Below are 137028 nucleotides of genomic sequence, written 5' to 3'. Positions count from 1 at the left end.
TTCTGTTCATTTCATGCTTCCTTTATTAATTCAGGAAACATACTGAGCTTGTGCTTTGTGCCAGGTACTGTGCTAGGTCCTGAGGCGACTAGAGGGAACACAATAGACAAAAATCCCTGACCTCACGGAATTAATATTTTAGTGGGGTCAGACAGACAGCAAACAAGATAAATAACTAAAATCCATGTAATTATGAGTGTTGTGGACAAGAATAAAGAATAGGAGGAAGATGGGGGAATGCTGGGGAGGGTTGCAATTTGGGGTGAGGACGGTGGGGACAGAACAGACCTCGATGAACAAGGAAACATTTGCGTTAACAGCCTAAGGAGGGAAGGCAGGAGGGAAGGTATGGGTATCTGGGGAAAGAATGTTCAAGGTGGAGGGTGTAGCTGGGTTGGAAGCCCTTTGGTGTGAATAGTTTTCCCTGTTCTGGGAGCATTGAGAAGCCATTGTGGCGGTAGTGAGATGAATCAGGGTCTGAGGTGAGGAGTATTACGAGGTCAGGTCAGAGAGGGCTTCCTGGCTTTGGGTGGGGTAGTGTTGAAAGGTTCCAGTAAGGGGGTGTGCATTCCATACACTTGATGTACCCCCTACCCTAGGTTCTAGGCATGGAACGGGGTGCTCCATCTACCTGATGCAACCCCATCTCCCAAGGGATTCCATATGCAGCACTCCGTTCTTTCTTCTCTCCCCTGCCTCACAGGGAGATGCGCTGGAATAAGGGCACCATCCTGAAAGCCTCTGTGGATTATATCCGCAAGTTGCAGAAGGAGCAGCAGCGCTCCAAGGACCTAGAGAGCCGGCAGCGGTCCCTGGAGCAAGCCAACCGCAGCCTACAGCTCCGGATTCAGGTCTGGAAGGAGGAGGTGGTGGCAGGGGTGAGGAGGGTTTCCTGCAGGCAGAGGCAGGGGAAGGACAGGCCAGGATTTCCCCTCCTGGCATACTTGGGGGATTCTGGGGCTTCCCAACTCCCATGATGATGATGGTGATAAATAGCAATCATAACACATTAACAAAAATAATCATGAATATTGGCTAGTGTATATTGTGTTTATCTTGTACCACGCACTGTGACAAGAGCCTTGTCTCCATTTTCTATTTTCTAAGTTAATCATCACAACAACCCTATGAAACCAGGACCATTATTATACCCATTTTACAGATTGGGACTCTGAGGCTCAGAACCCTTAAACAACTTGTCTGAAGTTATGCAACTAGTGAGTGACAGAGGCTGAATGCAAACCAGGACAACTTGCCCTTTAACTGTTACACTCCTTTGCCTCTGAGGGGCTCTGAACTCCATCTTATCCCACACCCACACCCTACTTTTTGCAGGAGCTGGAACTGCAGGCTCAGATCCATGGTTTGCCGGTCCCTCCCACCCCAGGGCTGCTCTCCCTGGCCACAACTTCAGCCTCTGACAGCCTCAAGCCAGAGCAGCTGGATGTTGAGGAGGAGGGGAGGCCAGGCACAGCGACGTTTCATGCAGGGGAGGGGCCTGCTCAGGGTACTCCCCATCAGCAGCCCCCAGTGCCACCCTCGGATGCCCTTCTGGACCTGCACTTTCCCAGTGACCACCTGGGGGATCTGGGGGACCCTTTCCACCTGGGCCTGACGGACATTCTGATGGAGGAGGAAGAGGGGGTGGGGGCGGGACTGTCAGGGGGTGCCCTATCCCCCCTGCGGGCTGCCTCTGACCCACTACTCTCTTCGGTGTCCCCCGCTGTCTCCAAGGCCAGCAGCCGCCGCAGCAGCTTCAGCATGGAGGAGGAGTCCTGATCAGGTCTCACCCCTCCCCTGGGGTTTCCCCACCCAGGAAAGGAGGACAAGTTAGGATGAGGCCCTCTTCCTTTTCCCTCACCCTCCCATGAGACTGCCCAGCCCAGGTGTTCTGGGGGAAGAGATGAGAGGAGGAATCAGGTGACACCCTGCCCCTTCCCTCACAGGCCCAGCCAGTGGTGAGATCAGGGCCTATCCCCCAGAGATAACTGCCTCATCCCTGCCCCATGAGACCCACCCTTGCCCAGGTGAGGGAAGGAGACAGGATGAGGTCCATCCCTGTTCCCTGGGGACTGTCCTAACCATGTCTCCTGGGATAAGGAGGTGTCAGGACGCTGCTCCATCCCGTCTTAGAGCTGCCAGGCTAGTCCATTCTGGCAAGGCAGGGGAGTCAAAATGATGGAGTTTCCACCCTGGGGGTTTAAGCCCTACCTTTTCCCCATGACCCCTGTCCTGCCTAGGCCAGGAACAGAACTGAGGATGAGAGCCAGACCCTTCACCTGGGAACTCAGTCTTCCAGCAATAAAAGGAGCCAGGCCCCGCCCCTTCCCTGTAGAAACAGCCCAGAGAGGGTATTTCAGGCTTGGAGGAGTCTGCAAGATTAAGCCACTATGTGGAGATGACAGCCCTTGTCCCTCAGCAACATCCCATCCAAGCATTCCACTGAAGGGAGGAGTGGTACTTCAGCTCCCCGCCTTAACCAGGGACCAAGGTGACTTAACCCAGGAGGGCTCTCAGCTAACTTTGACCTTGGGGAAGGGGGCAGATCTCGAAATCTTGTGGGTTGACATTCCAAACCTAGATCACGAGTGAGAGACCCCTACCCTTGGGCAGAGTCCTGTCTCCTTCCTTGAAGGGCAATTTCAGGAGGTGATGGGGAATAGAGGGTACTGAGTCCAGGTTCCCAGAGCCAGCACCCCATTACTTTTTTTCAACATGTAGAGGAACAGGATGAAGGAAGGGGCCCTTCTGGGGATTTCCCCAGCCCAGGAAAAAGTAGAAGCTTGTCCCAACAAGGCAGAGGCTTGGAGGAAAGGTTGCAAAAACGTGTACTCCTCTTTTGTTTATCTGATTTTTTTACTGACCCCCTACTCAAGCTAGGTCACCCCCCCAACCTCTGGCCTCCACCCAGCTCTCCATTTGGAGGACTCTTCCCCATCCTCATTTCAGAGTTACCCATGGACACTCCCCACCCCTCCTACCACATACACCCAAGATTGTCAGCTTTGGGTTGTTGAAGCCAAGCCCCAAGAAGGGTGCACTGAAGGGTCTGTAGGTTTGTCATTAAAATAAATGCTAAGCGTGTTTGATGCGCTTTTAACTTTGGCAAAGAGTCTCCTGTCCTTTTGACTATGCAGTGAGCATGGCTCACGCAGGCCAGGAGGAAGGAAGGTTCTTGGAAGAAACAGATTTAAGAGGGATGGATAAAATAATTTAGCTAGAAAGGGGCTGGAGGAAAATAACCTGCCAACAAAAGCAATCAGTCCTTAACTACCTGCCAGGCACCTTCCTGACTGTTGCAAATTATTCACCTAATTTATTATTCTAAGGAATATTCATCAAGGAAGTACTGATTTCTTATTCCTGTTTCATGTTTGAAGAAACCAAGGAATAGAATTTAATCTGAAGATATACAGCTGGTAAATGGATGAAGAGCTAAATGGTAGACAAGTGAGGGCTGTAGTTTGAAAAATGTCACTGAGGGCAGAGGGGTCAAAGATTTTCTTACACTTTTCAAATTGATAAGGAAGTGCAGGAACATTACCTGCTGGCAGAGAGTGAAGGCGGTCCAGGTGGGAGAAAGGGCAAAGAAATGGTAAAGGTCAGGAATAGGCAAGCAACTCCATTTTGGAACAGATGTTGACATTCTGGGGGAACTTTATAGAGGTGAACAGAAGTATCTTGAAGGCTGGGAAAAAATATTCCTGGAATTGCTCCACCATACTCTGCACTCCCAGGACAGGCATCAGGCCTGGACATGTATCTTCCCCAGCAGACAACCCCAAAGTACTGGGACCTGGTCTGGTCCTGTGTCTCTCCCAGCCGACTGAGCACAAAACTTGCTACTCCTTTCTAGCCTGTCATCACACTGACCCCTGGTTGTTGAATCTACTACTAGACTGGTCGCTCCCTAATAACTTTATTTTTTTCTCTGCAAATTTGCCATATTCTCTTTATAAAGATAATATGTAATACCTGGAAGTGTTTGTTGTTGTTTTTTTATTTTATTTTTATTGGGGAACTTTTTCCAAGACCCATCAGCTCCAAGTTAAGCCGGGTGTTTTTTTTTTTCATTTTCGTCTTCTTCCGCCTCCCCCCCCCCCCCACTCCGGTTCAAGCCATTGTTTCTCAGTCTAGTTGTGTAGGACTCTGCTCCCTGGCCCAAGCTGGTATTATGAGCTTTGTGCTCCCATAGGCTGAGGCAGCCGTCGCCAGTCAGCTGCTCACTCATGGCAGCACATGGTAGCCCCTCAGCAGCACACAGCAACTTATGCCAACCAGCTACTGAACGGCAGCCCAGCTCCAGAGAGAACTGTTATTCACAATCTTAGCTGTAGAGGGCGCACCTCCCTGGCCCATGTGGGAATTGAACCCATGATTTGGGTGTTATGAGCCCTGCACTCTAACCAACTGAGCCAACCGGCGGCCTTTTTTTTTAAAGTTTTCATTCTGAAATAATTAGATTTACAGAAGAGTTGCAAAGGCATTAGGAGTTTCCTTACTCCTCACCTAGCTCCCTCTAGTGTTAATGTGTTAACATAGCCATGACATTTGACAGTGCAAAGGAAATAGCATTGGCACAGTACTAAGGAACTCCAGACTTTATTTGGATTTCAGTTTTTTCCACGAATGTCTTTTTTTCTGTCCTAGGATCCAAGTAAGCATACTGTATTTGTGATCTCTTTCTGTGTAACTAGTTATCACAATCTTAATGGCTTAAAAAAACACACAAAAAAACATGGCGTTCATTATATCTCAGTTTTTGCGGGTCAAGAACTCAGGGTGGCTTAGCTGTATCCACTACTCCAGTGACTCTTGCCAGGGTGCAATCAGAAGATGTTGGGTGGGATTGAGGAATCATCTGAAAGTGGGACTGGGGAAGGAGCTGCTCTGAGCTGCTGTAGTTATTGGCAGGATTCAGTTCTCTGCGGCCTGTTGACCAGTGGGCCTCGATTCCTTGCTGGCTGTCAACTTGAGGTGTCCTCAGTCTTCGCCATCTGTGCCTTTCCTTCCATGAGGCATCTCACAGCATGTAATTTGCTTTATCAAACCCAGCAAGTGAGACACGGCTAGCAAAATAGAAGTTACCATCTGTTGCAATCTAAGGGAGGTGTCATCCCTCAGTGTCCAGGCATTCTGTTCGTTAGAATCAAGGGGAGGGGATTACAAAGGACCGTGAATATTAGTAGGCAGGGACCACTGAGGGACCATCTTAAAAGCTCCCTACCACAGATACCACGTTGCATTTAGCTGACATATCTTGGTTTCTGAGAGTTTCTCAATTTGTCCACTGAGAAGGCCTAGACATTGTGCTATTCCAGAAGCAACAAGCACAGCTAGTATCCAAATCTTGGTTTCTAAATGCTATTCTCTAATAAAAGAAGCCAGGACTCCTTGGAGAAATGGCTGATTTTAAGATCAGGGTAGGGAAATACAAGATGAACCTGGAACGTTGTGTAGTACCAGAAAGGGAGTACCAAATTATATATATAACGTGCTTCCCCAAAAATAAGACCTAGCCAGACAATCAGCTCTAATGCGTCTTTTGGAGCAAAAATTAATGTAAGACCTGGTGTTATTTTACTATAAGACCGGGTATAATATAATATAATACCGGGTCTTATATTAACTTTTGCTCCAAAAGACACGTTAGAGCTGATTGTCCGGCTAGGTCTTATTTTAAGGGAAACGGTATATATGAAGGGTACAGGAGCCAACACGAAAGAGCTCCCAATGGCTAAAGTTGGAATAATTTGAGCTACAACAAAAAAATGATAGTATTGGATTATAGCCCAAAAGTAAAATAAATTTCCATGATATATAAATGATGTGATTGAATAAATGCTGGAAATGGGATAACTGCCTTATGTAAGAATTCCACATAATAAATATAGAAGGAGGGGGTGGCCGGATGGCTCAATTGGTTAGAGCTGAGCTCTTAAAAACAGGGTTGCCGGTTCAATTTCCACATGGGCCAGTGAGCTGCACCCTCCACAACTAGATTGAAGACAACAATCTGCTGCTGAGCTTCCAGAGGGGCGGCCCGATGGCTCAGTTGGTTAGAGCGTGAGCTCTCAACAAGGTTGCCGGTTCAATTCCCGCATGGGATGGTGGGCTGTGCCCCTTGCAACTAAGATTTGAACCGGTGACTGGACTTGGAGCTGAACTGAGCCCTCCACAGCTAGATTGAACGACAATGACTTGGAGCTGATGGGCCCTGGAGAAGCACACTGTTCCCTAATATTCCCCAATAAAAATTTTTAAAAAAATAATAAAATAAATAAACATAGAAGGAATGAAGGAAATAGAAAATTATCATTAGAATACCACAGTAATAATAGCTGCAAACCTGATTCACTAAATGCTAAAATTAATGAGCAAAACTTTAAGGTGAACACAATAGTTGCACAGCCTTGAAGTATCACCTCCAGAACATTTATTAAATACAGGCATACATCAGAGATATAACGGGGTTGGCTCCAGACCAATGCAATAAAGTGAATCGGAATCTATTTGCTGGTGGAGGGTCTTGCTTTCAATTTGTAAAACAAACAAAGCCAATAAAACACAATGCAGTAAGATGAGGTATGCCTGAATTTGATTTTCCTCCCTCTTGAATATGAGCTGGAATCAGTGAGTTGCCTCTAGAAATGACAAGAGTATGAAATGTGCCACAGTAACTTACAGTGGAGGATCCTGGCAGACAACACCTTATCCAAGAGATGAATGTTAACACTGGTGATAAGATGGCTGTCATGTACTCCCTGATGTGATGCAATGAGAAGGATATTTCACTTTTATAGTATTCTTCCCCCAAGCCCTATAACCCCAGTGTAATCATGAGGAAATAGCAGAGACACCCCAATTGAAGGACATCCTGCACACTACTTGACTAATATTCTTCAAAAGTATCAAGATCACAAAAGACAAGGAAAGATGGGCTGTGTGTATATGCAAACACAGTCGTTTTTGTCTCCATCTGTCAATCCAGCTTTTTTTTTCACGGAGTGAGACTGAAACTGGTGTCATTCTATAGATACCTGTATCAAGGCTCCCTGGTATCCTATACTCCACTGGGTGAAGTGCGTTGCCTGAGAGCAGGGAAGCACACAGTGAAGGTTCTTTCTGCCTGGGTCAGTTTCAAGATCCCCTGTAGGGAAGTGGAGCCTAGGCAGAGAATAGCTGTATAGCTGAGCTGGTGGGGGAGAGATCAGATTTCGGGACTGAGTTTAGCAGGCATGGTACCGGAGAAAAAGGAGCTGTGTAGAGGCGGACTTCCAGAAATCACCATAGGTGTTTTAGGTATTTGGCCAAGTACTAGGCAGTGCAGACTTAGAGTGAGATACTGTGAGGCCAAGCAGAGAGCAGTCCTGGGTTTCCGTGAACTGAATGGATCCCTGCACAGTTCTGAGAGACAGGTATTTTGACTAGCCCGACTGGAGAGTCCTCACCCAGTACCTCACTGAGAAATCGACATGCCAGAAAGGCCTTGCCTTAAGAGTTCGGCCACCTCAGCCCTAGAATAGCTAGAGATCCTCTCTAAAATACCTAAAACATGCCTTAAAATAATCAAGAGGAATTGTGGGATTTAGAATGTATGTACATGTAATATACATAACAATAACACAAAGGACAGGATTTGGGGAATGAAACTATATTGTTGCAAGTTTTTTCCATCTCGTGAAATGGTACAGTATTAAGTTGACTGTGATAAATTAAGGATGGATTTTGTAATCACCAGGGCAACCTCTGAAGAAAATAATGAAAACAGGTACAGATGAAAAAAACAAATATTAAAACATAGTTGGTTAACTCAAAAGAAGGTGGGAAAGGAGGAACATAGGATCAAAAACCAAAAGGAACAACAACAAAAACCATAACATTGTGATAGAGCTTAATCTTGCCATATAAATAATTCCATAAAATATAAATGAACTAAAAGCTCCTATTAAAGGCAAGGATTTTAAGACCAGAAAAAATAGAAAAGAGGAAAAAAAGACCCAACCAGAGCTGGGATTAGAGTAAGGCAAGTGAGGCACGTGCCTTGGGTACAAAATTTAAAGGGATGCCAAAACTCAGTAATAGGAATAAATAAATGTTTTAATGCAATATCGAAAAAAGTAAAAATGCGGGGCCAGCCCAGTGGCTCAGGCAGTGGGAGTGCCGCGCTCCTAACGCGAGGTCGCTGGTTCGATTCCTACATAAGCCAGTGAGCTGCGCCCTCTACAGCTAAGATTGTGAACAACCTCTCTCCCCGGAGCTGGGCTCCGGTGAACAGCTGGAGGTCCATGTGAGCTGCCATGGGCTGCCGCAGGCTGCTGTGTGCTAATGTGGGCTACTGTGTGCTGCCAGGAGTGGCCGGTGGCCAGCGTGAGTGGCTGGCAGCCAGCGTGAATGGCCAGCTGCCGTGAGCTGCCGTGAGCTGCTGTGAGCCACCCACCGACCACAGGTGACCGCCTGTCTCAGCTGGGGGGGAGTGCAAGGCTCATAACACTAGCATGGGTCAGGGAGCTGTGTCTTACACAACTAGACTGGGGAACACCGGCTTGAACTGGAGGGTGGGGGGAGGAGGAAAAAGGCAGAAAAAGAAAAAAAAATAGCAAAGCAAGCCATGATTCCCAAAATATCAACATTTTATATCATGACAGCATTCCATCCTGTACTTGGACTACCCTGAGAATTATGTAAATCGTGTGGTGGGGAAGGGAGTGGGCAGGGTCAATGACATAAAATCTCTCACACTTGCAATTTCTTTTGAAGGTCATTGTTCCATCCTGAGGGAAGTCCACAAGTTTTTCTCCATTGTTTATAGCTGCAATGTACAGTGTTGCAAGGTAAAAGGGAAAGTTTCATTTTGTTACAATATATGTGTGATTTTTAAATATTAACAACACTTAAGTAATACAAATTTTATTTACGTGTGTTAATATATTAGACATTTCATAAATGAAATCTAATCAAATATCATTTTCTGAACTATTTTTTTACCATGAAAAAAAGTCAACCAGGAAACATTTAAACTTTATTCACTTAAAACTAATAAATAGTTCACTGCTTTAAATTCTATAAAAAAATTATTTTCGGGGCCGGCTGGGTGGCTCAGGCGGTTGGAGCTCCATGCTCCTAACTCTGAAGGCTGCCGGTTGGATTCCCACATGGGCCAGTGGGCTCTCAACCACAAGGATGCCGGTTCATCTCCTCGAGTCCGCAAGGGATGGTGGGCTGCGCCCCCTGTAACTAAGATTGAACACAGCACCTTGAACTGAGCTGTCTCCCCAATGGCTCAGTTGGTTGGAGTGCGTCCTCTCAACCACAAGGTGGCCGGTTCGACTCCCGCAACTAGCAACGGCAACTGGACCGGGAGCTGAGCTGCGCCCTCCACAACTAAGATTGAAAGGACAACTTGACTTGGAAAAAAAAAAGTCCTGGAAGTACACACTGTTCCACCAATAAAGTCCTGTTCCCCTTCCCCAATACAAATCTTTAAAAAAAAGAATAAATTATTTTCACAATTTGTTTTTCACCAGATTTGCTTGGAAATCGACTGCATAGTTTTCTGCTGTTTGTAATGATTGATTTTTGTACTTTTGATACAAATTGTTATGCACACCTATTTTATTATTGAATATCATAATTTATATGAATCCTAATTAAGTACATATTATGCATATTTACTCTAAATATTACATTAATTAAAAATAAATGTATTTTAAATTTATATTAAATTTGATTATCATCTAGACAACTATGTCATCTAAAAAGCCAAGTGGTGCAATGTTCAGGAAAAAAGAAAAATATGTGTGGAAATGAATCAAAATTATAGGGAGAAGTACAATTTTTGCTATAAACCCCAGTATTGCAACTACTGAAAATGATCAAGTTTATTTTTTAATTTTAATTTTTTCTAGCTTTATTGAGATATAATTGACATGTAACACTGTAAGTTTAAGGTGTACAGCATGATGATTTGACATATCGTATTTTGCTGTGTATAATGCGCACTTTTTGGCCCAAATTTGTGAGGGAAAAGCACATTATACATGGGTAGTACTAATTCCATGTCTATATAAAAGTTTTTAATTCTTTTATTTATGCTTATGAGTTAAAAGTGTAACTCTAGAAATCAATAACAATATCCATATGCAAAATAATACCCTGGAATTCTATAATCCGTTTTGTTGAACTTACAACAAACTTGCAGTGACGAAGAGTTCTTGGCCTTCTATGATGCATAAATATTGTAAATTTGTTACTGGTACATAAAATTTATTATACCTTGTATCTGTTCTTGTGTTTTGTATTTATTTATTACATAAAATTTCTTGTACCATAATATGTTAAAAAATAAATGCCAAAGTACCTAAATGTGAACAAATAAAAATTTGAATTAAAAAATTAAAACAAAAGATTTTTTCCCCTGAAAATTTGGGCCAAAAATATGGGTGTGCATTATACATGGCAAAATACGGTACGTATATAGTGTGAAATGATTGTGAAATTCTAGAACAGACTAGCAGATGGGATGTGCATATGTCTGCTCTAAAAACTACACTAAAATATGTACAGATACTCAATGGGCACCAAGAGCAAATACAATCAAAGCATTTTGCTCAGAAATAAAAAATGTTTATCATATGCTAAAATATATAATATGAAATGACAAAATACATTATTCTGAAATCGAAAGCATCTTGGTAAAAAGCACATTTTTACAAAAAGATTACAAATTTGTATGCAACTTATCTGTGTGGGGTGATATTTTGAACCAAGTAGGAGAAGTTAATAAAGCTCTACAATAAAAAAAAAACATGACTATATTAAAAGCTGCTTGCTTAATAGAAGGCCTATCCCACTGCTTACAACAAATAAGAGAATGTAAAGTTTTTCTTTTTAAGATTTTATTGTGAAAGGGGAACAGGACTTTATTGGGGAACAGTGTGTACTTCCAGGACTTTTTCCAAGTCAAGTTGTTATCTTTTCAACCTTAGTTGTGGAGGGCGCAGCTCAGCTCCAGGTCCAGTTGCCATTGTTAGTTGCCCACCATCCCTTGCGGGAGTCGAACCCAGCAACCTTGTGTTTGAGAACCCATTCTCCAACCAACTGAGCTATCCGGGAGCTCAGTGGCAACTCAGCTCAAGGTGCCATGTTCAATATTAGTTGCAGGGGATGGAGCCCACCATACCTTGCGGGAGTCGAGGAATCAAACAAAGTGGGCCTTGTGATTGAGAGCCCACTGGCCCATGTGGGAATCCAACCGGCAGCCTTCAGCATTAGGAGCACGGAGCTCCAACCGCCTGAGCCACTGGACCAGCCCCAAGAGAATGTAAATTTGAAAGAAATTTTGCTAAATATACAACTTAGCACAAGATATGAATATATTTATCACAATTTAAATAAACTATAAAGGATAGTACAGAAACTAGAAATGTATGAATCAGTGTTTGAAAGTATCACTTATTATCGAAAAAATGCAAATCGAGCAGAAATTAAGGAAATCATAGATACTCTAATTTCACATTAAAATGCACATATGAAAAATTAAACTGTCTTCAGATTTTGGATTTTTAACCAGAGATAAGTTACTTTCTACAAATGCATCTGATTTACAAAAGGCAGCCATTGACTTAGCTCTTAAATATTCTGACTTAAATCCTGCAGAAATTTATGTGAAATAGGTTTAAGCAGCATACACTATCAATAATTTGTAATATAAATTCAGCAATGTGTTTGGATTGTCTAAAACTAATTTACCAATTTTTCTTTGTGCAATCTTATCCAAATTTGGAAGTGGCCTTGAGACTATTTTAACAATACCGGTCATAGTGGTGTCCTGCAAAATAAGTTTCTGTAAGCTGAAGGTGATTAAAAATTATTTCAGATTGTCACTTCCTCAAGAGAAATTGTCAAATATAGCAATTCTCTCAACTGAAAATAAGATAAGCAAAGAAGTACATTTTGAAAATATTAGTGAGTTTGCTTCTATAAAAATTACATTACAAATGTATAGGGGCACAGTTTTCCTTTCCCTCAGGCTCCAATATAGTTTGACGTGGCACTAGACTCAACTATATGCTGTCTACAGGAGAAACACGTTAGGTAAAAGGACACAGATAGTTCAAATGTTAAAGCATAGAAAAATTTATACTGTGCAAACACTAAACTTAAGAAAGGTGGAATGGCAATATTAATAACAGACAAAATATACGTGAAGACTGTGAGCAGTACCAGAGATAAAGAGAGACATTTCATAATGATATAAGGGTGAATTTATCAGGAAGACAAAACATCAAAAACTTATAAGACACCTAATAACCGAATTTCCAAATACATGACACAAATCCAACAGAAATAAAAGGAGAAATCCACAAATCCACAAACGTGATCAGAGATTTTAAAAGCCCTGGTTTAGTAGTGGATAGAATTACAAGGTTAGTAAAACCATAAGGAGATTTCCACTTCCAACCAAGCTAGAGTAATGGGGACCAAACTTACCTTCCTGTCTGAAACAAATAAAAATCTAGACAAAATATAGGAAGCAACAAATCTCAAGATATTGGACATCAGGCAATGAAGGAAAGTGATCCCTGAGAGGTGGGAAATAAACAAGGTGAGCCTTAAATGACTGCCCAGCTTATTGCCTGGAGACAGAGGACTAACTCAGGAAAAACCTAGAAGTCTGCCTTAGCTGAGCAGACAGAGCTGAGAATCTGGTGAAAGCCAAGGCAGTGAGAGTTAGCAGGGCAGAGTATCAGAGTGTAGATGGATCCACAGGGAGATAACTCCAGAGACCTTCAGGGGGGTTCCATTGGTATTCAGTTGCGTGTTAATCAGCACAGGCTTGTGAGGGAATTACCCAAGGCTAGAGGAAAATACACAAAAAGATTAAAGGGAACAATGCCTGTAATTCACACAGGGCAGGAAATAATGCCTCTTCAAAAGCTGGAGAGGAAAACCTCATAATTTATGGATCATTGGGTAAAGTACTAAGGAAGGGTCTTGCCTTAGTAGTGGGGAACTAGAAAAATAAGAGAAAAATCAACAAATAATAATAATAATAATAATAATAATAATAAAACAGAGTAGAAATCAGTTACATGGAAGACAGAAAAACAATAAAGAAAATCAATGAAACCAATACTACTGAGATCAATACGATTGATAAACTTCTAGCCAGACTGATCAGGAAAAAAAAGAGAGAAGACACAAATGACGAATATCAGGAATGAGAGACGTGACATCACCACAGGTTCTACGGATATTAAAAGGATAATAGGGGATAGTTGTACACCAAGGTCCATAACAGCATTATTCACAATAGCTAAAAGGTGGCGACAACACAAGTGTCCATCAACAGATGAATGTATAAACAAAATGTGGTATATACATATAATGGAATATTATTCAGCCATAAAAAGGAATTCTGATACATACTACATGGATGAACCTTGAGGACACTATGCCAAGTAAAATAAGCCAGACAAAAAAGGATAAATATTGTATAATTCAATTTTTATGAGGTATCTAGAATAGGCAAATTCCCAGAGACAGAAAGTAGAATAGAGGTTTCTGGGGGTTGGGAGGTGGGGAGAATGGGGAGGTACGGGGTTTCTGTTTGGGATGAAGAATAAGTTCTGGAAATACACAGTGGAGATGATTATACAACATTGTGAATGTATGTAGTGCTACTGAATTGTACACTTAAAATGGTTCGAGTTTATTTTATGTATATTTTGCCACATTTTTTTAAAAAAGGAATAATAGGGAAATATTATGAACATTTTAATGACAATAATTCCAGCAAACAAATTCCTTGAAAGACACAAAATACCAATACCCACTTAGAAAGAAATAGATAACGTCTATAACCATGTATCTATTTTTTTTTAATTGGGGAATATTGGGGAACAGTGTGTTTTTCCAGGATGTAAAGTTGTTTTTCAATCTGTTTTTTCAATCTAGTTGTGGAACGAGCAGCTCAGCTCCAAGTCAGGTCGTTGTTTTCAATCTAGTTGTGGAGCGCGCAGCTCACTGGTCCATGTGGGACTCGAACTGGCGACCTTCGACTAGAGCACCTCGCTCTAACCATTGAGCCAACTGGCTGCCCCATGGCTGCGCAGCGGCGGCTCAGCTCCAAGCTGAAGTCGTTGCTTCTCACTGGTCCATGTGGGAATCAGACCGGCAGCCTTGTATAGCCACGTATCTATTAAAGAAATTGGATTTGTAATAAAACATCTTCCCACAAAGGGAATTCCAGGCCCAGATGGCTTCCTTGGGAAATTCTACCAAATATTTAAGGAAGAAATACTATCCATTAAAAACAATAAAGGAACAAGACAAACAAATGAAGAAACAAAAACTCATAGACACAGACAATAGTTTAGTGATTACCAGAGGGTAACGAGAGAGAGGGGTGGTAGATGAGGGTAAAAGGGATCAAATATATGGTGATGGAAGGAGAACTGACTCTGAGTGGTGAACACACAATGTGATATATATAGATGATGTATTACAGAATTGACACCTGAAATCTATGTAATTTTACTAACAATTGTCACCCCAATAAACTTTAACTTAAAAAAAAAAAAATACTATCAATTCTACACAGACTCTTTCAGAAGATGGAAGAGAGGATACTTTCCAACTCATTCTATGAGACCAGCATTACTCTGATACTAAACCAGAGAATGTCATTATAGTAAGAAGACTATGCCAGGGCGGCAGGATGGCTCAGTTGGTTAGAGCGCGAGCTCTCAACAACAAAGTTGCGGGTTCAATTCCTGCATGGGATGGTGGGCTGCACCCCTTGCAACTAAAGATTGAAAATGGCAACTGGACTTGGAGCTGAGCTGCGCCCTGCACAACTAGATTGAAGGACAACGACTTGGAGCTGATGGGCCCTGGAGGAACACACTGTTCTCCAATATTCCCCCAATAAAATAAAATAAAAAGAAAACTATGCACAACTATCCTTCATGAACAAAGATGTAAAAGTTCTTTAACATTTTCTTAAATGAAATCGAACTATATAATATACAAAAGATAATCTATCAAGACATAGTTGAATTTACTCCAGGAGTGTAAGAAAAACTATATGATCATCTCAACAGATGCAGAAAAAGCATTTCACAAAATCTACCATCCATTCCTGATTTTAAAAAAACTCTTGGAAACTTAGAAATAACAGGTAATATCTCCTCAACATAATAAAGAGCATTTACAAAAATACCCTATAGTAACATCAAACTTAATTGTGAAAGATTTGAATGCCCTTCCGCCTAAGACCAACTACAAAGCAAGGTTGGCCACTCTCATCACTTCAATTCAACATTGTATTGCAGGTTCTCACTCATGCAATAAAGCAAGAAAGAAGTAAAAGGCATACAGATTGGAAAAGAGAAAATGAAGCTGTCTTTATTGGGAGATGACATGATCATCTATGTAGAAAATCATGTAGAATCTACAAAAAATGCTACTAGAAATAATAACCGAGCTTAGCAAGATTGCAGGATATAAGATCAAAATCCTATATTTAGTTGTATTTCATATACTAGTATAACCCATTGGAAATTGAAATTTTAAAATATCATTCATACTAGGATCAAAAATGTGAACATATATGTGCAATACCTGTACATTGAGTACAATATTTTGCTGAGAGAAATTAAATATCTAAACAAATGGAGAAATACACCATGTTATACATGGATCAGAAGACTCAATATTATTAAGATGTCAATTTTCCCAAGATTGATCTATAGATTCAACAACCCCAGCAGGTCTGGGGTTTTTGTTTGTTTTAGTTTTGTTTTTATATAATTGATAAGCAGATTCTAAAATTCATATGGAAATGCAAAGGACCAAAACAACTTTGAAAAGCAAGAACAAATTTGGAGGCCTTACAGTTCCTGAGTTTTCAAGACTTATTGCAAAGCTAGAATATAATCAAGACATTGTGGTGTTGATGTCAAGACAGCCAAATTGGGGGTGGGGGGTGGGAGAATCAGATGAAGGTGGTCAAAAGGTACAAACTTCCAGTTGGAAGATAAATAAGTACCGGGGATGTAATATACAGCAGGATGACTATATTTAACACTGCTATATGGTATATTTGAAAGTTGTTAAGAGAGTAGATTCTAAGTTCTCATCAACAAGGAAAAATACCTTTTTTTTTGGTATGTCTATATGAGATGATGGATGTTAACTAAACTTACTGTAATCATTTCACAATCTATGTAAGTCAAGTCATATACTGTATACCTTAAACTTATACAGTAGTGTATGTCAATCATACATCAATAAAACTGGAAAAATAAGACAGCCAAATACATCAATGAAAGAAAATAGAAACTCCAGAAATAGAACCACACATATATGGTCAATTGATTTTTGAAAGAGGTGCAAAGGCAGTGTGAAGTCCAAAAGGCACATGGAACAAAGTCCAGAGGAAACCAGATACAAGCTTCCAGGAGTCTTCTCCCAGTGTAGTCACACAAGATGAATTTGATTCCTCCAGCAATGCGTTGTGACACCATGTGTGATGTGTTGTCTATCCGGGAAGCTCATTAGAAACTCAGTGCCCAAGGTTTTCACTGAGAGTTGGTCATGAGTTACCTTCTACCTAGCATGTTTCAAAATTCCAGACTCCCTGAAGGAATGCACTGCTCAGCATAAATCACATTGTTTTGTACAAACAGTTTAGGCCCAGTGAACTGTTCTTATAATTTAGAAAAGGTGTGTTATATCAGTGTAGGGAACTGTTTACCAGCCAAGTTTCCAGATGCTAGTCAAGGGCCAACCTTGCAATCAGGTCTTTCTAAGGCTAGGCAGTCTCAGGCCTACTCTGTTAACTCTTTCCTGTACAAAGGCATATAAGAGAAAGGCATTCCCTTATATAACGACAGTATCATTATCAAAATCAGGAAATTAGTACTGATACATTCCTATTATCTATTTTACAGACATTATTCAAAGTTTGCCAATTGTCCCACGGACATCCTTTATACCGTGTTTCCACGAAAATAAGACCTAGTCGGACAATCAGCTCTAATGCGTCTTTTGAAACAAAAATTAATATAAGACCCGGTCTTATTTTACTATAAGACCGGGTATAATATAATATAATATAATACCCAGTTGTTGTGCGGGGGACCCTGCTCGCTGCGCCATTTGTCATGCTGGGAGGCCTGCGGGGTCTCTGCTCCCACTCCCCACATAAGAACGCAAGATATGGTGAGGCCAAAAAGGAACACCCACGGAGCCATAGATGGGGGAGTCATACCACTATATTCTCGCTGGCGGCACTACAGTCTCACTGGAGGCTGGATCCACACTGTCCGCAAACCGCCATCCACGCTTGCCAGCCCAGCCGCCATCTTCTTGCTAGCCCCCATTTTCTTCTCTCTCTTCCTCCCTCTCTGCTAGCATAGCCACAGCAGTTATATTAGTGGCCAATGGCTCACTGGTTACAGCTGACGGCCAACTAGCCACAGCTGATGGCCATACAATCACAGTTAGCCATTTACTACCTGAGCCAACACCTTTCTATGTGAGGCCGAGAGCCTGGAAACTACTTTCTGGGGCTCTGCCCCCACACCAGTCTTTATTAATTTTTGCTCCAAAAGACGCATTAGAGCTGATCGTCCAGCTAGGTCTTATTTTGGGGGAAACACAGTAACAAAATTTAAAACTCTTTTTCTGATACAGGATTGAATCCAGGATCATATGTTGCATTGAGTCTCCTTAAAACGGGATCACTTCCTCTGTTTTTCTTTGTCTTGTTTTTATGACCTTGAGGTTTTTGAACAGCATAAACCTTTTATTTTGTAAAAGGTCCCTCAGTTGGGATTTGTCTGATGTTTTCTCATGATTAGATTCAGGTTATGAATTTTTGGCAGAAACACCACAGAAGTGATGTTGTATCCTTATCAGTCCATCACATCAGGAGGCAAGAAATACCATTTTTTCCCCTGTATTGTTGGTGTTAATGTTGTCTAATTGGTTAAGATGGTGTCTACCAGATTTCTCCACTGTAAAGTTACCCTTTTGTCCATTATAATTAAAAAGTAATTTGTGGGGAGACCCTTTGATACTATGTAAATATGGTGTTCTTCATCACACTTTCACCCATTGATTTTAGTACCCATTGCTGATTTTTGCTTGAAATAACAATAATAATAATAATTTTTTTTTCGTATATGTTTTGCAGTTGTTGGGAATGGTATTCTTTTTTAAAAAACAAAATTTATTGGGGAATGTTGGGGAATGGTGTGTTTTTCCAGGGCCCATCAGCTTCAAGTCAAGTCGTTCTTCAATCTAGTTGTGGAGGGCACAGCTCAACTCCAAGTCCAGTCGCCGTTTTCAATCTTAGTTGCAGGGGGCACAGCCCACCATCCCATGTGGGATTGAACCGGCAACCTTGTTGAGAGCTTGTGCTCTAACCAACTGAGCAATCCGGCCACCCCTTGGGCAGCTCAGCTGTAGCTGGTTGTCTTCAATCTAGTTGTGGAGGGCGCAGCTCATTGGCCCATGTGGGAATCGAACCGGTAATCCTGTTGTTCTTAGCTCGTGCTCTAACCAACTGAGCCATCTGGCCACCCCCTGAAATAATTATTACAGAGGTGGTTGTCAAATGTGATTTTCTAAGTCCATCGTCCCTTCTATATTTATTAGTAGTTGGTGTTCCTCTTTAAGGAAAAGTTTCCCTGTGTCCTCCATTTATTTATTAAATCAGATTGGACTCATGGACTCTTTGTAAATTCAAATTCATTCAGTGGAGAGTAAAACAAGATGCTCCAGGCTCATCTTGTACTTTCCCTGCCCCAGCCCTGGAATCAGACATGTCAACAAGAAGCCCTTGTTCCTGTTAGTGGAAAGTGGCAATTAGACAAGAGAAATAAATTAGAGGCACATGAATTAGAAAAGAATAAAGATATCTCTTTGTAGATGATTTGATTTTGTACCTGGCAAACTCTAGAGAATCAATGGTAAAACTAACTCTAACAAGAAAAGTAGTCAGCAAAGTGGAAGGATATAAAATTAATATAGAGAAATCAATGGCCTTTATATATATACAAATAACAACCAGTTAGAGGATATAACAGAGAAATCCTCATTTACAATAGCAACAAAGAAGATAATATACCTTAAGAAGGAACCTAACAAGAAATGTGAAAAAAGATCTGTGAGAAAAATTTAGAAATGTACTTGTTAAAACCCAGCGATCTTTACAATACACACACACACAAAAAATGCATCTTAATGTATGAAAAATTTGAAAAATCAACCAGGAGATCAGAGAATCCCAGTATGGAATGAAGACTGTGATAACATAATCTATCTGTGTTAGAAACGTATGACACAACCTAAGAGAGGGAGAGAGGGAGGGACGGAGAGAGAGAGAGAGAGAGAGAGAGAGAGAGAGAGAGAGAGAGAGAGAGACAGAGAGACAGAGAGAGAGAGGAGATATGCAATGGAAAATGCAAAGTATGCTATTCTTCACGGAGGGTAAATAAGACAATATACACATAGCTGCTCATTTGCACAAAGAAATGCAGAAAGGATAAACCAGAAAGTAGATAGGTTACCTCAACGAGGGTGGGAAGGGCAAAACGGAGTTCAAACAGACACAGAGGAACCTAACTATATTTCAGATGAAGCATACAGCCTCATTGAAGGGGACAGGGAGGGGGAGAACTAATCCATGTAATTTTGAACATAGTATTTTGACTACCATCATATTAAAGACAAAAGGAACTTCATCAAATAATGAAGCTATAGTAGGCTTGTTAAACACAGTATTTGAATATAGACCACCATGAGCCTAAAGACAGAAGAAACTATATTGCCCTCTAGCTGGTAGATTTGTTTTTCACAGTCTTATGGGTTAGTAATTCTGGTTAGTTGATGTGTATTATGCGTTTACACAAATAAGTACATTTATTGTGGATAATGGGAGCCAGGTTTCTGTTGGAGAAGGGATTTGCAAACGCTATGGAAAGTGAGAAAATTAGAATGAACCTTATATTGTTAGGTTGAAATGGAAGGTATTAGTAATGAATTTATGTTCTTAAAATATATATACCCATAGCAAGACATATAACTAGACATAGATGTGTGTACACGTGGATTAGAGTGCACACATATATTTCCTAGCTCTGTACACTGAGAGGGCCTAGAAGCAATTACATTCTTGTAGCAATGAACCCTGGGGCTGAAAAAGAATGTGAGTCTGGAGCATCCTGTAGTGCCAGAAAAAAAGTGATAGGGGCATGTCAAAGGGACACAGAAGTCAACTTGAAGAGCTCCCACTGGCCAAATCTGGGACAATTTGAGCATCAAAGGAAATAATGATAGTGACTGATTATAATTCATTGAATAAAATAATAACCTGAGTCTGTACAGATATGCATACATACATAAGTGGGGGAGAAGAGAAAGCCCTTCCTTACAATAGAACAGCAACTAATAAATATCAAAGAAATGTTGGTGTTATAAAATCATCAATGGATGCTGAAGCCAAAGGTTCAAAAATTTTATATATAGTGAGAGAATGATACAGCAAAGGCGGCAAACTGTAAACAATGATGGATCTGGGTAAAGGGCACACGGAATTTCCTTGTACCATTCTTGCTTTTCTGTACATTTAAAATACCAAAATTAAGTCCCACCCAAAGATTAAACAAATAGGGAGTATCCTAGGACTGATATGTTGTCGCTGAACATGCTATTTTTTTTTCTTTCCCGAATAAAAACTACTGCTTGGGTGGCGGGGTTTGCAGAGAGGGCCAGAAAGCACAAGAGAGGCATGATGCATAATGCACTTTAATATTTATTTGAATGTTCTTGGTGTTTCGCTACCGTGTTTTTGTTTTTTAATGAAGCTTTTTCGTTTGGTTCACTGCCATTCTTTCATCTGAGATATTTTTAAATTATTGGCGGCGAAACCCTTTACCTAACATGATGTACAGCATCATGAAAGAAAACCAGCGTCAAACGTTAAAAAAAAAAAAAAGAAAGACCAAGGGCTTCACAAGAGGCGGGATTCCCCTTTAGAGTCACCCGGAGAAGGGCGGGATCAAGACCCGCGCAGAGCTTCCGCTTTCATTTCATAAGTCAACCAGTCTCATTAAAGGAGAACCGTAGAGGGGTGATTTTCTGTCGGCAAACACTTCCCTAACGACGAGTCCACCCATGACACAGGGATGGAATAATATTACATCACAATGGGTAGTCTATGAGAGCACAAAAGCCAGATCAGATTACGTCGATTCTGGTAAAACAATAAAGTGCAATTCACCTGACCTGTCAGTTTTATTCTCATCTCTCAGTCTCCAAAACGCTGAACTACGGGAGTAGACTTCTCTCCCTGGATTCCTGACCTGTGGTTTGGTCCGACCCGCATACTGACAGGAGGGACGCGCTGCGTCTGCGCAGAAACCTGTCGGGGGGGGATGGGGGGGGAGTAACATGGCGCAAGCTCTATCTGAGGAGGAGTTTCAGCGGATGCAGGTGCTGTTCTCTGGAAAAAGACCACTGGGCTGGGCAATAGGAGGGCGGAGTAAAGAGAGGTCGTGCCACGGGCTCTGAGAAGCGGGTGGTTGGGATAGACCTTGAGTGTAGGGGTTTGCTCCGGAGAAGGGAAACTGAGGCTCTGAGTAGTGAGACTTGGATTCGAGATACTCCTGGGCTCAGAGGGGTTGGATTCTGTGAGCTTTGTGGGCGAAGGAGAGAGTCCTGGAGTGGGGGATACCTTACACAGACCTGGAGGGGACGAGACCTTTCGGCCTGTGCGGGAGACACCATGGGTGGGTGATGATAACGTTAGGCTCCAAGGGAAGGAGATTCGGAGAGGGAGAAACCATTTTGTCTGGAGAGGAAGGAAGTGGGCATTGGGCCATTTGCGTCATGGTGCGGGGAGCCCTTGAGAGGGCAATACCATCCCAATGGGAGGTGGACATTTTTGTGGGAGATACCACTGTGACAGGGAATTGGGGAAAGACACCACATGCTGTCATTGTTCCTGAGAGAGGGAGATCCTGTGAGTGGTGGTAGTGGATCCTAAGAGGGGCGGGTACCATTGGATGATTAGGGGGGATGACCACATTAGGCCTGGGCTGAAGAAGTTCCCGAATGGGTGATGCAGTGAATGCCTGTTGGAATGCAGAGCAAAGGAAGTGAAAGAGTGATACCTTGGACTGCACGGAGCAGAGATCACCGGGCTTTGGGGAGGTACCCTGACTGGGTACTCTGACCACTTGATTCTTTGTGTGTGTGGGGGGGGGTTTGGGGGGGCAGGGGGATGACTGAGATGGGATGAAAGGCCAGAGTGGGCCCTTGTTGAGAGAGTTCCTTACTGGGAAAGACCATTGGATTTTGTGTGTGGGGAGACTGAAAGGGGAAAACCCTGAGTAGGGTCTTGTGGGAGGAGAGGAAGAACGTCCAGTGAGGACAGAATCCATTGGTTCTTGAATGAGGTAAACTGGTTGTCCCTGTGTGAGGGACCCTGAGGGTAGAAAAGTGAGCTCATTAAAGGGGGCTATGAAAGGCCCCACTTGTGCAGGGGGTTCTGAGTAAGAGTAATCCAACTGGCCCACCCAAGGCCTTGTGAGGAAAGACGCTGAAATATGTAGCGCCATCCCATTGGATCATGACTGGGGAGATCTTGAGGGGTGTGGGGACCCCTGAGTGAGGAAGAGTGATTCCTTTGGGCCGTGAGTGAGGGAAAAACAATTGGGCTCTGATAGATAAGAACTCTAGATGGGTGCCAGGGTTATGCCAATTGCATCAAGACCGTGGGAGATAGATCGCTGCGCCTGGGAGAGGACAGACAGGAAGGATTCTGTAGAGGCCAAGCCCTCTGACCTTTAGCATAACACCAGGGGGTGGAGGCTGGTGCCATGGGAGAGAAAGGTCCTGGTGGGGTGAGGAACGGTGGCTCTAGGAAGAACTGGCCTCAGAGCACCACAGGGATGGTAGGTAGGGAGATGCTGTTTGGCATGGTCCATACTTCACTTTCCCGCAGTTTTTGAAAGGGGTTTGAACATGTTTGGAGAGCCTTGGGGGTGGGGACCCCAGGCAGCCTGTTTACTTGGTGAAATTGGTCAGTAGACTACCAGGCCCTCTTCGCTTGGGAAAGACGAAGGAAGGCAAGCCCCTACCTCCTGCTCTGGCCAAGAGGGTAGATAACACTCACCCCTGACAAAAAGACAGAACAGTGTTTATTGTGTGACGAGGTCAGCCAGGAGTAGGAGTAGGAGGAACTTTATCTTGTGGGCATGCGAGTCATAGAACACACATGGGCAAGAGCCTGCCTGGGTCCGTGCTCTGCCGTGGCCTGAGTGCATAATGGATTGGAAGGGAGGAGATGGAGGCAGCAGGGAGATGGAAAGGTGAGGCTGGCTGTGGTCAGAAGTTGAACTGGAGAAGGTGGGGTAGGAGCTGAGGTCCTGGAAGCTCATATAGGATGCAGCATGCACAGGTCTTAAGGAGTGACTAAAGGGACCCGCGGAGGCAGCAGGGTCTGTGGGACTAGGGATTGTTGCACTCATGGTAAGGATAGGAGCACAGACCTCACTAAATCATTTCCCTTCCCTGCTTCCCCCAAAGGCTCAGCTCCTGGAACTTCGGACAAACAACTATCAGCTTTCAGATGAACTACGCAAGAATGGTGTTGGTGAGCCAAGAGGGTCTCATTAGATGGGGGGTGGCTTTGGGGGACAGAGTCCCAGGGAAAAGACCGCAGAGGCCTGGTGGGAAGACCTTTCATCTCCTGGCCACTGACTGAGGCTGAGACTCCCTGCTTTCCCCACACCAGAACTCACCAGTCTTCGACAAAAGGTCGCCTACCTGGATAAGGAGTTCAGCAAAGCTCAGAAGGTATTTCCTTCCACCCACTCACCCACCCATGCTTCCCTGTAGCCATCTGACTCATTCATCGAGCCAGTGAGCACCTACCATGAACCAGACCTAATGTTACATGCTGTCATGAATCATTCAAAAAATTCTCATGGAAGTCTCTTCAGTTTCCTAATTTCATCTAATTCTGCTTGATTTATTGATAAACTTCAGTTTATTCTTCATTCATTTTTTATTTCAATTAGTTACTCATTCTCATTCACTACCTTTTAACTAAAGAGTCAAATCGAGCAGTAAATCTGCCTTGAATCCGCTGCCTCTCCTCCCCTCTCCTGCCCTGTGCTCCTACTTCCCATCCCTGTCCTGGTCCTGTTGGTAAAGTGAGACTGAAACTACCTCTCTTATCCTCTGAAGATGAGATAGCATATCAGCTATAGTGACCGGCAAGGCATTCGAGGCCTTCCTTTGTTTCTTTCTTTACTGCCCTGTCGCCATGCCTAGCACAATGTTATATAGTGTGGTGCTCCATAAATATTTGTTAGATGAAGGAATACAGAATGCAGAAAGTCCTGTATTCCGGAAGCTGGGCTTCTCTTTGGTATGGTGCTGATTCCCCAACCTGACAATGCCCTAGGCTGCTCAGTAGAGGAATGGCAGTTTCCACGATGCATAGAAGGGATCCCAATGGATGTGTTTGAAGAGATGTAGCAAGGAAGCCACAATGTCTGAGTCTGGAGACCCCATCCATTGAAGGGTTAAATACTAAGACCCATGAACAGCCTCAAGAGCTTAGAAGAAAGGATGTAAGCAGGATGCCACTCACGCACTCGCTCCATTATTCCTATGGGTTACAAATTGTCATGCAAGTTCTGTGGTTGAAGGTTCTCCCATCCCCAACCCCTGTCATCTTTGTCCCCTCTTGACACTTGCCACAATGTCTCCATACTCTAGTGAGAGTGTCCCTCTCTGTTCACATTTTCTCTTTTCCCATCCCCTCACCTTTAGGCACTGAGCAAGAGCAAGAAAGCTCAGGTAAGGGGACCCATGGTGGGTGAATGTGTCTGGGAGACTGTGTCTTGGCAGGGCTAGTTCTGTGCTGGGATCTCCTATTACTGACCTTTCTTTCTCTGTGTGTGCACTTGGATCTGTGACTACCTCACTGCCCTGTGTTTCTGTGTCTGTCTGTTTTCCTGTATTCATCTCTCACTCGGTGCCTCTCTCTCTGTCTTTCCTTCTCCCTTTCTCTCTCTTTATCCTTCTCTCTGACTCTCTCCATCTCTGACTTCCGGTTCCTCTCTCTCTGACTCTTGTTTCTCTCCCCAACCTTCTCTTTTTCTTTCCCCTACCTGTTACTATCGCTGCCATCATTTATCTTTTCTTCTTTTCCTTCATTTATCTCTTTCTGACTCCTTGTTCCTCTCTCCGCCGTTCCTCTCTTCCTCACTCATTTTTTTTCCCCGACGCCCTCTCTTTCTCTGTTCCTATCTCTGTATTTCTGCCTTTTTTCCTCTCTCCCTCTCCATCGCTCTCTTCTTCCCTACCTACCCCCCTTTCCCCATCTCTCTCTACCTCCTCTCTCCCCTATTTCTATCTACCCCCTCTTTCTCCCTACTTTCTCCCCCGACATCCCTCTCTGCCTCCCCATTTTCCCTTCTCTCTACCGCCATGTCTTTCTCCCTCCCTGTCTCCTCTTTTATCCCTCCCTGCATCTCTCTCCCCGTGTCTCCCGATTTCACGTGTCTCATTCTCTGGACCCTGTGTTCTCCCTACCCATGTAATTTTTTCTCTTTCTTTGTTCCTTTGCCTTATTGCCCCATCTTTTCTGCCCCTGTCCCATGTCTGCCACTGCAGGAAGTCGAAGGGCTATTGAGTGAAAATGAGATGCTGCAGGCAAAGCTGCACAGCCAGGAAGAGGACTTCCGTTTGCAGAACAGCACACTTATGGCCGAGTTCAGCAAGGTGCTGGTGCCCGGGATAGCGGAGGGGAATCCAAGGGGTTGGGGCCACCCGGGCTGAAGCTGGAGGGCAGCTGAGGATGGTTGGACAGAGGCTGGCCCTGGATCACTGTCCATGGTGCTGAAACAGGTCCTCGCTCTCTGGGGGGCTGCGATTTGACAGATGGGGCTACCCACTGTGCTGGGATTGGAAGCCTGGAAGCCCTGAGGTCAGCTGGCGCCTGACCAAGTCAGTCCTTTTCTCTGAGCTTCAAGTCTTCTGTGTAGTGTATATTTTGGGGCTGATGCTATGGAGCCCCAGGACGTTGGTGGGTCTTAGGTAAAGTTCTTATGTTCAACATGGCGCTGCTTCTCTTTTCTCTTCCTGCCCTTCATCTGACATGAGCCTGGGGTTCTAGTTGTACATGTTTCATCCTGGATTTGATCATTCTATCTCCTCATTGATTTTAGTGTCCTGCCTGTTTCTAAACCTACTGGGCAGTTGGAGACATTGTCTTTCGTTCCCATAGCTCTCTTTTTTATCCGTGCTCACTAATTTCCTAAGTTTTTCATGTGTTTTAAGGCAAAAGTCTTACGGCAACAAAAATAGTATTTCCAAAGCTCCTCGTGAGAATATAGTGCTTAAGACCTTAAAAACAAAACTAAACAAAATAAAAATACAAAAACTAACCTTCAAGCAGGTATACTACCAGGAGAGGCGATTCAGCAAGTAGTAGTTAAGAGCTAGGATGCCTAGATTTAACTTGGCTCTACCTTTTGCTAACTATAATCTTGAGCGTGTCACCAGACCTGCCTGTTTCTTGGTTCCCAAATGTTTCAAACGGAAATGATCATAACGACAGTACCTGCCTTGCAGGGCTTCTGTGAGGATTAAATGGGTAAATGTCTGTAAACCACTTAGAACAGAACCTAGCACATAGTATCAGCTCTGTAGATGTTAGCTACTAATGGTGTCCTTTTATTAATTCGTTCTCCTTCTAAAATAAATATTTCTTAACCATTTAAAAGTTTTACATCTATCCTGTGGACCTTTCCACCTCTCACTTGCTCTGTTCCTACAGCCGCCTTACTGGTCTTCTCACTTCTAGCTTCTTCTACCACACCAAGCCCTAGAGGTGGTCCTGACCTGTAGGTCTTACTACATAACTCCTTCAAACAATACCTCCCAATGGGTCCTTGTCCTCTACAGATCAGAGCCCCTGGTGCTCACATAACAGCTGCCATCACCTCACTCTTCACTGCTTCCAGACTCAGTGGTATCATGGTTCCTGTGGGTGGTTGAGGTAGGGGCAGGCGTTCCTCCATAAATCCAGCTTGTGTTCCCCAGCACCTGCCCTGGGCTAGGCAACTGGGCCAGGTATAGAACCTCTTTCACACTCCCGTCTTTGTTCTGGAGCGAGAAGTGCTCACAGAGAGACCTGGGTTCAAGGCCTGCCTCCACCGCTTATTTGCTAAGATATTTCAGCTCAGTTGTTCCTTCAACAAATAGTTATTGAGCACCCGCTATGTGCTCTGTATTCTGGAAATAGTTGTGAGCAGCACAAAATTGTCCTTAGTCTTGGGGAGCTTACATTCTGGGGGTGGGACAGGGAGAGCAATGATAACATAGTAAACAAATAACAATAGTACTGATACCTGCATTTACTGTGTGTCAGGTCCTGTGTGATATGCTTTACAGTATTCACTCATTTAATACTCACAGCAAGCCGATGAGATATTAATAGCATATGAGGAAAACTGAGCCCCAGAGAGATGAAGTAGTTTGTCCCAAGGTCACAGGACTAGTAAATCCAGAGTAAAAATTCATATCCAAGCAGTCTGGTTTCAGACTCTGTGCTTGTGACCCTGTGTTACACAACAAAGTTTAATTGTCAATCACAATTTACGATCCATAATTTTTCAGAGCTTTAAGAAGTGAAAAACATATTAGTGAAATGTAATTGTGATTAGTGCGAGGTAAGAAGAAAGGAACAGAGTCCTGTGGCAGAGAGTATTGGAATTTCTGTGTTGGGGGGATACTACTTAAAAGGTGACATTGGAGCAGAGCACTGAAGGATGCAAAGAAGCCAGTTATGAGAAGAACTGTATGAAAGGAATATTGTTCTGGGTAGAAAGTATCCCAGGATATGAAATAAGAATTCTCTGTGGGCCTCAGTATTCTCATCTGAAAATGGGACAAAGGATCTTGTCAGGTCTGCTGTGAGAACTATGTTTTAACCAGGGGTCGAGCAAGAGGCTGGCTTAGGTTTAGCACTGTACACCTCTCCAAGGCAAGGGCTGATGGTAGGGAGCTGTGGGCATTGCTGTCCCTGGACATGCCCTGAAAGCCTAGACTCCCCGCTACAGACCCCTCTACAGAAGAGGGCTGGTGTTGGGGCTCCGTGACGCTGACATCTTCGACCAGCAACGTCTGGAAGAGCCTGAGGTCTGGGATATTACAACTGTGAGGTTGGCATGGGCAAACAGAAAAATCACTCTCAGTGTTCTCAATCCTCTGTGACTGCCACTTAACAGAGGTGGGAAATTGAGGTCGTTTAACATCTCCGCCTCAGTGTTCTTATCTGGGAAGTGGAGATGATGAATAAAGAGAACATCTACGTTGCAGGGGTGTTCCGGGAATGAAGTGAATTGTAAAGTGCATGGGCCAAGTGCTATGTGTATATCAGTGAATCTTGTTCTGATTCTCTGCTGTTCTGCTGCTACCTTGTTCTTCCCCTGCTCAGCTCTGTAGCCAGATGGAACAACTGGAGCTGGAGAACCAGCAACTGAAGGATGGGGCTGCCAGGGCAGGGGCTGCCCAAGCTGGGAGCCTTGTGGATGGGGAGCTGCTGAGACTGCAGGCGGAAAACACAGCCTTGCAGAAGAACGTGGCAGGTGCATGGACGCCCTCCTGGGGATGGCTAGACCTCAGGGCTTGAGTAGCGGGTTGTCCTCCCGGGGAAAGGTAGAAAGGTGTCAGAATCTAGCTCAGCTTAGCCCTTCCTGAATCCCAGTGTATGACTTTGGACAAACCATGTCACCTCTCTGAGCCCAAGCTTCTTTATCTACAGAGTATGCGTAGTGATGTCCACCACCTGGAAGATTGTAGTAGAAATAAGAGATGGTATCTTTCTGAGTTTAGTTCAGTGCCTGGGACTTAGCAAGTGTTACAGATTAGTAGATTGAACATTAGGAGGAGATGTTTGCTACACAGAGAAGGGGAGTGAAGGAGCATTGGGAAGATTCTGAGCCAGATTGTTAGTGGGGTCTGGATGAAACCTGAAAGAAAGCTTGGCAGAGTGTGGGAGGGTCCTGACGTGTGGACTTTTGAATAGCTGCGGGGGCTGGTGGGATGGTGCGTGGTAGTTTGGTGATCATCAGGGAGATTTTATAGAATGTGGCTGGGGATCAGGGGGTTATAGGAAGGATTTCGCTGTAAGTAGGAACTGGAGGATGGTGGGCATGACCTTGGAGGGCTGTAGGTGGGGCTTGGGAAACAAGCTTGGTATAATTTGATGGTAGTGAGGATTTCAGTGGTTGGTGGGGCTTAAAAGATTTGTGATTGGTGTGGATGGAGTGAGCCTTCGTTTTGTAGGCTTGTAGTCATTTGGGGCAGGGTCTCTGCTACCTGAGGGTTTGAAGACCAATTCTTCCTCCGTTTGACACATGGCAAGGGTCTTTGGAGACCACTTCATCCAACATATAGCTCTGTTCTACCCACCAGCCCTGCAGGAACGCTATGGGAAAGAGACTGGGAAGTCCTCAGTTGCCAGTGAAGGCCAAGGAGAGCTCCCAGGGGACCAAGCCCCCACTGTCCTGTCCCCCATGCCATTGGCAGAAGTGGAACTGAAATGGGAAATGGAAAAGGAGGAAAAGAAATTGCTCTGGGAGCAACTGCAAGGCTTGGAGGTAAATCTGGGTCCATTGGGGCTGGGGTGCCCGGTGGCAGGCAGGTGCCCTACCTCTGCCTGTGGTCCCACGGAGGGAGATGGCTGTGACGTCACCATCTTATGGCCTGATGATTAGGGAGGCCGTAGGGCAGGGAAAGGCACACGCCTTACCTCTCCCTTTGCTGTTAACAACCCCTTCCCCTATCTTTTCCTGCAGAGCTTGAAGCAGGCCGAAACATCCAGGCTACAGGAGGAACTTGCTAAGGTAGGGCTGTCAAGCCTTCCCTGGCCTTTGCCCCACCCCACTTCCCACCTGTCATGCTCCCCCCAGCAAGGCAGAAGCTGGCAGAGTACCTCCTCGTAGCCTCGGTTTCGTCATTTGTGAAATGGAGAAACTCACACTTGTCAGAGTTGCTTTCAATATGGAATGGGCTAATGTGGTCTCACTATGTCTTGTGCATGATGGTCCTCATTCCTTTCTTCTGTGTCCTCCCAGCTCTGCTTGTTCATCCCTCCATCCATCAACCCAAGAACTTATAGACTGCTGGTTCTTATCTTAGGAACTAGAGACCCAGTGGTGTGGCAGCCAATCATGGTCCTGCTTTCCAGCCTCCCAGCCTCATCATTTATGCTGTAACCATCAGTTGATATGTTGGGGACATAAATGCTAGGCTTTGGAGCCTGAGGGAGCTGGGTGGAGAGCATGTGGTTGCTGCTGACCAGCTGGGCAACCAAATGACTGAACCCTTCTGAGACTCAGTTTCCCCATTTGTAAAACCCATAATACTCACTTCTCGGGACTGTTTGGAGGATTCCACGAGATAACAAAAGTAAATTCGTTACCAGAGGGTAAGGGGGGAGGGGGTGGTAGATGAGGGTAAAGGGGATCAAATATATGGTGATGGAAGGAGAACTGACTCTGGGTGGTGAACACACAATGGGATTTATAGGTGATGTAATACAGAATTGTACACCTGAAATCTATGTAACTTTACTAACAATTGTCATCCCAATAAACTTTAACTGAAAAAAAAACTAAATTCAGCTTCCAAAAAGGCCTTAGTAAGAAGTGTCTGTAAATACTAAGTTTGTTTTTGTCTTTACTAATATTATTCTCCTTGTTATCACTTGTCTGTACCCCCCTCCCCCACCCCAGCTCTCCGAGAAACTGAAAAAGAAACAAGAAAGGTAATTTTTTTTTCCAGAAGTGGAGGAGAGGATTCGGGGGCGGGGGGGACTAAGGAGGGGATTGGCTTGTGGAACTGACCCGTCGGTGTCTGTCTTTCTGTGCCCAGTTTTTGTCGTCTGCAGACAGAAAAGGAGACGCTATTCAATGACAGCCGGTAACTACCAGGGTTGGGGTGATTGGTGGACAAAAGGAACAGTGCCCAGCAGAACTAACTGAAGACCCCAGGGGCAGAGTTGGTAGACTAAGCCTCAGGCTATGGTCAGTGAGTACCCCGCCCCGCCCCGTCGCCCCCAGGAACAAGATTGAGGAGTTACAGCAGCGGAAGGAAGCTGATCTCAAAGCCCAGTTGGCTCGAACGCAGAAGCTGCAGCAGGAACTTGAGGCTGCCAATCAGGTGAGGAGCGGGGCGCTGAGGTCACAGGGTTCAGGACCCGGGCTGGGAGTCTAGGGAGCTCCGAGGTCCACAGAGACTATGTGGAGAGTCTGAGATTTCTTGTGTTGAAAATACAGGGACTAGATAGGTCCTAGCTCCTTAGGGGAGCTACGGAAATGGGAAGTGGGGAGCTCCGAGAGCCCTTGGCATTGGACTCGGAATCTGAATGAATTAGAGATCTCAGGGGACTGAGGGCTTGGGGTGCTGTGCCACCAGTTTGAATGAATCTGCAACCCTGGGGGATTGGAGACAGGAATCTGGGGAAACCCGTGGTCCCCCGGGGACTGGGATTAGGAGTTGGAGTGAGTCTGGACTCCCTGGAGGTTGGGTAACTTTGAGACCTATGGGGACTGAGCGGATACAAGACTTCAAGGGTGAAACAGTTGGGCCTAGAGGCTGAGTGCATTTGAGACCCTCAGGGTAGGAAGGCTGGTTTGAGTCTGAGACACCTAGGAAGTGGATCCGGTGGGCTGGGTGGTCCTGCGATCCCTGGGATCTGTGAATAGAAACCTGGTGAATCTGAGACATGCGGAGACTAGAACCAAAGTCTAGGTGGGTTTGAGCTTCTGAGGGTTGGGGGCTGGGTGACGTTAAAGCCTCCAGGCCTCTCCCTAGAGTCGGTGAGTCTGAAGTCCCATGGATTGGGGGATATGCTGACTTGTGGGTCTAAGGCCCCTAGAAGCTGGCAACAAAAGTCTGGGTAAAGCTGGGTGTTCGCTTAGCTGAGTCTGAAGATCCCTGGAGACAGCACAGGAGTGGCAGGTGGGGGCATCAATCTGAGAGCTCACCCGGAGCTGGAAACTAGGAGGGTCTGGGGCTATGAGTGTGGGTGAGTCCGCGACCCTTGGGAGCTAGGGCTGTGGGGGTTGAGTGTGGCCGAAACCCTTGGGGGTGGGGGACCAGAGTCTGGGTGAAGCTGTAGTCCCTGGGGGCTGAATGTGTCCGAGAATCCTGGGGCCTCAAAGCTGGAATCTGGGTGAGTGTGAGATGTCTTATGAATGGGGGGCTGAGTGAGTTTGAAATCACCGGGAGCCTAGGTGTTTTCTGAGGTGCTTGGAGCTGGGACCTCAGAGTGTCTGAGGCCCCTGCGGTAATGACCTAGAGTTTTGGGTGAACCTGAGATCTCTGATGGCTGGATGTTCCGAGACCCTCAAGTTCTGGGGACATGAAGTCAGGTGGTCAAAGAGGGAGTCTATATGGTTCTGTGTATCCCAGAGGGGGCTGAGGTCTAGAATGAGCTCCCCTGACCTGGTCCCCACAGAGCTTAGCAGAACTGAGAGATCAGCGGCAGGGGGAGCGGTTGGAGCATGCAGCAGCTCTGCGAGCCCTACAAGATCAGGTACATGGTACTGGGGGCGCTCAGGAAGATGGGGGGCGAGGGTCGGGCAGTACAAGTGGGTATCGTACAGGCAGGCAAGGCCTCAGAAGTCCTGCTTTCCCTGGCTGTGGTCCGTGTGTGTGTGCGCACACGCGCGTCCATATGTCCTTTTGTTCTTGGCTGTCTCCCTGTTCTGGACCCACTCTCACCCATTGTGGGGGTGGGGCCAGGTGTCCATCCAGAGTGCAGATGCACAGGAACAAGTAGAAGGACTTTTGGCTGAGAATACTGCTTTGAGGACTAGCCTGGCTGCCCTGGAGCAGGTACAGCACACTTGGGAGACCTCGCTGGTCTCTCCCTGGTTCTCCATCTCCCTCTGCTTCTGAGCCACAGTGGGGCAGTGTAGTCTGGACCGCATGCTGTTCTCCAACTTCTGTTTCTGTTTCATCCTCAGCTTCTTTCTGTTGGCTTCCACCCCTCTTCTTTTTGGCCATCCATCTCGACTTCTCTTGCATTCTAGATTCTCTCCAGTAAAGTGCAAGAAGTGGACCAGTCTTATGTGTACACTCTGTGAATCATGTCTGTCTATCTATCGATTTAACTCCATGTAACCACCACCCAGATCAAGACACACAGCATTTCCTATAGCCCAGAAGGTCCTTTTCACCCCCATCCCAACCCATACTTCCCCCAAAGTAACCACCCCTTTAACCTCTAGCAACATAGATTAGTTTTGCCTGTCATTTAACTTCATGTAAATGGAATCAGACACCCATTTTTGCATCTGGCTTCTTTCCTGAAGTATTACATGTGTGAGGTTTATCCATATGTAGTACTCTTCTGTTCTGTCTCTGTAGTGTCCCATTGTGTGACTATGCCGCATTTATCCATTCTCCTGTTGACCTTTCTCCCACTGTTTTTCTGTTTGAAATTCCTTCTCCTTCCTCCTGGCTCTCTTTCCACTTCTCAACTTGTCTCCCTGGAACTGGGAGGCTCACATCCCGTGACTGGCCCTTGGGCCCCTTCCACTCAACTTCTCATCACGAGCGTTTTCTCCAGATCCAAACAGCAAAGACCCAAGATCTGAATATGCTCCGGGAACAGACCGCTGAGCTGACAGCTGAGTTGCAGCAGCGGCAGACTGAGTATGAGGATCTCATGGGACAGAAAGATGACCTCAACTCCCAGCTCCAGGTAACACCTCTGGCTCTGACCTGTCTCCTCCTAGTTCCCTGGTGCTGGCTCAGGGGAGTTGGAGGACCATGGAGTCAGGAGGACCTGGGTTCCAGTCTGACTCCCTAACGTATTAGCCTGTGTGTATCCTAGACCAAGTCGTGTCACTTCTCTGAGACAGAACCTCTTCAGTTCATTAGGAGAGCCATTCTGATTCCATAACCCTGGGGGTGCCAAAAACATGTATACAAGTGGACACTTGGGTCTACTTTGCTCAAGCAGTAGTTTGCTGTAATCAGAGGTGTCTGGACGCTGATGGTAACCACGTTGGGCACCTCTTTCTTGCAATTGCAAAAGTCAAACGTGACTTGTGTTCATCTTTTGTTATCAGTATAGATGGAGTATTACAATTTTAATACAGTTTTCCTTTCTTAAAATGTATATACATTTTTTGGCACCCTCTGTAGACAGTAGAATAATAGTGCTTTCTAGTAAATAAGATAGAAGTTTAGTTCTGTCTCGTGTAAGAGTCTACATAGGTTGTCCAGGGGTGGGACAATGGCTTTCCGATCACCAATGGTCCAGATTCTTTCTGCATTGCTAGTCTGCCACCTTCAACATAGGACTATCTTGGCATCCAAGATGCTTGCTCTGTCTCCCCTACCATCATGTTTATGTTCCATCTGGAAGAAAGGAGGAAAGGGAGAAAGGCCCAGCATGCCCCTTTCCTTTACAAGAGCATAACCTATATTATACTTAACACGTCTGCGGAAATTAATCCTGTGGCCGCACCTAAGGGCAAGGAAGGTGGGGAAATGTCAGCGAGATGACCACCTACGCAACCATAGAGTCTGTTGCTAGGGAAAGAGGAGAAAATGAATACTGGAGAGCAGCTAGCAGTCGCTGCCATGTTTCTCACCTAGAAATGGAGAGGACAACACCCACTTCCCTGGGTTTAGGATGATGGTTTACCAGAAGTGTCCTGGGTGACTGGCAGCTCCTGGGAGTTCTTTATTAACCTCACTCCCTTGGTTCCTGCTTTAGGAGTCGTTACGGGCCAATAGTCGGCTGCTGGAACAACTTCAAGAAATTGGGCAGGAGAAGGAACAATTAATGCAGGAGCTACTGGAGGCTCGGAAGGTGGGCAGTACTGGGGAGGCTTCAAGGGGAGCATTGGCTTGGCCCACGGGTATGGGGCAGGTGACGTGGCCAAAGCCATGGGAATAGATACGGATGGAAAGCGACCAGTTCCATGGGGACGGGTGAGTGATGGCCAGTTTTGTGGGGGTGGGGTGGAGGTGGAGTTTGGCTCGTTCCTTGGGCCTTGGGAGAAGGTGCTGGGCCTTGTTGGTGTTGGGAGAGAACGTTGACTGACATCTTCCTGCCCCACTCTCCTGGCCCCCAGAGTGCTGAGAAGCGGAAGGCCATGCTGGATGAGCTAGCAATGGAGGCGCTACAGGAGAAGACCCAGCACAAGGAGGAGCTGGGGACCGTCCGACTTCGGCATGAGAAGGAGGTGCTGGGGGTACGCGCCCGCTATGAGCGTGAGCTTCGTGAGCTGCATGAAGACAAGAAGCGGCAGGAGGAGGAGCTCCGTGGGCAGATCCGAGAGGAGAAGGTGGGTGGGTAGACGGTGAGGCACTTCCGCCTCTGACTGGAGGAGTCTAGCACTACTGATGGGCCTGGGCGTGGCGTGGGTGAGGTGCCCATTCCTCCACCTGCCTGCCTCCTGACGGTCTCCCCTCACGCAGGCCCGAACACGGGAGCTGGAGACTCTCCAACAGACAGTGGAAGAACTTCAAGCTCAGGTACACTCTATGGATGGAGCCAAGGGCTGGTTTGAACGGCGCTTGAAGGAGGCCGAGGTGAGTTGTTGTCTGGTGAGGCGCAGAGCCTAGTCAGGGGTCACCCATGCCAAATCAGGGGACTGGGAGCGGTCAGGGCCTGGAACTTTCTGAGATGTCCTGGACTTGGGTATCCCCACAGACCCCCAGGCTCAATAAGCAGCCTGGTGAAGGCGATCAGAGGATGGCCATCCGTACAGCACAGTGTCAGATCTGCAAATTTCAAAAGGCACCTCTTCCTTTTGAACAGGACTTCTGTCAGGAAATTATTATAATATACTAATTGTATTCAAACAAAAACTTTCACTGCCATTTTCTGGGCAATCCCTGAAAAGATATGAGTGGCAGTGTCACATCGCCATGAGGAGCGTAGGTACTGGAGCCAGTCATTTGCCTGGGTTTGAGTCCCGGCCGGGCCACTTTCTAGCTGTGTAACCTTGAGCAGGTTACCTGACTTCTCTTTGTGACCTGTTTTCATCATCAGTAAAAAAGGGATAACAATAATACCTGCTCTCTAGGTATTATGGGGAATCTGTAAAATGAGGTAATATATATAAAATCCTTACAGCTTCCTGGCCTGCAGTAAGTGCTGTGTTATGGTTTATTAAATAAAACAAAATGGAAATGCAAACGTCAGTCTTTCATGTGCATGGTGCAGCCCTAGATGTGCTACTTGTGTGTACCGCCTAACGGCACACAGTGTTCCCTGCAGGAGTGTTTTCTCTGCACTGCGGCAGTCTCTCACACCCCTAACTGGCCGTGATGTCCTCTGGGGGCAGGTGATGTCCTCTGGGGGGCTGTGGCCAGACCCCAGCTTTGTCTTGTAGGAATCTCTGCAGCAGCAGCAGCAGGAACAGGAGGAAGCCCTGCAGCAGTGTCGGGACCAGCACGCCAGCGAGCTGAAGGTGCCTATTGTGTGGTGGCGTCACTCTCCGGGGAGGAACAGGCTCTGTCGGGAGGCCTGAGCTTCCCCCAGCGGAGGCCTGAGCTGCCCTCTGCTTTGCAGCACAAGGAGGAAGAGCTACAGGGCATTCGGGATGAGCTCCAGCAGGCCCAGGAGGAGCGGGACGGCCACCTGAAGACCATCAGCAGCCTGAAGCAGGTCACTGGTTCCTCCAGGGTCCCCAGACACACCCCAGGCCTCAGCCTGAAGGAACGGGGCAGGGCCAGAGTGCAGTGTATGAAGCCGTGCTGCCACCCGCCAGCCATGCTTTCTCTCTTACAGGAGGTGAAGGACACCGTGGATGGGCAGCGCATCCTGGAGAAGAAGGGCAGTGCCGCGGTATGATGGGGAGGTGTCCCAGCACAGCCCCTCCTGCCCTGCAGCCCCCTACCTGTGGGCCCACTGGGCCTCAGCCCACATCTTTCTTCCTGTCCCCCAAAGCTCAAGGACCTCAAGCGGCAGCTGCATCTGGAGCGGAAACGGGCCGATAAGCTGCAGGAGCGGCTGCAGGACATTCTCACTAACAGCAAGAGCCGCTCCGGTGAGGCCCGCGGAGCTCGGGATGCTGAGGCCCGGGAGGCCGGTTTGGACTGAATGCCACAGCTCTGTCCTCTGTCTCACTCCGGCAGCTCTCTCGAATCTTCTGTCCCTTTTGAACTTTGTCATTTCCCTTTTCACTGCAACTATTCCTCTGTTTTTATCTCTCTCTGCATGATCGCTTTCTCTATCCCGGTCTTTCTGCTTTTTGTTGTGTCTCTTCTGTTTCTGTCTCACTCTGCCTCCTCATGTCCTCTCTCTCTCTGTATCTGCCTTTCTCTCCCTTTCTTTTTCTAGTTCTTTCCTTTTCTTTTGCCTTTTTATTTGTCCCTTTATCTCTGTCTCGCTTCTACCTCTGTCTCTTCTCTCCGTCTTTTGTCTGTTTATGTCTTTCTCAGTCGCCCCACTACCCCCTCATGCACACTCCTGTGCCTCACCCAGTGTCTCTACATCTCTTCCAATCATTCTTTCCTTCTATCAATATGGACTGAGCCCCCACGCTCATTCCAGGGTCCCTGATGGGAAAGCCCCTGAGTCTCAGTCCTCCAGGAGCTCCCAGTTGACCTAGGGAGACAGTTGACCTAGGGAGACTTACAATCAGGCAGCAACACTGGTCTGATCATATGCAGCTAAAGTCCATGTTATTTCTGCCACTTAAGCCAGAAGATACAAGAACAACGAAAACTTGAGTTGCTTTGGACTGTTTTTTAGAGAGAAACGGCCTATAAATATGTTTAAATAAATAAGGTGCGGTGATGGCTCTGGTGCATCTCCCACGTCACAGGCTCAGAGAAGACTTGCTTCCTGCCGCCCTCCCCCCACAGCCATCCTGCTCTTGCTGGAGATCCTTGGGGTGTGGTGTCAGCCCCCCTCCCTGACACCCCAAAGCAGCTGCACGAGCAGAGGCCTGAGCACAGTGGCCATATTTTAGGTGACATGGCAAAAACAAATGTATCTCTCACCAAATCAATCTCCGAGGCACTGTGTCTCCTGAAGTAACCTCTCTTTATAAAGTAGGGGTTTGGTTTCTCTTTTGCTACAGATTAATGTAGGAATCAACAAACACATTCTAATTGTGTGCCATACATTCTCCTTGTCCATTACATGAAATTCAGCTTTAGGTGCATGGCTACGAGAGTCTGTCTCCATCTTTTCCTCTGTCTCTTCTCTGACTCGTGTCCTCATTCAGGGTCTCTGCCTCTATCATCTACTCCAGCTTGCTGTCTCTCTGGGGCTTTCTCTTTGCATGTGGTTGTGCCTGTGCCCTCTCCAGCTGTCTGTGCCCTGAGTCTGAGTGTGAATGCCACTTTATGCCCGTGTACATTCCCATCGCCATCTTTCTCCCCATCCCCTCACTTTTGTTTCTCTCCTGGTGTGTGTGGGTTTGCCTAGAGAGGCAGCTCCTTTTTCTGTTTCTTCCTCTCCCCTATCCTCTTGTCTGCTCGAGTGTCGTTTTGCCTCTTTCCATCTCTGTCAAATCTATTTCTGCCTCTTCCTGCCAGTCGCTGCCCTGGGACCCTGGGGGATTGGGGCTCAGGTTTCTCTTCCCTCTCTGCCCAGGCCTTGAGGAGCTGGTGCTCTCAGAGATGAACTCACCGAGCCGGACACAGACTGGGGACAGCAGTAGTGTTTCCTCCTTCAGCTACCGGGAAATCTTGCGGGAGAAGGAGAGTTCCACCATCCCAGCCAGGGTAAGGGGCAAGGAAGAGCCTACAGCCCCAGCTTTTCCTACCCAAATTCTGGAGCCCTCTTTCCCCACCTCGCAACCATCTCTTACTCTGGGCCCAGCACATATACTTCCTTGTCAACTTTACCCCAAGCTCACCAACTTAGATTCCCATTGCTAAATGGGGGATGGGCAAATTATTCTCTCGGACCCTCTGTTTCATCATCTGTGGGCTAATTCCACCTTTCCTGGTGCCATAAAAGAATGTGGCTCATAGTAGATACATCATCCATGTAGGAGGTCTTTTTTTCCAAACTCATAATTATTACTTGTTACTGTCATCTTATCATGTCAGCTTCCTTGCCAGCTACTTTTATTTGGAAATGACTTTTTTTTTTTATTATTTCATATGTGTTCATTGTAGAAAAAATTAAAAAAACACAGATGAGCAAAAATGTGTTTAAAAAATCCAAAGAAATCACATCTTCACCCAGATATCACCACTATAAATCCTCAATTCATACCCTTCCAGGCGTCTCTGTCCTTTTTTAAGCCTAAAGGAGATTATAAGTAGCCTGTTTTTGCTCAGCTGATCGCTACCCTCCCTATTTGGTAAATTTTCATCTCATCTAATACTTTGACTTTAATCAGATTTCTCTAGCTGGCCCCAAAATGTCCTTTATGGCTGGTTTTCTGAAAACCAGCCTTCAGTTTCAGAGCACATGTTGCATCTGGTCGGTTCATGTTTCTTAAGTCTTTTGAACCTAGTGTGCTCCCTTTTTTCAAGACACCAATCTGTTGACCTATAGAAAGTGTCCCCCCTTTCGGATTTTCCTGCTGGCTTCCTGGTGATACCCTTTAGCTGCTTTCTCCCCTAGTTTTCTTGTCAACTAGAGGTTAGGTCACATGTACTGTGGGTTCTCTCTTTATCTTTGCCATAAGGCTATGATGTGGTGGTTCGTATCTCCCCCTTTAGGCAAAGGGGGATCCAGAGTCTCTGAGGGTGCCAAGATTTGCCTACAACTCCAGGTGCAAAGCCCACCCTCCCCGCCACCCCCAGCCTGGTTCTTCTTCTTAGCCCTGATCCTGTCTGGGGTATTGGTACTGAGCCCGGGCTGCCCTCTCCCCTCCTCTTCCCTGCAGTCTTTATCCAGCAGCCCTCAGTCCCAGCCCCCGCGGCCAGCAGAGCTGTCAGATGAGGAAGTGGCTGAGCTTTTTCAGCGCCTGGCAGAGACACAGCAGGAGAAATGGATGCTGGAGGAGAAGGTGCTGCTTCTCCCTACTTGGTGTGCCCTTGGCGAGGAGGCCGGGGTGGGGGCGTTGATATTCAGCCAACCTCTCCTCATGTGGGAATATGTGCAGTGGAGGGGTCTGAGGTAGGCTGGGCCACCCCACAGGTGAAGCACCTGGAGGTGAGCAGTGCCTCCATGGCGGAGGACCTCTGCCGGAAGAGTGCCATCATCGAGACCTACGTCATGGACAGCCGGATCGGTCAGTGCCGTCTCCCCAGCCCTCACCCCTCAGCCAGCCTCTCACCTCCTGCCTCCTTCCACTTTCCAGTGCTGCAGATTCTCTCCTCTCCTCTTGCAAAGTTACTGCCAAGACCACAGCTGGCAGAAGGGAGAGCAGGACAGACCCATACCCATGTGTCTTTGTTCTGTCTCTTAACTCGGCTGCTCCCTCCTCTCTGGGTCTCTGCCGTCTCTCCACTCTCCTTTCTCTGGCGTATCTCTCCGTCCTCTTTCTCCTTTCTTCTCCCTGTGTCTCTTCCTCTTCTCTTCTCCCTGCCTCCTCTTTCTCGCCCATCTCCCCTTCGTCTTGTCTCACAATTCCTGTCTATATTGTTCCATCTCTAGAAATTTTCCTTCACTGTATGCATATCCCTTTGGGGTCCTTATCTCTTCCTTACCTTTCTCCCTCCCCTCTCCTCTCCCTCCCCTCTCCTCTCCTCTCCTTTTTCTTGCCCCCTCCCTGTCTTTGTTTCTTTTGCTCCTTTCTTTCAAACCTTTTCATTTCCCCTTTTCCTTATGAATCAGAACAACACTAACTGACACGTGCTGAGAGCTGACAAAGTGCTCTGTCCTTCACATGCAGTCATATACGTCTTTCCAGCTCTGAGTTAGTTATTATCCCCATTTCTCAGGGTCTCACAGCTGGTGACAACCAGGGTTCACATGGCTCAGCCTCTGCTCCTTTCATGACACGGCTTGTCCCCCCACTTTTCTCCCCCACTCTGTTGCCCTCTTTTCCGCTCTGTCTCTGGCTGTCTCTCCTCTGGCTTTGCCGAGGGGGTGGCTCTCAGCCTGGGCCCTTGCAGATGTGTCTGTGGCAGCAGGCCACACTGACCGCAGCGGGCTGGGCAGTGTCCTGAGAGACCTAGTGAAGCCAGGTGACGAGAACCTTCGGGAGATGAACAAGAAGCTACAGAACATGCTGGAGGAGCAGCTCACCAAGAATATGCACCTGCACAAGGTGAGTGTGGCCTCCCAGCCCTCCCACCTGTCCATCCAGCCACCTGCCTCCCCAGCCACACAGCCCTTGGGTCATCTGCCAGCCCCCCTACCCCCCATTCACCAGCCGCTCCTTCATCCTGTCTTCCCATCCTCCCGTTAACTTACTGTTGTCACTTTAGTCATTCGCTCTTCACTCTGTCCTTGCATCCACCTCACTCATCCATTCATACACACATCCACCCAACTCTCCCATCAACCCACCCTACTATTTGCCCATCTGCCCTCTACCCATCTAATCATCTGCCCATGTCTCCACCTGTTTCCCAACCTACCGCTCTCTCTTCAATCACCGCTTATCTTAGCTTTTACCCACCTGTCCAGTGACCTGCCTGCTTACCCATTATCCTCCATCTGTCCTCTGAACAGTTCATTTGTCCACCTATTTGCCTACCGTGGATCCCCCATGCATCCACCCACACATCCACTTGCCCATGCTGCTGCCCAAATATTCCCCCCATCTCTGGGGGAGTCAGAAAGGATGCAGACCCGGCCCTTCTGAGAAGTGAGCTCACCATTTAGTAGAAAGAAGGTGGCAAGGGTGGGGGTCATATTCTGCAGCACGCCATGCGTAGTAGGTTATCCACGCCCTTATTTCTATCCCTAGCTCCAGAGGCTCCCACTCCCTCATGCTCGCATCTTTCCCAAGTTCAGCTTACTGCCAGGGGTGCTGTGAACTTCTCCAAATACCTTACTTTCCAAGGCTAGATGGAACTGGGCATTGATTAATAGGGTCAGAAGGTTGATACCCAAGGCTTGGTGAGGGAGCTACCCTGCCACCTTCTCTGGCTCGTTTTTTTCTTAGGACATGGAAGTTCTGTCCCAAGAAATTGTGCGGCTCAGCAAGGAGTGCGTGGGGTCCTCTGACCCAGACCTGGAACCAGGAGAAACCAGCTAAAGACCTGCAGGCTGAACCCACTCCCTCTCCTCCTCACCCCCCAGCATACCATTCCCTTGGGCTGTGGTGGGGAAATGGGGGCCGGCGGCCAAAGTTTAATAGGTTGGGAGACTGGACATTAAAGAGGTTGAAGGCCTGATGGCTGTTGTTAATAACCCTGTATTAGAGCAGTGGTCCCTGGGGGAGTGAGGGCCCTGAGGGGAGGGGCAGGGGTTTTTTCTCCTCCTGGTTCTCAGAGCCCTTTGCCTTCATCTCTGCATGAGCTCTCCCGTCCAGGGACCAACTCGTTTTTATTTTATTTGTTAATTTATGTCTGGAAGCCTGTCTACTCTGCATTTGGGATTGGAGATTTTGGGTGTGGCGCAGTCCGTGTTTAGCGTTCTGGCAACGTGTGTGTGTATGTGTGTGTGTGTGTGTGTGTGTGTGTGAAGGCTGTGCAGCCACAATACCATCTGGCCAAATGGGCCCACCCACTGACTGACTGCTCTCATTCTTTGCAACCAGGAGGGATATGCTGGGGGTGGTGAGGTCACACCATTGGATGGGGAGGGAGGTCCCTGGCTGCAACTTGACTCTCCTTCCGCCACCCTCGCCTAGCCTGTCTCGTTACTGTTGACTAGCCCCTCAAACTGAGTGGAGCAGAAATATCTGCAGATACGTATGTGGGTGGATGTGAATGAGTTGTGGGTTTGGATGAGTGGACAGATGGAAGGATAGATAAGTGGTTGGATGGATGGGTGGATAAATAAGTTGAAGGTTGCATGGCTGGATGGATAGGTTGGGGAATAAATGGACAGATAGATGGATAGGTGATTGGGTGAATGAATGGATGGATTGGTAGGTGGTGGATGTCCAGGGGCTTGTCTAGATGGATGAGTGGGCAGATGGATGGATGAGCTAATGAATGGGAAGAGTAGGTGAATAAATGATGGGAGGGGCTATGGATGGATACACAGAGGGATACATATAGATAAACTGGTGAATAGTTAGGTGGATGGGGTGAATATACAAATGGATGAGTGAGTGGGTAGGTGGATTAATGACTAGATGGACGGATGGGTAGAGTAATTGGTTGTGTGGGTGGCAGAACGGATTGGTAGGTGGGTGGGTGGAGGGATGGAGAAATGGACAAACCAGGAGTGTGATGAGCGAGTGAATGGAGGATTACATGGAGGTAAATCCATTGAAAGGCTAAAGTTGGCCCTGCATCACGTTCCCCAGTGCCACACACCTTTAATTACTAAAGACAAGGCCTCTGTGTGCCATACCCTGTGCCATCCCCTTTCAAATCACTCCAGTTAATGCTCCCAATGACACCATCAAGTTGGGGTAACTCTCCATCTGACAACTGAGGAAACAGTGCAAGTCACTTGCTCAAGGACGTGGCAAGGCAAGTTGGTGGCAAAGCTCGGGTTTGAATCCATCCATGCCGGAGGCACTTGGTACCCCGTGCGCTTGCCACCTGGAGCAGAGCCCTCTAGGAGAGGAGGCATGATCTGAGGCCCGTGGATGTGGACAGATGAGTGACACTGCCCCAGAGTAGGGCCTGCCTGGGAGAGAACCTGGGGTGAGGGTGGGGCCTGTCGTCCTCCTCTGCACTCCTTTTACCCCCCCCCCATTTCACATGCAAACACAGGAGGATGGTGCTCCAGTCCCACAGCAGCAGGCTTGGTTAGAGCTGGGCTCTAACCCACACACCCCAGGGAGCAGCTTTGGGGCCGGGCCATCTGGAGAAATGCCCCCCACCAATTCCCCCCACCCCTGCCTTCTCTAGCCTTGGGGGGCAGGGAGGGGACACAGCGCTGCATCATTCCCCGTGGCACTCCGCTCTAGGGCCATTAACAGACGCCTCCCCATCGATCGCATCTGCTAAGTGCTGCTGATTCAGACGGGTGGGGGTGGGGGCCCCTAGGGGCAGAGGGGGTAGAAGCTGGGCAGGAAGAGGGGGGAGTCCAGGAAGGAGGTGGGCAGAACTGGCAAAGCTCCCTACCACCCCCATTTTCCAGATGACGCGACTGAGGCCCAACCAGCTTTGTAGGAGGCGGAGTCTCCCCAGGGTCCCTCTCTGGCGGTCCTAGGGGAGGGGGCTCTGGGAGCCACGAGGCCCCTCCCTGCCTCTCTCTCCAACTCCCGGCAAGCTCTGAGGGGCGGGGAGAGAGCCAGAGGAGGAATAGAGCTCAGGCAGCTCTGCAGAGGGGGGCAGGAGCTCCGGTGTTTGGTACCCCCAGCCCCACCGCTGTTGCCGCTGCTGCAGTGGGGACACAGGTGAGGTTGGCCCTGTGGGGAGTGGGAGGGGTCCACCAACATCGCTGTCCTTGCCCTTCCCTGGTCCAGCCCCTACGCCCTATCCCATCCTGGGGACAGTGCCCCAGGGTCCTGCTGGACCTTGTCATTTCAGAGCCTCCTTCCAGAGACCCAGCCCCCTTCCCTGCCTGTGCTGCCTTCTCTCCCAGGCCTGGCTGTAGCTGCTTCTCTTTCTAATCCTGCTGCCGCTGCGCTGCCGCTGCAGCCGCTGCCTAGCACATACCACCAGCCCCTCGGGGTGTGGTTTCCCCAGACCAGCCCCCAGCAGTGGGACACAGCCTTATCCGCCCCCCCAGCCTCTTGCAAGGCCCAGCAGCCCCCCTTCCTGGAGACACACCCAACTCCCAACACCCCACCCCGCTCTCCAACCCATTTTGGGGAGAACACCCTCTTCCTCTTATCTTAGTCGTATTTTATCCTTTGGGTACTCGGTCTGTGCCCAACTTCCTTCCAATTGAGCCCTAGCCCCGCGAAACTCCCCAGCCCCTTTCCTGTCCCTGGAACTCTTGAGAGGGCAGACCAAGCTTTCTCAGCCCCCCTAGCTATCCCTCTCCCCAGACACCTCTCAGTCCCTGAAAAATAACCTAGCCCCATATCTACCCCTATAGACACCCCACTGCCTTCTCCAGCTGCACTAGCGGCCCCACCTCCTTCCTTCCCCAGAACTCCTGTAGAATGTAGACACCCCCCCTCAGGCTATTCTTGGCAGCTCGAGGCACTCCCAAGACACCTCTCAGCCTCTTTACAACCTCCTGGCTCTATCACACCCCTTTCCTAGGTCCCTGAAGGGACTCCAACCCCCTTATCTTTTCCCCAAAAGTCTTGAGGGTGTGCACAACCCTCCTCACCTTTCTCCGCCCCTCTAGAACCCCCCACCAGACACCCTCAGCTTCTTTCAAACACCTCTGGTCCCATTTCTATCCCTCTGCTTCCCCAATCCCCTCTCCAACCCCGCTAAGGGGTTCTAGTACCTTCTTCCTTCCCTTAGAACTCTCAAGAGTGTGGACCGTGCCCCAGTGTTTTTTGCCCCCACTTGACAACCCCCCCAGACATCTCTCAGGCACATGCTGACCCCTCTAGAATCTTCTTAGTCTCTAAACACTCCGTGAGATCCTTCTCGGCCCCTCTGGAAGCCCCTTTTCTGCTCCTCTCCATGTCCCCTAGCCCCTTCTCAGTTCCTCAAGACATCAGCCAGGTCCCTCCCAGACCCTCTAGATGCCTCCCAAGCCCCTGCGCCTGTCTCTAGTTCCTCCTCCAGGTTCCTCTTGGCCTCTCTAGACTCCCCCAGTTTCCTTGTGCGAGTGGCCCAGGGCCTCTCCAAGCCCCCACCATCCTGGAGACAGCCACATTCTCCTAAAGGCCACCCCCCAAGTCTCCAAGGGCCTGGGGCTCCCGGCAGGATGGCGGCAGGCGTGGCCACGTGGCTGCCTTTCGCGCGGGCAGCCGCGGTGGGCTGGCTGCCCCTGGCCCAGCAGCCCCTGCCCCCAGCGCCGGGGGTGAAGGCTTCTCGAGCAGATGAGGTTCTGGTGGTAAATGTGAGCGGACGGCGCTTTGAGACCTGGAAGAACACGTTGGACCGCTACCCAGACACACTGCTGGGCAGTTCGGAGAAGGAATTCTTCTACGATGCAGACTCGGGCGAGTACTTTTTCGATCGCGACCCGGACATGTTCCGGCATGTGCTCAATTTCTACCGCACGGGCCGCCTGCACTGCCCGCGGCAGGAGTGCATCCAAGCCTTCGACGAAGAGCTGGCCTTCTACGGCCTGGTGCCTGAGCTTGTCGGCGACTGCTGCCTTGAAGAGTACCGGGACCGCAAGAAGGAGAACGCTGAGCGCCTGGCGGAAGACGAGGAGGCCGAGCAGGCTGGGGAAGGGCCAGCCTTGCCGGCCGGTAGCTCCTTGCGCCAGCAGCTCTGGCGGGCCTTCGAGAACCCACACACGAGCACCGCGGCCCTGGTCTTCTACTACGTGACCGGCTTTTTCATCGCTGTGTCGGTCATCGCTAACGTGGTGGAGACCATCCCATGCCGCGGCTCCGCGCGTCTGCCTTCCAAGGAGGTGCCCTGTGGCGACCGCTTCCCGATGGCCTTTTTCTGCATGGACACGGCCTGTGTGCTCATATTCACTGGTGAATACCTCCTGAGGCTGTTTGCCGCTCCCAGCCGCTGCCGCTTTCTGAGGAGTGTAATGAGTCTCATAGACGTGGTGGCCATCATGCCCTACTACATTGGGCTTTTCGTGGCCAAGGGCGACGATGTCTCAGGCGCCTTTGTCACCCTGCGTGTGTTCCGGGTGTTCCGTATCTTCAAGTTCTCCCGGCACTCACAGGGCTTGCGGATTCTGGGCTACACACTCAAGAGCTGTGCCTCTGAGCTGGGCTTTCTCCTCTTTTCCCTTACCATGGCTATCATCATCTTTGCCACTGTCATGTTTTATGCTGAGAAGAGCACAAACAAGACCAACTTCACTAGCATCCCTGCGGCCTTCTGGTATACCATCGTCACCATGACCACACTGGGGTGAGTGCAGACCCTGTGTCAGGAGCTGCCCCAGTCAATCGTAACACTTCCCTTTCCTGTAAACATAAGAAGGTGAGGTAATGATCTCTTTCCTTCTCTATACGAGCTTCAGATTGCTCTTCTGTAAAAGCTGAGGGAGTTGGACTAAGCTTCAAATCCTGCCCAGCTCTGACAGTGCCTTGATTTTCTAGGTCAAGAGACTTGGGTTCAAGGATTGTCTTAGCTGTACTCTTTTTTGTTGACCCTGTTTTCTCGGGGCCTGTTTTCCCCTCTGTAAAATAAGAAATGATGATCCCTTTTGAGGGCTTCAGTGACATTGTGGCTGGAAAAGTTCTCTGAAAGTTTGTGGTGCAGGATAAATAGGTACTGGCTTTCTATCACCCCCTTTTCCATCTTGAGGACCTACGGCTCTCAACCCTCTAGAATTGTCTGCTCTCAACCCTCTAGGGTCACTACCTCTGTGGCTTTGTGATTCCTTGGTGTTCCCCAGAACAAGATATTTTCAGCATCATTCTTTTAAATTCCAGTCCTTGAGAAGAAATGGTTGGGATAAAAGCAGCAAATGGAGTCACCAAACTCAGGTTGTTCTTAAAGACACTGCCTAGGGCCGAGACTATAGTCCTTTTCTAAATTTCCATCACTGGGAATAGGTATACAGTTGCTTTTCAGTATCTGTTGAGTGGATGAATTGGGTTTTCTCTATTCCTTACTAGAGGTACAGAAAAATTGATTTGAGGTGTCTAAGGGGTAGAAATTAATTCTGGTTGGAGGTTCAGGATTCAGTCGACAAACAAATATTGAGCCTGAGAATGGGTTGGAACTGGGTATTTTGATGCCTTTTACCGTATTCAATCTTCACAGCAACCCTGGGAGGGCGGGTAGCTGCCTGTGTCTCCTCGTTGAGGATAGTCTGAGATGACACATCACAGAGCCAGAAACAGCCAAGTTGGAGAGAATTTTAAATGAGTTTAAAAAAAAAGAAAGAAGAAACAGCCATCCCATCCTGGGGAGGAGGGAGGCGCAGCTTGAGCAAAAGCCTGGAGACTTAAGACTACAGAGGCTGAACTTTTGTGGAGGGGATCTGATTGGTCCTATGTTTAGGACAAAAGTATGCTGTGTGATCTTGAGCAAGTCAGTTATGGAACCTTCCTGAGCTTTGGTTTTCACCACCTCTGTGAAATAAGGTAGTAAGATTGGCTCTGATCCATCTCCATAGGAGGGGGGTTGGCGTAGAGAAAGAGAAGGGGGAGTTTCAAGGCTCCCCACTATTTTTTCATTTGAGGACAGTTTCAAGGCTTCCCCTGGGAGAATAAGAATGGGTCCTACCTAGAGAAAGTAGGACAGACGCAAGCAAAACCAACAGAGCATTGCTCCCAGGACAGAGCCCCTCATCTGGCTTGTGGTGGTGGAACTCTCTCCCCGAGAGGCTGTTTACTGCCTGTGATTTCCGCCTTCTCCCCGATGCTTGGTATTAATATATTTCCAGGTGACTCAGATGCCTGGTGTGTAGCTCAGATAGGGGCAGCAGATTGTAGGGGCTGAGGGCCCGTTTCTCATTTGACCCCCACTGGTGGCCAGAAAGGTCATTTCTCACGTTTTGCAGAGCAAGAAACAGGTTCAGAGAGTTGGAGTGCCTGGCCAGGGTCACAGAGTGGGGGACTGAGGGATGGGTGGGCACTCTTCTTGACCTTGGCTTACCTCCTCTGCCCCAGCTATGGAGACATGGTACCCAGCACCATTGCTGGCAAGATTTTTGGATCCATCTGCTCACTCAGTGGTGTCTTGGTCATTGCCTTGCCTGTGCCGGTCATTGTGTCCAACTTCAGCCGCATCTACCACCAGAACCAGCGTGCTGACAAGCGCCGAGCACAGCAGGTAGCTGCTCCTTCCATCTGAGCACCTCCCGGTCCTCCGACCCCCAGCCAGTCCATCACCTCTTGTGTTTACCCACCTGATCTTTTCTGTCCTCCTCTCTCTGTAGAAGGTACGCTTGGCAAGGATCCGGTTGGCAAAAAGTGGTACCACAAATGCCTTCTTGCAGTACAAGCAGAACGGGGGCCTTGAGGTGGGTAGGGCCCAGATTGGGGTTGGGCGTGAGCAGTGATGGGAGGCGGAAGGTGCTGACTTCATCTCTCTGCTCCGTCTACTCCAGGACAGTGGCAGTGGGGAGGAACAGGCGCTGTGTGTCAGGAACCGTTCTGCTTTTGAGCAGCAGCATCACCACTTGCTGCACTGTCTAGAGAAGACAACGGTGAGGCCCCAGGAGAGGTGGGGTGGCAGAATGAAGTGGGGTGGGGCCGCCTTCCTCCAAGCCAGCTCCCTCCCGGGGAAGAGAGGCTCACTACTAATTGTGGGAATCTGTTTCCTTCCTAGAAGGGGCCCCAGCAGAGCTGAACCTTGAAGGGTAGACAAGGGAAGGGAAGAGAGAACGACTTCCAGAAAGGAAGGAATGGTCTAAGCAAAGGCCTGCGGGTAGGGGCAGCTCCTTTGTAGTGACTTGTGACCATGCCTCCCTTCTTCCCATAGTGCCATGAGTTCACAGACGAGCTAACCTTCAGCGAGGCCCTGGGTGCTGTCTCGTTGGGTGGCCGCACCAGCCGCAGCACCTCTGTCTCCTCCCAGCCAGTGGGGGCTGGCAGCCTGTTAGCCTCTTGCTGCCCCCGCAGGGCCAAGCGCCGTGCCATCCGCCTTGCCAACTCCACTGCCTCGGTCAGCCGTGGCAGCATGCAGGAGCTGGACACACTGGCAGGGCTGCGGAGGAGCCCTGTGCCTCAGAGGTAAGCACTCCCCACCAGCTGGCCACCCCTGGGGAAGCTCAGAACTTGGACCAGAGGGTCAAAGATTTAATGACTCCAGGCCTAGCAAGTCACCAGACTCTCCCATCCTGGAAGCTTGGGCTTGTCTTGTCTGGAGCTCCTCGTTCTTAATTTGTTCTTTCAACAAACGTTTATTGAGCACCTACTATATGCCAGGCACAGTTTTAGGCACTTTGGAATTCAGTTTAGGAGTTTAGGAATTTCATTCACCTTAGGCAGTGAATAGAACACGCAGCAATCCCTGACCTTCTGGAACTTATATTCTAGTAGGGTGTGACCATTAATAAACAAACAAATACACAGATGATGTAGTGTGTTAAATGCCAAAGAGGAAAATAAATCAGGATTGGGGGATAGAGAGTGTAGAACAGGGCATGATGTAGTTTTGTGTTGTCAGGGAAGGCTTTGCTGAAGTGACATCTGAGCCAAGACCTGAAGTAAGCTAGGGAGTGAGCCATGTAGATATCTAGAGAAAGAGCTTTCCAGGCAGAGCAAAAGCCTGTGCAAAGGCCCTGAGGCAGGAATGGGTCTGTATGTATCTAACAAGACACACAGCCAAGAAGCTACTATGAGTACAGTGGAATGAATGAGGGACAGAATGGTAGGAGGTAAAATCAGAAAGGAACAGGGACTAGATTGTGTAGCTCTTACTGTCGACTATTGTGAGGACTTTGAATTGTCAGGAGTAACAACATTTTTTTGGTGTGTGCGCTTGTTACGTTCCAGGCACTATTCTGAGCACTTTGTATCATCTGTTATGTCATTTAATCTCCACAAGAACCCTATGACATAGGAAATGTAGCAGGTCCTTAAATAACGTCATTTTTTATCGTGTTGGTAATAAAATGCCTAGGAACATAACCCTTGTTTATGTCAATTAGCCTCTGTAAAACTGGTTTTCTTATATGTCATTTCAATTAAAAATCACAGAACATATTGACCCTGTTAAGTGAGGACCTACCGTATTGTTATTCCCATGCTACAGATGAGAGAAAAGAGAGATTTAGAGTGGTAAGAGTGGGACGAGGATTTGAACCCAGGACTCTCTGACTCCAGAGCCCTTACCCTGCACCACCATAATTGAGGGTGCAGGAGAAACATTTAGCACAGTGCCAGCGACCCAGTAAGCACTTAATAGATGTCATGATTGCTGTGGCAGGTGTTAAGATGACTTTCTAAGAACCTTCCATCTTCCCATCCTTATCCACAGCCGTTCAAGCCTCAATGCCAAGCCCCATGGCAGCCTTGACCTGAACTGCGACAGCCGGGACTTCGTGGCTGCCATCATCAGTATACCCACCCCTCCTGCCAACACCCCAGATGAGAGCCAACCTTCCTCCCCTGGTGGCAGTGGTGGTGGCGGGGCCAGCAGCACCCTCAGGAACTCCAGCCTGGGTACCTCTTGCTTCCTCCCTGAGACTGTCAAGATCTCTTCCCTGTGAGGGGTGGACCTGCCCATCCAGAGGGCCCTCTTGATTCTTGAGGGCTCCTTTCCAAAGCCATATTTTGGGGAGGCAGACAGCAACAGGCCTGGGGACCCCTTCTGCCCCCCACCTGAGAACTATGCAATGGAGTTTCATGGAATCACCCACCTGGTGGGGACGTAGCCAGGGAATGGGGCACTTCCACACCTCAGACAGTTTTCCTGGAGGGAGCTGACTCACTGGGCTTCCTCAGGCTGCTGGCCTCCTTGCCGCAACACACTAGGACCAGGCCCTCTCTCCCAGGGGGCCTTCTGCATGCTCCTCCCCTCGGGCACTCAGGCTCCCACCTGACATCTGAGCTCTGGCCTGAGAAGAAGAGGTGAGACTTCCTCTTCTCTCTGGCTGGGCTGTGGCAATTTGGGGGTTCAGAGAAGAGAAACATCACCTCTGATCTGGTCCCTAGGAGAGGTCCCCACCCTTCACCACGCCCAGCAACTCCCAGATTCTGAAGCTTGGAATGCAACCACAGGCTTCATGGGCTGTGGACTCAGCAGTGACCTGCCACCCCCAGGTCTTGGCCCAGGGGTCAGGTTGCCTCTCCTAACACACACAAAGATAGCACAAACACTACCCCCTTCCCTGGCTGCTGGAAATGGGTCCCCGCAACCCTGTCCTCTGCTGGGCCCCCAGCAAACTCTAGCAATAGCAGCTGCTGCCATGACATTATGCAAAGCCTCTGCCCAGTTTGCTGCAGTATTTACGTCTGCCCTAATCAGAGGGGCCACCTCTAATACTCCTCCTTGTCTCTGCTCCTCTGGTTTGCTTCCTTCCTGGGTTGGGCTGGAGTCTGGACTGGGTGAGATAAGCACCTGGCAGCCAGCAAGGGCTGGGCTGGGTTTGGAGATCATGGGCTGATTCCATGTTCTTGGGCAGGAGTCCAGAACGCTGAAGTCTGTGTTGTTCTTGAACTCTGGGAGTTGTAGGAGGCAGGGGGAGCTTCTTGATCTCCTCCTCCTCCTTCTCCTTCCTCTCCTCCTCCTCCTCCTCGTCCTCTTCCTCCTCCCCCACAATGCCTTTTCACACATCCCTCTCTCTTCTCCCCCTTGGGTCACCTTCCGGAACTCTGTGTTTGCTCTCAGGCTGATATCTGGCATCATCTCAGGTTCCCTGTCCTCAACACTGTCCCTGTGGAGCTGGTGGCTGACAAAATGTAGTTTCCATCAGTCAATAAAATCTGAGAGGAGAGCTGGGGATGAGCACCTCCTGGCTCTATGTGTTTGGGGGCTGGGTTGGGCTGATTTCAACTATTAGAAGGGCTGGTGTGGGTAAAGGCATGGGAGCTGGGTGGCTGGTGACATGTTCTGGAAGATGGGGATCTAGGAGAAATGAAAAAGGGGCGAGGGGTTGAAGAGTTGAATCTCCAGCCAGTGAGGCAGGTTAGAAGGTCCTGAGACATGTCCCCTTAGACATCATCTGTTCCAACTCCCTCACTCATAAATGGGGAAACTGAGACCCAGAGCAGCACATGCTTGGCTAGGGGAGACTTAAACCCAGGCTTCTTGACAGCAAACTGTTCTAAACTGAACCCTGGTGAAAAGCATCTCTCAATGTGGCAAATTACCCTTCCTTGTGGACGTCCCCTATATGTCGTCTTCTGGGATACTGAGTACACTAGGCTAGTGTGGGAATGAGCTGTGTAGAGCACCAAGAAGACAGATCTTGGATTCAGGTCGACCTGGGTTCCAATCCCTGGGAGAGAGAATTACCATATTTTGCCATGTATAGTGCACTCCATGTATAAGGTGCACCCACGTTTTTGGCCCAAACTTTCAGGGGAAAAAAGAATCTTTCGTTTTATTTTTTTAATTCAAATTTTTATTTGTTTACATTTGGGTACTTGTTTTTTTTGTATTATACAGGAATTTTAGTTCTTTGGTTTTTTTTTTTTTAAGGCGGGCACAGCTCACAGTGGCCCATGCGGATATCAAACCGGCAACCTTGGTGTTATCAGCACTGCGCTCTAACCGAGATAACCGGCCACCCCCTAGCATTTATTCTTTAGCATATTGTGGTACAAGAAATTTTATGTAACAAATAATTACAAAACACAAGGAACAGATACAAGGCACAAGAAATTTTCCGTACTGGTAACAAATTTATAATATTTATGCATCACAGAAGCAGGAGAATGTCACACAAAGAATGAGCTGGAGTTGGCCAGGCAAAAGATGAAAGGATGAAAATGTTTCAGGCAGAGGCGACAGCATGTACAAATGATCCGGAGGTTAGAGAGTGAACTTGGGGCCTTTGGGGAATTGAAATTAGTTGAGCAGAGCTGCAGAGGAGAGTGTGAGGCTGTGATTAGGGTAAGGATGCAGAGGTGAGCCAGGTCACAAAAGGCCTTTGAAGGTAGGATACAGATTTTGGATTGCATCCTACAGATAATGGGACCTCCTAAGGCTTATAAACAGGAAAGTCATCATCATGTTTGTGTTTCAGAAGGATCATTCTGGCTGTGGAGAGTGGATTCTAGAGAAATAGTCCTGCAGGGAGGAAGCACAGTGAGGAGGCTTTTACAGTGGTCTAGTTGGTAGGTGATGGTGGCTTGGACAAGGTAGTGGCAATAAGAGTTGGAGACTCGAGATTTGAGAGGTAGAATCGGCAGGGCTTGGGACTGACAAGCATCTGGAAGTTGAAGAAGAGGGAGTAGTCAAGGCTAACTCCTAGGTTTCTGATTTGGGCAAAAGCTGAGTGGGGGTGCCATTCACTGTCAAAGGGAACATCACAGTGCCAGGCACACAGCAAGTACTAGTGACGATGAGTTACAATTATTATCATAAGTTTTTTTTTTTAAGGAGGGCGCAGTTCACAGTGGCCCATACGGGGATCGAACTGGCAACCTTGGTGCTACCAGCAGCATGCTCTAACCAACTGAGCTAACCAGCCACCCATAAGTTCAGTTTTAGATGTGTGGTGCTGGACAAATATCTAGTAGGGAGGGGGGTATGTGGGTTGAGTGAAATGGTCATGAAAAGATCCAATGTGATAACATGCACAGGCATTGGGCACAATGCCCTGAACAAAACAGGCGCAGTTAATGTGAGTCCTCTCCCATTACATAGGTCTCATAAACAGAAAACACAATAGTTAATTTATTACTGACACCCTTCAGGGAAGACTTCAACTAGGGTTGGCATCTGAAGGGAGGTTAGGTGGCACTCAGAAGAGCTTTCTGAAGGGCTCTCTTTCAGTCCACTGGTTGTAACGTCTTGGCTCCTAAGACGTAGGGAACCCTCACCTCTCACAACACATTGGTTCATTAGCTTTTCAGAACCTCATAACTACTCCCTGAGGTAGCCTGGGCTGTCGCGTCCAGCGCAACATGGGCAGTGAGGGTGCGAGAAGGGGCGGTTTGGGTTAAGTTTTTTAGAAAGAAACAAACAGAGACTTAATGCAGTTAAATCTCTCCGAAGGCCAGTGGTCTCTCAGTCTCAGAGGACTGGAGCCCAGAATAAGGCCGACGGAGGGTTTTGATTGAATAGGTATGCAAAAACAAGAGAACGCAGCATTGTTTCCTACATGGTCTCTGAAACTCACACATCATAACAGAAAAATATTTATCTCAATCCCCCTTTGTCAGTCAACAGCTGAAGCACAGGGTCCCACATTGTCTTAACTAAGGTATGTACCTTCTCAGGGTCAAGTCTCTTATTTTGTAACAGTTCCGTTGAGATAAGTGGAGAGAACTGATCTTTACTGTCCTCATGATTTCTCTCACAAACAGGTGCCAGGGAAAAGGCAGAGCCGGCAACAGCTTTTCCCAGGCAGGGGAAAGGGGAGGCAAGGCCCCTTCCCATATTTTTCTAAGGCAGCTCATTGGGGGTCCCCACTCGGTTCCGCCTGGCTTAGGTTGTATCTCCCGTGAGATATTTTACCCGTCTTTGGCTGCAAACCTTCTTTTGGGGACCAGACAGAGAGACATAAGGTGTAAACACAAGGATGGAACAGAGTCCCAGAAAGGCGCAGTCTCACAGACTCTTCTTTCCTTAAGGAAAGACACGGGGACAGTTGGCTACGCTGTTGTGTGACTACACTGGGCAGGGATTATTCTCGTCTTACACATGGGTAACCTCAAATTTGGGACACAGTGATATCCTCAAGGTCCTACAGTTGGTAATGGTCCATCTGTGCATGGAACTGAGATCTTCCTGACTCCAAAGCCTGGGATCCGTTCCGTTGCACTGCCATGCCGACTAATTTACTGGGCACTTACTATGTGCCAGGAACAGCACCAGGCCCTTTACAAGCATGAATCTCTGATCCTTACAATGGAGTAATCATGGCCATTTTACAGAGAAGTAGAAATTGAGGATGAGGTGGATGTTAAATGACTTGCCAGAGAGCATTCAGACAAGGAGAGGCAGAGCTAGGATTAGCTAGTAGCTCTCTCCAGCTGCTGAGTGGCAGGGATTTTACCATTGTGAGATGCTTGCTGCTGACAAAGCTGGTTCGTAAAGTGGTGTGTTTTTTTAAAATATTTTTTATTGGGGAATATTGGGGAACAGTGTGTTTCTCCAGCGCCCCTGAGCTCCAAGTTGTTATCCTTCAAACTTAGTTGTGACAGGTGCAGCTCAGCTCCAAGTCCAGTCGCCGTTTTCAATCTTTAGTTGCAGCGGGCACAGCCCGCCATCCCATGTGGGAATTGAACCGGCAACCTTGTTGTCGAGAGCGCGCGCTCCAACCAACTGAGCCATCCTGCCACCCCTCTGGAAGCTCAGCGGCAGCTCGTTGCCTTCAATCTAGGTGTGGTGGGTGCAGCTCACTGGCCCATGTGGGAATCAAACCCGCAACCGTATTCAAAACTCACACTCTAACCAACTGGGCTATCCAGCTGCCTAGGTTTATAAAGTTTTCGCTGGATCCAGGTAAAGTTATTTTGAAGGGAGGAAAAGGCTGTGCCACGCCTGCGCACTAGCCACAGGGCGGGGAGGTCAACGGGAGGGCGAGAGTGCCGTGCTGCCAAAGAGGGCGTGTCTGCTTCCCAAACACCCCCTGTCCTCACGGTGCCTGTCTGCCCCAAGGTTCGTCCGTCCGACGCGAGTGAGGGCATCTCTTAACCAATCACCGCAGCACTCGGCCTGTTGCCAGGGTGAAGTGGAGCCCGCCTCTCCACTGATGTGGATTTGCAGGTGGGTGGGACCGGAACTGACGCTTCAGAGGATTTCTGGGCTCTGGGAGTGTTATTTTCCTGTCAGACGCACTGACAGCGGCCAAATTGGGAGCCTGGGAGGGAGGTGCTTTTAAAACTGTCCTGCACAAGGCAGGCCACGCTGTCCTGTCGCAGCACCTCCGCCTGCGAGTCAGAGCCTCGGGGACAGAATTCAAGATCAGGACGACGCGGAGGAGAAGGCCAGGAACCAGGGTGCTGACTTTGACTGAAATCCGAGACGGAGGAGGGCGCAGGAGGGCGATTACTCTCTTCTGATTGGCCCGTGGACGTCAGCGAGGACCCACGCAGCCGCTTCCATTGGTTGGTGCCTGTAATTGTTGTGGCGGCGGTGAAGATTTTTGCCCACGTACTTCCGAGCGAGAGGCAGGGCTGTGCTCTGGTGCGCGTGCGCGGTGCCCCAGGGCCCCACCCGGTAGTTCAAGAACCTGCGAGGGGGCGGGGCGAAGAGGTGCTTGTTTTGGTTCTGTTTCCTTTGAAGCAGAAGGCCGGAACGAGCGTAACAATCAACTTGCCGAATTCGGAGAGAAGGCGACGACGAACTCACCGCGCTGCCTTCACCTTGGACTTCATATCCGGGTTTTCCTGTCGCGTGACCCGCGCGCCGCCGACGATTCTTGAACCCGTGTTTCAATCTCTTTATCCGGGTCCCGGCGATCCCGTCGTGCTTCGCGCACCACAGTAGCCCCCTCATCCGGGTTCTATCCCGGCGTGCCTCGCGCCGCGTTTGCTGAGGGGTACTTGTCGGTGCCGCCATGACTATTCTCCCCAAAAAGAAACCGCCGCCTCCCGACGCCGACCCCGCCAACGAGCCGTCGCCGCCCGGGCCTCTGCCCCCGGCGCCGCGCCGTGGCGGGGGTGTGGGCGTGGGCGGCGGCGGCACGGGCGTGGGCGGCGGCGATCGTGACCGTGACTCGGGCGTCGTGGGGGCCCGTCCGCGGGCCTCACCGCCGCCTCAGGGCCCGCTACCGGGGCCACCGGGTGCACTGCACCGCTGGGCATTGGCTGTGCCGCCCGGCGCCGTGGCGGGCCCCCGGCCACAGCAGGCCTCTCCTCCTCCTTGTGGGGGCCCCGGCGGTCCTGGCGGCGGTCCGGGCGACGCGCTGGGTGCATCGGCTGCAGGTGTGGGTGCGGCGGGCGTGGTGGTTGCCGTGGGCGGCGCGGTGGGCGTGGGCAGCTGCTGCTCAGGACCCGGCCACAGCAAGCGGCGGCGTCAAGCCCCCGGGGTTGGCGCGGTTGGCGGTGGCAGTCCTGAGCGCGAGGAGGTCGGCGCAGGTTACAACAGTGAGGACGAGTATGAAGCGGCTGCAGCACGCATCGAGGCTATGGACCCTGCCACTGTCGAGCAGGTATGAGCTGGGGGCGACAGGTGAGCGGGTATGGTGGGTGGGATCCCCAGACTGGGTAGGGATCCAAGAAAGGCTGTTTAAGATCTCCCCAAGGGACCTAAATGCCGTCTCCTGGATCTTGACACACTTTTTTCTGCTGGTAGGGGTGTGCGACACCCTCTTTCTCCACTCCTTTTCCCCGAGGACTTGAGGTTACAGGCCCCAGATAAGACGAAGGACTTGAAGATGGACTCTGTGGTCTTTTCCAGTCCTCATCTTGTAGGTCCAGTAGGTGGGAACCCCCCAGGAGACACAGGCAGAATGGCATGCCTCCTGAGAGGGGAGTCTCATGACTGTCCAAGAGAGAGTCTGTGTTCAGTGGCTTGAGATTTCTTTTCTTCTGACATAAGAATCTAAGAGTCCCCCTCCAGGGAACACAAGTAAGATGGAGACCTCAGATATCTCAGTGTTCCCAAGATACCAAACTCTTTTAGGGGTCTGAGATACTCTGCAGAGGACAACCCTTCCACCTCCTCAGGGGGACACAGCACAGGACCATTCAGCAGTGGGGTCTGACACTTCTAGAATCAAGGGCCTGACACACACATACACATCCCCTGTAGAGAGAGATCTTCTGAGCTTTTCTCCAGGGATGTAAGACTTATCTTGAGGAGGTAAGATTCTCTTCCCCTTGAGGCAAGGACCAAAGATATCCAGGGACCAGAAACTCGACTAGGGTATATGAGACTCATTCTGTAAGTGACGAGGGTCTGTGCTTCCTCTCAGTAGTCTGAGAGCTCCTTGCTGACAAGAGTTTGAATCTCCCAGAGCTTAATCTTCTTTTAAGTGATAGACCTTTGGCCCCTCTCCCTCACCCCACCCAACACCACCACCACCAGCAGGCCTGAGCCTTTCTTCAAGAAAATGAGGCTCACTGTTTTTGGATGGTGGAGCCTAAGATTCCCCTGCTTAAGGACTGGGGCTGTCAGAGACTGGGTCTGATACCCCCCACAGAGGTCTCAGGCCAGGTGAAGTCTTTAGGAGACTTTTTTCTTCAGGGACTGGTGCCTGAGTGTTCTCCTTGGGGGGGGTCTGAGACACCCCCACACACACACACTCGGGTATGAGGCCCTTCTTCCCCAATTTATGAAGGACTGAAACACATCTTGGGGACATAGTAGCCCCTTGAAATAGATCTGAGCACTGTCCCCTCCTTCCCCCCCGGCAAGTGCCTGAGCTCGTCAGGGACGTAAGATTTCTGCCTTGGGAACTTGAGCCTGAGACCATTCTTCAGGGACATGGGCAGCATGGAGTCCCAGAGGTGGAATCTGAGGGCTCCCCATGGATCTAAGCCTGTCTTCAAGGGCCTGAGACCCACTGTGCCAAGGACACTGGAGCTTTCCCTCAAGGACAAGAGACCCATACGTACCCCAGTGACTTGCTGTGTCTCTATAGATGAGGTCTGAGCTTTCCCCTAAAGGAATTGAAGGTACCCCTTAGGAGCAGGACTCCCTCCCCCAGAATTGATTCCCGAGACCCTTCCCTTTGGGGCATGGATACAGAGTCCCTGTGGGAAAGGGCACTAAGTCTTTTCCCTGCAAAAGTTTAAACTTCCCTTCAGGCATGTGAGACAGCTCTCCTTATCGTAGGACCGGAGACCTGAGCCTGCACTTAGAATACTGACTTTCACCTTATTTCAGGTAGCATATGTCTACCTGAGTCGTAGGGGCCATTTAGGGACATAAGATTTCCTGCCTTGGGGACCTGAGCCTTAGACCACCCTCCACTTGTCAACTAAGTCCTGATAACTACCCACTCCCCTTGGAGACACAGGTAAGGTGGGATTCTGATGAAAGAGTTCTGGGTTTCTTCCCAAGGGTCTAAGCTTCCCCTCAGGCACAAGATGTTCTTCACTGTAGGGAGGGGGCTGAGTCCTGTCCTCCTTGGGTATGAGGCTTGCTCCCCAACCTGGCAATCCTTTATCACCAGGGAAAGGAATATGAGTTCCTCCCCAGTGTGGCCTAGCGCCTCCCCCATTGGGCAGAAGGACCTGGGTGCTCTTCACAGTCCTAAGAAACCCTTATCAGGCCAGGCAGCTCCTCCTCCTCTCTATGAGAAGGTTGTCAGGTCCTGGGGACGTGACGACTGAGGCCTTCCCTCAAGAACCAGGAGATACTCCGAGACTCCCCCTGACTCAGCTCTACTTGCTTCTCATTTTCAGCATCAGGGAACTATTCTGAGCTTCCTGAATTTCTTTCAACAAGTTTTTTTCTCCCCAGAGACAGGAAAGGGGTTTGGGACATCCCCACTCCAGGGAAATTCTCCACCCGTGTCCCTCTCCCCCTTTGCTCAGGTAAATGTTCCCGTACTTCACAGGGGCCAGGGCCTTGTCTGGAGCCCTCGTCCTTGTAGCTTTTCCACCCGTTATTACTCCAGGCAGGATAAATCCTGTGGACCCACAGGGTCAGGGCCAGGAGTTGTTTGTTGTCTCCCTGTTTAGGGTAAAGTCTGCTTTTCCTTCTTTACAGTAACAGGGAGTGATACGTCCCTGGTCCCAGGGATAGACAGGAACAAAGTCATGTGATGCTAGGGTGACTAAAAAGATACCTCCTCACACTCCCTTTGCATCTCCTGAGCTGGGAATTTCTCTCTCATACTTGTCCCCATGAGAACGTGGAAGTAAAGCTCTGTGGTTGCATGGTGTCTCCCCTTCCCAACGACAGAGGAGAGGCTTCCTGTCCTCCATGTCTTAAGACAAAAGGAGGAAGAAGATGCTTCTCCCTGTTTCACCTGGTCCAACTTGGGACCTTCTGGGGATGAGAAGAGGAGAGATTCCTCCTGCTGCCTCAGCCTTGGTCCTGAATGTCACTGGGGACATTGGTAGCCTGGAGGCCCATTAGATCCCTTGGAAAAGAGGGGAGTTGTTGAGAGGGAGCATGCTTGGTGCATCTCGTCCTTGTTCTGACTCCTCAGACTTCTCGTCTGTGCTGATGGTGTCACTGTACCTCTACTGCCTACAGGAGCCTTTTGGCACCTGCAGGTCAGGGGTTTCCTTTACGAGGCTGCCTTGCTAAGAGTCTGCCATATGAAAAGAATGGTGTGAAAGCGTCCTTAGCCTGAGGACCCCACAGAGCGTTCTGAGAAGGGGGTGTGCGTGCCGAGGGGGTGGGAGAAGCTGGACCTGGCATCGTAGCCAGGGTACTCGGTTCCTACTCCTGCTCTGCGGGGCTTTGCTGCATGAACCAGAATAGTTCTGCCGGTGCTCTCCAGGTCTCTTTCTTCACTGGGCAAGTAGGGAGCTGGTGGGGTGTCACCTAGCTCCCAAAGGATTTTAGGGCTCTCACACCAAAGCCCTCTCGACCTGGAGGTGACAGAAGGGTGGGTGTCTTTGGGGAGAGAACTGGGTTCTGCTCCCACTCCTGCCCCTCTGATCCCTCCCAGGCATCCAAGCTTGGTGTGCAGGACAAGTGGCCCCATTGGTGTGAGGCTCGGGATTGGTGGACAGTGACATTTTTGGCCATCTTTGCTGTTGTGAATAAGCTCAGAGGTTGCCTGCCAGGGGGCCTGTTGGATGGTGTGGAGATAGGGTTGTGTGTGGAAAGAGTTTGGGCTTTGGAACTGGGCGGGCCTAACGTGTAATCTCCAGGGTCTCCTGCTTAGCTGCCTTACAGCTTTAGGCAAACACTCAGTTGCTCTTTTTTCTTTTCTCTTCTCTTCTCTTTTTTTTTTTTTCCCCAAAAGTCTGCACATGTTCAGGTGATCAAGTGTGTAAATACCCGACCTGGCCCAAGTCAGGCTGATTCTTTTCTTGCAGTTTCCCCAGGATCACCTGGGTTCTTCCTAGGACTCTTTGTAACAACCAATCTTTGTTAGCAAAGATCCTTCATTTGGCATCTGGGAACCAGCTGATTCCTCTAGTGGGGAGGCAGAAGTGGGGCATAGCAGGAAGTGGTCCCTGCCTGGGTATTCTGGCTTTGAGTCCTATTATCTTTAGGCATTTCCCTTTTCTGGTCTCAGTTTCTCCATCCATAAAATGGGTAGTGCTGAAGAGGGAGGTTGGACTCAGTGTTCTGAAGGTAGTTGTAATCTCTTCTCTAATTCCCTGTTCCCCACTTCCCCCCACCCATTGTGAAAGTTTTGCGTGGGGTCCCTTGGCTTTTGGGGGTATGCTATGACGTTTCAAGCAGTGTTCCATTTCATTCTCTCTTGCCAGGTGCTGTAGGTCCTTGGGATGTTTTTCTTCATTTTTACAGCTTTGTTGAGACATAACTCACACACCGTACAATTCACCAATTTAAAGTGTACGATTCAGTATCTGTCACCACGGTCAGTCAAGTTTAGAACGTGTTCATCACCTCAGAAACAAACCCTGCAGAATGATCATCCCCCAGTCCCCTCATCCCCTCCCAGCCCCTGGCAACCACTAATCTACTTTTTGTCTTGATTTGTCTTTTCTGGATGTTCCATGTAAATGGAATCATACAATATGGAGTCCTTTGTGACTTGCTGCTCTCAGCATAGTGTTTTCAAGGCTCACCCATATTGTAGCGTGCATCAGTACTTCATTCCTTTTTATTGCAGAATAACAGAATCTTAAGTTTTTTTTTAATCCTCTCCTCCCAGTGGCCTGGCATTAGGTTTTGGGGCCGTGCTCTTTTCCCGTTTCTCTGCCCTGGAGAGCTTGTGTTGGTCCTTAGAGAGCAGTGCATCTGTCTGTGTTTCTCACGGGATGGGTTGCCTGTGTTTTGCCTGTGAGCTGAGCCAGTGTTCCTGGGTGTTTAGGGGGAGAGAGGAGTGGTCTTGGCACCAGGCTTGCTGGGACGGAGCTGTGAAGCTCAGAATACTAAATACCTCTTGGCCGTGGTCTCTGGGAAGACATCTGTCCATGAGCTGCCACTGCTTCTGCCATCTTACCGTTCCCCCACCCCCCTTCCGTGACAGCTCATTCATGGATGGGCAGGGTCAGCAGCTTCCCAGGCTGTGGGGGAGCCCGGGCTCCTGCTGCCTTAATTCTAACTCCCTGCAAGGGGTGGGTGATGGAGAGGTGGGTCCTGTGGGGCGAGAGCCATGTGACGTTGCCTCATAGCTCACACAGGAATGCTACAAGGGGCTTATATCATTTTCCTGTGGCTGCTGTGGCAAATTAACCACCAACTGGCTGGTTTGGAACAACAGACAAGGATTCTCGCACAGTTCTGGAGGCCGGAAGTCCAGACTCAGTTTCACTGGTCCCAAAGCAAGGTGTTGGCAGGGCCGCACTCCTTCCTGAGGCTCTAGAGGAGAACCCAGCCCTCCTGCTTCTGGGGCTGCCCACATTCCTTAGTTTGTGAGCAGATCACTTCAGCCTCCACTTGTCTTCACATCTTATTCTCTGTGTATATGTTGACTCCTCTTCTGTTTGTATCGGATCTTCCTCTACTGTTCGAAGGACACATGTGATTGCATTTAGGTCCCATCCAGATACTCCAAGGTAATCACTGTATCTCAAAATCCTTAACTTTCATCACACCTGCAAAGATCCCTTTTCCTTACAAAGTAACATTTACAGGTTCCAGGGATTAGGGCGTGATAGGCGTGGGTGGTCATTATTCAGCCTACTATAGGGGTGTGCTTGTTTGCCTTCCAGGGATGGGAAGGGAACTCATTCAGTGCTCTCCTACTGGGCAGAGCCCTGTAATGTTTAAGTCTGTCCAGTATCCCTATTATTGGAAGACTTGTCTTCCCATTTCACAGATTGGAAAACTGGTTAGCAGGTCATCACATGGCGAATAACTGGAGCTGGATGGGAGCCTAAGTCAGTTGGGTCACACAGCCTGCTTCTTGGACCTGGGGACTAGTAGGTTGCAGTCTTGTGCCCGGGATCCCCTGGTGTCAGAGAGCTTTAATCAGTGCTTTGTGGAGGCTCAAAGGTGTGGAGGGATTGCCTTCAGGCTCGATAGTGGGATTGCAAGATTGAGGGTCTGGACTTTCTCAGGCCAGAGCACTGATGCAGCCTGAACTTCTCTGTGGCCGGGCCAGGCCTCACCCCTTGCTCCCAGCAGCTCTTCCTTCATGGGCCATTTTCTTAACTTCCAAGTTGGCACCTTTCTTGCAGGTTCTTGTCCAGCTGGGGGATGGAAGAGACTGTGCTAGGAACTCCTGGGACTGTCTAAACTCTTTCTGGAACGCAGTATCAGGATCTCCTTGTTTTCTCTTCCCAAAGGGAGAAAGAGGAGGGGTTTCAGCCAGAGCCCAGGCTCTTACGGCTATGGGTTCCAAAGCTAGTGGGTGGCTCGTGGCCTGGTGTCCAGATCCAGGCCCAGATGCCACTCTGGTGGCCCCAGGACCAAAGTCCTGCTTGTATGAAGAGTACGCTCAGGCATCCGTCACTTTCAGTAACAAACCAGGATTTTCCCAGGATGGCCTGCCAGGTATGTCACCGTGCTGTGGTTCATCAGGCCTCCCCTGTCGCTTCCACACCAGGCCTTGCTGGTGCCCAAACCCCAGCTCCTTTCTGCCTTTGTAAAATGAGGATAATGCTTCCTGCCATCTGTGCTGTGGTAAGAATGAACTGAGATCACCTTTTGCATCTGGTACCTGGCACAGGGCAGGCATTTGGCTAATAGGAGTCTGTCTTTCTTCCTGGCCTTGCCCTGCTTACCTTCCTAGTCCTACCCAGGACTTTAGCTCTGCTGAACTCATTGCTGGCATCCGGCATCCCTGGTGCTTTGTGGCAGAAATGATTTCTTACCTAATTCACGAACTTTTCTGGAGGTCTTGCTGTTTTAATCCTTTGCTCAGGTGGAACCTCCTCTCAGGCGCCAGCCTTAATGAATGGCCAGGTCCCTGCCTCTGTTTCCTGACACGCCTGTGTTCATCTTTCACAGCCCTGCTCACGTTTGCGTGTAGTCATTGCCTGTTTCCCCACCCCTCTAGCAGTCTGGGAGTTTATCAAGGATAGAGAGTGAGTCTGGTTCATTTCTCTGGCCTCATTGCCAGCCCAGGCTCTGACTTAGTAGCTGCCTTGCAAACCTTTGTTGGATGAATGAGTAGGAGGCTTCTTATCCGCTTTTATTGTCTTTCCTCTCTTGATCTCCTTTCCCCCTACACTTGAGGGGAGCAGGAGGTTGCTATGTGCCTTTTTTTCTTAGAACTACTTCTGTTCAGTCTGAGGCTGTAGCCGCAGTTGCAGCTTCCCTGCTGGAGACCCCTGGCGAGGGCAGGGGCCGTGGTGCTGGGAGACGGCTGAGCCTGCGGGGCCAGGATGGACCTGGGAGAACTGGCTGGAGGATGCTAGCCCACAGCCTTTGGGGCAGGAGGGGCACTTGGAATGCTGTGCACAAACGAGAGTCTTCGTGCTGCCCGGGGAAGCCCATTCAGGGCTTCCCAGTGCCTTTGGCATCTCTGGCAGGCCAGCCATCCCTTCTCGGGGAGTGGGTCCTGATGGGGGGGCTGCTGGGTATTCCCGTCACCCCCCTCTTCAACCCCTCATGTCCGGCCACTCAGGCACTCCCAGTTGTCCATTATCGCTGAGCTGCTCTCACCCCTTCTGTGACTGTGCCCACTTCACCAGTACACGGTATGTTATTTACATGCCTTTTCTGGTCCTGACTCTCCTCTGAGCCTCTTGACAGGTCTGTCAGGTAGATCACATATCCCGTTTGATTGGAAACGGAGGCTTGGAGAGTTCACTTAGCTCACCCAAAGTCATGCAGCTTAGCTCACCCAAAGTCATGCAGCAAGTGACAGAGCTGGGGTTGGAACCCAGAGCTTCTGACCTTCAAACCTTGTGCTTTCTACTTGGCCAGGAATTTCTGTCACCTGAGCTGGGGGGGAAATGGCCTGCAGAGAGGTGATTCCCTCTGGTTGGCGTTAGCCTGGATCCTATAAATCCCCGGGCAGGGGGCTGTCCCCAAGGAGCAGTCTTGGGATTTCTGGTCCCTAGCCCTGATGCCGGATCAGGCTGGCTTCCTTCCGGTGGCCGGCAGAGGGCGTCAGGGGCCTGGGAAAGGTTTGCTAATTCTGGTTTGTTTTGTTTTCAAGTGTAAATGTTAGAAGTGACCCGTGGACGTTACGTTTTTAATAGACTTATTTTTTAGAGCAGTTTTAGGTTCACAGCAAAGTTGAGCAGAAGGTACAGGGAGTCCCATATACTTTCTGCCCCCACACATGCATGGCCTCCCCCTTTACCAGCATCCCTCACCAAAGTGATGCATTTGTTAAAAGTGATGGACCTACACTGACACGTAACCATCACCCAAAGCCCGTAGTTTACATTGGGGTTCCCTCTTGGTGTTCTACATTCTGTTGGTTTGGACAAATACAAAATGATGTGTATCCACCATTATATTATCATACAGAGTCATTTCACTGCCCCCCAAATCCTCTGTTATGTCTACTCATCTCTACATTATTTTTGAGAAACACATCTGAAAAACACACATTTGTACAGGTTCACTTTACTCGAACCTTTGGGGCCAGGTGTGCTTTGGCATTTAGAAAAATTTCAGAATTTAGAAAAATCACCTTGTATGAAGTTGGGCAATTAAGTTCACAAACTCATCCTAGAAAAAGTGCTACATACCTCATTGCTGAGCGTCACTACGGTCACCTTCGAAGTACTCCCCTTGGGAAGCTATGCACTGACGCCAGTGTCTAGTCCACCCTTCAGAGCAATTTTGGAACTCTTTCTGGAGTGGCCATCAGAGCTGTCGTCGTATTACCCTTGATGTTCTGAATGTCATCAAAATGTCTTACTTTCAGTATTTCCTTTATCTTCGGGTAAAGAAAGAAGCCATTGGGGGCCAGATCAGGTGAGTAGGGAGGGTGTTCCAATGCAGTTATTTGTTTACTGGCTAATAACTCCCTCACAGACAGTGCTGTGTGAGCTGGTGCATTGTCGTGATTGGTGAAAAGTTCAGGTCAACTTTCTCACGCAGCCTTTTCAGCACCTTCTAATAGTAAACGTGGTTAACTGTTTGTCCAGTTGGTACAGATTCATAATGAATAATCCCTTGGATATCAAAAAAAGGTTAGCAATATCACTGCAACAAAAGTTCGCGAACTTAATTGTCTGACCGGACCTCGTGTGCTGTGTGTTCTGTAACACCTCCAGTGGGGTCTGTGGCCGCACCTCATAATTAAACATCCCAGTGTTTCTGAATGGAAATGTTTGAATATTCACTTTCAAGTGAGATAAATAGCTTCTCATCAGCTCAGGTCAGGTTATGATGCCAAATGAGTTAGATAAAGACTTTTGGTTTCCAAAGTTTTTTGAGTTTTGAAATTTTGGACGAGGGATTGTATAAAGCTCTTACAAAGAAGGAGGGGAAGTAAAGTCACCTGTGATACCAACACTTAGGGATAACATTCTGTTGTATAGCCTTCCCAACTTTGTGTGCATAGGTGTTTGTTTACATATGCGTATGCATATATTTGTTAAATGTGTTCAGTCACAAGTAAGATCATATTTTGCGTACATTTTGCTTTGCACCGTGTATTTTGCCTTACACAAGATCTTGGCGTTCCGTAGCAACTTGTAGGGCTCAGTGCCTTGCCAGCCACGCCCTTCTCAACATCTGTCCTAGCTAAGTGGCCAGAGGGGGCCCCCAGGTGAAACGCCTTGAGGTAGAGCCAGGTTCTCCCCACCGTCCCAGGTACTTGCCAACTCTGGGCCTCTGGCCATCTGGGGGAAGGCCTAGCACTGCATTTCCAGCATGGTCAGCAGGGGGCAGTGTACAGCGGGGGGCCTCTGCTCTCAGAGCGGTTGGTGCCCCTCTGGGAGCAGGTCTTCTTCTTACGCATGACTGATTCCCCTAAAAGAGAGGGTCTCCTACTCCACATGCATGGAGTGGTCAAACGGAGCTGAGAACTTGACCCTGCCCAGGATCCTCTCAGCCAATCAGTTGGGCCCCTCAGGAGCTCAAGGGCAGGGCCCTGGGGAGGGGGTACAGGCCTTTCCTGTTGCTGACCCCCACCTCTTCCCTCCAGCAAGAGCACTGGTTTGAAAAGGCCCTGCGAGACAAGAAGGGCTTCATCATCAAGCAGATGAAGGAGGACGGCGCCTGTCTCTTCCGGGCTGTAGGTGAGTCTGCCTTAGCCTTCAGGGGCCTCGGTCTGCCCCTGAGCTGTGTCCCAGTTTTCAGGAGTAACCCCTCAGGCAGGGTCGGGGGCAGAGCGAGCTGGTCTTTTAGGGACTGCACGCCCCAGCCTCAGGTTCGTATCTGGCCTCAGGCCCCCGGGCATGAGGCAGTGTGGGGGTGTGAAATAGTAACAGCAATAACGGTGATAAAGAAACTAACATTCTTGGGGACAGCTCACTCTGTCAGGCACTGCCAGTAACCCTTGAAGTTCTCCCCCAAGCTGGGTAAGTGCCGGGACTGTTGCTTCCATTTGTCAGATGAGCAGAGGAGCCCAGAGATGGGGAGTGGCTTGCCCAAGGTCAGCAAGCACGGAGTAGAGCTGGGGGTCGGAGTGTGGGTCACGCTGGTCTGAGGCCCGGGCTCCTAACCACAGCACACTACTCTCGCCTGGGATTATAGACCTGTTTTTAAACTTACACAAAAGTAGAGAGAGTAGTGGACCCTCATGTACCTATCACTCATCTTCCAAATAGTCATCAGCACATGGCCGGCCCTACTTCGTCACTACCCTGCCCACTCTTTCTCACTCTCTCGAAAGGAGTATTTTTAAAACTCCAACATTGGGTCATTTCATTTGTAAATATTTCTATATGCTTCTCTAACAGGTTTCTCTCTTCTCTTCCTTTCTCTCTCTCTCTCAACATAACCAAAATGTCATTATCATCCCTAACAAAATTAGTAATTCCTTTATACCAGCTGCTGTCCAGTCTGAGCTAGATCTTTGAGGCCCCTCTGGCTCTGAATCTGTGACAACAAGCAGTCGTGAGATCCTGTGCTAGTGTCCGGGGGACCTAGGAGTGTGATCTGATCCTTCGTTCGGGGCCCTGGTGTCTACCGTAGAAAAAATGCCTTCTGATAGGATTTGAGCTGGGAGTCAGAAGCCCGTCGTGTGCTGGCCCTCACTCCTAACTTCTGTCCCATCACCGAAGCGGTGGTGGTTTCTGAAGGGCTTCTTGAATCCCTTCTGGGTCCATTCTCAGTCTGTGGGTACACGTCCCCCATGTCTGCTGGTGGGCTGGACTGAGCCAGGCTCCACTTCGGGCTGTGCCACTGATACTGGGTGTGACCTTGGGCAAGCAGCTTTTTTATCCTGTGCCTGTTTTCCTTCTGTAACGTGTGGCTAAAAGACCCAGTGTTGTTACAGTTAAATGACATGACTTCAGTAAATATCTTTAGGGCCTGACACGCAGTAGGCCCTCCTGGAGCAATAGCGTTGGTAAAGCCTCAGTGCTGTTCTCAGCGGCGCCTCAGAGCCACAAATGTTTTTCGAATGGATGAAATAAAGGTTAAGTGGGGTGAGTGATTGCCTCTCCTGCTGTACCGCGCAGGCGCGGTGCAGGCCCTGGACTCGGCTGAACTGGGAAAATTCCCACCCTCCTACCACTGGCTTAAGTCCATGTTCTCCCTGCAATGTTTCCTAGAGAAAATGCTGGGTTTGGGGCCCTCTTGGATCAAAGGAGGATAAAGAAAGATCAGGTGGGGGTCTGTTCGGTGGCAGGCCCTGAGCTCAGCCCTCAGGCTGGTTGTAGGGTACGCACGGTGGCTGGTGGAGTGAAGGTTGGAGAACGCAGCTGGGCGTCTGGGCCTTGAGTGGCCTTTGAGGCTGACCTTGGGGCTTGTGAGGACCTAGCTTTTGCAGTAACCCATAGCAAGGGCAGTATTGACACGTGTGTCTATCCAGCTGTTTTCCCCAAACGTCCTCTGACCCTTTCCCCCACCGGGGCCTTCCAGTAAGGGGCCCGAGCTTCCAGGAAGAGCTCAGTGCCGCAGGCTGAAGGCCTTTCCTTATCAGCACAATGGCTGCGCATTTTGCCTGACTGAACAGCCCTTGGCTTTTCTCCATAAAACCCCAGAAGCCCCCTGGTCTCTCCCCAGACGTGCATGGCCCCTGGGATTCTCAGGCTCATCTGGAGTTTTCCCTGGGGCAGAGTGCGCAGGACATGTGCCTGGAAAGGGGACTTTGTCCTCCTGCTCTGTGCTGCCCCTCTGCTTCCGGTCTGGCTTGGATAGGGAGACGTGGTAGTCGCCCTAGGCGCTGGACAGGTTACAGGCTCTACCTTCCCACCACACATTGAACAGTGGAAAGAGCACATCATTGAGGGTTTGGAGTTGGAGGGGGGATTGCAGATAGAGGGGCCACCCTGTTGTTCTTTGACCCCAAGTTTTTGCTAGGCATTCAGCTGCGTGCTTCAGGTTCACCTGCAAAACGGGTCATCATCATGTGAGACAGGTGAGAAGGTTGAGGCCCAGGGCAGGGAAATGACATGCTCAGTGTCATCAGTAGCAAAGCTGGTATGGGGACCCAGAGGTGTCCATAGGACACGGTCTTTCTATGGCCCTAGGAAAGCCCTAGCTTCTTAGCTTGGCTGTCACCTGGCAGGGTGCCCTCAGCTGTGTTCCTTGACCTCTCCGGGCCGGACTTCTCCATTCTCCAGTGAGGAGCCAGCCTGTGACCCTCTTCTGTTGGGAATCCTGAGGCAGGTGGCTTTCTACCCTCCGTTTTGCCTTGGAGCCACTATCCGCTGCTTGTGCCCCATTCTCTCCCACCAAGCCCTGCTGGGGACTCGTGAACATCAGCAAAGGCTTGGGTGGAGTGGAAGTGGGAGCCTGATTCCCAGAGGTGCCCTGTGGTCCACCCTGCGCTTGCTGTGCTCAGATAACCTCCTCCTGGAAATGTGAGTCTGCATCTCTCCAACTTCCCTCTCCCCATATGGCTCTGACTCAGCAAATACCTCTGGCCCTGCCCTCTGTGAGCAAAGTGGGGGCCACATGTGTGTGTGTGTCTGCGTGGGCCGTGGAGAAGCAGCCGGGGAGGTGCGTGTTACAGAGATGGGGCCCCAAAACATTAGCCATGCCCGGTCCTTCGGCCTTTGCTTCTTAGAATGTGGACCATCTGCATTGGAGTGATGGATCTTTGATCAGTTTGACTGTTTCATAAATGGGGAACCTGAGACCTCAAGAGAAAGCCAGGACCCGATTAACTAGGTGACACGGGCCAGTGTCAGAACATCAGTGTTCAAGGTCGAAGCGGGCCAGAAGGAGAAGATCTCCGTGGGCCACCATGTGTGCCCACTTCCCTGCAAACACCAAGCTGCCTTTTCTGTCCTCAGTGGAACTTGCTGTCACTCTCCTAGCAGACAGGCAGCAGCCTGGGTCAGGCAGCTCTCAGGTGCCGCTAAAACAAATGGTAGGGCTCTGATCTTAAACTCCTTTACATACCGTGTTTCCCCGAAAATAAGATGTAGTCGGACCATCAGCTCTAATACATCTTTTGGAGCAAAAATTAGTATAAGACTGGTCTTGTTTTACTATAAGACCCAGTCTTATATAATATAATATAGTATAACATAAGATAATATATAATGTAATATAATATAATACAATATAATATCGGGTCTTATATTAATTTTTGCTCCAAAAGACGCATTAGAGCTGATTGTCTGGCTACGTCTTATTTTCGGGGAAACAGGGTAGTCCAGACTCTCCTGTCTTGCTTCTCCACATAACTCTTCGGCAAATAGTGACTACACTTTAGGGAACTTGAGGAGGAAGAATTATAGAGGTTTTGGGGACCTTCCCCCAGGCAGCAGCAGAGGGTAAGCAAGTCTGTTCAGCGATGTTGGCTCTTCCCACCTCCCACCAACCCCTGGCGAAGGCTAGGAAGGAGGAGGGGTTGGTCCTCTGCACAGCCTTGCGTCTTGTCCAGCGTCTTGTCCAGCCGTTGGTCTTTCCTGGTTGGTGGCAAGGGCGTCTGCTTGGTGAATGTGATCGTGGTCTATAGTTGTGAGGATTGCCGTGTGGGAGCTTGGCCTCAGGGAACACCTTTGTCAGATGTGCTGGCTGTGTGTGCACACATGCATTTCTGTGCTGGTGTCTCTGTGCTCAGAGAAAGGACAGAAATGGGGTCCGGGGAGGTAATGTTCATCCTGATCTCTGTGGTCCTAGTAGGGGGTATAGCCCCTGATAGCTCTATTCTCTGCCCACTCCCAGGCCTTTCCAGCAGATTCCTGATTGTGCTGGGGGGGGAAAGTGAGGTAGACAGGATCAGGCCTGGCCCCAGGGAGTCAGGTGGCTTTGGTGATAGCTGAATTGGGGGGGGTAATATCACCTGGGGCATCAGTGCTTGAAGTCACCATTTATTCCTTAAGAGCCTGCCGCCCCCCTTCATCCTCCCAAATGTGTGGCCTTGGGCCAGCTGTGCCGCATTTCTGTACCTCAGTATCCCTCCTGTGCAAAGTTGGGTTTTTTTGGGGTGCGGATGGAATGAGTTGGAATGTAAAAAGGCCTTGGGGGAACCAGTTGTAGTATTGTTCTGAGGATTTCCGAGGCCTTTTTGGGTTGGGGACAGAGATGAGGTAGTGGGGGACCCTCTTCCAGCTGGACTCTGGGAGGGGAGAGCAGGTGCAGATTGCCCACAAGTGCAGCGTCAGCAAGAGGAGGAGTTTCAGTTTCTATCAAAACAAGTTCTCTGAATTCCCCTACCTGTACAGGTCCATTGGGCCCTTTCCCCCACCTCGGCCCCCACAGGGAAGACCAGCCAGGCCCCTAGCCCCTGTGCTTTCTGGGAGGAGGAAGGCTTTCTGGAGGACAGGCGGGGCTAGCAAAGTGAGGCAAGCACCTCCTCAGTGAGGGCTTCCTGTGTCCTCAGCCTGCCTTAGAGCGGGCAAAGATCCTTCTACTCCCCCTTGTTGGGGAGGTACTACTGCTCTGTATCCTCAGTTCTGAGGAGCACATTTCTTCCTCATTCATGATCCCCAAACTAGGGTGTATCTTATGATCAGTGAGGTGCCTGCCCCCCCCCGTTGTGATTAAATATGTGCACCATACCACCCATCAGGGCACCTAGAACTGAGGAGAGAAGGTGATATATTTCACAGATAAGTAAGAAGGTCATACCTTACCCACCCGTAAGGACCCTGCGTTGTGGTATTGATTTAACATGAATCTGGTTGTAAAGATTTGCAGTAGGGGCCCAGAAGGTACATCTGTGGCCCTTTGGCGGCAGTAAAGGTGGAGAGCTGGTCCTGCCTGCACGAGGGACAGTCTCGACTCCAGGTTTGGGGCTTTCCTCTAGCTGAGGAAGTACAACAGAAATGAGGAACGGCTTCATCAGTGGTTCCAATGACATTCTGGCTGACTTGTGGGTGGCAGGCTACCTGCAGGAGGAGTCATCATCTTCCGCATGACAAATGGAGCCCTGTGTCTTGAACACCTAGTATGCTGGTGTTTGGCAGACTGGCCCGTCTTGACAGAGCCCTATGAGAGGAAGAGGCGAGCTTTTCTCCACCGTATGGATTAGGACAGTGCAGCCCAGCCAGGTTAAGGGCCTTGTCCAGTGCCACACAGCCAGGAGGCAGCAGAGCCTTTCTGCCAGGCAAAGGGAAATGGGGGACCTTGGGTTCTCCCCCAGCTCCCCTCCCTGTCCCCCAGTCTCCCTCTTTTCTCCGTTTTCCTTTTGTCTGTCTTTTTCATTTTCCTCCCCTCTTGTTTTCTTGCATCCAGCATCTAGCCCAGGGAGATCTGTCACTTAGGCCTGGAAATGCTGGTTGGTCCTTCCCTAGGAACAGCTCCGCGCCTCCCTGAGCCGGGCAGGCCATCCCCTGTTTAACCTGTTCGCTCCCATCTCAGTTCCTGTTTTCTGCAGCTGCCCACAGCATTGCCTCCTCGGCACTCAAGCCCGTTCTACAGAAATAGCTCGTCAAGCAGCTCTGGCGGGCGGGCAGCCGCAACGGGCTCTGCGGTCCTGGCTTCTAAGAAAGGCAGCAGCGGGGCCCCAGCCTGTGCACAGTGCATGTGACTTGCTGGAAGTGCCGCTGGGGGTGTGGGGGGTGTGGCCGCAGAACCCACATCCTTGTTTACATCGGGGACGGGGCTACCCCTTCCCGCCTTCACAACCCCCACTGCCCTTCCCCCTCACAGCCCTGCACCTCCCAGAGGACTTGAGGACAGGCATGGGCCCCATTTTCTATCTCAGAGCAGCCTTTTCCTCCTCATCTCCTGCAACCCTCCAGGGAGGGAAGGTGGGGGGGCAATGAAGGTGTTCTTTTGGCAATTCTTCACAGAGGCCCATCGGCTGTCCTGGAGGAACTCTGCGTGCAGTGTCCCCTGCAGGACCTGCCCCTGCCCCAGTGCCCCAGGAAGGTCGCATCAGAGCAGCGGTCTTCCAGGGCTACAAAGGGAAATTCCCTCGTGGGCTTCGCCCGTGGATGGCAGGCTTGCCTCACCGTCGGGCCCACCTCCACTTCCCAGGGAGGAGGCTCCCTGGCTACCCCAGCCTGTCAGTCCGCTCAGCAAACCGATTCCCTGCACGGTGTTGGGCCCTGAGCTGGGGGTGGACTTGGGTGTGAACTGGCCTCCGTCCTCAGTGGGAGCCCGGTGCGATCCGGTAGATGAAGTCTGTACACACCTTTGCCAAATCTGGTCATAGAGGTGCCTGGGAGGGTGGCGAACTGCATGAAAGAGCAAACTGGTGTTTGACAGGTAGGCAGCCGAGGAGAATGGAAGGAACCTCCTGAAAAGAAGAGACGGAAGGCATTTGTGAAGATCCTCAGGCCAGGCAGAGGGAGCCTGCTTCTTAATTTGACCAAAACTCTATGATTCCCAGGCCATGTGGGCCGCAGGCTGCCCTTCCTGAATTAAGCTTGGTTAGGTGCATATGTGTCTGATCTCTCCTACTGCACTATGCCACTGGTGTGCTGGGGCAGGATTGTACTCCACCTCTGTCATCTTCGCCGTATCCTCCATTCGGGCCCCACTACAGGGAAGGCGACTTTGATTTACTGAGTGACTGTTCTGTCCCAAGGCCAGTGCTGGTCACATTACACCCGTTATCTCGTTAATCTCACAAGCAGGCCTGCCGGGGAGTTATCCAGCTTGTTCGCGTTTTACACGGCGGCAGGTGAGGCTGAGACTGCTTGGGTCGCTTGCCTCTGGTCATTTAGCTCACTAGCATCTGGCAGAACTGGGCTTAGAGCCCAGCTGGTTGCTTTTATCTTCTTTTTTTTTTTTCCTTTTTTTAACCTACAGAGACCATGCTGACTCAGGGAAATCAGGGAAACTACGTTCTAGAGTTGAATTTGTCACAGACTGACCTTCTGTGTGAACTTGGTCAAGCCACAAACTGGCCCTGAGCCTGTTTCCTCATGTGAAGATTGCAGGGGGTGTATCCCTTTCACCTGCACTCTCTTGTTGTTAAAGACTGTCCCAGCCTGCCCCTTTTTCCATGACCCCATTCCAGCCCACGAGGCCAGGGTAGAAAAGGAAGTTTCCCTGGCCCCCAGCCCTTCCCCCACCCATGTTCCGTGGCTCGGAACTCGTCTCTGGTGGCAGCTCTGATCCCAGCCTCTCCTTTCTTCTGTCCCCACAGCTGACCAGGTGTACGGAGACCAGGACATGCACGAAGTTGTCCGGAAGCACTGCATGGACTACCTGGTGAGGCAGCAGAGAGCGTGGAGTGGGGGCAGCGTGGGAGGAACTCTCCCTGCGCGGACCATGACCCTCTGATCTGTTCTGCAGATGAAGAATGCCGACTACTTCTCCAACTATGTCACAGAGGACTTCACCACCTACATCAACCGGAAACGGAAAAACAACTGCCATGGCAACCACATTGAGATGCAGGCCATGGCAGAGATGTACAACAGGCCTGTGGAGGTGTACCAGTACAGCACAGGTACTTGTGTGGTGGGTCGGTGAGCAACCAGTCGTGCCTGGTCCGAGCCTGCCTTGCCCAGCCCACTGTGGATGCTCGCTCCTTCTCTTTCTCTGTAGAACCCATCAACACATTCCATGGGATCCATCAAAATGAGGATGAACCCATCCGTGTCAGCTACCATCGGAATATCCACTACAATTCAGTGGTGAATCCCAACAAGGCCACCATTGGTGTGGGCCTGGGCCTGCCATCATTCAAACCGGGGGTAAGTGGGTCCCCACGCCCAAGATCACTGTTGGATTTAGAGGCCAGAAACCTCTGTTGGGGTCTCAGTTCGGCCTGTAGCCCACAGAAATGGCCTGTCCCTTCTCTGAGTTGCCCCTGAGGTCTCACCTCTGTAAAATTAGGGAGTCACCCAACATGCTCTCTCAGGGCTCTTTCTGTGGTCTCAGTTTGCCTGTCCGAGCTGGCTCACCCATTTTTGTGCCTGTTGAGGGCTGGTATTTTGGGATATGGAGTCACATGTGGGAACCATGAGCCAGGGCTCAGTCTGGGTGTCTTGGCACCTATGTGGGTCCTCCTCTGCAACTCAGCACTTAACAGACAGCTGTGCTCAGAGACTTGGGGTGCAGGCCTGGCCCCAGACTTACTGGCTGTGGGACCTGGGGCAGTACACATAAGGAATCTGGGCTGGCAGCTTGGCTGGTACAGAAAGCTCCTGGGCCTGGCACCTAGTAGGTGCTCAGAAGGTGGCAGTACGCTTTCCCAGCATACTCTGGCCGGTTCTCATTCTTTCTCACAAACAGTTGTCTGCAGGGGGTTTTGATATCTTCTATTCAGGTTTCACTTCCTACAAACAGAAAGTGCTCCTGCCTCATTTTAGGAAACACACACCCTAACACCAACACACCCTCCAACATAGGGTTCTTTTTAATTTTGTTCTTTAAATAAACTTTTAACTTTAGAATACTTTTAGATTTACAGATTTATTGTGCTTAGAGAATTCCCATATAACCCACTATGATTGACGTCTCATTAGCATAGTACATTGGTCACAATTAAGGAGCCAATACTGATATAGTAACTAAAGACCAGACTTTATTCAAATTATCTCAGTTTTTCCCTAATGATCTCACCTGTTCCAGGATCCCATCCAGGACCATATTACATTTAGTCATGTCTCTCTAGGCTCCTCTTGGCTGTGACAATTTTCTTGTTTCTGTTTATAGACTCTATATTAGTTTTACTTTTTCTAGAATGTCATATAATTGGAATCGTACAGTATGTATTTTTTTCAGAATGGCTTCTTTCACATAGCACTGAACATTTAAGATTCATCTATGACTTTTTGTGCTTCCATCACTCATTTCTATTTTTTCCTTTTTTAAAAAAACTGAATGCCTTGGTTTTTTGGGGTTTTTCTTTTTTTCCTGTTTATTTTTTATTTTTTATTTATAGACTTAATTGTTTAGAACATTCTTAGGTTTGCAGAGAAATTGGAAAGATAGTACAAAGTTCCCATATAGCCTCCTCCCCCCCACTCAGTTTCTCTCTTATTAACATATCAGATTATCATGATACATTTGTTACAATATATGAACCAATACTGATATATCATTATTAACTAAAGTCATCATGTCTCTTTAGGCTCCCTTGTCTGATGGTTTCTCACACTTTCATGTTTATGATGACCTTGACAGTTTTGAGGAGTATTGGTCAGGTATACTGTAGGATGTTTCTCTTTTGGGATTTGTCTGTTTTTCTCATGATTAAACTGGGGTTATGGGTTGTAGGGAGGAAGATCCCAGTGGTTATGTGCCATTCTCATCACATCATATCAGCAGTAGATAATATACTGTGAACATGATTCGTGACTGCTGTTGACCTTGACGACCTGGCAGAAGTAGTGCTTGTCAGGTTTTCTCCACTATAAAATCATTCTTTTCCCTCACCCCCTTCTCCATATTGGAAGGAAGACATCATATACAGCCCACACTTAATTGGAGGTTATTCTCCATTTCCTTGAGGGCAGAATACCTACATAAATTGTTTGGAATTCTTCCTGCAAGGGAGATTTGTCTCTTATCCCCCATTTATTCAGTCATTTATTTATATCAATATGGACTCACAGATATTTATTTTATACTTTGGGTTATAATCCAGCGCTATTTTTTTTTTTTTTTTGATGCTCAAATTGTTTTGTTTTTGGCTATTGGAAGCTCTCTTAGTTGGTTCCTGCGTCTCTTTGATATGCCCCCATAGTGGTGGTGTGTTTTGTTTTTTCCCCAAAATTTTTGTTTTGTTTCTTGTTACTGTTTTTTTGAGAACTTCTTTACTTTCCGGCACTAAAGGTGCTCCAGACTCATCTTGTATATTTCCTACCCTGGTCCCAGAACCAGCCATTTCTCCAAGGAGCCCTGGTTCCGTTTATTGGAGAACATTATTAGAAACCAAGATCGGGGTGCTGAGTGTGCTGTTTGCTACAGGGGTGTCCTTGCTTCTAGGCCCTTTCAGCTGACAGGGTAAGGAGATATGTGTGTATATGCTAACATGAGTATATACACATACAGTAGTACCTCGGTTTTCGAATGTCTCCGTTGACGAACATTTGGTTTACAAATGCCGTAAACCCAGAAGTAAAAACCGAAAACCAAGGTACCACTGTACCTAGAAATATTTCTATATGTAACCATCTGTATTTATGTGAAGCTACAATTCTTAATATCTCCAGCTGATAGGTATTGCCTTGTTGTTTTAATATACAATTTTCTAATGACAAACAGTGTTGAGCCTCTTTTCAAATGCATATTTGGCATCTGTATATCTTCTCTGATGAAATTGTGTGTTTAGATTTTTTTTGCACATTTTTAAATTGTCTGGTTCTAACATAGCATTTTGCATACTTTTTGGACTATTAGCCATAGGTAAAAAGTTACACTTTATATCATTACTTCATGCACACACATTGGTGTGCAGTGTGTATATGTGCATTAAAATGTTAGCGTTTCATTGAACAATACTTAACATTTGTTCCTTGGGACATGCTCTTATATTTTTTATTATTTTGTTTTTAAAATGCTGTTGTATCTCACAGCCTGACAGAGAGCAGTCTCATATAGTGTCCCACAATTCATAGCACCTCAGATCATGCTGATACTATCCCCTCGTCCCTTAAATACCTGACTACTCCTTGCACTCTATGCACACACAGCTCACTTGTCAGGTGGTCTTTTCTCCTTGTCCCATCTGGGCGTAGGTGAGGAAGGCCTCAGCATTATGAAACCCAGTCGTCACCGAGTGAGACGTCTTTAAATTCTGGCCTAGGCTGGAAGGCAGCTGACTGCCCCAGACTTAGTACTTTAGATGAGGAGTCCTGGGGTTGGGAGCAGGGCTTCTGAGTGTAGGCATTTGGACTAGTCCCACCACCCAAGCCTGCCTTGCCCCCCGTCCCTGATGAATAGGCAGCCTGTCCAGGGGGTGCTTAGTAAGGGTACCTGCCTTCCTGTCTCCTCGTCTGGGCCTCTGGGTCCACCTCCCTGAGCCAGTTCTGGCTCTTGGCGACAGTTCAGAGTGTCACCCCACATCCCTGTTCCTCCCCCCTTTGCAGTTTGCAGAGCAGTCCCTGATGAAGAATGCCATAAAAACATCAGAGGAGTCATGGATTGAACAGCAGATGCTGGAAGACAAGAAGAGGGCCACAGACTGGGAGGCCACGAATGAGGCCATTGAGGAGCAAGTGGCTCGGGAATCCTACCTGCAGTGGCTGCGGGATCAGGAAAAACAGGCCCGCCAGGTCCGCGGCACCAGCCAGGTGGGTCCTGGGCTCTGTCACTGGTCTGGCCAAGAACCCATTACTTCCCATGCTCTGCCCCCAAACAGGCAGGAAAAAATTAAGCGGTTTTGACATCTGGGAAAGGAGGAAGCTCCCAACCCTGTTTGTACCTCATCTTGGCCTTAGTCTTGGCGTTGTTCCTTAGAACTCTCAATACTTGTGTAGAACAAGCCCTTAAGGAGTAAGAGAAGGCATCATTGGTGGTGACGTACGGGATTGATGGATAGTTTCAGAGGGACCAGCTTTGTTGATTGTGCTTGTATGCCAGGCCCTGTGCTGAGGGTGTAAAATCAGATCCAGCCCGCTCTGCCCTCAGTAGTCCCCTGTCTATTGAGTTAGACGTGTCAGTGGGGCCCTTGACCCTGGCTCGGAGACCAGTGGAGATGGGGGGCTCTGGTTAGTCTTCACACTGGAAGTTTGAAATATTTTAGGGCAGGGAGTGGGCAGCATATACAGACGTTTGAGGAATCACAAGGAGTTTAGAGTGATTGTAGATGTTGGCAAGAGCTGAGTACCTTGTTCAATAAATATTTATTGTAGGTCTGTGGCCTGCACTGTTCTGGGTGTACGAGGCATATTGGTGAGCCGGGCGGGCCCAGATCCCTGTCCTTGGGGTGCTTACGTTTTTGCAGTGTGGAACACAATTAACAATAAACATAATGAATACATTAGTTGAGAAGTGGTACGTATGGATGGAAAACATGTGGAGCATGGTAAAGGGGAGAAGTAAGGCTGAGTGGGGCTGGGAGTTCACAGTATTAAATAACATGGGCCGGGTAAGCTTCCGAACAGGTGAGATTGGAGCGAAAGCTTGCCAAAGGTGAGGGAGGCGGCGAAGTGTGTGCACCGGGCGGGCAGAGGCCCTGAGGCAGCGCGCACTGCCGGGGATTTGGGAGTAGCCGGAGGCCAGTGTGACTGCACAGAATACAGGGTGTGTGAAGTCAACGAGGCGGTGGGGCCAGCTTGAGAGGGGCCTGTGGGCCGTGGCGTGGACTTTGGCTTCTCCTCTGAGTGAGGCAGAAGCCATGGAGGGTTGTGAGCAGAGGAGGGATGGGATCTGACTTAGGATTTAACAAGGTTCCCCTGGCTGCGGAGTGCAGAACAGAGTCAGGGGAGTCACGAGTACAAGGGGACCAGCCAGGAGGAGGCTCAGTAGTCCGGGCCAGTGCTAATGGCACAGGCCAAGGAGAGGGAGTGGTGGGGGTGTGGGTGTGGGGGGATTCCGGGTCTGTTTCGAAGGTGGAGGCAACAGGTTTCCTGTCAGGTTGGCTGTGAGGGTATGAGGCGGGTAAGTAGCTTACTTTCGTCCTGGGGCCCATTGTGTGACTGGGAGTGGTGGTGGCCTGTGTAGAAGCTGTGTCACAGCCAGGATTCTGGGAGGGAGCGAGCCCTCAAGGACGGGGCAGAGGAGGGTCACGACGATTTCAGGTCCTTACCACCTCCTCCTTCCCTGCCGCAGCCCCGGAAAGCCAGCGCCACGTGCAGCTCCGCCACAGCCGCAGCCTCTAGTGGCCTGGAGGAGTGGACTAGCCGGTCCCCACGGCAGCGAAGTTCAGCATCGTCACCCGAGCACCCTGAGCTGCACGCCGAGCTGGGCATCACGCCCCCCTCCCCAGGCACTGTCTTAGCTCTTGCCAAACCTCCTTCGCCCAGTGCGCCAGGTCAGTGACTTAGTGACGGTAAGCAGGCAGGGCTGAGGGGATGCCACCCAGGCCCTGGGCCCTGCCTCTGACTGTCCGTCCACCACAGGTACAAGCAGCCAGTTTCCGACCGGGGCCGACCAGGCGACTTCCCCCCTCGTGTCCCTCTACCCTGCTCTGGAGTGCCGGGCCCTCATTCAGCAGATGTCCCCCTCCGCCTTCGGTAAGCCTCCTCTGTCTAGAAGTCAGGCCAGCTGGGAGTTAGGGAGAGACTGAAGAATCAGTAAGTCCTGAGAGGGGGACCTCTGGAGCCTATGGCCATCTCCCCAAGAAAAGGGAATCTTTCAGGCCCAAGGGATCTGCCCCTGAGGGGTTCTGAGGGGTTTCCTAGGCTCAGGAGCCTCCTTAGCCACAGGAGTAAGAGGGGCCTAAATGGCATCTTTCTAGAGCCAGGGCTCAGCGAAGGGTGAGGAGCGGGCAGGCTGAAGGGGCGCCGTCATCCTTTTTCCCTTCCTTTGCCCACGCAGGTCTGAATGACTGGGATGACGATGAGATCCTGGCGTCGGTGCTGGCAGTGTCCCAACAGGAATACCTAGACAGTATGAAGAAAAATAAAGTGCACAGAGATCCACCCCCAGACAAGAGTTGATGGCGACCCAGAGACTTGGAGACCATCTCCCAACCCCTGCCACTCCTGCCCTCCAGTGCCACCCCACCTTCTTTGGCTTTCTTCCCTCTTGCCTTCTTCCTCCTTCCCTCTCTCCCATCCTTATTCTCCTCCCTACTTCCCTCTTGCTGGCCCATCCCTGTGCCCTGTCTCATCGCTGCCACCACCACCATCACCTGTCTCTTCGCCAACTGATGTGCCCTGTTGCCCCTTGCACAGCACCATCCCTGTGGGGGACTTGGGCAAAGGTGCCGAAGGTAGGCGAGAGGCACACAGAGACAGACGAACCGGCAGCCAGGCCACCCCTGAGGATGAGACGTTCAGACAGAGGAAAGCCTCCCTGACCCCCGTTCCTTCCAAGATCAGAAAAACTTGTCACCCCACCTCCACAACATTGCCAGGGAGGTGGGAGGAAGAAGTGGGGAATTCCCCTTCCCAGTACCCCAAGAATGTCTGAGCCTTCAATGTTGGATTTTTTCTTTATTAAAATGTACTTTTATCAAGTCAACCATTCAAAAACGACAGACAACAGCATTGGCTCTATGAAGGTGGCATCTCTCTGGTTTGGGGGCAGGCAGGCCATGGGGTATGGAGGGGGTACAAAGATGTTGTTGCTGTTTCTGGCCTCCCGTTCCGTGGAGGTGGGCAGGGCTTAGAATATGAGCCAGGGCCAGGGAGGGGGGCCAGGGGGCAAGTGTCACGTGGGCTTTGGACAATGAGACCCTGACCTCGCTGCATTCCTTTTGCTTCCACCACCACTACCACCACCACCACCACCACCACCAGTCTCTCTGGAATCTTGGGGTGGGGGGCACTTTTGAGGATCATGACCGCCACCCAGGATTTGAGTGCGGGGTGTGGGAGCAGCCTTGGCAGATGGGGCACCCGTGTCCTGCAGGTGTTGACAAGATCCACCATCTGTGATGTCCTTGGCACAATAAAACCAAATATCAGTTTCCCCGGAGCGCCTCTGTTCTGTGTGGGTGTGTGGGCCTCTGGTCACAGGTGGCAAGGGCACAGGCCTTGGCTTGGCCTCTGAGGGCTGTGCTCACCAGTAGGGTCTGTCGGGGGGCCAAGAGTTTCTTCACATTTGATTCACTGTTGCCACCAAGAAAGCTCCATTTTTGCCTGTTGCCCCCGCCTCAACACTGGCACAGGCTGTAGCCTGCCTGCCTTATTTCCTGGGGTGTAATGGGAGCAGAGGACTGAGCTTGAGGGCAGGGATTGAACTTCCAGCTTCTCTGCTTGCCTCTTGCCATAAATGTTTGCTCTTTACTTGTGATCGTTTGATGAGGAAATGCTTTGGAAAGGTACAAGGGATGCTTCATAACAACATGCGTGTAGTGGAAATGACCAGAGGGGCCTCCCCCATCGGGTTTCAGAAGCTGAGGAACGGCTTAAACCCTGTTATGTTGTTCATGTCCCCCAGTCCTCACGTTTCTGTGTCACCGACCTTCCTAGGGGGAAAGCCAAGGCAGAGAAGGATGGCTGGCCCCTGTGTTTTGTCAAGTGTCTTTCTTGCTGTGCCTCAATAATGGGGCCCCTGTGGAAGGATGCATTCCAGCTCTGCAGGTGAGGGCATGGTTGGCAGAGTGGTTGTCCGCGGGGTGTCTGTGGAATCCACCGGTCAAGCATGTGTATGCTGGAGAGTTGTTTTGAAATGTTCCTCAGCTTTTTCTAGTTGTGTGGCCTTGGTCAAATCACAGGCTGTCAGTTTCAAGTGGCCCATGTGTACGACGGTAATTAAGGTCTACTACCTCATGCTCTCGCTGGTTGTGAGCATTGAGAGTTGTGCATATGGTCAACACGATGAATGATGGCACAGCGCCTGGTACATTCTGAGAGCTCGAATGTTAGCAAATATTTACTATCCTGTTGAAGTTTATGCACCATTTGGCCCCTGCCTACTTCTTGCCACTCTGTCCAATTTCCTTGGCCTCCTCCTGGAATTTGCTCTTCCCTGGCCCGAGCCCCCCATCATGTCTTTCAAGATGTCTTGAGGGTCACCTTTTGAGAAGCCCTGTGTGATCCCATCCACATTCTGGCCTCTATACAAACATGTCTTTACTCCTTTCCCAGTAACTCTACTATCAACTTCTTGGGCAGGGGCTATAATGTCTGACTTCTCTATGTATCTCTAATATCTGCACCCCCACCAGAGGCCTGGCAGGCTTACAGTAGACCCATAATAAATGTATGAATAAGGGAGAGTACATGTGTGTATTTGCTTTTTGGGTGTTGTCTGTGTGTGTAACTGGTGAGTATAAGTCTTTATGAGCATCTCACAGAATGTTTCTAGTCATGTGTGACGAGGGCTTGTTTCCAGGTGTGTCAGATGGTTACTGAGTGTGGGACTCTGTCTCTGACAGTTTGTGTCTGTTTCTGAGATGAGTGCATGTCTCTGTGGGTCTGTCTGTGACAGTGCATCTGTGTTCTTTCTGATGGGGTGGATGTCCACTTGTATTCCTGAGATGGATTTTGGATAGCAGTTTCTGAACAGTGTCAGTGACTGCTGCATGCCTGTGAGTGTATGTGTCTGTGACTGGGTCTATCCACTTATGTTTTTGTGATGTTGCCTGTCTACTGGGGGATGCCAAAAAAATGTGTACAAGTGGACACTTTGGTCAACGTTGCTCAAGCAGTAGTTCCCGTAATCAAGTGTCTGGACGCTGATGGTAACCACTTTGAGCATCTCTTGTAATTGCAGAAGTCAAGCGTGACTTGTGTTCATGTTTTGTTATCGGTATATATTATTACAATTTTCACAGTTTTCCTTAAAATGTGTATACATTTTTTTGGCACCCTCTGTATGTGGCTCTGTCACATAAGTATATGTCTGCCTTTGCAGTAATGCATGTGTGTCTGTGGAGTGTCTGTGTGGCTTCCTGTGACAGACTCTGGGTCTCTCATTTCTGGGATAATATAAGTCTGACAATGCATGGTTGATGGTGCCAGTGTTTTTGTAACAAGTTCTGGCGGTGTGTTTGACAGGACATTTCTGTGTCACTGTCACATGGCAATGTAGGTCTACGTGAATCTCTGGAGTGCCTGTCTTTCTGTAACTGTATCTCTGTGTCATTCTGGGACATAAGTCTCTCTGGCAGCATGCCTGCCTGACAGTGGATGTCACTGTCTTTGTGACAGTGCATGTCTGCATGTGTGTCTAGGACAAGTTTACATGAATGTGATGGTATGTGTTTGTGTATATCTCACAGGATACATCTGTGTGTCTCTGGAGTGCATGTCTGTCTGCCTGTAGCATAAGGCCTATTTTTCCTAAATTTGTGACTAAGGGTATTTTATCACCTCTCCGAGTTCTCAGTCCCTGTCTCATCTGGAAGCACACCCCTAAGCCACCACCTCTCTGGCTTGCTCCCACTCCTCAAGAACCACTCCCCCTGCCATTCCACATTCTGGACCTGCTGACTGGGCTCACGGCCATGTCTATGTTAAGGGCTCCAAAAACACTCCATGGGCCGCCGCTTCGGGGATGCTGCCCTTTGACCAGCGCGTTCCCCGCGGTGGTGGTCAGGGGGTTACCCTTCCCAGGCAGCTGGACAGGTTCTTCCAGGATCCCCGGCTTCAGTTTCAGGGCGGAAGCCTTCGGTCGCCTAGAGGGCCCTTGTCCTTTGTGAGAAGCACCCTTCGGAGAAGATCCTGGATAGCCTCAGGCCGGGATTCTTAGAAGCCAGGCCTGGCATTATCTCCGTGCTAATCTCGAGGCAGCAGTGGCAAACCAACTTCCTAGGAAAGGAGGGGGTGCAGTTATTTTTTTAAGTTTATATCTATATATACACATACACGCATATATATATATATATATATATATATATATATATATATATATATATATATATATATATATATATATATAACCCGTGCAACAACCAAAACATGCGGTAGCTGCAGAGGGATTCCCAGAACCGGTTTCATCTTCGCGCGCCCCCTTCATTTGCATACAGGCCCTACCCCCACGGAAGATCCGGGCACGTATTTGCATAAGAAGTACTTGAAACATTGAGGGTGTATGCAAATAAGGACTGGCTCCGATTGGCTGGGGTACAGCAGGTGCCGCGTCCGGATTGATCAAAGCCAAGTGGGCGGGGCTGTTGCTCAGGGCGACTCTCTCCGGAGGCGCGTGCCCCGGTTCAGTAGCGTTGGGGCTGGCGCGCTCGGCAAATCTTACCGGTGTACCGTTTGTGGGCGCTTCTGGGCCAGCAGTTTCCCTGTCTTCCACCCTGGCGCCTCCTAGTCCTGGATCCCCGGCCTCGCTGCCCCAGGCGTCCACGCCCTGCGGGCTCAGCGGGCTCAATCTGCGCAGCGCCTCCTCCATGTTGAGCAAACCTCTTCAGGGGCTCGCTGTGGCCCCCGTGACCCCCACGCCGCCGCCAGGTGAGCTAGGCTTCCCTGCCGCTACCAGGCCGGGAGGGCTGAGGCGATGGAGGGCGGCGCGGGGAGAGGGGGTAGGGGTCGTGGCGGGTCTCTGCACGCGGCCACCCTGACTTCCTCGCCTCCGCCTGCGTAGGAGGCAAGGATCGGGAAGCGTTCGAGGCCCAGTACCGACTTGGCCCCCTCCTGGGTAAGGGGGGCTTTGGCACGGTCTTCGCAGGACATCGCATCACAGACCGACTCCAGGTATCCGCCACAAGGGTCTGGGGAGGGTCAGGTGTTCCTGTGGCTGAGGCGAGAGGCCGGGACTAGGCAACGGATTGACCGGGAATGAGCCCACAATGTGTGTGGTAGGGTCCTGGGAACCTGGCCCCGATTGCTGGGGGCGTTGGAGTGCGCGCGCCCTCATGTGCTTGTATGTGTGTGAGGGGGAACGACTCAGGTGGGCTTTTGGGGGAGGGGCGTGTGGGGGAGGGGCAGGAATTCCGGAGGGCCAGTAAGTGAGAGCAATGAACGGGGGTCCTGAGGACTCTAGACCCTGGGATCCAGAGGATGGGTATATGTGTGCGAAGGTGGGGACCCAGAACTGAGATTTGTGGGATTTGGGGGGTAAGGTGTCCAGTATGAAGTCGTGAGGGCCAGGACCCCGGGACAGAGTTGGGGCGTCCTGGGCCTGCATGGGAAGATGGAGCGCTTGGGGTGTGAGGAAATTCGGAACTCAGGACCTCGAGTGTGGGCTCCTGAGAAGGGAGATCCCAGGGCTGAGGGCGATGGGAGAGGTGAAGTTGGTCCCGGGACTTGAGGGCCGGGGAGAAGCCCCGGCTCGTTGGGGGTCGTGGTGTGGTGTGGTTGGGGCCACAAAGACTTGGGTGAGGCTCAGCACTGGGAGGGCTCTGGGGGTCATCTGCCGGCCCTCTCACCCCAGCTCGCTTCTCCAGGTGGCCATCAAAATGATTCCCCGGAATCGCGTGTTGGGCTGGTCCTCCGTGGTGAGTATCTTCGGAGCCCTTCCTGACCTGGCGGCGCCATGGCTAACTATGGGCTCACTCATTCACTCGCCCCCTTGCCTTTCTACAGTTTGTGTGCATCCCCGAGCCCTGTAACGGCGAGATCACGCCTCCCAGCCCGTTTACTCTCTTGCGGTGACATCCACACCTCCACACAGTTCTGACTCACCCCAGTTCCCCTAGAGCCCTGGATTCTCCCCTCTAACCCTCTTTCTCCTCCTCCCTCCAAACAGTACTTCAGGGGCTGCCCGCAGGGCATGCTGGTGGGGAAAGGGGGGCAGAGGTCAGTGGTTGCCATGGTGACGGTGGCTACTTCTCCGCTGTAGCGTGCTAACGGACGGCAGGGTGGGTCTGGGCCAGTTGTAGAGGCGGGAGCGCCCCCTGGCGGGATCTGGGAAGACTGCGCCTGCGCAATAGGAATTTTCACCGCCGTGAGAAAACCTGTGCAGCAGTGCAAAGTCAGTGGAGTGGCCAGCAGAGGGCCCCACCTTCGGTAGGAGGGCTGCTTGTGGAAGTCCGCGTGCCCACGTGGGGCTTCTAGAGTGGAGCGGCTTTTGTGACCTGGTAACATGTATGTCTTCTATTGAACTCCAACTGTATGCCTCAGGCTTTGCTTCATTATAAAAGCTTACTGTGTTCCAAGTCCCACTAATTACTTTCATTCATATGGTTCTGAGCACTTAGCAAAATATATTTATTGGGCTCGATTGGTGCTAGATCCTTTTCTATTATACTAATTGCTTTCACTTATTTAATACCTATCTATTGAGCCCTACCCTGTTACTAGGCATAGCTTGAACTATGTCAGTGAACAAAATCCATTACACAGTATTGAGTACTAACTGCGCCAGATGCCATGCTATATAAAGCCCTTTCATCTATTTAACGAACATTTATTGAGCACCTACTGTGCATAAGGTACTGTTCTAAACTGTTGTGGCTACTCGTCTGTTGGTCGTGAAAGAATTCATGAGTCAGGTAGAAATACAGAAGGAAGACTAAGAGTAGAGTCTGTTGGGCAGAGTCCTCTGGAAACTACTGCAAACTATTGTGTTGAGTCTTGTCTGAAGTTTTAAATTTTCTCACCAGGATGTAAATTGCTTTGCCCTGTAATGGAATTTTCTATTCAGTTCGGCTTTGTCCCTCGGGGTGGGGGAAGGTGCAGTTAAGCTGTTTATCACAACCTTTGCATACGTTATGTAGATTTAAGTTGGAGCCTGGAGTGGATCCCATACAAATGCAAAACCTTGCCTAAGTCACAGGGCCTGCTTGGGCCAAAGTAAACAGAACCATTGAAACCTGCATAGTAAATGTATAGGAAGCAGAATCTTTAGCATTTGGCGGAAAGGAAGCGAAGAAAGAAAAGAAAGCTTTCAAAAAGTCCCAAGCTAAATTACACTTGTTAAATCAAATTACACCAGAGATCCAAATCTCAAAATAGCAGGTCTAGTGCCACTGTTACAATCCCCCTTCTCATCATAAACTCTGGAGATGTCAGTGAACAAAATAGTTAACATATAATAGTGGCTTACATTAAGAACCACTTTTATTCTTCAAATATTTACTGAGCTATTATGTGCCAGATGTGCATAGGCTTTTGGTTTGAATCACCTTCCCAATGGCTGTGTGAGTTTGAGCCCTTAAGATGAGGAAACTGAGACCCATGGAAGGAAGTGGTTTGCTCAAGGCCACGTAGTCAGGAGGCTGAGGGGCCACGATGTAAGTTCAGGTGAGAAGTCAGCCTCTGAGCCGCTGACCTGATGTCTGTGTTTCCTTTCCTCTCTTTGTTTCCCCCCACAGTCAGACTCAGTCACGTGCCCACTGGAAGTGGAACTGCTATGGAAGGTGGGGGCAGGTGGTGGACACCCTGGTGTGATCCGCCTGCTTGACTGGTTTAAGACACCAGAGGGCTACATGCTGGTCCTCGAGCGGCCTCTGCCTTCCCAGGATCTCTTTGACTACATCACAGAGCAGGGCCCGTTGGGTGAAGACCGAAGCCGCTGCCTCTTTGCCCAGGTAGTGGCAGCGGTTCGGCACTGCCATGCCCGAGGCGTTGTCCATCGTGACATCAAGGATGAGAACATCCTGATAGACCTCCGCCGGGACTGTATCAAACTCATTGATTTTGGTTCTGGTGCGCTGCTTCACGATAAACCCTACACTGACTTTGATGGTAAGGCTTCACTAAAACTCGGTGGGGCGATTGTTTACCTTTCATCTTTATGGTCCCTTGACCTTTAACCTTCAGTGCTGGGGTATCCTGTAACCCTTGATCTATATTGTACCTTTATAAGGTTCTTGATTTTTAATACGGGGGACTCTCAAGCCTTGCCCTCTGTTAAAGCACATCTTCTCACAGTGCCCTGACCTTCCTTGTTCTGGGCTCTTATGTTGGTGAGGGGATCCTGTTATTATCCTAAGCGTTCTTTTCCTGGTAAGGGTGAGACAGGATAGTTAGCATGTCTCAAGGGGATCTTACTGTTAACTTTTAAGTGTTTTTGTTCTGTGAGGGGATTCTGCCGTTATCTTAACTGCTCTTATTCCGGTGATGAGACCCTACTATTATAGTTAAAGAACTCCGATTGTGGTGTGGGGACCATACTTCCAGGGGAGGGTGGGGTGGGAGAAGGGCATTATCAGAGAGTAGTCTAACCTCTGGCTTGCGTGCAGGGACAAGGGTTTACAGCCCCCCAGAGTGGATCTCTCGTCACCAGTACCATGCACTCCCAGCCACTGTCTGGTCACTGGGTATCCTTCTCTATGACATGGTGTGTGGGGACATTCCCTTCGAGAGGGACCAGGAGATTCTGCAGGCTGAGCTCCACTTTCCTGCCCATGTCTCCCCAGGTGAGGCCCTCGCTGGCCCCAACCCAGTGGGCTCCATCCCTCCCAGGGACTGGTGTCCACAACTCACTGCTAATCTGTGTATTTGTGACCTGCAGACTGTTGTGCCCTAATCCGCCGGTGCCTGGCCCCCAAACCCTCTGCCCGACCCTCACTGGAGGAGATCCAGCTGGACCCCTGGATGCAGATACCAGCCGAGGATGCACCCTCCAGCACCCCTCAGGGGGGTCCCACTTCTTTGGCCTGGTCCCTGCTGCCCTAGTTGGGATGGCCATCCCATGGCCATGCCAAAGGGACAGAAGGACATCTGTTGACCTGGTTTTACAGGCCATCAAAAATCCAGTGTTAATTAGGGTCAGTTTGGGGATCAGGGGTCAGAAGACATAAAACAAGTCTGCCCAGCCCCCATCCCAGTTCTGCTAAGGAGCCCTCCCAGAATTTACGGTTTCTTATCTGGAGGGGAGGACTTCTTGCTTCTCATTTTGCTAAGGATGTTTACTTGGTTGAAGTTACTTCCCTTCGGAGTCCCAGGACTCTTATTCTGATTTGTTACAACCTTTACATGGGCACCTCCTGCTACCACCACACAAACTTAGTTCAAATGCTCTAACTTGGGCAAGGGTGCTTTCCTTCAATTCCCCAGCAGCTTTTATTTTAGTAAAGGGACCCTTTCCTCTAGCCTAGGGTCCCATATTCAGTCAAGCTGCTTGCCTACCTCAGCCCAAGGTTGCTTACTCTGGGGGAGGTAATGCCCTATTGATACCCCAGGGCTTACGATTTTTTTTATTTTATTTTATTTTTTGGTGAGGGGGACCCTACTGTGTTATTCTAAGTGCTCTTATTCTGGTGAGAACCCTACTTCCATAATTTGGGAAGGAATGGGAGATGGATACCACTAAAGTCCACTAGGGTGGAGGGGTGTGTGTTTGGGGGTAAATGGGGTAGGGGAAATAAGTCTTGTTGTTTGTTCACCTGGGGCCTCCCCTATCTTTTTTGGATTCTTGCTGCCTCCTTCTGAGCCAGGATTGTCCAGTTGCTGAAATGTAAATACTTAATGTATTGGGGGAAGGGAGCTCCAAATGTGTCATCCTCTCCCTTCTCCCCCTGCCTGGATTATTTAAAAAGCCATGTGCGGAATCCCACTATTTAATAAACATAATAGAATCACAAGTGACTGGCCATTTGTAGTTGTGGGGCATTTATGGAACATCTACTGCATGTGAGACGAGGGAGATGGACTGGATTTCACTTCTACCCTCAGGAAGACTGTCTTGTGGTGCTGTCCTAAAGATCTTTTATGGGTTCATTTAAGCAAGACCACAAAGAAAAACTTGACAACCCCCCCCCCCCACACACACACACACACCTGCTCTCCTGTAGTGCCCGGTATGTGCAGAAGGGCTCCATTGGAGATGGACATTGAAAATGTTTGGGACACATCCACAGTTACAGATGGTTAGCTCAGGGCCAGAAAAAACTCCTTTTCCCCAACCCCAGGAAGAGAATAAATCTCTTCCCCATGGGAGAAGAAAAGCCCTTTCATGGCACTGGGGAGGGTGGGGCCAGGGTAGAGTGCAGACAGGAAATCCCCCCAGCCCCTTGATTTCTAATAACCTAGGGTGTAAGTCACCTGTTTTGCCCTTTTTGCTTCTCCCTTGTCTTACCTGCTCATTCATCTCTCCTTCCTTAACTCTTGACTTACCTGCCCTGCCCTATACTATCTTGGTTTCACTTGTCCAAACCTCAGCTGTACTCTTGGCCTGTCTTCAAAAGCTAACCTAAGCCTCTCAGCTGTTAGCTTACCTGTCTGCTTCTCACTTTTCCATCCTCAATGGTGACTCACTTGTCCTCCCTTCGCCTTTTGAACTCGCCAGTGACTTTTCACTTGTATATCCTAAACTGCCCTGATTTTATCGCTAGCTTACCTGCCTGACCTTACACCTGCCACGCTCCCTCAGTCTCACTTCCCTCCCAGATGCCCGCAGGCTCTCCAGGGGGCGGGGCCTCACCGGGATAGAGGAAAGAAACGTCAGTCCAACCTGGAAAGACGAGTTTTGATGCGGAAAGGGCGGTGCCATCAGAAGAGGGTGCAGAAACAGCGGGGCAACCGAACCAATGAGACAAGGAAACAGCATGGGCGGGTGATTTGGAAAACGATCGATGAAGATGGGGGCGGGTCTAGTAACAGGAATGGGCTAAACAGGCTGTGCAGAGACGGCGGAAGGCTGAGCCAGCCGCGTGCCCGATCTTTTTATCCAGAAGAAATTTGGAAGTCCCGAGGCTGGTGACATAACGCGTTCTGGAAGGCACAGGGAAAGCCATCGCTCTGGTTAGCCCATCCCTCACCCTACCTCACCCCGGAAGCGGAAGTGATGGACACGGAAGTGACCTGCTGTTGCCGAGGGGACGGGCCCGGCAGATGCCAACATGGCAGCGGTTGGGTCTAGCGGTTCCACCGCGGCGGCCGGGCCAGGGGCGGTCTCCGCGGGGGCGGGGGCGTTGGAGCCTGGGACCGTGAGTGCGGGTGAGACAGGCTATGGCCGAGCGGTCGGCGGCGGGGAGCTAGTCAGGATCGCTGAGGGGGTCCGGAAGGTTCCTCACTGAGGCGAGAGGGAGCATCCATATGGACCGACCTATGTGGGGGTGGCCGGGTTGGGGGTGAGGGTGAGGGAAGGACGGAACAGACCATTGTGAGTGTGTTGGTGGGGAAAAGACCATTCTGAGGGTGATGGGAGGTCTCTCATGGAGACTAGAGACCATTCTGAGTTTAGGGGGATAATTCCTTTTGGGGAGGCTAGGATCACTAAGACCATTCTGGGGGGAGGGGTGTCTTTCCTTATAGAAGGGAGAGACCATTCCGAGGGTGGTAGAGTTTCTCTTTACAGAAGAAAGAAGTCATTCTGAGTGTGGAAGAGTTCTTTATAGAAGGGAGAGGCTGTTCTAAGGGTGGTGGTTTCTTTCTTGTAAACGGGCGGGCTATTGAGAGTTAGGGTGAGGCGGGTCCTTCCTTATATGACTCAGTCCATTGAGGATAAGGATGTCCTTCATTACATGGGGAAAAGACCGTCCTGGGGGTCCCCTCCAAATGGAGGTATAGTTCATTGTATGTGGGAGTGGGAGAAGGGACGTTCTGAGGGTGCCGCCCTTCCTTACCAGGAGAGTTCACTGTGTGAGTAGAACAAGTAGTAGTAGTTCCTTGGCTGCAGGTAGGATGCGATGGTTGGAGTACTGGACCATGTGTAGTGTAGGGAAATACCTCCTTATATCATTGAGGGAACTAGGCCACTCTTGGTGAAGTAACCACTGCTGACATGTGGTTCAGTCCTTGGGAAAGTGTGGGAATCATTTCTTATATTTGCTAGGTCGTTTGGGGTCAGAAGGAATCAGTCATCATAGGAAGGAGAGGTTGGAGAGACCATTCTGAGTGTGAGGGAATGGAATAATTTAGGTGGGGGGAAGTGGGGGAAAGACCGTTTCTTAGGGGGTGGACGTGCCCTATACAGTGCTCTCATTCCCTGTATTGGGGTATCATACTTCACATGGGACAACCCCTCATTAAATAGAAGCAACATTTCATCTAAATCTTCGATTTGCTCTTCCATAAAATGGGAATCCTTATAGTTCCTTAGGAGATGAGAGAGATGTTAGGGTCTATTGAGGTAATCCATATAAATCCCTGAGCCCAGCGATTGGCACATAGTAAGCACTCAATAAGAATGTAGTTGATATTCTGTCCCCGGGAGACAGGGCCTTCTCCAGCCATTTCCTGACACATCAGCAAGGATTCCAGGTATGGGCCCCGCCTACTTCTCTCTTTCCGGCTCTTCTTCCTCTGACTGAGGCGGTGGAAGCAGGAGGAGTCAGACCCTGTTTGGGACAGGCTGGACAGACAGACGGAGGAAGCTGTGGTGGTTAGGCGGATCCTGCTTGAGAAAAGAGGGGAAGGTGGTGGTGTGGCTGTACCCCGACAGCTTCTGACCCTCTTCCCCCTTGCTCCTTCCATTCCCCACAGCTCACCGGCGCCTCAAATACATATCCCTGGCCGTGCTGGTGGTCCAGAATGCCTCCCTCATCCTTAGCATCCGCTACACCCGCACGCTGCCTGGGGACCGCTTCTTTGCCACCACTGCTGTGGTCATGGCCGAAGTGCTCAAAGGTCTCACCTGCCTGCTGCTGCTCTTCGCACAGAAGAGGGGTACGAGCCAGGGAAGGGTGCTGCACTGGAGTCGGTGGGTGGGACTCTGCGTGGTGTGTGTGTGTGTGTGTGTGTACCCGAATCCACATGGAGGGTTTGCTGTTGGAGTATCTCTGTCTGTGAAACGGCCTGGGGAGTATGTAAGCGCAGCTAAGCTGCTTTGTCCCTCCAGCTCTGAGTAGCTGCACCCACACTTTTACACCCCAACCACCCTGGGAGCTGGCCTGAGGGGACTGTACAAGGGAGACAGTCTGTGCCCATAAGTAGCAGGTGACCCTTACATGGTGATTTATGTATTTCTCTTTAAAAACTTTTCATTATGAAGAATTTCAAACACAAAATCGGAGAAAATAATAAAATAGTAAAATACCCATGTCCCTATCACCCCGATCCAACAATTATCAACTCATGGCCACTCTGCCATTAAACTTCGTCAGTGATTATCCACTCTGCCAATCTATGTCTGCCTATTATCCCCCCACCTTACGATGCTGAAGTACAGTAAGCCCTCCATTAATGTCATCAATCATCAATAAGTAATGAGACTTTAAATGAAACATTAAACAAAACCAGTTTTACCATAGGCTAATTCATACAAATGAGAGTTAAGTTTCTAGGCATCTCATCAACATTATAAAGCAACAACATTGAATGAAACATGGTACTCAGGGACCTGACCTATGTCCTGTGTGAAGTATTATTTTGAAGTAAATCCACCCTTATTATCTTGAATATGTATTTTGGTATATTAAAAAAACTGCAATAACTAAAAATTATACATCAAAAAAATTAACAATAATTTTAAAAGTTAACAACATAACCAAATATCCAGTTAATGTCCAAATTTTGTAGTGATTTCTCAAATGTCATAAACATTTTTAAAAATTTGTCTGAATTGAGTTTACATCAAGGTCAGTGTTTGTAACTGGTTGATGTCTTCTGGGTCTGTCCACCTCTAGGTTTCCCTCCAACTCTTTTTTCCTCTCTAGTTAATTTGTTCAAGAAAGCAGGTCCTTTGTCTTACAGACTTGGGGTAACCTGGATTTTGCTGTCTGCCTCCCTGTAGTATTATTTAACATGTTCTTCTGTCGTCTGTATTCCCTGTAGGTTGGGTTTATCTACTAATGTAAAGGCCCTGAAGGCCTTTAAAATGCTGCCTAGTGAAGGCCTTTAAAATGCTGCCTTAGCGTGTGTTTCTCTATAAAGGCCTTGCATGTGGCTGTACCCTCAGCACTTACATTGAACAAGACGTTCTTACCCACTCAATAGTTCCAGGGCTCCAGGAGGCAGCAGTTTAGGGACCCCACCTGCTCTGTTCCTGACTGTTTCTGAGATACTTTTGAGTGAACACTGCATGGCCAGCCCTGCTTTGGCTGTGCAGGTGGGCATGTTGGCAGTGCAGACATGTGTTTTGCCCTCATAGGGCTGATATTTTAGATGGGGAGAAACAAATAGCTGCACATTTAATCACAGGCTTTCATCTCTTCTCTACAATTTCAACCCCACCCCCGTGTTTCTTTTTCCTGAGTTAGTTTGCTGGTAAAACTTGGGCTGATCCGATGTGGGGGTATTTGTATATTTGTGTTTTGTCTTTTTTTCTCCTTTGGTGGGAATATGAATGTGCTTGATTATGGTGTGTAGCCCCATGTATGTGGGGTGTGTTATGTGAAATATATAGTATATATACCATGTTACCTTTCTAACACCTGGAAATTTTTCAACACCCAAACCCCTGGGCCCGGTGAACTTGGGCAGAGGGGCAGACGTTGATAATTACTCCTGGGATTAATATCATGAAGGGCAAGGACGGTTTTGTGAATGAGCATCAGCAGGAATTCCTGCCATAATCTTGTGCAATGGGTGTGGGGTTTTCCCTGAGGAGCGACACTGAACTTCAAAAAAAGTGGGGTGGGCTTTGCAAATGCCTTATTATGTAGGAACGTATTCTCGTTTATGGATTGGAGCAGGTCCTAACTAGACTTGCTGCTTAATAATCAAGCCTGTATTCTTCCATGTGGCAGGGGCAACTGCTTAGTGTGTGTAGGGCTGACAGGAAGATGCAGTCAAGTGGGAGAGGCCCCTTGAGCAGTTTGTGGGCCAGTAAGGAGCTAGGATAAGTCTACAGGTCAGTCTAAAAGTTCCCGTCTGTTTTGTAAACAGCCTTCCACCCTCACTCCTAGGGCTTCTACTTCACAAGCTCCTAGGTAATGCTGAGGAGTTCATTGTACAAATGTGTACCGAGTGCTTGCCCTAAATGGTGCTCTGTGCCAGGATGGTAGGCTCTCAGATGAATGAGATATGGTCTGTGATTCTCAGACATGGTGTGAAGTCCAGTGTTAATGGACTTCTGTGTCCGCTCAACTGAGTATCTGAAAGGCCTACCGGAGATGTGCTTGTACTTCAGGGAAACTGAGAGCACAGACCTCATTCTAGCCCTCGGAGTCAGATTGTAGTGGGGGAGACACAGAACCAGGCCCAGTCCTGGTCCTCAGAGGATCCCCATCTTTGGTAGTCGGTGCTAAGAAGGGCTCTCCTCCCCCCACCAAGGTAACGTGAAGCATCTGGTCCTCTTCCTCCACGAGGCCGTCCTGGTGCAGTATGTGGACACACTCAAGCTTGCAGTGCCCTCTCTCATCTACACCTTACAGAATAACCTCCAGTATGTTGCCATCTCTAACCTGCCAGCTGCCACTTTCCAGGTGAGCCCCAAGCCCGGCATAGCCCTGGAGGAACTGGCTGGGATGGGGGGGTGTAGGATGTGGGGGGCGGGGCGCAGAGAGCAGGAGCTGTGTCACCTTTGGAATGTCCTTGGAGCTCCCCAACCTTTTTTTCCTCATCTGTGGGAAATGGGAATGGAAATGGTCATAGCTACTCACTGAGGTGCTGGAATGATTAAAAGACATAACGCCAGGGAAGAGCCCTTGCTTGGCTATAGATAAGCTTTAGGCTATTTGCAGACAGCCTTGTGAAATGGTTAAAGAGCCTGGATTCTGGGGCCCGGCTGCCTGGGTTTATCCCAGCTCTGCTACTTTCCAGCTGTGTGATATTGGGCAAGTCACTTAATCTCTCTGTGCCTTAGTGTCTCATCTTTAAATTGCATTTTACAGTAGTGCCCACTTCATACATGAGGATTAAAAGAACGAATTCATGTGAAGTGCTTAGACCACACCTGGTACATAGTAAGTGCTGTGTACGTGTTTGCTCACATTGTATGGCTGACTTATTCGTATCAACGAGTGTTGATCAAGACCTCCCTCCTCATGATGTCTGCCATTCATTCATCCCCTACTGTGTGAGGTGTCTCACACACACCAGCCATAGTTTAGGGCAGATGATGTCGGGCTCAGACAGGGAAGTGCTTCTCCCTTCATCACACAGCCAGGAAATGGGGTTGGGATGTGAGCTTAGGTGTGGCCCAGCCACCCTCCTGTGTACCTTCTGGGAGGCAACCTCAGAGCTGTTTAACTGCATCTCAGTCAGTGGCCAGTGGCTGGATATTTTTGCTGTTTTTATTGTCATCTACCCCACCCTGTCCCCCATGCGCACATGTTGGGGGTCAAGGGCAGCCCTCAGTGCCTTCCACATGCCACTCGCAGGTGACGTACCAGCTGAAGATCCTGACCACAGCCCTGTTCTCCGTGCTCATGCTGAACCGAAGCCTTTCCCGGCTGCAGTGGGCCTCCCTGCTGCTACTCTTCATGGGCGTCGCCATTGTCCAGGCACAGCAAGCCGGTGGCGGGGGCCCACGGCCGCTGGATCAGAACCCCGGGGCGGGCCTGGCGGCTGTCGTGGCCTCCTGCCTCTCTTCAGGCTTTGCAGGTGTCTACTTTGAGAAGATCCTAAAGGGCAGTTCAGGCTCCGTGTGGCTGCGCAACCTGCAGCTGGGCCTCTTCGGCACGGCACTGGGCCTGGCGGGGCTCTGGTGGGCTGAGGGCACCGCTGTGGCCCGCCGCGGCTTCTTTTTCGGGTACACGCCTGCTGTCTGGGGTGTGGTGCTCAACCAGGCCTTTGGTGGGTTACTGGTGGCTGTGGTTGTCAAGTACGCCGACAACATCCTCAAGGGCTTTGCCACCTCCCTGTCCATCGTGCTGTCCACTGTTGCCTCCATCCGCCTCTTCGGCTTTCATGTGGACCCGTTGTTTGCCCTTGGTGCTGGGCTGGTCATCGGTGCCGTCTACCTCTACAGCCTTCCCCGAGGTACAGCCAAAGCCATAGCCTCTGCTTCCACCTCTGCCTCCACCTCCGGGCCCTGCACTCACCAGCAGCCTCCAGGGCAGCCGCCGCCGCCACAGCTGTCTTCCCACCGTGGAGACCTCAGCACGGAGCCCTTTCTGCCAAAGTCAGTGCTGGTGAAGTGAGGGCTGGCGGCGGTGGGGGGAGACAGGGTGGGGGGCTGGATGGAGGGTGTTGGGCATCTGGAGGACCCAAGTTGCCACTGGGGCCTGGCTCCTCTGGGGGTTGGAAGTCTTTTCTCCCAGGTCATTGAGACTTCTGGAAGGGCATGGAGCTGGGCGGGCATCACATGAACCCTTCCTTGTAGGCTGGTCCCCCCTCCCCTGGAGGGGTTTTTAGAGCTGCTTCCTCTGCCCCAGTCTAACCCCTTTGAGGACCAGGTTACGGGTATTGTCATTCAAAGCCTTTCTGTCTGCCCCCCCTCAGCCGGAGAGGTCGTCATGCCTGGGAGAATCCCTCCCAGAAATCCCTCCAGCTTTGTAAGGACAAAGTGGACAAAAATCCTACAACTCTTTTAGTAGTGACTGATGCCTACCTGTGGGGTTCTGTTTGCCATAGCTCGAGGCCTTCTCCCTCACAATCACACTGGATCACGTTAGCAGCTCGGTCTTTTTGTGGCCTTCAGGCAGCTTCCCTGACACTAAGACCCTTGAAAAATGGGCCTCTTGTGAGCACCCAGGGAGGGAGCAGGGGTCGAGAGCTGACATTTTTGCATCAGCCCTTTCCAGAAGCAGGGACTATTTGGTTTTTTAGTGGTTTGGGCATTTGTGGTGTATTCGGATAATTTGTGATCCAGGGTGTGGGAAAAGCAGGGAGAGAGGTCCTTGAAGTGGCTGTATCTCACTGAATCTAAGACAATGTCAGTTGCCAGGTGAAGGGTTCTTTCCTGAGACATCCTGAAGGGAAAAATAAAGCTGCCAATCACACTCTTGCTGCCCCACTAGCTAAATGAGGGACCCTTACTTCATGAGGGTGGGTGTCTTAAAGTTGCTGAAATATGGATCCTGCCCCCTTGTACCTCCCAAAGCTTATTAACCCCTTAACTGTCTCCCAGGGTGTGTGCACGCGTGTGTGCGCACATGCACATGGGAAATGCCTGGGCTCTTTGTGTAAATAGGGCCATTGGATCTTTATTTTTGATCAATGTGTTCTGACTTTTGGGTTTGTTTTCTAAGGAACTGTAATGAACAAATGTCAGGATACCCAATGCCAAATAAAGATGTTGTATTTATTTAGTCCACGTGTAGCTTTCTGACCCAGAGGACCCGCCCTCTCTGCATGGGCTCTGTTACTAACCCCAAGACTGCCAGCCTCACTACTGTTGCCTTCACTTGCTCAGGACACCCACCTGCCAGCCCACCCCAGCTTTCTGTGTTTTTCTTTCCTCCCCATTCCTACCACAGGTTGCTCACCAAGGTGAAGGGTTCGTAGCCGCTGGGATTGAAGACGCTGGCCTGGCCTCGTTCTCCCTTCTTGCCCTGGCCCAGCCAGGACCAAACTCTCTGATCAGTATTAGGGGTGGGGGGAGGCAGACACCGACCCACCTGTCCCCACCCCCCACCCCCCACAGGGCTGACAAGACTAAACTCTGGTAAGGAGGGCCCCATCAAGGACCCACCTCGGCCTCCAGCCCGTGCCGCCCCCAGGTCCCTGCCGCCCTCACAGTATTTCTTAGGTGAGTTTTTGCAAATAAAATGTGTTTTGCATCTTGCCGCCTTGGGTTGGGAAACCTCAAAACTCTGAAAGAAGGAAGCACTCTGGCCTTGAGATCCACGAGAATCTTTTATTAGAAACGCACAGGGGTTCAGTCTTGCTGCTTGGTTCGGGAAGCCTCAGCATTGGCCCGGAGCACAGCCCCTGGGGATGGGTAGGGGCGCTGCTGGAAGAGGGGTCCTGCAGCTGTCGTGTCGGCACCAGTCTTCGCCTCATTCCGCTTGGGGAGTCCTGTTGACCACGTGCCCCTGGGGGGTGACAGAGAGTCAGGGGGTGGGAATGTAGGATGTGGTAGGTACCCCCCACCCAGCAAACAACTGACAAGCGGGGGAAAGGGATGGGAAGAAAGGAATGGTCACTGGTGCAGTGAGTCGAGGAAAGAAAAGGGCTTGCGAGGGAGTGTGTCACTTACCGGGGTGCATCCGAGTATGAGCTGGGGTCCATGGGATCTAACTCATCATCCTTCCGGCTTGCAACTGTGGAGGGAGGTGGCAGAACAAGGTCTTCAATGGAGGCACAACGAGCCCCTGACCACCGAGCTTCCCCCACCCCAGGAAGATATGGAGCCCACAGCTGCCACGGCCACAGCACCTTCCACCAGGCCATGCAGATTCAGGCACTTGCATAAAAGGAAGTGAGGGCTTCCGTATACCATGCGCCCCCCGCGCCTTACTGCCTCACCCCAGTCCCGACTCTGCTCAGCTTACCCTTCTTGCTCTTGGGGTAGGGAGCCAGCTCCTCCCGGCGATGGTGGCGCCGATCTTTGCCCTCTTCCCGGTCCACCTTGTCATACCCACGGTCTCGGTCCCGCTCCCGGTCCCGCTCTCGCTCTCGCTCTCTGTCCACCTTGTCATAGCCACGCTCTCGGTCTCTGTCCGACTTCTCATGGACCCGGTCCGACTTCTCGTGGCCCCGGTCCGACTTCTCGTGGCTCCTGTCCAATTTCTCGTGGCTCCTGTCCAATTTCTCATGGCTCCGGTCCAACTTCTCCTCAGTGTCTGGGGACATAAGAACCTTGAAGTGACCTTCCTCCTCCCACCCCTGAACCCAGTAGCTTCTGCTTTTGACAGCCTCTCCTGCTTGGGGCTGGGCCTGACAGTCTCACCTGCCCCTCTGGAACCACTGTCATTTACTGAGCCCTCTCTCAGAACTGCTGGAAGCACTCGAGGCATCCTTGGACCTGCCCACTCACCTGCATTACTGCTCCTGAGCTTCTTGGAAGATTTGGTAACGACGGAGTTGGGATCATGTGGGGAGAGCCAGGACACGAGGTCTGTGTCCACATTCCAGTAGTAAGGGAGCCCGCTGCTTGGCAGTGAGGAAGGAAGGAGTGTCAGCACAGATATCCTCTCCTGGTCTCCTCAACTCCTGCTCCCCAATCTCTACCTATATCTGCCCCATGTCAGGATCCCCCAGGGAGAACCCCCAGATATCTTCCCATGCCCCTCCATTCACCCCAGTGCCAGAGACAGCACAGGAAAGGTGAAGTCAGCAGTTAGCTTCTCCTCTCCCCCAGGTCCCCAAGCTCACCAGGAAGGGTCGAACACCTTATACCAGCTTGGTGGCAGGCCCTCCAACCGGGTGGCCTCGTAGTCCACCGGATCGTCGTCATAGTCCTCGGCAATGATCTCTTCCTCCGGTTCTGCCAGGACGGGGAGGAGGAGAGCAGTAAGGGTCAGGGATTCTCATCCTACTGTTCTCGTCTGGAAAGACGTGCATTCACACGGACACACGTGTGTGTGCCAGATCTCACTGGCCGTGGCACATATTGCTCATACTCCAACTCCAAGCATCTGAACAGTAGACTTAATGTGCACCTAAATCTGTCCCGTTCCTGGGTTCAGATAAGAGATACTGTTACCCAAGTCTATCTAGTTGAAGGGTTTAGATAGGGATTCATCAAAACATGTATCCATAGTCATTCAGTTTCTGAGTTCAGGGAGTACGTAACAGCACACTATCCAAATCTATTTGGATAAAATGAGTTTCAACAGCAAGGGGTTTATCTGAAATAAGTCCGGAAGCTCCCAAGCTTGGCAAATGTGGGATTTCGGACTCCTGTATTTTGAGTAACAAGAATTTGGATAGCAAGGAATTTATCCCAACACTGCTCTGAATCTATTCAGTTCCTGAGGCCTGATGCATACAGTTGTCGGTTAATATCAATAGAACAAAAAAGGTATATATTGTCAGCTCAGTACCCGGCCCTCTCAGTAGGCCTATCACAGATTTCAGCTGTGGATATAACTAACACTGAAATTTATATGTCAGCAACAGCAGTCATACTGTAGGCCCCAAAGAGGTCAGCTATAATCATCGGTATGTTGTGTTTTTTTTATTAAAGTTTATTGGGGTGACAATTGTTAGTAAAGTTACATAGATTGCAAGCGTACAAATTCATTGGTATTGTTAATAAAATAAATACCATCAGCACAGGGCCTAGCACCCAATAGGCTTAAATATCAATAATCATTAGTAACATTAACCACAAGATTTCTGCCCAGCATACATTAGGCTTATAATGTCACTTTTCATTAAGGTAGAAATAAGATGTATTTTCCTGGCACACTATAGCCCCAAATAGATGCCTGCTTTTACTATCATTGACAATAAAGTATAAATAGCAGCAGCAGCAGCAAGTAGGCCTAAATGATAGATCCTATCATTATTTTACACTGTTAACCATAATGTGTACGCCAAAATACATGCCAGCTATCGATATGGTGAACAATAACATATACATCACCAGCATAATACCTGGCACCACAGTAGGTCTGAAAAATGTTATCTATCCGTATGGTAAATAATACATTATTGACATCCGCCACTGTCCTCAGTGCACAGAAGACTGTAGTAGGTGACAGCTATCCTTACTATTAGACACTTTGTAATCACTTCATGGATTGATGGATAGATTGAACCTGGCATACAGTAGGCCCAAATAGGTATGTGGGGCCTACTTGTCAATATTAAGGATGAGATGTCTATCTCCCCTGCGGCCCCTCCCCCCACTCCACTGCTTGGTGCACAGTGGGCCCATGCTGGCTATCAAGTGGCAGTATCAACAACAAAGTGTCTGTCAAGCCTGGCATCTGCTCTTTAGCTCTCTCACCGGGCTCCAGATGTTTGAGAATGCCTCTCTTGGCCAACCGGGTCTGCAGCGCAACGGGCAGCGGCATAGTGAGTAACAAACAGACCTAGGGACAGAAGGACAAGACCAGAACAACTCAGGTGAAAATTCGAATCTGGATCCTATAACCAAGCGCGTCCCGGCAGCATGTACTCATCTGGACTCCCACCTCTCCACCTCCATCAGTAGCTGGGCAGAAGGAAGCTGCGCTAAAAGGTGGAAGAGATAGGTAGAAAAATCACCCAAACCCTCACCAACCCTCCTCTCCAGGACCGATGCTCCACCACCCAATTCCTCTCCCAGGCCCAGATTCCAACTACTGCTGAAGGAGCCAAAAGCGACTTCCCTGCGCCCCAGAAATGGGTGCACCCAACATCCCCCAAAGACTGCTGGGTGGGCGGAACCAAAGCGCTGGGATGGGGGTGCACAGTGGAGCACCTCCCTCAGCTCCAAAAAATGCATGCTCCCGGACATTACCAATACAGTCACTCGGGTAGCAGAAGGCTGTCAGACTGGCCGCCTCACTGTCCTCGCTGCTACGATCACCAGGATGTCACTATTCTCTTCTCCCAAAGAACAGAAACAGCTACTCTCTCCCTGAGACTTGAACTAACTGGGAGAGTACGCCGCGGTGAACAGATGACGCAACCTGGGTAGCCAATGAGAGTGCGTCATTGGCCTGACCTACGGCGCAGCAACCCAATCTAGTTCTGGGATAGGTGTAAAGCTCGGCTCTGTGTGCGTTTACGGTGTGGGCGTGGCCTAGCCTGGGTTTAGGCAGATTGCACGGGCCGGACGCTGGCGCCATGGAGGAGTACGCTCGGGAGCCCTGGTACGGCGATGGGCACAGGCCTCGGGAGTGTCGCTGCGGCATCACGGCCAGCTGTGGGAGGCGGGCGGGGGAGGCACCGGCCCCAGAGCGCCACAGCCCAGAATCGGGAGACGTTTAGTTGTCTCCTTCTCTCCTCCATTTGTTCCCTCCCACTTGGGCTCCGTTAAGAGGGACCACAACCGTGTGCCTGGAGAACAACTCCACGTTTCCCGTGTCCGTATCTCTCAGCGCCTTTGTTAACGAAAATAGACACACTGGTCGAATCCATTTCCGCCGGGGGGGTGATGAGGTGTTGAGCGGAAATCCCCAGAGCTACCATGCGTGGTTTTTCCCAGCTCCCTTTAGTGAGGGGGGCGGGGCCTGGATGAGCCTATTGTGAGCAAGGAGGAGGTGCTGGATCCTCCCCACAGTCTGCTCTTGGTTTTTCCCAGTTGTGCGTGGTTAAAAGAGAGGGAAGCGGGCGGGGCTTGCTTCGACGTGTTCGTTGTCGGAGAAGCGGGGTGCGACCCGTCCTGCTTTAATAATACTAGCTAGTTAACACAGTTAACACTTCTGAGGGATTATTATAAAGTGCCAACTCTGCGTGCATCGATTCATTTAATCTTTGATAGTAAAGTGTTGACTGATTCCTTGGTTGGCTGCAGAGGGAAGGGGCGGAGAGGGCAAAGACTAATTTTCCCCTTTTTGCACTATTCCTTGCTTAAATGGGGGGGGGATAATCTATTCTCTGAAGTGCTACTTCCCATTTGGGTGACGTGGTTCCTCCCAGTTGAAAGAATCCACGTGACATAGCATAGGAGGGCTCACATTAACCCCATCCTCCCCTTCACACTTGCAGCCCATGGCGAATTGTCGATGACTGCGGTGGAGCCTTCACTATGGGTGTCATCGGTGGTGGAGTCTTCCAGGCCATCAAGGGCTTCAGAAATGCCCCCGTCGTGAGTCCTGGCCTTCTCTGGGTGGTGTGGGGATCCTGCCCTGCCAGCACAGGGTACTGCTCTGAAAACTGCTGGGAGCTGCCAGTCACATACACTTAATCATTCTGGTGCCTGCTCACTTACTGTGTGCCTGGCCTGGCTCCCGGATCTGGGGTTTTGGGGAACTGCAAACATGTCCACTGTCCCTCACCCCTCAACTGGAGTGCCTCTGGAAATGCTGTGCTGTGAAAACAGTCATCACTGTCGACATAAGAACGTCCAAACCCGTAGAAAAAAATGTATGAGAGTTTATTTGAGCCCAACAGAGAATACGTCTGGAAGCAAGATCTCAACAGACAGAAAAATGCTTCCCAGAATGACAGTTTTCAATTTTATACATTTGGAGTTAGTGGGGAATATAAAGATTACATGAATGTGGGAGAAAGCAAGGCAGGGAAATCTCTATGATTGGATTACAGGATAGTTAACAAGATTATTCTCTTGTGGGTGGTTACACTTCCTCAGGGGTCTGAAAAAGAGACATTTCAAAGGTGTGTTATCCTAGATAAACAACGGACAGTGCTTGCTTAATGCAGAGATAACCTTTTACTAGGGAAGCTACAGCCCTGATCAGTGAGATCACCCATTGAGGTTACGTTCCATTAGATTTATTTCAGAGCTCCCTTTCCATCCATATCACCAAGTCATATATGTGTGTGTAAAGCTAGATGAATTTTACCTACAGGCAGATTCTGGGTCAGAAACCTGGATAGAGGGAAGTAACAGTTTAACTGGCAGAAGCAGGACAGCCTTAAAGTTAAGAAAATGCTTTTAATTTAACATAATCAGTTCTGTCTCCTTCTCTGACACCCCCTCCTGGGAGAGCTCAGCAAGTGTCATTTTGAATGCCACCCATTTGCCAGGGTCTCTGCAATTTATATATCTGGCCCTGTCCCTCCCCTCAACTCCTACCACTCTTTCCTGTATCTTTGCCCAAGTTTCTCTCATCCTCAAGGTCTCAGCACAAATGACCCCTCATTAAAGAGATCTTTCCTTACCCCTCAGCTGCTATCATATCTCTTCATCCTATTTCCTCTAGGGTATGTATTGCTGTCTGAAGTTGTCTTGTTTATCTGTACCCTTACTCAGGATCTGTCTCTCCCACTGTAATGGGAACTCTGAGAGGGCAGGGGCCAGGTCTACCTTGTACACTGCTGTGTCCCTGCATGCAGCATGGTACCTGGCCCATAGGGGCTCAGTCTTTGATGGATGGAAACTCAACCCAGCTCTGAGAACACCTAGGTTGGGATAATAACCAGCTCCCTAGTTCTTGGCCACTGCTCTACATCTCTACCTCTGATACTCCTAACAGGACTCCCACCCCCTTTCCTCTGCAAAGCTAAAGGCCCTGTCTGCCAGTGGCCTCAGCCCTCCTCTGACACCCTTCCTCCTCACGTTCCCTAGGGGATTCAGCACCGATTGAGAGGTAGTGTCAACGCTGTGAGGATCCGAGCCCCCCAGATTGGAGGTGAGAAGCTTGGGGAGACAGGAGATGTGATGGCAAAGTTGGCAGTGGTCACTCCTTTGGGTCTAGACCACAAGTTGGGGGTCCAGGTTTGAGCCCCAACTCTGCCTGGGACTTCCTCGGGGAGTAATGTTTCCCAACAATTTAATATGGCCGAGTTCTGGAGTTTTAAGTCTAGACTCGGGCTCTTCCCTGATTTGTGACCTTGGACTCTAATCTCTCCGAACCTCATCTGTAACGGGAATGACGATAGTAGTAACCACCCCAGTCATTTTGTAATGTATGTAATTTACGTAGCACTTACTGAGTGCCGGTTGCTCTGCTAAGCACTTTAATAATACTAACTAATTTAAAATTTCAGAAGTCAAATAACAAGCAGTGCCTAGGTCAGGTCCTGGCACACAATAAGTAAGGCCTCAGTAAACATTTTAACTATCATTGTTAACTGGCTTTCCTAACCTGTTACCTTCTTGCTGAAACCAAGATCAGAACTCCAACTCTATGTGGTAGTTATGAAGATCAAAGTTAAAAGCCATATGGAAGGTAAATGTGCTTATAAACACTTGTCACCTTCCTATGAAGAAGAAGGGAGTGTAAACACTTTCACCTCCCTAAGAAGAAGAGACAGCTTGAAGAGGAGCTACCATAGGGACAGATGTGGGGAATATCCCCTAGGAGTTTGCTCTCTCCCTTTGTATCTGGGTTTTCTCCCTTTTTTTTTTTCCTTTTTGCCATAGCCTTCAGGCCTTGGGAGTCCCCAGTCTCTGAGCTGTGGATTCTTGGGATTTCCCTAGGACACTAATTAGGCCTCTGTCCCCCTGTAGGTAGCTTTGCGGTGTGGGGGGGCCTGTTCTCCACCATCGACTGCGGCCTGGTGCGGCTGCGGGGCAAGGAAGATCCCTGGAACTCCATCACCAGTGGAGCGTTGACTGGGGCTGTGCTGGCTGCCCGCAGTGAGTACCCCCAGCCCTGGCCCTAGCCCCCTCCACCCTGTTCTGCCGGCCCTCACCTCTCCCTGCCTCCTCACTCTTCCAGGTGGCCCATTGGCCATGGTGGGCTCAGCAATGATGGGGGGCATCCTGTTGGCGCTCATCGAGGGTGTTGGCATCCTCCTCACTCGCTACACTGCCCAGCAGTTCCGCAACGGTGAGTACCTGGCAGTGAGTACCTGGCAGTGAGTACCTGGCGACACTGGTCAGGGACAAGGGAAATCCTCTGCCTAGCCACCTCTGCTTACCTGTACCTGATTCTTTCCTTTTCAGCACCCCCGTTCCTGGAGGACCCCAGCCAGCTGCCCCCTAAGGAGAGTACCCAGGCCCCAGGCTACCCCAGCTATCAGCAGTATCACTGAGGAAGTGACCGCCTGTCGCCACCACCATGGGAGCGCCTCCTAGGTTCCCTCCCCGATGATCTACCTCGAAGGGAGGGCTGGCTCCCAGTTGGCCCTGGGACCCCCCGGAGAGGGCCTCTCTTCTCTCTCTGCTCCCTTGTCCCAGGGTGGGCGTGGGGCACCCCAGCTGCCCTGATGGACGGGTCCCCTTCTCTCAGGGCACCCCAGCCCCACATTCATATGTATCTCACCCCAGCCCCTTCCTTTGGCACCCTGATGAGTATTTAAAGCCAGTTTTGAAATGCCTATGGATGTACTCCTTGAGCCAGCTATGGGAGCCTCTCCTTAAGACAAGGGGCAGAGCCCGCATCAGGGACTCAGAAACCTAGGATTTGGAGTCCCACAGAGAGTGGGATCTAGTAATGTGGGATGAATGAGCAGGAAAGGGAATGAATCAGGATGAGAATAGGTACATGAATAAGTGTGTCTGAGGGCCAAGTGATGAATCATAAGCAGACAGAGGCACAGGCTTGGGAAAGAAATGGGGGAACACAGGATTGTTGGGGTGGACAGGGTGGTTCTGCATGTCGCACCCCTGATTCCTCCCCCAAAGTCCCCATTGCCAACGCTAGGAAATCTGACCTCAGAATGCACTCTCTCATTCTGGATACCGGTCACTCTACTGGTATGAAGATAATCCTCCTCCATGTGGCCTCCCCATGGACCTGGGATGAAAGTAGGGGTCAGGGAGACCAGGCTTCTTTGAAGAAGGTGCCCTGCATCAGTCTCCTGCACCACAGAGATACTTCTCCTCTGTGATGTTCAGCATTGTATTTTTTTAAGGGCAACCACAAAATAACCAGAAATGAGTTTTCATTCTGGGGTGGGGGAATTACGGGAAAGTGATTTTTGTGGATGGACATCGGCCTCAAATGCTCTCTCTTCCGTGTGGACCCCTACATGTATGGGGCAAACATTGTCTCCACTGGGTGCAAGTGCTCCAGTGCAAATGGCCTCATGGGAGACAAAAACTGGCCCTTTTGTGCAAGCTATGGCACAGAGGTGGAAATGCCCTCTCTTACACAAAGTCGCTTTCTGGGGGGTGCAAATGCTGAGTCCCAGGGCCTCCCAAGACTTCAGCGGGATCTGGTGGTCCTCAGAGGTAGCAGAACAGCAACACTGCCTGCTGGATTGACTCAATGCCAGGTGGAGCCCAACGACCCGAGTGAAGGCTCTGGGAAGGACAGGGTGGGGGTAGCAGACACCGTGCACACAGCTCTCAATGCCTTTGCAGGACTCCAGCCTCAAACTCCGCTCCACACCCAGGCCTGTCCCAGGGTATCCCAAGCTGCAACCCTTGTGTTTCTGGGCCACTTCCTTGGGTCCAGTCCCTTCTGTACATCTAAGGCCCACCCTTCCTCACCTCCAGGCCTCATCCCCCCTCCCCCCGAATTTCCAGATCCCACCCTGCTCCTGTCAAACACCGTTCCGTTTGGCTCCTCCAAGTCTTTCCCTTCCAATAGTCCACAGGCTCCACCCGCTTCAGGCTGCTGTGATTCCCAGACACTAGCGCCTTCAGGCTCCGCCCCTCAGCCCTTCCCATTAAGACTTCTGCAGGCCCTGCCTCCGTTATACTGTATCGACCCAGTTCCTCAGAGGCCCATAGGCCCTACTTTATCTCCCTGCTCCCCTCTAAATGGGCTCCACCTGCACAGGTCCCTTAGCTCTGCAGCCTCACCTCCCTCAGTAGCCATTAGACCTCTTTGCATCTTCAGGCACCGCCCTTTCCTAGGTTCAGGCTCCGCCCCTCAGGTACCTCCAAACCCCAGGCGTTCTGCTCCTCTCCTGTCCCTGCAACTCGGTTCAGCATCCTAAGTCTGGAAGACGGTTGAACCCGCCGGACCATGAAGCGATTCATGGTGATGTGCAGGTCCTTACGTTCTAACTTCTAAGGCCTCTGACCGGCGGGACAAGGGGAGGAGGGCGCGGCCAACACTGGGTTTAGAACCCGAGGCTCTGGGCTTCCGGTGAGAGGTGTCGAGCAATGGGGTAAGGCTCCGTGTTAAGCCTGGTGTCTGTGGGGTCACCCGGCTGCTAGTGGTGGCTGGGGCGCCCGGCGTGGTTCAGGTCTCCCGCGCTGGAACTTGGTCCTCCGGCCCCGCCCCCTCACCGAAGGGCGGGCTCTATTCTCTTACCAAAAGGAGAGGATGCGGGCTCTATTCTCTTACCAAACGGAGAGGATGCGGGCTCAGACCCCGGGTGGTTTCCTGGGGCAGGGATTGCGGAGACCGGGAGAAGGCAGGAGTGAGGCAGAAACAGAAATGAAGAGAGAAATGGAAACTGAGAGACATGTACAGAGGGAGACAGAGCTACTAATGGAGACGTAGAAAGAGACAAACAGGATAAATGAAGAGACACAGAGGCAAGGAGACAGGGCAGAGACAGTAAGAAACAAGATGCTGTGTGAGGGTCAGAAATACAGGTAGGGATGCAAGAAGAATTGCGTCAGATGGAGGCAGACGCAGTAGAGAAGGCGAGATGGCAGTGTAGTTGTGAGCTGGCCGGGCTGCACTGCCTGAGGGCCGTCAGGCCAGGCCTCCTCAGGCTGCCTGCCCACTTACACACCAGCTGAGAGGCCTCAGGCAAAGAGATGCCGACCTGCATCCTTGCATCCTCTCTCTCTCTCACTCTCATCTCTAATTCCATCTGCTTCCAACAAGGATTTCAACTGCTCTCAGTTTCTCCCTTCCTGTCTTCTTCCCTGCTTCTGCCTGGCCTGAGCCTCCTCAGTCTGTCTTGATCTCAGTCCTTCTCCATTTCTCTCCTTTGATCTCCCCGGCTGGTGGCTCTCCCTGTGGCCTCTGGCTTTGCCATCCACCTGTCCACGTGGCGAGAGGTGGGCATATTTGGTGGATGAGGAGGGTTACAGAGGTTGACAGAATTAGGGTAGAACAGGGGCTCCAGCCCGGACAGTGGGGTGAGGGAATAACCCTATCCATTTCCTCAGGCAGAGGCCCTAAGAGGATGAGAGGGGAAATCAAACACAGGCAGAGAGAAAGACATGTCAAAAGAAAGAAGTCTGAGTTTACAATGACATCAAAGAAGAGAGAGATGCAGAGAGAGATACTAAGGAAGAGAAAAAGCAGTACAAACAAAGAAGGGAAAAGAATGAAAGCGGGGAGATAGAGATGGAGATGGGGAGAGTCAGAGAGGCAGATAGCAAAAGAAAAAAAACGGGAAAAGAAAGACAGAGACATGAGAGTCGAGCAGAGACAGGGAGAGAGAAAGAGAAAAGAGAGTTGGGTGCATACACCTTACCCTGAGTCAGAAGGTTGCTGATCTGAGTGTTTTTATGTCCTCTGTTCTCTTAGTAGCAGTTGGAGACTGAGCAGGACAGCTCTGACATCCCCACCCCTACCACCCCAGGTCATCGAGGTGGGTGGGAGGGCCACCTCCCCTGGACATACACCTTCAGAGATCCATTCTCTGATGTTGGGTACTTGGAACCATCTCAAGGAGCAAATTTAGGGCCAACCTCCAGAGCTGACCAATGGGGGCCATCTCTGGGAAATCTGAAGGGTCATCAGATTGCCTGCAAGCAGGTGGAAGAGGGAGGATGTGCCAATGATCACTTCTGAGGTGACAGAGAAATCTTCCTTTTGTTACCCTCATTATACGGGAGTGCCAAAAAATGTATACACGTGGACACTTTGGTCAATGTTGCTCAAGCAGTACGTTGTCATCAGAAATGTCTGGACGCTGATGGTAACCACTTGGAGCACCTCTTGTAATTGCAGAAGTCAAATGTGACTTGTAGTCATCTTTTGTTATCGGTATAGATTGAGTTATAATTTTAATACAGTTTTCCTTTCTTAAAATGTGTATACTTTTTTTTGTCACCCTCTGTATATATGAGGAAACCAAAAGCACAAAGAGGTGAAGCAACTTGCCCATGGTTATACTGCCTGAAAGTGACAAAGCTTGGCTTTATATCCTTATGTATAGTGCTTAGAGTTGCAGAGATGTCATTTGCAACATAATTTCATGATTACAGGTATCATTGAGAAGTTTTCACAGGCTGTAGCCCCAATGTCTGAGATTCCTTTGTTAAAGTAATCATTTCAAGGACGGATTTATCATAATGGAGATCAAGTTGGCAGTGATGCTGGGCATTCACACAGAGCTCCGTGTTTCTACAGGAAATCAAGACAACGTTTCTCACTTGAATACCTCACCAAATTAGATGATGTGAACTATCTTTTTGGGGGAGAGGGAATATTGGGGAACTGTGTTTTTCCAGGACCCATCAGTTCCATGTCAAGTCATTGTTTTTCAATTTAGCTATGGAGGCCGCAGCTCAGTTCCAAGTCAAGTCATTGTTTTCAATCTAGTTATAGAGGGTGCAGCTCACTGGCCCATGTGGGACTCGAACCAGCCACCTTGGTGTTATGAGCACCACGCTCTAACCACTGAGCAAACTGCCCCCCATGAACTATCTTTATGATGCAGAACGGAAGCTCTCCCTCCACAGCCCACAGAGAGGGGGCATCTCCTTTCTTCATTAGATTCCTTTAGTTAATTATGAAGGCAATTACAAGGCTGAGCTCTGAAATTTTATTTAGTGAGCATTAGAAAGAAAAAAACAATTAGGTTATGGAACTAAATTTTTATTGCAAAATGTGAAATATAGGGGCCAAAGAGGATTTCTTGTTTTAAATTCAGTGAAATAATTATCATGTTTTCCTTCTACAAAAGGAAATCTCGGGCCAGCCCGGTGTCTCAGGTGGTTGGAGCTCCATACTATCTCCGGCTTGATTCCCACATGAGGCAGTGAGCTGCGCCCTCTACAGCTAAGATTGTGAACAACCGCTCTCCCTGGAGCTGGGCTGCCGTGAGTACCAGGAGGTTGGCATGAGCTGCTGTGGGCTGCTGTGCGCTGCCATGAGCGGCCGCTGGCCAGCAGCCATCGTGAGCGGCTGGGAGCCGGTGAGAGCTGCCATGAGCTGCTGTGAGCGGCCCATGGACGACTGGCGACCGACTGCCTCGGCCAGGGGGAGCGCAAGGTGCATAATACCAGCATGGGCCATGGAGCTGTGTCCTATACAACCAGACTGAGAAACAACAGTTTATACCACAGTGTGTGTGTGTGTGGGGGGAGACGAAAGTAGGAGGGGAAAGGAAATCTCAATTCCTTTAGGACACCACTGAACACCATTTCCTTAATAATTTCAGTCCACACAGGCTCTCTGCACACCCGTTTTCCCCAGGCTGGAGTCTGACTTCTGGGGACTTAGATAAGACATGGGGAGAATGGGCTGTCCTTGGGGAGGTCATTTCTTCACACAGGCGTCTTCTGAGATGTGCCAGGTCCTGTGTGGTCCTCAGGTGTTGACCCATGCCTTATGCTCCTGCTTTATCCCTCAAGTTGGCTATGTTACCTCCTGGTCTGACTCTCTTGGTTAAATCTGTGCCCTCCAGAGCAATAGGAACTATTGCTTGCTCTCCCCAGCCATAATGGGAGCTTGAGGGTTTTATGAGGCCTATCTTCCTAGACCATCATAAAGACATGTCTACCCCAAAAGACATAGCCTCAAAACACATATAATTGACAAATGGTGAATAACTACAGTATATATCTATAAAGAGTTCCTACAAAACAATAAGAAAAAGACAAGCAACCCAAAACAATAAGAGCAAAGGATAAGGAAAATGTTTTTTACAAAATAGGAAACCCAAATGGCCAATAATAGATGAAAATATGTTTATGGTAAGTCAGGGAGCTGTGTATTAAGATAACAAAATACTATTTCATATCAATCAGATGGGCAAATTTTTAAAAATCTGATAATACCAAGTGTTGTTAAGGAATTCTAGAAACAAACTGGCTCGTTCACAGCTTATGGAAGTGTAATGGGGACAACAGTCATTTTGGAGAACTGTTTGGCAGTATCTACTAAAGCTGTATATATGTACATTTATCACCCAATGATGCCATCTCTAGCTATGTACCTAACAGAAATGTGTACAAATATTAACCAAAAACAGGTACAGCAATGTTTATAGCAGTTTTATTCATAATAGTCCCAAATTTAAAACTACCGAAATGCACACCAACCAAAGAATGGACCAATAAGTTGTGGTGTAGTCACACGATGAAATACTATAGAGCAATATGTTAGAGATAGGTTTCCACAGATTTCTCATGTTCCTGCATGGTCCAGGCCTTCTGAGCAAAAGACATGTTTGAAAAGCAATTTTGGAAATTAGAGATAGTGTATCCCTCTAGAGAGATTTAGAGATAATAAACCTAGAAATGGTCCTCCCATCCCGCAACCAGGAGATTGTTTACATTCCAGAGTAAGTAGTAATCCTAGTAATCCTCTATGGAGGGGAGGACAGCCAGATGTGTCAGCATCTTCATAAAAGCTCAGCCTCCTAATTTCAGGTTTCTCTCCCGTAGTACAACCCACTGCCTGTGAGAGAAACACCTGGCCTCATGCAAAATGGGGCATGAGGAACCAATGCAAGGTATTGCTCTGGCTGCTGCTGTTGTTTGCTATGAGGAATAATAAATGGTCTGTTTTTCTGACACACGGGTCTTGTGTCGTGTGTGTGTGTAAAACTGCAGCAGGCTAACTTCTTAGCTTGTCCATAGGGTAAAACCTCAGGATCTGACTTAACACCATTGAAGATGAACAACTATAATTCCATGTGCATGAATTTCCCACTGTAAGGATGCACACTATATGATTGTCTTCATACAAATCATAGAAATCAGGCTAAATGAAACCATGCTGTTATAAGTCAGGGTGGTGGTTACCCTGGGGGGGACAGAGGGCAGTGACTGGAAGGCACAAAGCAGGCACACAAGGTCTCGTACTGGTCATGTTCTGTTTCTTGAGCTGGTTGCTGGTTACATGGGTATTCAGTTTGCAAACATTTAGATTGTACCCTTCTGACGTGCACTTTTCTGTATGTAAATCATACCTCACTAAGGACTTCAATATGAATTAGAGCCACGGGTATCAACATGGATAATCCCCAAATCTACAAGGCTGAGACAGAAGAAAGTTGAGGACTGCTATGTAGAGTGTGATGTTTGTTTTAAACAAGTTTTTAAAAACATGCAAACAACACATGCAGTTTATGGATTCCTAATTACATAATAAAATCACAAAAACATGCAAGGGAATGATCGATAATAAATTCAGAATTTCAGTTATGTCAGAAGAAGGAAGTATAGAGTCTGGTAGGTTTCAGCTGGAGCTGAAACACTTTGTTTCTTAAAGAAGAAACTTGAGGCAAATGACAAAATGTTGAGATCTGTTGGGAGAAGATTTCCCAGGTGTTCGTTATATTATTCTCTTCTACAGATTATTGTGCGTTTGAAATATTTCATAATTTAGAAGAATAAAAAGAATCCTGCTGGTGTTAAATTGAGTTTATATATTAATTTGGGGACACATTTATCCAATGTTGATTCTTCATGCCTGGAACATTATATGTCTCCCCATTTATTCAGGTCACTTTTTCTTTTCTTCTGTAAAAATGTATAGAGCTTGTATTTTTCTTGCTCAATGTATTCACAGAAAGCTGATGAATTTTGTTACCATGATGAACAATATACTTTTCTATTATGTTTTTGAATTTTAAGTGTCTATAAAGGAAGACTATTCAATTCCTCATTAGATCTTATTTCGGGTCACGTTGCTTGCTTCTCTTATTAGATCTAAAAGTTTTTCATATGATTCTCTTGAGATTTCTAAATAAATAATGTCAATGGGCTTCAGCCAAAGGCCACCAGAAACACAGCAGTAGTTGAACAAAGTTGGATTTATTAGCTCATTGCAACAAGGGAGAAAGCACATCATGGTGAACCCTGGGACCACTCAGTAAGAGGGGGTTCAGAAAAGACACGACAGGATGTAAGTTTGTGTTAGATGATCTCACGGAGGGTTAAAGAAGCAGAACTTTGCTCTGGATCTGACTGCTGTCAGAAAGCGGGTAATTCTATGATGGAGTATCACAGTCATTTATATCTCTAGAAGGAAGAAGGAATGAAGCAGTAAGTAGTAAGGAAGCAGCAATCAGTCATGTTAGACAGGACAGAGGGATGTTTGGTCATTTTATGGTTTGGACAATGTTCATGATTTTGTCTATGCCCAGACTTGACAGAGTGGTCTGGTTTTCATCTTGATCCATCACAGTCAGAGTGGCCTTGTCTGATGTTGTTTTTTTGTGGAATTGTTCATGTTCAACTGGAAGTGCCAAGCCAGCCCCATGTAACACCAAGGTCATAGCAGCAGGTCAGCTCTTGGACGTCAGGGACTGCATTTCTCTTGCTCGGTATCCCTTTTGTCCAAGGTCAGTGTTGAGATCACCCTGCAGAGGCGAATGAATCCCCCACATGCAAAATTTAGATCGGATGTTAAGCCTGATGATGCCACACAGCCAACCAAGAAGATATGAAAAGGTTTATTATATAATGAGGCTTTCTGGAGATAGCAGGGAAAGGAGACTGGTTTGGGATTTTATTGTGGTTAGGGGGTGGGGCTGGGGTGAGGGGTCCCACACACAACCAGAGCTGGGTGGTTTGAACTTCCTGCTGGTGCCAAAGGAGGGAGCAACCCAGACTTTCTTACAGTTTGCCCAGATGTGTGGGAGAGGGTAAGAGGGAGGGGGCGAAGCTTAAAAGCTATGGCCAGGGGCCGGCCCAGTGGCTCAGGCGGTTAGAGCTCTATGCTCCTAACTCCGAAAGCTGCCGGTTCGATTCCCACATGGGCCAGTGGGCTCTCAACCACAAGGTTGCCAGTTCAATTCCTCGAGTCCTGCAAGGGATGGTGGGCAGCGCCCCCTGCAACTAAGAGATTGAACACGGCACCTTGAGCTGAGCTGCCGCTGAGCTCCTGGATGGCTCAATTGGTTGGAGCGCGTCCTCTCAACCACAAGGTTGCTGGTTCGACTCCCACAAGGGATGGTGGGCTGTGCCCCCTGCAACTAGAAAATGGCAACTGGACCTGGAGCTGAATGGCACCCTCCACAACTAAGACTGAAAGGACAACAACTTGACTTGGAAAAAAGTCCTGACAGTACACACTGTTCCCCCATAAAGTCCTGTTCCCCTTCCCCAATAAAATCTTTAAAAAAAAAAAAGCTATCGCCAGTCAACCATGAAAAAAATGGAGTCAGACTCCTGATTATAGTCAGATGAAGTCAGACCATGGGATGCGAATCTGCATATTCTGATCTCAGCCATTGCTGAGGTTTTGCCAATCAGGAGGTGGCTCAGAGAAAGTTGTCTGTTATAGGACGAGGGCTAGTCTCTCCTGCTCCTTCTGTTGCAGGGTGAGTTGTTGACTCCTCTGATGTAACAAGGGCTGTGCAGTGGCATTTAAATGCACCACAGGCAGTTACCAGAAACGATGATGATTGGTCTTTTTAATAAACCCTGGAGACACGGGCCTAGATGACCAAACCCAGACCATAGAAACGTCCCAAAGTCCAACTGGTCTCTTGGAGAGAGCCAAATGGCTTTTTCTTTTAGCTTCATCAGAAATTGTTCCACTTGACCTGTAGTATTTATATAACTGCATCACGAAGGGTTTGCCAAAGCATAAACTCCCCCTTGGCTGGCCAAAGCAATCAAGGGTTATGACGTTGCTCATGACAATTCTAATGAATTTAAATGTAATGAATATAAATGTAAACTGGTGTGTTGGACTTCTAGAGTAGAAGCTGTTATTTGGGACATCTACTAAACTCAGAGACAAGTTTGGGGCCACCTTTCCAGTTGTATTATCCCCACTGTGGGAATTGCAGCTCACATAAGAGCTACCTCTACTGGGAGTTCTTTTCAGGAGCCTGTGCTTGTCTCATTTTTGGAGTTCTCTGGAAATCCTCAGGGAAAATGACCCACAAGAGAAACCTAGTCTTAAATATCTGAATGTCCGGAACAATTATCCTGAATACACAGGGTAAGGGTACAGCAGGTAGGTTAAGCCTCATGTACCCTCGGAGAGCACACACTGTATTGGGACCAGATGTGTCATTTATCGCAGCATGAAAAAGACTTTGTATTCCACAGGGGGACATATTTTTTTTAATTTAATTATTTTTTCCTCCTTTCTTCCGCCTCCCGCGGCAGCTCATGGCAGCTCTCGCTGAGACCCAGGGCAGCTGCGGCTGCTCACGGCAGCCCAGCTCCAGGGAGAGCTGTTGTTCACTGTAGAGAGCGCAGCTCACTGGCCCATGTGGGAATCGAACCTGCGACCATCTGTGTTAGGAGCAGGGTGTTCCAACCACCCGAGCCACCAGGCCAGCCCAGGATATATTTCTTGAGTGGAGTTAAAGAGTAGCAGCAAAAAAAGCTGGAGTGTCTCTGAGACAGCAAACTGCCCCAATGTTAGCTCCCATTCCTGATGGGGTAGGTCATGCTGATTTAGTTGTAATGACCTCAGCAAAAACAGTCTGTAAGGCCAATGTCCAACTTTTACAAGATCAAAGTTTGGGATTAATTTATGAGGAAAATGTAAGCACCAGAAGGAACCTACAGAAACAAAGCTACCTTCTGAGGTATTTGAAAAAACAGTTATATTAAATTTTTGTCAGTTTCAAGTAGGGGTGTGTGTTGAGAGAGAGAGAGAGAGAGAGAGAGAGAGAGAGAGAGAGAGAGAGAGAGAGGTTTAGCAATCAAATTCAGTAATAGCCATGGTCTGAGAAAACACTCAAGAGAGGTTTTTTTTCTTAAATGACAGATGGAGACCATAGGAGATCAAAAGTAATGGGGTGAGAATAAGGAGAGCTTACTGAGAGATATTTCAGTTGGTTACTAGAGGATGTCAAAGTAGTTGAATAGTTGAAATTAATAATGAAATACAAAGAAAAATGGGGTGCTACAGAATCAGAAAATTAATTTTTAAATTTATGTTTCAATTACAGTTGACATACAATATTATATTAGTTTCAGGTGTACAACTTAGTGATTAGACATTTATCCACCTCACAAAGTGATCACCCCCATGAGTCTAGTACCCATCTGACACTATACATAGTTATTACAATATTATTGACTTTATCAGAAAATTAATCTTGTTTGGCGGTCTTGGGCAGAAGTTGTCCTCCTCTGCAGTCATAAGCTTCTGGATAATTCCTAAGAATCCTCAGGTGGAGGCCTGTTAAGGTCTTTTCTATTGCGACCCCAGAGCGGTTTTCCCTTTTATCACGCAGACTTTGTTTAGGTGGATACTTTGGAAATGCAGATGGCTGGAGGAATCATCTGAGTCTCCAGTAGCATTAAATCACATCAGCTTGTAACGGTAGACTCTAGGATTCAAAGTGAAATTACAAAACACCGTGGAGTCATCTGTTATTAACTCAGAAGTAACTAACTAGAGGTGGTCCCCAGAGGGGTTAGATCTGCTTGCCATTAAGGCTGATGGCAACACTTAGTCCCTGGAAGTTTGAGGGTTTCTCAGAAGTTTGTGGACTTTACTTTTAGAATTCTATTTAGTCTCTCTACTTTTTCTCTAGATCATGGATGATAATGTCTGTAGAGTTTCTGAGGGTTAAAACTTCACAGAATCTTTAAATAACAGAGTTATTTAAGTAAGTGCAGTGCATGTCCCTGTTACTGGAGAGATATGTTGAGATACCCCAGTCAGGAATACACAAGCAAGCAATTTCTCGTATCAGTTCAGGAGAAACTCAACACACCTGAAAAAGAAGCCGCAACAAGAACGTGTTCATAGCCCCTTTGGAGGTGTTCAAAAAAGCCTTGAGTCTTTGGTCCCTGTCCACGTCCTGCCTTTACAGTCTTTGCCATGATTGTGTCATTGGAGGTATGACATGCAAGGATCATCTCAGCAAGATCTTTAAAATTACCCCATCAGTGTTGGTTCAGTATCGAGGCCAATTTATCTCTGCTATTGTGGCTAATATCATGAAGCATTTTTGCTAATTTCCACTCTTCTCATGACTAGCTCAAGTAATGGCAAACTATATTGAAATTCCTTTATTTATTGTCCATTTTGATAAGGGTTTCTGTAGTGGCTTCAGATGAACATGAAATTACCACTGTAAAAGTCTGGTTATGTTTCCTGTGAAAGGAGAGGGAAAGAATTGTGGCTGCAGGAAAACAATTTGATATAAACATACTCAAAAGAGAGTCATTATAGCTGATTTAAACAATAATTCAGGCCCTTGACAATTTTATCAAGGTATACTATTAACAAGTTAGTACTTCTTAATCCCCAAATACAGAAATGAAGAGGACGGTGTCTCTGTTAAACAAAATGATCTTTTCCTTTTAGATATATAAAACAATCTATTTGTTATAGAACTGAAGGGGATCCTGCTGGAGAATTCTATTCAAGAACTAGATGTGGTTTCATTAGGTAGTTTTATTTACTTGCAGCAAGTAAAGGAGACAAAGGATTAACATCCAAAGCTCTGTCTCCTCAAGGGAGGTTTTGCATTGCTTGTATACACTATTTGGTTAATTACGTGTTGATTTCTTCGTTGCTCTTGGCTATACTTACCCAGTTGGATTCAGGTCAAGCTCATCCTGTTACGGCAGAGTCTGCAAAATACCGTGCTGCATTTTAACATTTAGCAAGAATAGCACTTAGTAAGAACCACCCAGACCTTGAGACCCTTGTCCTATCTAACATTTTCATGTGGATTCTTGCCCTTTTTTGTTCTAAAGCATCTCTCAAATGAATCATCTTGTCCATGGCAAATGTTTTCCAAAGTGGTCACTTCAATTCCAAAATTTCCCTGATGAAATTATACCAGTTAGAGAGATAAACATATGAGGTCTGAAAATTAAGTTCAAGAACTTGTTGCAACAATGTTGCTAACCTTTTTTTATATCAGAGGGATTATTCATTATGAATTTGTACAAACTGGATGAACAGTTAACCAAGTTTACTATTTGAAAGTGCTGAAAAGCCTGCATGAAAAAGTTGACAATCTGAACCTTTTACCAACAATTCATGGCTATCTCATCACCATAATGCACCAGCTCACACGGCACTGTCTGTAAGGGAGTTTTTAGCCAGTAATCAAATAACTGTATTGGAACACCCTCCCTACTCACCTGATCTGGCCCCCAATGACTTCTTTCTTTACCCAGAAATAAAGAAAATACTGAAAGGAAGACATTTTGATGACATTCAGGACATCAAGGATAATACGACTACAGCTCTGATGGCCATTCCAGAAAAAGAGATCCAAAATTGCTTTGAAGGGTGGACTAGGCACTGGTGTGGGTGCATAGCTTCCCAAGGGGAGTACTTCGAAGGTGACCATAGTGATATTCAGCAATGAGGTATGGAGCACTTTTTCTAGGATGAATTCACAAACTTAATTGTCACACCTCATATGTGCTGCCATTACAGTGAGAAAACATGAAGGGAGCGGGTACTTGGCCTGGAAGAGGCACAGTTTTAAACAGAGGATCCCGTGAGAACTACAGTGTCCTCTAAGGGTGCTGCTTGTGTAACTTTGTCTTCAGATTTTGTCCAAAGGCTAATTGTCACTGACTGTAGGCCAGAAATAAAAAAACCTCCTGATTCTGGGCAGATGAAATGAAACAGCAATTCTCAGGGACACAGAAACAAGATTGAGGAAGAAATTCACATATGTTTTTTTTCCAATGTTATTATGGCAAAATACACATAACGTAAAATTTACCATCTTAACCATTTGTAAGTGTACAGTTCAGTGGTATTAAATACATTCATAATGTGGTTCGACTATCACCACCACCCAAAACTGTTACACCTTGTAAAACTAAAACTCAGTACTCATTAAACAATTGAGACAGGTTAGCTAGCATGTCGTTGGGTAGACAGGGAGGTCCCTGATGGAATAAACAAAGACAGCCAAATCCTGAAACTCCAGGTTTTCAAATCACTTCTTCTCTCCAGGACAAAATGTAACAATGCGTTGAGGTTAATCATAAAATTCCTTTTGGCCTGACAAACAGAGCAGATCTGATAGATAAGAGTGGGTTACTTTGCTAATTCCTTTAGGATGGGCGAGCAGAACAAACCTGGTAGACGAATTTCATTAAAAGGTGCCAGCTCCCCTTCCCCAAACAGACAAGGGAAGGTATGAAAAAGTAAGAGCTTTTGCCTCAGTCATGGGGCACCCCCATTCGAGACCCCCTCCCTCTCGGGAGCTCTGACCCTTTGCTTTCAATAAACTATCCTCTTTGTAAAACTCTTTGCCTCTCCTGGGTCCGTGTTTCCATTCTTCAATCTCACGAGACAGGATCCCGGCACTCACTCACTCACAAGTGCCCTACATCATTTGGGGACTCACAGAGACATATTCTCCTTCACATTAACTCCCCATTCTCCCCTCCTCCCAGCCTCTGACACCCACCATTCTACTTTCTATCTCTATGAATTTGACTACTCTACATACCTCATATAAGTGGATTCATACAGTAGAGTTAACCCTTAAACAACATGGGGGTTAAGTGAGCTAACCCCCACACAGTCAAACATCTGCATGTAACTTTTGACTCCCCCCCAAACTTAACTACTAATAGCCTACTGTTGACCTGTAGCCTTACTGATAACATAAACAGTTGATTAACACATATTTTGTATGTTCCATGTATTATATACTGTATTCTTACAATAAATAGTCTGGAGAAAAGAAAGTGTTAGCAAAATCATAAGGAAAAATAGATTTATAGTACTGTACGTATTTATTGAAAAACATCTGTGTATAAGTGGACCCATTCAGTTCAAAGCCATGTTGTTCAAGGACCAACTGTATATGTCTTTTTGTAACTTGCTTATTTCATTTTGCATAACATCCTCAAGGTTCATCCATGATGTAGCATGTGTCAGAATTTCCTTCCTTTCAAAGCTGAATAGTATTTCATTATATGTATATATCACGTTTTGCTTGTTCATTCATCGGCTAATAGGCAACTTGGATCGCTTCTACATTTTAGCTATTGTGAAGAACGCTGCTATGAACACTGTCTCTTTGAGACCCTGCTTTCGCATAAGGTTTTCTAACGGTGGGCCATCGCATGTTTGTCCAAAGGATGTTGATCTGAGGAGAACATCTGAACTCCTCAGACCCCAGGGCCAGCTCAGAATAAATGAATCACCGCGATGCTCATTCTCTCCCCGTAGACTTTTCCTTTTGCTGCAAAATATCACTCAACTTTGTAACTAAATATAAGACTCATACTATACAAATGGACAGACCATAGGAGCAGGTGGTAGGAAGCTAGAAAACAATTTTACCAAGTAATAATACATATCTGATCAGATGATCAAATTCCCCGGGGAAACTTATTCCCAGGAAAACAAACAAAACAAATAAATCCAGTGCGGCAGGGCCTTAGTGCAATGTCTATATTTGGTTCACTGTGAACTTAACTCCCAGGCACACGCAGGGAGGAGACTCAATTAGCTGAAGACGCACAGGGTTTCAGAAATGTGCACTATTACTGAGTTGAAGGTCACAGTCCAGGGCAGTGAGGGCTTCAGCTGAATCTCAAGGAAACCTCCATTTGTGTTAATGCCTATCAGTTAAAGACCGTCAGGAACACAGCTGTAGTCAAACCACGTTGGTTGTGTTGTTGCAATGAGGGAGATCACACACCCTGGGAACCATTATTATTGGATTTGAGCTTATGTTAGGTGATTTTGTAGTTTTCAGTGTACAAGTCTTATTTTATTAAATTTATTTGTAAGCTTTTGTAAGTTTTTTATTCTTTTTGATGCTATTGCAAATGGAAAATTTTTTAAATTTAATATCTGCCAGATGACTAATTTTGTCTTCAGTTATGTCCATTCTATGTATTCAGCCCTGTGTTCATTGTTCTTTTCATAGCAGCCTCTTTTTTTAAAGACTTTATTTATTTAGAGCAGTTTTAGGTTCACAGAAAAATTGAGAGGAAGATACAGAGATTTCCCAATATCCCCTGCCACTAAACATGGCCTCCTCTTATTGTATGAGTGTAGTATCAATATTTAAGAAGTTTCCATGTTCCTTTGATTATCTTTCTTTCCTCTCATTTTTCCTGTTCTGTTTATTCTTTGTCCTTCTGTTTTGTGCCATTGTTTTTTCTTAAATTAATTCAATACTTTATACCTACCTATTGAGCACCTATTGTATTTCAGGCATGGGGATGCAATGGTGAAGAAATCAAAGACTTGGTTCCCATAAAATATGCACTGTAGTTGGGGAGACAGTCTATAAAGCAATACAGAGATAATATGATGAAGGCAAGTGATCAGTGATACAATGGAAGATAAAGCAGACTACAGAGACAGAGGACATGAAGCAGAGAGATCAGGGAAAGCCTCACTGAAGGAGTGAGGTCTAAACAAAGACCAGAATGAAACGAGGGAACAAGCTGCACACAAAGCTACCAGCAAGTGCAAAGACCCTAAAGTTGTGAAAATGCTTGGCATGTATGAAGAACAAGAAAGATACCAGTGTGGTGGGAGCAGAGTGAGTGAGGGAACAGTGGTCAGAAACGTGACAGGACCTAGATCGTACAAGGCCTTGTGGACCGTGGGCTTTATCTGGGACCATAGACTTTAGCTTTTATTCTAATGGGGGGAGGGATTCTGAGTAGATAAGGGACATTATTGGGTTACAATAGGACCCCTCTAGCTGCTATGAGGAAAAGAGAGTGTAAGAAGGCAAGGGAGGAAGCAGGGAGACGAATGAGGAGGTTACTGTGAGGGTCCAAATGACATGTGGTGCTGGCAGTGGAGAGCATGAGAAAGGGTTGGATTTGGGATCTATTTTGAAGGTGGAGCCGACACGATTTCCTCAGAGACTAGATATGGGGGCAAGAAGAGCGGAGTCAAGGATGCTTCATGGTTTTTCACCTGAAAAGCTGGGTGAATGATGGACCATTTATTGAGATGGTAGATCCCGAGGGAGAAGTCGCACGCACACATGTGTGTGTGTGTGTGTGTGTGTGTGTGTGTGTGTGGTGGAGGAGCAGGCCTTGGAGGCAGTCAATCAATAGTTTAATTTTGGGGAAGTTAACTGAAATGCCTATTAAACAGCCAAGGGGAAGTGTTGAGGAGGCAGTTGGATTTTGAATCTGGATAGGCCCAAACTAGAGATAGGAATTTGGGAGTAACAGTAAATAAACACTATGTAAAGAAATTAGAGAGACAGAGAGCTCTGGAGGATCTCACACTGGCAAGTGCTCCAGCCTGAAGCAACACACACCACTTCTGTCTTCTTTACTCCCCCCTTTCAGAATTGATTTAACTATTCGCAAACTTTTATTCTTCTACATAGGTATCTATTTATTTATGTATTGAGATATAATTCACATACCATAAACTTCACTATTTTGAAGTGTGCAGTTCAATGGTTTTTAGCATGTTCACTAACTTGTGCAACCATTAGCACTATCTAACCAGAACATTTTCATCACCTCAAAAAGAAACCCTCAGAGGGTAAGGGGGGTGGGGAGTGGGGGGTGGGAGATGAGGGTAAGGGGGATCTAATATATGGTGATGTAAGGAGAACTGACTCTGGGTGATGAACACACGATGGGATTTATAGATGATGTAATACAGAATTGTACACCTGAAATCTATGTAATTTTACTAACAATTGTCACCCCAATAAATTTAATAAAATAAAATTTAAAAAAAAAAGAAACCCTGTACCTATTAGCAGTCACTCCCCATTCCATTTCCTTCTCCCCCCAGCCCCTGGCAACCACTAATCAACTTTTTATCTCTAGGGATTTGCCTATTCCGTACATTTCACATAAATGGAATTTTGTAGTATGTGTTTTTTTATGTGCCTGGCTTCTTTCACTTAACATATTTTCAAGTTTCATCCATATTGCAGCATGTATCAGTACTTCATTTCTTTTTATAGATGAGTAATATTCCATTATACGAATATATGCCTCATTTTGTCTATCCATTCATCAGTTGATGGACATTTGGATTGTTTCTCCTATATGGCTATTATGAAAAATACTGCTTTTATAACATTCAAAAATAAGTTTTCATTCTTCATTTTTTTTAAAGAAACTGTTTTAGTCATCATTATGTTTAAGGTGGTATTTGATCACCATCACTTACTTTTTTTATTTTATTTTTTATTTATTTTTGACATTTTTAAAAATTAAATTTATTGGTGTGACATTGGTTAATAGCATTATATAAGTTTCAAGTGTACAGTTCTGTAATATATCGTCTGTATATTGCATGCGTGCTCACCACCCAAAGTCTGGTTCCTTCCATCACCATATATTTGACCCTCTTTATCTTTCCTCCACCTCCCCTTTCCCTCTGGTAACCATAGTACTGTTCTCTGCCATAACATACTTTTCTGTTGTAATTTCTGCAAACATTAAATAAAAGAATATTTTTTCCAGAATAAATAAATAAGTTTTATTGATTTTCCTTAAAACATTCATCTGGGATTTAAATTGAGATTTTATTGAAATTATATATTAATTTGGAGATCATTGAAATCTTTATAATAGGCGATTATCTCATCCAAGAGAGTGAAATGTCTCTTCATTTATTCAGATCTTCTTTTATACCTTTTAATGAAGTTTTAAAATTTTCTCTATAGAGGTCTTATTTATCCCATTTATACTAGTTTTCTATTGCAGTGTAACAATATTACCACAAACCGCTCAGCTTAAAACAACATACAACAACATTATCCTACAGTTTTTGCGGGTCAGGAATCAGGGTGTGGCTTAACTGGGTTCTCTGCTTAGGGGTCTCGCGAAGCTGAAATGAAGGTGTTGACTGGGGCTTCAGTCTCATCTGAGGCTTGACTGGGGAAGGATCAACTTCCAAGATCAAGTTTTGAGCAGAATTCAGTTTCTTGTGGTTGTAGGACTGATGGCTTCAATTTCATGCTGGCTGTGCCCTGCTGGCCACCCTGGACTTCTAACGGCCACTCTCTGTTCCTTGTCTCATGAGGTTCCCCAAAGTGGTCACTTGGTTCATCAAAGCCAGCAGAGGAATGGGAGTCTCTTCCCTTGAAATGACAAGATGGTTGTCTCAAACTCATTTTTAACATAATTACATACATGTAATCACATACATCTGGTCACCTTTGGTCATGCACGTACTCAAAGGGGGAAGATTACACAAGGATATGAACACCAGGACGCAAGGATCATGGGAGCTACCTTAAGCATGTGTCCATTGCACCATCCTTGGGTATATAATCTTCAGGTCCATAAGGAGATGCATATAAGGTTTTTCATTGTAAAGTTGTTTGTAATACTGAGGAGATGGAGGCAGTTAGAATCAATGGATTAGATATTCTCACAGCAACATAAATGTATCTTTCTTCACTTTTATGTCATGTTACCATACTTCATTTTAATTCCAAAATGAAAATATCTTTATTTTTTTATCTGATTATAACAGTAATACTTACACATTACAACGTGTTTTTTTTCAGACAACAGAGAAAAGTGTAAAGGAGAAAGTGACAAATCATTAGTTATCTACCCGCCCGTACATAACCACTAACATTTCCTTCCCAACATATTCTCCTCTGTGGATCCACAAATTTTACCAAAGTTTTGTTTCCTTTGATGTGTCATTTTAAGTGGCTTGAAATCCTTTCTGGAACAATATATGGGTAAAACCTATCTACGTATTTATGGAAAAACAAGTAGATACAGACAGTTAAATACAGACAGAAGGAGGGTGTGAGGACAGAGCCAGGAGTGCAGTTTCCAGACTCTCGGCCTCACATAGAAAGGTGCTGGCTCAGGTAGTAAAGGGCCATCAACTGTGATCGGATGGCCATCAGCTGTGGCTAGTTGGCCGTCAGCTGTAACCAGTGAGCCATTGGCCACCCATATAACTGCTGTGGCTACGCTAGCAGCGAATGATGGTGGCTGGCAAGCGTGGATTGCAGTTAGCAAGGGGTTGGTTGGTTGGTTGTTGGTTGGCAGAGAAGCGGCCAGTGGATTGTGGATGCTGCTTCCTGTGTCTCCAACCCAGCCGCCAGCGAGAATATAGTGGCATGACTCCGGTATCTATGGCTCCGTGGGTGTTCCTTTTAGGCCTCACCATATCCTGTGTGCTTATGTGGGGAGCGGGACTAGAGACCCCACATGACACCCTGCATGACAGAGGGTTGTAGAGCTAAAGGGAGAAAAAGAATCAGAGGCAGAGAGAGACAGATGGGAGAGGAAGACAGAGAGTTATGGGCACAGAAGGACAGAAAGAGAAACACAGAGAGCCATGGAGCGATGAAGATACTAGCAAAGAGACAAGGACAGAACGGAAAGGAGCATTTATTGAGCTACTACTGAATGTCATTCTTATTAAACCTTCAAAGTCACTCTGAGGGGCAGTTACTAGTAACCCCTTTATGCAGGTGAGGGGCTGAGTCTTAAAATGGTGAACTGACCTGTTCATGGTCACATCACCAGGATAGAACCCATGGCTCTGTAAAGTGCCTGGTCCATAATAGGCGATCCATAACTGTTTATCCAACGAACAAGGTCATATATCTCTTCTTCAAGGAGGGAGAGGTGGGGACCAGACCCCCATTCCACTCCATTGAGTTAATTTTTCCTCTCTGCTAAGGTGACAGCAAGGACTGTTGCCCTGGCAACTGCCGTGGCAACTGCCATCAGTCTCCAGCTCTCCACCTTGCCCCTTGGGCATCTCCATGGCAACCGGCGGGATGGAGGGGCTGCGGAAGCTCCCAGGCTGCGCCTGCGTCAAGTGGCGCGAGTGGGTGGCAGGAGAGGGCAGGCCGGCGTGCGCAGCCGCAGAGCACCGCAGCCTGGCCCGCTAGCCCCAGCGCTGCGCATTTGCCAGCCAGTCCGCCCGTCCGGAGCCCGGCTCGCTGGGGCAGCATGGCGGGGTCGCCGCTGCTCGGCGGGCCGCGGGCCGGGGGCGTCGGCCTTCTGGTGCTGCTGTTGTTGGGTATACTTCGGTCACCTCCTGCGCTCTGCGCACGGCCCGTAAAGGTGCGATCCGGGTAGGGCACGGGGTGGGGGGCGGGGGGAGGATGCTACCTCACCCTCCCCGACCCCAGCTGCCGGGACATGGGGAGACTTAGGCCAACGTGGCCCGGGATCCAACTGCCAGTCCGTGCCCAGGCCACGCCGGTGATCGCGGGGCCGGGCTGGGTCTCTGGGTGTGCGGGTGGCGGTGTCCTGGGCTTTGCCAGCAGCCGCGCCCTGCCCATCCCTCCCTGCCCGGCACCGGTGGCGCTGTCCATGGGACTAGTGCGTATTAAGGAAGGGGGTGCGCGCATCTTCGTCTGTGCGCGCGTGATGTGATGACACGGAGGTGAGGGTGTGGTGACCTTGTGTGTGTCCTTTGATGTGAGCGCTTAAGAGAGTCCATACAGAGGTGACGTTGTGGCTCCAGCTGGGCAGTGTGTGTGTGATGCTGGGGGTGCTTCTGGGTGTCTTTTCTCAGTGACACCGTGTGTATATTTGTGAATCCTATGGTGATGGCGTGACCTATGGGCGTGTCTGTGTGTGTGTGTGTGTGTGTGTGTGTGTGTGTGTGTGTGATTTCGTTTGTGTTCTGGAGGGAGTGGTCTTTGAATCCCCGGGTGCACATCCCATTTTGGTTCTGTTGCACTGAGTGACTACTAGGATTTTGTATGTGTGTTCATGAGGCTGTTTCTTACTGTTCCTTTGTAGAGCTGTGTCATTGTGGGGAGAGAAGCCATGATGTCTGTATTGCATTGTGTCTTTAAGGGTGCTGCGTGACCTTGCATCGGGGTAGCTTGGCGATTGTAACTGCATGAGCAGCCATTTGTGTGAATTTGTACAGTTCCTTGCATGTGGATGTGGCAGGGTTGGGTTGTATATGTGACATCTCAAGGCCTGTCAGCCCATGGCAGTGTGAGTGAGGCTGTGATTGCTAGTGAGTGTGTGATTCCCTGGGGGTGGTGGATGCCAAGGTCACTTGGAGCATACCCTCCTCTAACTCTTCAGAGCTGGGGAATTTTAAAAATTATTAAATATTTTATATACATGACATAATATATTTAACATATATGTGCAATGTAAGGAATTATGATAAAATAACCCCTGTGTGTGCCTACCACTCAGTTTAAGAAGTAGAGCACGACAAATCGAAGCCCCTGGGTACCCCTCCCCACAGAAGCCACTCTCCTCCATGATCATTATCCTGTATTTTCTGTTCATTAATCCCTTGTTTTTGTTTGTAACTTACAACATATACAATAAATAATATTTTGTTTAGTTTTTCCTCCTAGAAATGCAAGCATACTGGGTGCCTGGCCTCTGGTCGACACTAGGGGTCACTAGGAAGTCATCAGGTGTCGGTCTCAGGCAGCCTGCAGTACAACTCCCCAACCTCTTTTTTCCCCATCTCTACATTGATTGTGAGATTCCTCCACACTGAATGAGGTGTGGCTATCAGTCATTTTTTAATGCTGCATAGTATTTTATCCTATGAGTATATCATGGTTTATGATGCAGTCTCAATATATTAGTAGACAGTTGGGTTGTTTCCAGGCTTTTCTTTCTTTTTTTCTCCCTCCACTTTGATACCATGACAAACAGTGCTACTGTAGTTTTTCATGAATTTGTGTTCAGTAGTACCTTATATGTAAAAAAGCTTCCCTGGGGTGTAACATCCCAGGAGCAGATTGTAGATCTGCATCTTTTTAGACATTGTCAAATTGTTCTTCAAAGTTATTTTGGCAATTGACTTCTTACCAGCAACGTATGAGTGTTTCCATTTTTTCCACATCCTTTTCAACGTTGGACATTATTGGACTTTTTGATTTTGCCAATCTTTTGGACTATTTTGCATAGTACCTCACTGGCATTTTAATTTTCATTTCCCTGATTACTAATGAGGTTCACTATTTTTCATGTTTAGTAACTGCTTTTGTCTCCTTTTTGTGAAATACTTGATCACGAATTTTGCCTGTTTTTTATTGGTTTTTAGACATTCTTTGAATATTGGATACTAAACCTTTATTGACTATTGGTATTGCAAGTATTTTCTCCCACTCTGGTTTACTTTGCACTCTTTTTATGGTCTCTTTGGATAAAAAGAAATTCTTAATGTAGTCAAATGTATTTGTCTTTTCCATTTTCTCAAATTTGGATCACTTGTTCCTGCATGATTTATTGAAGGAGTTCGTCCTGTCCCTACTACTCTGCAGTGCCACCTGTCATGTAGCAAGTGTCAACATGTGTGGATCTGTTTCTAAGTTTTGTTCAATCCTATTATTTCCTGTGCAGTATCTAACTTCTGTTTAAATTGCCTGTTTAATTTTTAATTTGCTTTAAAATATATTTCCAGGTGTTCTAGGTGTTTTGTTTTTCTTTTAAAAAGATTTTTATTAAAATATAGTTAACACACAACATTATATCAGTTTCAGGTGTACACCAGAGTTATTCAACACTTATAGACCTAAAGCAGTGATCACCATGATAAGTCTAGTAACCTAGAAGTTCTAGGTGTTTCTTTTTTCAAATCTTCATTCATCATCAATTTTATGGTCTCTCATTCCTTGTTCATACTTTCAACACCCTCATTTGTTTATTTAAACTAACGTAAATTGTTTCAAAACTGTCTGAACTACAAATTAGTCATTGTGTAATTTATTCTACAGGTAGACTTGCACACGTGCCAAATGATATATAAATGTTATTCATTATTTGTAAGAATAGCAAAAGATTTGTAAGAATAGCAAAAAACACCCTAAATATTCATCAATTAAAGACTGGTTAAATAAACTATTGTACATTTACACAAAAGGCATTCCATGCATAAGAAAGGAGAGGGAGAGGGAGAGGGAGAGGGAGGGGAGAGGGGAGAGGGAGGGAGAGGGGAGAGGGAGAGGGAGAGGGGAGAGGGAGAGGGGAGAGGGAGAGGGGAGAGGGGAGAGGGGAGAGGGGAGAGGAGAGAGGAGAGAGGTTAATGAACTGATGTAGATATAGATTCCAAAAAACAAGGTGCCGAAAGGTCTGCTACCTTTTGGGTAAAACAAGTGGAACCTAAAATGCAAATATAGGTTCCTGTTGTCCACAACATTAATGTAAAAAAAACTATAGCTGTCATATCTACCATTGTTACTACTATAAAGAAACCTGGTCTCAGGCAAACAGCCCTAGGGCAAGTTCTGAGTCATTAGGAGGAAATCGGTGAGTGTGTGTGTGTCTGTAGGGGGAGTGCATCTCTCCGGGTCTTTTGTGGTTTTAAGTGTCGTCTGGAGATATTTGGGTGCTTTCAGTGGCTTTAGGGGTGTGGTGCCTTTGAAGGGCACAATTTGAAGGGCCATGGTGCCTTTGGTGTTATCTGGGGATGTTTGAAGTTCACGGAGACCCCCAAATTGGGGGTCCCTGGCCCGACGTACGTTGACAACCCCCCCATCTTTACCCCCACTTCGTCTTCCCGCAGGAGCCCCGCGGCCTGGGTGCAGCCTCGCCGCCCTTGGGCGAGGCTGGTGCTCCCCGCCGCTTCCGGAGGGCAGTGCCCAGGGGTGAGACGGCGGGGGCCGTGCAGGAGCTGGCGCGGGCGCTGGCGCACCTGCTGGAGGCCGAACGGCAGGAGCGGGCGCGGGCCGAGGCGCAAGAGGCCGAGGATCAGCAGGCGCGGGTCCTGGCGCAGCTGCTGCGTGTCTGGGGCGCTCCCCGCACCACCGATCCAGCCCCGGGCCTGGAGGACGATCCTGATGCGCCCGCCGCGCAGCTGGCCCGTGCTCTGCTCCGCTCCCGCCTGGACCCTGCCACGCTCGCAGCCCAGTTGGTCCCCGCCCCTGCCCCCGCCGCTGCGCTCCGACCCCGGCCCCCAATCTACGAGGACGGCCCCGCGGGCCCAGAGGCCGAGGACGCCGGCGACGACACACCCGACGTGGACCCCGAGCTGCTGAGGTAGCCGGCACGGGGTGGGCGGGAAGCAGGCGCCAGAATCCTGGGGTGGAGGTGCGAATATCTGGGTCCTGGGACTCTAAGAGGGAGTGTGGGGGCAGAGGTGCTTGGCTAGGGGGTCTGGGGGACTGCACTCTCGGGCCCGTGGATGAGGGACTCCAACGCCCAGTTTCGGGAGAGGGGAGGAGAAGGCGGGAAGCTGTAGTTTTTGGGGTGGGAGGCGGGGACTTTGTCTCAGGAAAGCAGAGGGCTGGGGATGCTGGGGTGGAGAAGAGACTGGAGGCGGTGGGTCCCCAGGCAGTATGGGGTTGCAGGGCCGTCAGGGTCCTAGGGCCCGGGCGTTGACACGCCAACACGTCCTCACTGCATCCGCTCTGCTCCCCTACAGGTACTTGTTGGGGCGGATCCTTGCAGGAAACGGGGACCCCGAGGCTGTGGTTGCCCCGCGCCGCCTCCGCCGCGCGGCCGACCAGGATCTGGGCCCTGAGGTGCCCCCTGAGGGCGTGCTGGGAGCCCTGCTGCGCGTGAAGCGCCTGGAGACCCCTGCGCCCCCGGCGCGCCGCCTCTTGCCGCCCTGAGCACCGCGTGAGTCCTGCGCGCCCTCGGGCCCAGGGCCGCTCCTGCCCGGACACCCCGACTGCTCCCCGCCGGCACGGTCCCCGCCAGCCGCAGTTCCTGCCCTCGAACCCCAAGATCCCCACAATAAATACGATCTGAAGCAGCTATGTGCTTGTTTGTGAGTGGCAGTTTCTAGGGGGCTGGAGGACTAGGTGGTGATGGCCCTTAGACCAGGAAGAGCGGCCCCTTACCTCGGTCCGGCACTTTAGAGACACCCCCTTAGTGCCGCAGGGGCAGTGCCTACCCAGTGACCCACTTGGATATGGGGAGCCCAGAAGGCTTTGGGGCCACTTTCAGGGCCAGCAGCAGCGTCTTCCAGGGTCCATCCTCCTGTTGTGAGGCGGAGGAGAGCCTGAGCTATGTTAGCTGGCATGTCCCCGAGCACCTGAGCTCCTCCTGTGAGGAGGGGCCACCGGAGGAAGGGAAAGGAGTGCGCTGCAAGTCAGGGCTCAGCCCTTCCAACGCACTGGCATCCTGGCATGAAACTCTGAGAAGTACCAACAATTCGAACCTCGGCCTCCAGGTCGTTAAGCAAGTGTTATTTGTTAAGGTAGGAAGCTAGAATGTATGCTGTTTACATTTGTTAGCTTGATTTGTAATATTTAAATATTTAGTTATATAGTATAGAGGCCACTGTATCTGTATTCTTGCCCACCCCGGAAGGTATCGGGAGTTGGCCTGTTGGTAGCCGGTTTCTGGTTATGGCCTTTGCACTGGTTAATCCCGCTGCCCCTGGTCATCTGCAAGGTTTTGCTCAAATGTCACTCCCCCAATAAGGCTTTCATCGACCTACCTGTTACACTTTATCCCATCACCTGCCTTTAATATATAACTTTATGTCCTATGTACTGGGGCAGGGATTTTTTTTAAATGTCTTGCTTGCCTCAACATCCTTTGCACCCAAAGCAGGGCCTGGCACACAGCAGGCTCCCTCACATTTCTTGAATGAAAGGATCCTCACAATTCAAGTAACATTCTCCCCAGTTTCACTCCCACCCACATAACACTTAGCGTGGAGGCAGCTTTGAAACCTGAGAACACCATTTATTCAATTTTGCACAGAATCTCTCAACTTGCCAGAATGTAACCAACACTAGTATGCTGCACATTATCAAAAAGCCCATCACCAAACAAAAACCTCCCCAGAAGAGGGGTCCATCTATCTCTAGTACACCCAGTGTCCCACATAGCTAGTAGCTCAGGGGTCTCATTCCAAGGCACCACCACCCAGGCCTGGGGGAGGGTCCGCCTTTCTTGACAAAGACTTTCAGGCCACGGCACAGCCACCATGGCACATGGTCTTCCGGTGCCGGCCCTTCTGCCCACTGGATTTTGCCTCAGCCTCCTTTGCCATGGCATCCTGGGCCCTTTGGATTTCATGGATGAGCAGGGTAAAGGCCTCTTCTACACCTTGCCGTGTCTTCGCTGAGGTCTCCACGAAGGGGGCCCCCCAGCTCTTCGCGAGGTCTATTGCAGCAGCATGAATATCTCCGACGCCAGCCACCAGGTCGCACTTGTTGCCCACAAGGACGAGGGGCCGGGTGTAGTGAGGGCCCCAGGTAGCCCGCATTTGCTGCAGCTGCGTCAGAGAGGAGGGGTCGTCGAGGGCGAAGACACACAGCACACCATCCCCAACAGCCAAGCACTGGTCACGCAGGGCCTTATGGGCAGCCTGCCCTGCCGTGTCCAGCACGTTCAGAACACAGCCCCCCTCGCCCAGGGTCACCTCCTTCCAGTAGGAATCCTGGATCGTGGGGTCATGGTCTTCCACGAAGCAATCATGGTTCAGCTGGATGGTCAGCGCACTCTTGCCCACGCCACTGGCACCCACCACCACTGCCTTGTACTCCGGCAGCTGCTTGCCAACACCCTTAGAGGGTTCCTGAGCCCTGTGGCTCTCCTCCTGGGTGCTGGGGCTCCACGTGCCCAGGCCCAGATCAAGCGTGTTAGGTTTTGTGGGTGGCGCCATGCCCAGGGAAGAGATGTGGACAGCAGGTCTTGCAACTAGGAAGAGAAGAAAGACAACAGCACGCGGGGAGGGGGGGGATTGGAAGCGTTAGGTTAGGAGAGGAGACCATTTGGGGGCAAGGGGGCAGCTAGTGTCATTGACTCAACATTTACTGAGTGTCCAGTGTGTACTAGTCACCTTCTAATATGCTATGTATATATGTCGTTTACTCTCTCTCTTTCCCGTCTATGACATAAACTCTGTGAAGGGAGGGATTTTTAAAACAGCTTTGAGATACAATTTATAGACCATAAAGTTAACCTAGTTAAAAGTGTACAATTCAATGAATTTTAGTATATTCACAGGTTGTGCAACCATCACCACAATCTAATTTTAGAACATTTTCACCACCCCAAAAAGAAACCCCTGCCTATTAGCAGTCCTGCCCCATTCCGGAGGGAAGGCAGGGATTTTGTTGGTTTTGATTTTGAATTTTGAACCACTGAACCCCAGCCCAGCACAATGCCTGTTGTACAGTATGTGATGAGCAATATTCTTGCCCCAGGGGAGTTTATGTTCTGAAAGATGATGACAACGAACCAAATAAAGAAACTGTGAAGTATGTTGGCCATTATATAGAATTCAGTCTTTATTACTTATTCAGCATACTGCTCCTGGGAACCTACCGTGTGGCAAGGTGGAGGAAAATAGAAAACAAACGCTAGCCCTCAAAAATGTGACAATCTAGTCAGGAAGACAGACACAGAGAGTTCAGCCACAGGTGATAAGTATACAAAGGGTGCTCGGTTAATGTAAGCATTTCCATTATAATTTTATTTCATTACTTTGAGGCTTCCTGCATGCCAGGCATTGTGATGGGTGCCAAGATGGGGGTGGGGAGTGACAAAATGAAGTCCCTGCCCTTGGGAGGATTAGATTCTAAAAGCGAGGAAGAGATAATAAACAAGATAAGCAAGTAAATTACCATGCAATTAGAAGAGGATGGGCACACAGCAGGCGCTCAATTAGTGTTAGCTATTAATAGCAAATAACCGTTAATTCATTCAATACACATCCTGGACTTAGTTCAGTGTGTGGCCTCAAGGAAATGCAGCATCTTAATGGCTGCTACCTGTCTCTCTGGAAACTCTGGAGCAATGGCAGTTTGGGGGTAGATGGGGGTTTCTGTTGAGTTTGGGACCTGGGGGTCAGCGTCCCAGACGGGGATCCAGCTGTGGGGTCCTCAGCCCAGAAAGATCCCTGAAAATAGTTCTTGGATGTGGTGGCACAGAAAGAAGGGGGCCGTGATGAGGAAAGAGGTAAACCGAGGACAGAATTCTGGGGCCCCCAAACATCGCGGACAGAGACAGGGAGAAGATGTAGCTGTGAGGACGACTGAGGAGGGGGCGAGGGCAGAAGCAGTGAGGCGGCCCCCGCGGTAGTCCCGGCTGGAGACGGCAGTGGTTGTGAAGAGGAGAGGTCGAATTCCGCTATTTTCTAAAGGTGGAATTAATCGGCAGGATTTGTTGAGAGATTAAGGGGCAGGGGAGGGGGTCAAAGATGACCCCTCAGTTTGGGGCCTGGGCAGATGGAAATCTGAGGGAGCCATCATTTAAGGGTGGGGACAGGTGGGATGGGTTCCTCCCTCTTGGCAAAGGTCGCCATGACGGTGACTAGGATCCCCAAAGCAGTGGGTATTATTTACCGAGAGCCTAGCTCATGCCTCTCTATCAATGAGGAACAGG

The 137028-nt window shown here is 48.8% G+C and overlaps 10 protein-coding genes across 23 annotated transcripts in view; 8 read left to right on the top strand and 2 right to left on the bottom strand.

The window, feature by feature from the left end:
* The window catches only part of TFE3 (transcription factor binding to IGHM enhancer 3), an 11460-nt gene extending 7479 nt beyond the window's left edge, over positions 1–3981 (top strand). For all 5 annotated transcript variants that reach the window (XM_074323831.1, XM_019714312.2, XM_019714313.2 and 2 more), the window contains exons 9-10: positions 704–851; positions 1336–3981. In XM_074323831.1, coding sequence (XP_074179932.1) covers positions 704–851; positions 1336–1779 — 592 coding nt within the window. In that variant the 3' untranslated portion in view covers positions 1780–3981. The remainder of the gene's footprint in view (positions 1–703; positions 852–1335) is intronic.
* Positions 3982–21416: 17435 nt separating this feature from the next.
* Positions 21417–42327, top strand: GRIPAP1 (GRIP1 associated protein 1). 2 transcript variants are annotated; one of them, XM_019714297.2, is made up of 26 exons: positions 21418–21507; positions 23605–23671; positions 23813–23874; positions 24859–24885; positions 25705–25812; positions 28532–28682; positions 29512–29696; positions 29895–29942; positions 30834–30865; positions 30973–31020; positions 31161–31260; positions 32561–32638; positions 32848–32940; positions 33677–33811; positions 34835–34930; positions 35196–35408; positions 35542–35655; positions 36462–36539; positions 36641–36736; positions 36860–36916; positions 37019–37118; positions 38675–38805; positions 39924–40046; positions 40178–40271; positions 41098–41252; positions 42096–42327. In XM_019714297.2, the coding sequence occupies exons 1-26, from the start codon at positions 21466–21468 to the stop codon at positions 42186–42188; spliced, it is 2526 nt and encodes an 841-aa protein (XP_019569856.2). In that variant the 5' UTR covers positions 21418–21465; the 3' UTR covers positions 42189–42327. The 2 variants fall into 2 exon arrangements, with proteins under 2 accessions (XP_074179930.1, XP_019569856.2); XM_074323829.1 differs by lacking the exons at positions 39924–40046; positions 40178–40271; positions 41098–41252; positions 42096–42327 and adding an exon at positions 39757–39873 and having other exon boundaries at positions 21417–21507.
* Positions 42328–44130: 1803 nt separating this feature from the next.
* On the top strand, positions 44131–52513 carry KCND1 (potassium voltage-gated channel subfamily D member 1). Its single transcript, XM_019714359.2, has 6 exons — positions 44131–47013; positions 48726–48888; positions 48995–49078; positions 49166–49264; positions 49540–49790; positions 51040–52513. The coding sequence occupies exons 1-6, from the start codon at positions 45893–45895 to the stop codon at positions 51269–51271; spliced, it is 1950 nt and encodes a 649-aa protein (XP_019569918.2). The 5' UTR covers positions 44131–45892; the 3' UTR covers positions 51272–52513.
* Positions 52514–56458: 3945 nt separating this feature from the next.
* OTUD5 (OTU deubiquitinase 5) lies at positions 56459–82680 on the top strand. Of its 3 annotated transcripts, none has more exons than XM_019714285.2 (10): positions 56459–56783; positions 56965–57829; positions 67778–67871; positions 75296–75360; positions 75445–75601; positions 75700–75848; positions 79191–79394; positions 80875–81076; positions 81165–81278; positions 81583–82680. In XM_019714285.2, the coding sequence occupies exons 2-10, from the start codon at positions 57236–57238 to the stop codon at positions 81702–81704; spliced, it is 1701 nt and encodes a 566-aa protein (XP_019569844.1). In that variant the 5' UTR covers positions 56459–56783; positions 56965–57235; the 3' UTR covers positions 81705–82680. The 3 variants fall into 3 exon arrangements, with proteins under 3 accessions (XP_019569844.1, XP_019569843.1, XP_019569842.1); XM_019714284.2 differs by having other exon boundaries at positions 56459–56862; XM_019714283.2 differs by having other exon boundaries at positions 56459–57829.
* Positions 82681–85848: 3168 nt separating this feature from the next.
* Positions 85849–91132, top strand: PIM2 (Pim-2 proto-oncogene, serine/threonine kinase). Its single transcript, XM_019714268.2, has 6 exons — positions 85849–86114; positions 86248–86357; positions 87050–87100; positions 88919–89291; positions 89789–89965; positions 90061–91132. The coding sequence occupies exons 1-6, from the start codon at positions 86054–86056 to the stop codon at positions 90222–90224; spliced, it is 936 nt and encodes a 311-aa protein (XP_019569827.1). The 5' UTR covers positions 85849–86053; the 3' UTR covers positions 90225–91132.
* A 1221-nt stretch (positions 91133–92353) lies between these two features.
* On the top strand, positions 92354–100101 carry SLC35A2 (solute carrier family 35 member A2). 2 transcript variants are annotated; one of them, XM_019714356.2, is made up of 5 exons: positions 92354–92486; positions 93975–94157; positions 96705–96856; positions 97754–98496; positions 99794–100101. In XM_019714356.2, the coding sequence occupies exons 1-5, from the start codon at positions 92390–92392 to the stop codon at positions 99819–99821; spliced, it is 1203 nt and encodes a 400-aa protein (XP_019569915.1). In that variant the 5' UTR covers positions 92354–92389; the 3' UTR covers positions 99822–100101. The 2 variants fall into 2 exon arrangements, with proteins under 2 accessions (XP_019569915.1, XP_019569916.2); XM_019714357.2 differs by having other exon boundaries at positions 98344–98496; positions 99794–100061.
* Positions 100102–100153: 52 nt separating this feature from the next.
* On the bottom strand, positions 100154–103848 carry PQBP1 (polyglutamine binding protein 1). 6 transcript variants are annotated; one of them, XM_019714349.2, is made up of 7 exons: positions 103711–103848; positions 103216–103300; positions 101634–101745; positions 101296–101411; positions 100811–101101; positions 100516–100579; positions 100154–100351 (listed from the first exon to the last, which is right to left on the bottom strand). In XM_019714349.2, the coding sequence occupies exons 2-7, from the start codon at positions 103280–103282 to the stop codon at positions 100195–100197; spliced, it is 807 nt and encodes a 268-aa protein (XP_019569908.1). In that variant the 5' UTR covers positions 103283–103300; positions 103711–103848; the 3' UTR covers positions 100154–100194. The 6 variants fall into 6 exon arrangements, with proteins under 6 accessions (XP_019569908.1, XP_019569909.1, XP_019569905.1 ...); XM_019714350.2 differs by having other exon boundaries at positions 101296–101408; XM_019714346.2 differs by lacking the exon at positions 103711–103848 and adding an exon at positions 103492–103644 and having other exon boundaries at positions 101296–101408.
* A 60-nt stretch (positions 103849–103908) lies between these two features.
* On the top strand, positions 103909–108143 carry TIMM17B (translocase of inner mitochondrial membrane 17B). The gene is made up of 6 exons (XM_019714351.2): positions 103909–104065; positions 104904–105003; positions 106447–106510; positions 107332–107460; positions 107543–107653; positions 107770–108143. Exons 1-6 carry the CDS (start codon positions 104040–104042, stop codon positions 107856–107858), a joined length of 519 nt encoding a protein of 172 aa, XP_019569910.1. The 5' UTR covers positions 103909–104039; the 3' UTR covers positions 107859–108143.
* Positions 108144–128581: 20438 nt separating this feature from the next.
* On the top strand, positions 128582–133442 carry PCSK1N (proprotein convertase subtilisin/kexin type 1 inhibitor). Its single transcript, XM_019714266.2, has 3 exons — positions 128582–128817; positions 132248–132720; positions 133106–133442. Exons 1-3 carry the CDS (start codon positions 128704–128706, stop codon positions 133293–133295), a joined length of 777 nt encoding a protein of 258 aa, XP_019569825.2. The 5' UTR covers positions 128582–128703; the 3' UTR covers positions 133296–133442.
* Positions 133443–134577: 1135 nt separating this feature from the next.
* Positions 134578–135420, bottom strand: ERAS (ES cell expressed Ras). Its single transcript, XM_019714280.2, has one exon. It carries the CDS (start codon positions 135302–135304, stop codon positions 134603–134605), a length of 702 nt encoding a protein of 233 aa, XP_019569839.2. The 5' UTR covers positions 135305–135420; the 3' UTR covers positions 134578–134602.
* Between the last annotated feature and the right edge of the window lie 1608 nt (positions 135421–137028).

This window comes from Rhinolophus sinicus, chromosome X, assembly GCF_036562045.2.
Source record: "Rhinolophus sinicus isolate RSC01 chromosome X, ASM3656204v1, whole genome shotgun sequence".
NCBI classification, from domain to species: domain Eukaryota; kingdom Metazoa; phylum Chordata; class Mammalia; order Chiroptera; family Rhinolophidae; genus Rhinolophus; species Rhinolophus sinicus.
The sequence above is the reverse complement of the archived record's forward strand: the minus strand, read 5'-3'. Positions and strand labels throughout refer to the sequence as shown.

What these genes read in the sequence shown, in the direction of transcription:
- KCND1 (XM_019714359.2), top strand. Translation starts at nt 45,893, where the DNA reads ATGGCGGCAGGCGTGGCCACGTGGCTGCCTTTCGCGCGGGCAGCCGCG. An exon ending in ACTGTCTAGAGAAGACAACG is followed by an intron (nt 49,265 to 49,539) that starts GTGAGGCCCCAG and finishes TTCTTCCCATAG; the next exon opens with TGCCATGAGTTCACAGACGA. An exon ending in AGGAGCCCTGTGCCTCAGAG is followed by an intron (nt 49,791 to 51,039) that starts GTAAGCACTCCC and finishes CCTTATCCACAG; the next exon opens with CCGTTCAAGCCTCAATGCCA.
- TIMM17B (XM_019714351.2), top strand. Translation starts at nt 104,040, where the DNA reads ATGGAGGAGTACGCTCGGGAGCCCTG. An exon ending in CCGAGCCCCCCAGATTGGAG is followed by an intron (nt 106,511 to 107,331) that starts GTGAGAAGCTTG and finishes GTCCCCCTGTAG; the next exon opens with GTAGCTTTGCGGTGTGGGGG. An exon ending in TGCCCAGCAGTTCCGCAACG is followed by an intron (nt 107,654 to 107,769) that starts GTGAGTACCTGG and finishes TTTCCTTTTCAG; the next exon opens with CACCCCCGTTCCTGGAGGAC.
- PQBP1 (XM_019714349.2), bottom strand. Translation starts at nt 103,282, where the DNA reads ATGCCGCTGCCCGTTGCGCTGCAGACCCGGTTGGCCAAGAGAGGCATT. An exon ending in TCTCAAACATCTGGAGCCCG is followed by an intron (nt 101,746 to 103,215) that starts GTGAGAGAGCTA and finishes CCGTCCTGGCAG; the next exon opens with AACCGGAGGAAGAGATCATT. An exon ending in TCATACTCGGATGCACCCCG is followed by an intron (nt 100,352 to 100,515) that starts GTAAGTGACACA and finishes GTCACCCCCCAG; the next exon opens with GGGCACGTGGTCAACAGGAC.
- ERAS (XM_019714280.2), bottom strand. Translation starts at nt 135,304, where the DNA reads ATGGCGCCACCCACAAAACCTAACACGCTTGATCTGGGCCTGGGCACG.
- PIM2 (XM_019714268.2), top strand. Translation starts at nt 86,054, where the DNA reads ATGTTGAGCAAACCTCTTCAGGGGCTCGCTGTGGCCCCCGTGACCCCC. An exon ending in GCATCACAGACCGACTCCAG is followed by an intron (nt 86,358 to 87,049) that starts GTATCCGCCACA and finishes TCGCTTCTCCAG; the next exon opens with GTGGCCATCAAAATGATTCC. An exon ending in ACCCTACACTGACTTTGATG is followed by an intron (nt 89,292 to 89,788) that starts GTAAGGCTTCAC and finishes GCTTGCGTGCAG; the next exon opens with GGACAAGGGTTTACAGCCCC.
- GRIPAP1 (XM_019714297.2), top strand. Translation starts at nt 21,466, where the DNA reads ATGGCGCAAGCTCTATCTGAGGAGGAGTTTCAGCGGATGCAG. An exon ending in TACAGGAGGAACTTGCTAAG is followed by an intron (nt 29,943 to 30,833) that starts GTAGGGCTGTCA and finishes CCCCCACCCCAG; the next exon opens with CTCTCCGAGAAACTGAAAAA. An exon ending in AGAATATGCACCTGCACAAG is followed by an intron (nt 41,253 to 42,095) that starts GTGAGTGTGGCC and finishes TTTTTTTCTTAG; the next exon opens with GACATGGAAGTTCTGTCCCA.
- PCSK1N (XM_019714266.2), top strand. Translation starts at nt 128,704, where the DNA reads ATGGCGGGGTCGCCGCTGCTCGGCGGGCCGCGGGCCGGGGGCGTCGGC. An exon ending in TCTGCGCACGGCCCGTAAAG is followed by an intron (nt 128,818 to 132,247) that starts GTGCGATCCGGG and finishes GTCTTCCCGCAG; the next exon opens with GAGCCCCGCGGCCTGGGTGC. An exon ending in GTGGACCCCGAGCTGCTGAG is followed by an intron (nt 132,721 to 133,105) that starts GTAGCCGGCACG and finishes GCTCCCCTACAG; the next exon opens with GTACTTGTTGGGGCGGATCC.
- OTUD5 (XM_019714285.2), top strand. Translation starts at nt 57,236, where the DNA reads ATGACTATTCTCCCCAAAAAGAAACCGCCGCCTCCCGACGCCGACCCC. An exon ending in CTGTCTCTTCCGGGCTGTAG is followed by an intron (nt 67,872 to 75,295) that starts GTGAGTCTGCCT and finishes CTGTCCCCACAG; the next exon opens with CTGACCAGGTGTACGGAGAC. An exon ending in GATGTCCCCCTCCGCCTTCG is followed by an intron (nt 81,279 to 81,582) that starts GTAAGCCTCCTC and finishes TTGCCCACGCAG; the next exon opens with GTCTGAATGACTGGGATGAC.
- SLC35A2 (XM_019714356.2), top strand. Translation starts at nt 92,390, where the DNA reads ATGGCAGCGGTTGGGTCTAGCGGTTCCACCGCGGCGGCCGGGCCAGGG. An exon ending in GCTCTTCGCACAGAAGAGGG is followed by an intron (nt 94,158 to 96,704) that starts GTACGAGCCAGG and finishes CCCCCCACCAAG; the next exon opens with GTAACGTGAAGCATCTGGTC. An exon ending in TGCCAGCTGCCACTTTCCAG is followed by an intron (nt 96,857 to 97,753) that starts GTGAGCCCCAAG and finishes TGCCACTCGCAG; the next exon opens with GTGACGTACCAGCTGAAGAT.